This window comes from Staurois parvus, unplaced genomic scaffold, assembly GCF_062004578.1.
Source record: "Staurois parvus isolate SC_StPar_1 unplaced genomic scaffold, SC_StPar_1.0 ptg000151l, whole genome shotgun sequence".
In the NCBI taxonomy this organism is placed as follows: domain Eukaryota; kingdom Metazoa; phylum Chordata; class Amphibia; order Anura; family Ranidae; genus Staurois; species Staurois parvus.
Genome location: NW_028317947.1, coordinates 23994787 through 24138965, shown reverse-complemented (window position 1 = coordinate 24138965; position 144179 = coordinate 23994787). Strand labels below are relative to the sequence as shown.

Sequence of the window (144179 nt, the reverse complement as noted above, 5' to 3'; positions counted from 1 at the left end):
CCTGTCTTTGATCCCAGCAACCAAATAGAGAAGTGATTATTGAAGCAAACATGAGCATGTTCAGCTGGTGGGCCTGCAATTAAAGTGACCCTGTTCTCGGCCCTGCATGAACAAAGCAAAGGTTGTCTTAAGGGCCCATATACATCTGCATGGTGTATTGGCTCACACATGTTATGGAGGGCATTAACGTGCATTGCTTTAAGGCACCCTATTCATTTAGGGCTTCCTAATGCACAGATGAGGTGCACAGATCATTTTTAGCAAACCAGCATGATAGTGGGTTGGGGTGCACTGCTGGAAGGTGCATTGGGAAGTTGTACTGGGGGGCCAAATAGAGTGAATGGCACTGCATAGCCATGTGTACCAGTAATACATGGGATAAGGTGAGCAATGTGATAGCACAGCCATGTAAATCCTGCAGCTCAATATAACACATACAAAAAGTAGAGGTAATTGGTTGTAGTAAGTAATTTTAATCAGATTCATATTTTAAAATAAAACGAAAAATTATAATTGAAATAAACTCCGTCACCAATTCAACAATAATGACATTATAAAGTAGGAAATGAAGAGCTCCATGGGCTGGTCCATTGGTGGACACATCAGCTGGCACTTTGCATGGACCGGTCACCAGGTCTTTGTGGTCAGCAGTTATGGGGATTTCCAATGTTTTCCTATGCTGGGCAAACACCAATAGGGACTTTAGTGGTTGAGTTTCTGGTTTTCAGAAGGAAGTTTTTCTGTATGTTCAAATATCCCAGATGGGAAAATTTGTTTTGTTACTTCATTATAGACAAAACAGGTATATGTACATAAAGAAATATATTTATTATTATAGTATTATATTCCAGTCTAGGCTGCCAGACAAATGCAGAAACATGGCCTGTGGTCTCCCTGCAACTGATCTCTCCCCATTAGGATACAAGCTTCTTGCCACGATTTTTGTGCGAATGAAAGCCCACTGAAATGTGCATCTGCACGGCGTCTGATAATAATGTGCATGTGCATGGCGTCTGATAATAATGTGCATGTGCACGGCGTCTGATAATAAAGTGCATGTGCACGACGTCTGACAATAATGTGCATGTGCACGACGTCTGACAATAATGTGCATGTGCACGACGTCTGACAATAATGTGCATGTGCACGGCGTCTGACAATAATGTGCATGTGCACGGCGTCTGATAATCATGTGCACGACGTCTGATAATAATGTGCATGTGCACGGCGTCTGATAATAAAGTGCATGTGCACGACGTCTGACAATAATGTGCACGGCGCCTGACAATAATGTGCAAGTGCACGCCGTCTGACAATAATGTGCACGTGCACGGCGTCTGACAATAATGTGCACGATGTTTGACATTGTGCTACAGTAATATGAATAGGGACTTACCATGCCTTATTCTGCACTCTGTCTCTGCATGGTGGTACCACCGGCATTGCTGGTGGAAGAATAATAACCAAGCAGTAGGATAGGTGAAAGGAGCACATCTCCCACAGTGAATAAAGTAGAAGCAGGGAGATCCTTGTACCACAGGCCTCAGGTACAGTTTCCTCTCCAGCAAGGAGAACAAGGAGTGGCACAGAAGTGATATCCCCAAATCTCACTCCAAATCTCATGAGACTAGCAGTGCCGGAGATCTCACACTGCAGATATACAGATATGAGTCCCAAGAACAATTATTATTCCTAGATTTTCCTATAACATAACAAGCCTTTTCTTTATTCATGCAAATCCACTTCAAACCTAAGTTCACACTTGCTCTTTCTCTGAAGGTAGTCCACAATGGATTTCTTTTCAGAGTGTGGGTAATCAGCAATTTTCAATGGGACTACATTTAGCTCACAGTTGCAACTTGGCCCCATCGTTGGCTTGAACAGAACCAGGACCATGGGTCCATGCTGACGGGGAGCTCACTGGCAATGAGGACTCCTTATTCCTTTCCTCACTGACAAGAGTGACACCTCCTGGTAGGGGTAGCAGTCCATAGCTGCAGCTGGAGAGAGGATTCAGCTTCCTCCACCCTCCAGCTTGCAGGTGGCAATAGAAAGCAAGTGCTGAGACCTGTCACCTGATTGGAGATTGGAAGTAGCTGTGTCTACATTTTGGATGATCTGTGAGTACAAGGGGGAAGGGGGACAACCCAGCCCCAGAGCTCTCTGCTCCTCCCCTCTCCTCCTCAGACCTCCCCCCTCCTCTTCAGACCACCCCTTCCAACTCAGACTCCCCCCACCTTCTCAGACTTCCCTCTCCACTTCAGACCCCCCTCTTCTCAGACTCCCCCAGACACTCCCTCCTCCTCAAACCCTCCCAGACCTCCCCTCTCCTCCTCAGACTCACCCCCCCCCCCCAACCACCTCTCTTCTCCTCAGGCTCCCTCCTTCCTCAAATGGGCAGATGGAGGGTGGTAGGAGAAAGCTATTGAGCCCTATTTTTGGAGGCTGGGTGACCTTGTCCTTGCACTGGACTTGAGTGGGGGAGTTTGACAGGTGGCGCTGCTGGTCAACTCAACAAGCAGCATTACATTTCCTGCGGCTTTAAGTTTGCGCTCAGAGAGGTATGAAATTGTGGCTCAACTGCCATCTTTTTCCAACCAACCCCCCCCTTTACCCCCCCCCAACCTCCCATGTGAATGAGGTCTAATAGTTTTCCATTTAATGGTTTCTATTCCTGCTCATTCAGCTCCTGCCAAACAGTCTACCCACCAAAAGCCGGAGAGTCAGGTGTCCTCAGGACAGGGAACCATCAACAACGCCATTCTTGGCAGTGGTTTGGCATAGCTATATGTCACAATGAATCCTGATAAACCCACAAAGATTTTCCAGATAAACAGAGGTCAGTGTCCTAGTCTGAGCAGAGATTTGTCTCCTCTGACAAGTTATTTTTGTAGATGTATTTGGGCAGCACGGCATCCTAAGATGTATCGTGTGTTCCGTATCTGTAAGAGAAATGATGGCCCCATACAAAATTAATCAGCATAAAAAATTTACAGAGGCTGGCCAAGGAAATCCCTCTGAAAAAGGCGGCTGGATGGAAAATTTGTGAACGATCTGATATGGTGTCCCGGCTCATTCATGCATTCAGCTCAGTTTAACAGCCAGATGAGTTATGGGACCTCAGAGACAATAAAAAAAGGATATCCTTCCCATTAGGGCTCATCTTGTTAGATCCCTTCGCTTGTTTAAGGGCCAATGTATTGTCGGTCATTTTTCTGCATTTCCAGTGCAGGGAAGTTACATAGACACAAGAAACTTCTGTATTTTAGCAAAGGGGTCACAGCTGGTGTGCGGACCCCAATAGTAAAGAGATCACATCAATAGGGTCTCTGACAGATCCCAGAAACGGTCAGGTGGTGTATCATTCCAGCATCCTCCTAAAGCTGAAATACCTGTGCTTTGTCCATTCAGGCAGGGGCTGGGCGGATGGATGGTGGTAAAAGAAAGCTGTTGAGCCCCATTTTTGGAGGCTGGATGACCTTGTCCTTGCAGTGGACTTGAATGGGGGAGTTTGACAGGTGGTGCTGCTGGTCAACTCAACAAGCAGCATTACATTTCCTGTGGCTTTACATTTGCAAGCCACAGTATAAAATTGTGGATCAACTGCCATCTTTTTCCAACCAACCCCGCCAACCTCCCATGTGAATGAGGTCTAATAGTTTTCCATAACTGCATACATGCTGTCAAAGTGGTGGGGGTTTTATTTTTTTCTGTACCACATTTTTTGTGGTTGTGTTAGGTTTGTAAATTAGCTTCTAGGCAGGGGTGTCAAACTGGCGGCCCTCCAGCTGTTGCAAAACTACAAGTCCCATCATGCCTCTGCCTTTGGGAATCATGCTTGTAACTGTCAGTCTTGCAATGCCTCATGGGACTTGTAGTTTGGCTGCCAGTTCGACACCTGTGCTCTAGAGCAGGGGTCTCCAAACTATGGCCCTCCAGCTGTTGAAGTACTACAAGTCCCATCATGCCTCTGCCTCTGGGAGTCTTGCCTGTGGCTTTCAGAGTCTTGCAGTTCCTCAACACCTGGAGGGCTATAGTTTGGAGACCCCTGCTCTAGAGGGATCTCTGTATTTCACAGCGGTCACGCCACCCAAGGAGTGTACTATGTTAGTGGGAGGGTTAGGCGACCCATAGGCTTTGTCTATTAAGAAGGATCAGTAAAGCACAGCAACTGTGCAGCACAGAAAGAAGCCAAGTCTGTGCACATAACAGTAGCTATGGCTGTCCCAATGTCCATATAAAATGAGACATTTCACATGGAGCCAATGGCATTGATTTACTAAAGGCAAATAGACTTGGCACTCTGCAAATGTAGTTGCTCCAGAGCTTAGTAAATGGGGTAAAGCTTCACTTTACAAAGATTACCCAATCACATGGAAATGAAAACCACCCAGCATTTTTTCTGACATATGGCAAGGAAAACCACCCAGCATTTTTGCTGACATATGATTGGATGATGGAATTTAGCAGAGCTTCCTTCATTTACTAAGATCCCTTTGACAGTGTGCTTTTGCACGAAACGCGGCAGGGAGGAGCCTTGATGCACTAACGTCATGCCACTGAGGCCGTATGGAAGGCCGGTGGCCATCTTTATAGCTTGTAAGCATACCACAATTTTTTTATGACCTGGATCTTATTTTATGCCAATACCATAATAAAATTACTACACTATCCAAAACTTTCATTTTGTGGCTTGTGTATGAGCCATTTAAGGTGGACCATTATCCTTTTGACAACATATTCCTGTGGTGGAGATACAGGAGAGGCGCTGTCCCTATGTGCTGTGAGGGTCCAGTTTGTGAGGTCTGGAGTGCTTTTCCTGCGTGCTGAGTGTACCAGTGGAGCCCCCTGCCCAAGCCCTGATGTCCACCAAGGTTTCCTGGGATATAATGACATGCGCATTACCATTGCACTTCTGGTGAGTGCAAGCATACTTCAAATCCCTATCACTGAAGTCACGAGCACGGAATTTGACGGATCGCTTTTTGGACTCTTTTATATATGTATTTCAATATGTATTCATCTGCTATTTTATTTACTACTTTTATGTGGAACATTTCACCATAATTACTATTGCATCATCCATTCACTAATTATTTCGTCATCATTTGACAACACTTTTTATTGCTAGCACATTTTAGCGCAAATATTTTGCGCCTCATTATATGCACTTGTCACTTTCATCATTTAGCGCTGCATTCTATTGATCAGTTTATTTGAGGATACAGGGGTTCATCCTTATGCCAGCAGCTTATTTTAATGGAGCGCTCGCTTGTTACACAATTTACATTTACACACATGTCTAAAGATTTTTATTTAATCAATACATTTCCTTTAAGCGGTGTATACATAATTCAGATGAAGTGTCTTTCTGTATACAGGGCCTATATCCTGTCATAATGATTGTATGTTGTAAACCTTCCCTATACACAAGCATTGTGCCAGCTGAAGTAAGCTCAGTGCCATCCCCAATTCTATCTGCACGTTTCATTGTAACATCAGCATGCTCCACAGCTGCTAAATGCCCACATTCATACATAATAATCATCTAGCACAGCCCCCGAACGCTCCTCTGGCAACCTAAAGGCCACTGTGTGTTAGTAATCATCTTAAGTCCTTTACTACTCTAATTGGCAATCCTTTTAATTGGATTTAATTCTTCTCCATGCAGTTCAACTGTGTTTGCTCCACTGTTAACCTGACGGGTGTTCGGAGGTGTTAAGGTAAAAGCTTTGACTATGTGACGATTAACAAATAGAACCAGAAAAAAAATGTGCTTGGAGGTGTGGAGAACTGCCCGTAATAAAAAAGTGAAAGGCACTGTGTGTGCTGAAGTGCAGATTTCATAGATCATATGGGTACTGGGGAGTGAGCTGTGTGTGCTGGAGTGCAGATCTCACTGGTGCCATGGATAGTGGGGAGTGAGGTATGTGGACTGGAGTGCAGATCTCACTGGTGCCATGGATAGTGGGGAGTGAGGTGCATGTACTGGAGTGCAGATCTCACTGGTGCCATGGATAGTGGGGAGTGAGGTGCATGTACTGGAGTGCAGATCTCACTGGTGCCATGGATAGTGGGGAGTGAGGTGTGTGTACTGGAGTGCAAATCTCACTTGTGGCATGGATAGTGGGGAGTGAGGTGTGTGTACTGGAGTGCAGATCTCACTGGTGCCATGGATAGTGGGGAGTGAGGTATGTGTGCTAGAGTGCAGATCTCACTGGTGCCATGGATAGTGGGGAGTGAGGTGTGTGTACTAGAGTGCAGATCTCACTTGTGGCATGGATAGTGGGGAGTGAGGTGTGTGTACTAAAGTGCAGATCTCACTTGTGGCATGGATAGTGGGGAGTGAGGTGTGTGGACTGGAGTGCAGATCTCACTGGTGCCATGGATAGTGGGGAGTGAGGTGTGTGTACTGGAGTGCAGATCTCACTGGTGCCATGGATAGTGGGGAGTGAGGTATGTGTACTGGAGTGCAGATCTCACTTGTGGCATGGATATTGGGGAGTGAGGTGTGTGTACTGGAGTGCAGATCTCACTTGTGGCATGGATAGTGGGGAGTGAGGTGTGTGGACTGGAGTGCAGATCTCACTGGTGCCATGGATAGTGGGGAGTGAGGTATGTGGACTGGAGTGCAGATCTCACTGGTGCCATGGATAGTGGGGAGTGAGGTATGTGGACTGGAGTGCAGATCTCACTGGTGCCATGGATAGTGGGGAGTGAGGTGTGTGTACTGGAGTGCAAATCTCACTTGTGGCATGGATAGTGGGGAGTGAGGTGTGTGTACTGGAGTGCAGATCTCACTTGTGGCATGGATAGTGGGGAGTGAGGTGTGTGTACTGGAGTGCAAATCTCACTTGTGGCATGGATAGTGGGGAGTGAGGTGTGTGTACTGGAGTGCAGATCTCACTTGTGGCATGGATAGTGGGGAGTGAGGTGTGTGTACTGGAGTGCAGATCTCACTGGTGCCATGGATAGTGGGGAGTGAGGTGTGTGTACTGGAGTGCAGATCTCACTTCTGGCATGGATATTGGGGAGTGAGGTGTGTGTACTAGAGTGCAGATCTCACTTGTGGCATGGATAGTGGGGAGTGAGGTATGTGGACTGGAGTGCAGATCTCACTGGTGCCATGGATAGTGGGGAGTGAGGTGTGTGTACTAGAGTGCAGATCTCACTTGTGGCATGGATAGTGGGGAGTGAGGTGTGTGTACTAGAGTGCAGATCTCACTTGTGGCATGGATAGTGGGGAGTGAGGTGTGTGGACTGGAGTGCAGATCTCACTGGTGCCATGGATAGTGGGGAGTGAGGTGTGTGTACTGGAGTGCAGATCTCACTGGTGCCATGGATAGTGGGGAGTGAGGTATGTGTGCTGGAGTGCAGATCTCACTGGTGCCATGGATAGTGGGGAGTGAGGTATGTGGACTGGAGTGCAGATCTCACTGGTGCCATGGATAGTGGGGAGTGAGGTGTGTGTACTGGAGTGCAGATCTCACTGGTGCCATGGATAGTGGGGAGTGAGGTATGTGTACTGGAGTGCAGATCTCACTTGTGGCATGGATAGTGGGGAGTGAGGTGTGTGTACTGGAGTGCAGATCTCACTTGTGGCATGGATAGTGGGGAGTGAGGTGTGTGGACTGGAGTGCAGATCTCACTGGTGCCATGGATAGTGGGGAGTGAGGTATGTGGATAGGAGTGCAGATCTCACTGGTGCCATGGATAGTGGGGAGTGAGGTGTGTGTACTGGAGTGCAAATCTCACTTGTGGCATGGATAGTGGGGAGTGAGGTGTGTGTACTGGAGTGCAGATCTCACTTGTGGCATGGATAGTGGGGAGTGAGGTGTGTGTACTGGAGTGCAGATCTCACTTGTGGCATAGATAGTGGGGAGTGAGGTGTGTGTACTGGAGTGCAGATCTCACTTGTGGCATGGATAGTGGGGAGTGAGGTGTGTGTACTGGAGTGCAGATCTCACTGGTGCCATGGATAGTGGGGAGTGAGGTATGTGTACTGGAGTGCAAATCTCACTTGTGGCATGGATAGTGGGGAGTGAGGTGTGTGTACTGGAGTGCAGATCTCACTTGTGGCATGGATAGTGGGGAGTGAGGTGTGTGTACTGGAGTGCAGATCTCACTGGTGCCATGGATAGTGGGGAGTGAGGTGTGTGTACAGGAGTGCAGATATCACTGGTGCCATGGATAGTATGGAGTGAGGTGTGTGTACTGGAGTGCAAATCTCACTTGTGGCATGGATAGTGGGGAGTGAGGTGTGTGTACTGGAGTGCAGATCTCACTTGTGGCATGGATAGTGGGGAGTGAGGTGTGTGTACTGGAGTGCAGATCTCACTTGTGGCATGGATAGTGGGGAGTGAGGTGTGTGTACTGGAGTGCAGATCTCACTGGTGCCATGGATAGCGGGGAGTGAGGTGTGTGTACTGGAGTGCAGATATCACTGGTGCCATGGATAGTGGGGAGTGAGGTGTGTGTACTAGAGTGCAGATCTCACTTGTGGCATGGATAGTGGGGAGTGAGGTGTGTGTACTGGAGTGCAGATCTCACTGGTGCCATGGATAGTGGGGAGTGAGGTGTGTGTACTGGAGTGCAGATCTCACTGGTGCCATGGATAGTGGGGAGTGAGGTATGTGTGCTGGAGTGCAGATCTCACTGGTGCCATGGATAGTGGGGAGTGAGGTGTGTGTACTGGAGTGCAGATCTCACTGGTGCCATGGATAGTGGGGAGTGAGGTGTGTGTACTGGAGTGCAGATCTCACTTGTGGCATGGATAGTGGGGAGTGAGGTGTGTGTACTGGAGTGCAGATCTCACTTGTGGCATGGATAGTGAGGAGTGAGGTGTGTGGACTGGAGTGCAGATCTCACTGGTTGCATGGATAGTGGGGAGTGAGGTATGTGGACTGGAGTGCAGATCTCACTGGTGCCATGGATAGTGGGGAGTGAGGTGTGTGTACTGGAGTGCAAATCTCACTTGTGGCATGGATAGTGGGGAGTGAGGTGTGTGTACTGGAGTGCAGATCTCACTTGTGGCATGGATAGTGGGGAGTGAGGTGTGTGTACTGGAGTGCAGATCTCACTTGTGGCATGGATAGTGGGGAGTGAGGTGTGTGTACTGGAGTGCAGATCTCACTTGTGGCATGGATAGTGGGGAGTGAGGTGTGTGTACTGGAGTGCAGATCTCACAGGTGCCATGGATAGTGGGGAGTGAGGTGTGTGTACTGGAGTGCAAATCTCACTTGTGGCATGGATAGTGGGGAGTGAGGTGTGTGTACAGGAGTGCAGATATCACTGGTGCCATGGATAGTGGGGAGTGAGGTGTGTGTACTGGAGTGCAGATCTCACTTGTGGCATGGATAGTGGGGAGTGAGGTGTGTGTACTGGAGTGCAGATCTCACTGGTGCCATGGATAGTGGGGAGTGAGGTGTGTGTACTGGAGTGCAGATCTCACTTGTGGCATGGATAGTGGGGAGTGAGGTATGTGTACTGGAGTGCAGATCTCACTTGTGGCATGGATAGTGGGGAGTGAGGTGTGTGTACAGGAGTGCAGATATCACTGGTGCCATGGATAGTGGGGAGTGAGGTGTGTGTACTGGAGTGCAAATCTCACTTGTGGCATGGATAGTGGGGAGTGAGGTGTGTGTACTGGAGTGCAGATCTCACTTGTGGCATGGATAGTGGGGAGTGAGGTGTGTGTACTGGAGTGCAGATCTCACTGGTGCCATGGATAGCGGGGAGTGAGGTGTGTGTACAGGAGTGCAGATATCACTGGTGCCATGGATAGTGGGGAGTGAGGTGTGTGTACTGGAGTGCAAATCTCACTTGTGGCATGGATAGTGGGGAGTGAGGTGTGTGTACTGGAGTGCAGATCTCACTTGTGGCATGGATAGTGGGGAGTGAGGTGTGTGTACTGGAGTGCAGATCTCACTGGTGCCATGGATAGCGGGGAGTGAGGTGTGTGTACTGGAGTGCAGATCTCACTTGTGGCATGGATAGTGGGGAGTGAGGTGTGTGGACTGGAGTGCAGATCTCACTGGTGCTATGGATAGTGGGGAGTGAGGTGTGTGTACTGGAGTGCAGATCTCACTTGTGGCATAGATAGTGGGGAGTGAGGTGTGTGTACTGGAGTGCAGATATCACTGGTGGTATGGACAGCGGGGAGTGAGGTGTGTGTACTGGAGTGCAGATATCACTGGTGGTATGGACAGCGAGGAGTGAGGTGTGTGTATTGGAGTGCAGATCTCACTGGTGCCATGGATAGTGGGGAGTGAGGTGTGTGTACTGGAGTGCAGATATCACTGGTGGTACGGACAGCGAGGAGTGAGGTGTGTGTACTGGAGTGCAGATCTCACTGGTGGTACGGACAGCGAGGAGTGAGGTGTGTGTACTGGAGTGCAGATCTCACTGGTGGCATGGATAGTGGGGAGTGAGGTGTGTGTACTGGAGTGCAGATATCACTGGTGGTATGGACAGCGGGGAGTGAGGTGTGTGTACTGGAGTGCAGATATCACTGGTGGTACGGACAGCGGGAAGTGAGGTGCGTGTACTGGAGTGCAGATATCACTGGTGGTACGGACAGCGAGGAGTGAGGTGTGTGTACTGGAGTGCAGATCTCACTGGTGGTACGGACAGCGAGGAGTGAGGTGTGTGTACTGGAGTGCAGATCTCACTGGTGGTATGGACAGCGGGGAGTGAGGTGTGTGTACTGGAGTGCAGATCTCACTGGTGGTATGGACAGCGGGGAGTGAGGTGTGTGTACTGGAGTGCAGATCTCACTGGTGGTATGGACAGCGGGGAGTGAGGTGTGTGTAATATGAGGATGTTCAGGTCTCTCTTCTGATATTTCAGTATGTATTGAAAATAAAGCAGGTTTTGGGAATGTACAGTAAGTACTATGGCAGAGGTTTGTACCTCCCTCCATCTCAATATTGTCTCAATGCTCCCTTTAAATGTGTTTGGCTTATTCATGCTATTGATTCAGTGTAGATTCTAATTTTGAAACAATTTTCAGCCAGTGGACACATGTTTATCTTCTGTACAATAGGTGCTCATAAATCTAATAAAGGTGATTTTATTTCCTTGGAAACCTATATTAGATTTCCCCATAAGCACGCTCTTTTTTCTATTAGACGTTCACATGCAGATTAACCACCTTCTGAGGAGGTGAAAATCATAACAAGATTTAATAACGTTCACACTGCTGCAATGCTGTTGGCTAATTATTGTTCTTTGGATGGAAGTTTCTCAGTGTTCTTCATTCTAATATGTTATGTAAGTTGTTTACCAGAGACTGGCCCAAGGTGAAAATCGGCTGCTTGGAAATTCACAAAAAATACAAAAGATTCCTTTTACACCTTTGAAAAGAAAATGTCAAAATCCAAGTTCAAAACTGTTTCCGTAGATTTGTATAGTAGAATGGAAACAGACTAAACCCCCTGCAGGTTATTATTTGTGTCTGTGGTCCCAAGGGGAAATTTTCTTTCATTTCTCATCCCAGCATTAATAGTGGCATAACTGTGAGAGCTGAATTTCTTGTTTCTGTTTGTTGGGGTGTGTTGGGCTGTATCATCTTATTATTGTAGCCAGGGACGGACTGACAACTCATGGGGCCTCCAGGCAATAGGGGATCATGGGGCCCCTGTGTCCTTGCCCAAACTCAAAAAAGCCTGGGGCATCTCATGGGGCCCCCTACTGACCCCAAGCCCTCGGGCAGTGCCAGAGTTTCCAAATGGTCAGTCCGCCCCTGATTGTAGCCTCTTCTGGGGGGCTTATGAGAAATGACCCTCCTCAAACAGGATATTGCCCTGTAGGTATATAAGAGAACCAGAAATTGTGGTGAAAGAGTGGGATTGAAAATAAAGTTGGCAGTGCCCCCACCCAGGACAGGGCCTCTAAGGGGATTCCCTTCCTGGGAAATCAATCAGTAATCTAAACCAAGTAGTTGGGATCATAAGAACTACTACAACCAGCGTATAACAGTAACCATAAGTATATAGACCGTAAAGACTTCACGTTCTTGTGACTGTCCCATGAGAAAAGTTCATGTCCTGGCTTTATACACACTACCGAGGCAAACAGAAACCTAAACCGTCACATACCAGGGAAAGCCCAGGACCTCCATGACTAAGCCCTGTGGGTGGTCCTGGATAAAGCCGCTTCTCATCTGTCTAATACCTAGGCTTTCTCTGGTGTGCGACTGTTTGGATTTCTGTTTGCCTTATGCATAGGTATATAGATGCACACCAGTATGGAAATAATACAAGCTTTATATAGGAAAAGATTAATAATAGTGCATACATCCAATGTACAAACAGGTATTATCTGCAACAAGAGTCTTGTTGTAACTGTGCACATACTCGGGTATATATTGTTATACAGTATATAGCGATACCTCCAGATGAATGTTTCAGCAAAACACAGTTAAAGGGGCCCTTACCGGTTATAGCAATATAGCATTTGTGTGTCGGAGACCTGAAGACAAAATCATTGGTGATAGGGAGATCTTTCAACTGTTGTCCAACCAGCCTGGAACACATCTTCTCACATGCAGAAACTGTGGTGTTGCACTGGAACTCAGAGTCGGCCTATCTACTCTGTGCTTTAATCCCTCCCTAGCAGTCTAACTACCAGAAGTGGGTGTCGGATGCCTAACCTGGCTCTAGCCTGTGCTGGTCCGAAGGTAAAACTGAAAAACCCTGACTAGAAGGGACAGCGGTAACTTATGTGTTACTAAACTCACAACGGTACAATTAGTCTGTAGATGCAGTAAAGCATGCTTGTTATACTCACTGTGGAACCTAAGGGGTTAATCCTCTGCATTGTGTAAAAAGTCTGTTTGATCCTGTCTTCTCTGCCCCTCCTCTGGTTGAAATGACCACCTGATACAGACTGAACCTGTAGCCCATTTTGGTGTGTATTGTTAGAGAGGTTTTTTTTTTCTTGGGAGAGTGCATGTGATCAGCACAGGGCCAATCAGCACTGTCCAGACAGAGGTCAGGGGATCTCCATCCTCCTAGAGCAGAAAGAAAACTCCTCCTACAGGCTTTGGCTAGTGGTGGGCTGGACACTGATAGAAGTCACTAGACTGCTCTAACTGCTGATGAGAAAAGGTATTTAGCAGTTTATATTTACAAAAATAATTGCATTTCCATGTTCTGTGTACTGTGGGAGACCAGATATAGTCAATGCAGGGTCCGGGAAGACCAGATATAGTGAATGCAGGGTCCTGGGAGATCAGATATAGTGAATGCAGGGTCCTGGGAGACCGGATATAGTGAATGCAGGGTCCGGGGAGACCAGATATAGTGAATGCAGGGTCCTGGGAGACCAGATATAGTGAATGCAGGGTCCTGGGAGACCGGATATAGTGAATGCAGGGTCCTGGGAGACCGGATATAGTGAATGCAGGGTCCGGGGAGACCAGATATAGTGAATGCAGGGTCCTGGGAGATCAGATATAGTGAATGCAGGGTCCTGGGAGACCAGATATAGTGAATGCAGGGTCCAGGGAGACCAGATATAGTGAATGCAGGGTCCGGGGAGACCAGATATAGTGAATGCAGGGGAGAGCAGATAGTGAATGCAGGGTCCGGGGAGACCAGATATAGTGAATGCAGGGTCCGGGGAGACCAGATATAGTGAATGCAGGGTCCGGGGAGACCAGATATAGTGAATGCAGGGTCTGGGGAAATAACCAGATATAGTGAATGCAGGGTCCGTGGAGACTGGATATAGTGAATGCAGGGCCCGGGAGTGCAGATATAGTGAATGCAGGGTCCGGGGAGTGCAGATATAGTGAATGCGTGGTCCTGGGAGACCAGATATAGTGAATGCAGGGTCCGGGGAGACCACATATAGTGAATGCAGGGTTCGAGGAGTGCAGATATAGTGAATGCAGGGTCCGGGGAGACCAGATATAGTGAATGCAGGGTCCGGGGAGTGCAGATATAGTGAATGCAGGGTCGTGGATTTAGTAACACTTTAAATAGAGCTTGCAATAAACAAGTTCACCTACTAATATACTAGAAGATACACACATGAAGTGGCACAGACCTAGCTATCTGGTATTGTGCAAGTGAGATAATAACAATAGGACAGAGATACTCTGTCACAAGGACTCTCACTCACTCGGTAAACTATGGGCAGCTGCAGTTCAACTATTGGAACATAGGAATACTTGCATAATAGTGTCTTCTGGTCTGGATTTAGCAGCATGGAAAAGACATGTGGCTGGGACTTTCTCTCTTCCTTTCCACATCCTCCTCCTGGGGTTTTAAAGCCAGCCTCCCAGAGACAGGAAGTGCTAATACAACACTGTGATATTAGCAGCTAAGAGTAAAGGGCGGTAGATCCCTACAGATCCCTACATTTTCATGAAACCCCTGTCATACAGTACGTAAATGCAACGCTACTCTTTTCTTAAAAAAATTTTGAAAAGTGTATTGTAATAATGTCAAAGATCAGGCACATGGTTGAACATCAAAAAAAAAGTCCCAACATCATCTTCCTTTATGGGTTTCTGGGAGCCACTAGTTGCTGCTCAGATAGCAGATTTCCTCCAATCACAGAAGAGGACATCAGTTGGAGGAAAGGGGCCAAAATGTTGTCAGCACCCCTTACAAGCCTTTATATAAGTTAAAAAAAAATGGCTGCTCCCATATACATATTTTATTTACAAAATGTCCATACTATTTTCTTAAATATTTATACAAATGGGTAAAATTGTTTGCATTGAAAACATTTACATAACGTTACCGGAGAAGAAAAATTCCATTCCAGTTGCATCCTAATTATTTAAGTGTTGACACTGGAGGCTAGGCATGATTTTTTTTTTTAATGATCATGATTTAAGCTAAATTTATATTTCCTTTTATCTTAATAAAATAAAAATATCTTAATAATCGAGGATGGGTACTTTAAACTGCATTTATTCCAGCACTTCATGTCTTCATACATTTACAAGAAACTCAGAAAACATCAAGCGAGCTAGAAAAAAAAGGTCTTTATTTTCTCAATTTATCCTTTTCTTGCATATCATTATCATAAAAGGATGTTTACTTCTTATCAAGAGAGTGAAAAGGTTACAAATCACATTTTTTATTCATCCCTAAGGGCTCTAATCCGCCATCCTAAATATCTCTCTGCTCAGTAACATTAGAATTATCTCCCCCGGGATCAAACTTTCCCCAGTTAAAATAGCAGAACATGAGAAAGGGTTTTGATTTTATAGTTCGGCAGGCTGGGCTGGTGGTGGGATCCAGTCCCTCTCAGGGGTCCTGCTATAGCAGTGATGTCACTACTGGTTGAAGGTGATGATGTCACCACAGTTGCGCTTTAGGAACCACTACATATAAGTATTACTTGTTACCATGCTTACAGCTTCTGTACGTTCCATAACAATGGTCATGGTCGGTGAAATTTGTTGACTGTTGACAAGATGCACTGGCCAACAGGGAAGGCAAAATTATGCTCATATTTAGGTCTTTCAAGGGCTTCAAATTGGTGTTTTTTTTAACCTGTGTTCTGATGTTTTGTTTTTTTTTTTTTGCTTTCTTGTATATTTTATTGTTTTGTTTTGCATTTTTTATACAAAATGAAGTCAGACAGCATCTTGAGAACTTTTAAGAGATAATACACGTTTTGCCCTTTGTATTATATTAATTCTTGCTTTTTTAAAAAATATATAACATTTTGTTCTCTATGTTCTTCAAGGCAGAGGAGGTCTATAAGAGGGTTGGATTACCAGCTTTGTTTTCATTGATGCGGAGAATGCCTATAAGAGGACTGGATTAAAGTGAATGGGATGGAGGACACAATACTGATGACACTTTTGGAAGGTTTACTTGCTCTATCAGCACTGAGCCTGTAATACCACCCTCTCGCCTACAGTTGGCACCATTCAACCCACTTCCTGTAAGCCCAGGCTGTCTTGGACAAACCTTTTGGGAAGCCTTGGCCAACTCTACTAGTGGACTCAATGGAGTTCTTATGCCCTGACTTGTATTTTATTCTTGATTTTTTTTAAATATAAAATTATGCTCTCTATGTTCTTCAAAGCGGAGGAGGTCTATAAGAGGATTGGATTACTACCTTTGTTTTCATTGATGCAGAGAATGCATATAAGAGGACTGGATTAAAGTGAATGGGATGGAGGACACAACACTGATGACACTTTTGGAAGGTTTACTTGCTCTATCAGCATTGAGCCTGTAATACCACCCTCTCGCCTATCGTCGGCATCATTCAACCCACTTCCTGTAAGCCCAGGCTGTCTTGGACAAACCTTTTGGGAAGCCTTGGCCAACTCTACTAGCGGACTCAGTGGAGCTCTTATGCCATGACTTGTATTTTTATTGATTCTTGATTTTTTTTTTTTTTTAAATATATACCGTTATGCTCTCTATGTTCTTCGAAGTGGAGGAGGTCTATAAGAGAATTGGATTACTATCTTTGTTTTCATTGATGCAGAGAATGCATTTAAGAGGACTGAATTAAAGTGAATGGGATGGAGGACACAATATTAATGATGCTTTTGGAAGGTTTATTTGCTCCCTCAACATAGACCTTGTAATACCACCTGCTTTCCTACAATTAATGTCATTCAACCCACACCCTGTGAGCCCAAGCTGTCTTGGATACACCTTTTGGGAACCCTTGCCTAACTCTACTAGCACACTCAATGGAGCTCTTATTCCATGACTTGAGTGTAGAAATAAAGACCCCTTACCATCATTGCCGAAGGAGAAGAAGAAGTACCTGTGAGATCAATGGAGCTGCCAGAAAACTGCCAGAAAACAAGATTAAAGGTATGTGCACTTACATTTTTTATATATTAGCTGTGGTGGGAGCCTTAGGGAGGGATGGGGGGATATATTTTGTTAACTTGGAGCTCTGCAATAATTTCCTACTTTAGTACAAAATTGTACAAAGTTGTTGCTATTTCCTATTGTGGAATAGTCTTCTTCTAACATGGTTTCTAGTACCTGCAACCTTGGCCATAATGGAATGGGCACACTTTTGCTAGTATATAATATATACAGTATATCTAAAAATTTGTACATTTAAAAAAAAATTTTAATAAAATTGTCTCGACCATTAAAATGTTCCTCTATCAGAGAGCAGAAACTATCACAATATTCCACATTATTGAGGTGGCGGGGTGTGCAATACGATGGATTGATTCACTTCAACATAGAAAAGGTTGGGCATAACATTCAAAGCTGCCTGTTGTTTTCTGTTTTCATACAGAGAGTTTGCCCTTGCACTTATCTATCTCTGCAGTTACAAATGTTTCCTCCAACCTTATGTGACAATCAGCTTCCACCGTCACAGAGAGACGAACCATTACTCTCAAGTGGCTCGTCTACTAAGGTTATCTCTTTTGCACATGTCCTGGACCCTGACAGGTAAAGGCTAATCACAGCTCCACAGGCCTCCGAGGTGAATCGTTACTCTTCAGGTTAGCGGCTTCTAAGTAAGAGCTTCTGAGACCAGAACGCGGTCTGTGGCGGTTCCGCAAGCCTTTTGCAACTGTAACTAATTAACTGTCACACAACAGGCCTCAGCCCCAGCACAAGGAGTCTCATTATATCTGTAAAGCCATTGTGAGCTCTCTTAAATCTTGCAATCACCCTAGAACAGATGCATCGGCTATAAGGCTCAACTGGCCTGAGATAATGAGAAATGACTTCATTGTGTTGGAGGAGACATTTTCCTTAATTTCACCAGCAGCTTCTATAGATGAGAAAAGAGTATGCACTGCCTGCGACGCAAAGTTTTTATGAAGAAATTCTCAAATTATGGTTGGCCTTACAATCATCATCTACTCAGTATGGAAAGAGCAGTTCTAAAAAAGTCACAGAGGTTTGCTTTACAGTTTAAAGAAGACCTCTAAACAAAGGGTGGGTGTAGGGGCATTAAAGGGAGACCTTTGGTCTTTCCTACAGGTTCTATACAGTATGTTGTATTTCTAGCGGAGACTTTTTGTCACATACCTTGGTTAGAGTTGATGAGAAGGCTTCCCTTGCGGCTCTGGTCTGAGCACCCCTGAATGTGGTGACAGAGGTACAAGGCTCAAAGAAGCATGGGTGCCAGTAGCTTGCTAGTAGGTGACTGCTAAAGTCAGGGATGAAGTCAAGGTGAGCCAGGGTTATACACAGTGAGACAGCAGCATGGTCAGGAAGCAGGCTGGGGTCGGTACCAGGGAAGCAGGCAGAGCAGCGTCTAGTAGCAAGCCGAGGCCAGCACCTGGAGATAAGGCAGAGCAAGGTCCAGTAGCAAGCCGAGGTCAGCACCTGGAGATCAGGCAGAACAAGGTCCAGTAGCAAGCCGAGGTCAGCACCTGCAGATCAGGCAGAGCAAGGTCCAGTAGCAAGCCGAGGTCAGCACCTGGAGATCAGGCAGAGCAAGGTCCAGTAGCAAGCCAAGGTCAGCACCTGGAGATCAGACAGAGCAAGGTCCAGTAGCAAGCCAAGGTCAGCACCTGGAGATCAGACAGAGCAAGGTCCAGTAGCAAGCCAAGGTCAGCACCTGGAGATCAGGCAGAGCAAGGTCCAGCAGCAAGCCAAGGTCAGCACCTGGAGATCAGACAGAGCAAGGTCCAGTAGCAAGCCAAGGTCAGCACCTGGAGATCAGGCAGAGCAAGGTCCAGTAGCAAGCCGAGGTCAGCACCTGGAGATCAGGCAGAGCAAGGTCCAGTAGCAGGCCGAGGTCAGCACATGGAGATAAGGCAGAGCAAGGTCCAGTAGCAAGACAAGGTCAGCACCTGGAGATCAGGCAGAGCAAGGTCCAGTAGCAAGCCGAGGTCAGCACCTGGAGATCAGGCAGAACAACGTCCAGTAGCAAGCCGAGGTCAGCACTTGGAGATCAGGCAGAGCAAGGTCCAGTAGCAAGCCGAGGTCAGCACCTAGAGATCAGGCAGAGCAAGGTCCAGTAGCAAGCCAAGGTCAGCACCTGGAGAACAGGCAGCGCAAGGTCCAGTAGCAAGCCAAGGTCAGCACCTGGAGATCAGGCAGTGCAAGGTCCAGTAGCAAGCCAAGGTCAGCACCAAAGAGATCAGGCAGAGCAAGGTCCAGTAGCAAGCCGAGGTCAGGACCTGGAGAACAGGCAGCGCAAGGTCCAGTAGCAAGCCAAGGTCAGCACCAAAGAGATCAGGCAGATAATAGTCTGATTATAAGAAAAACTCCAAGTAAAACATTTATTCATTTAAACTTAATTTGTTCATTTAGAAAACTGATTTTTTTTTCTCTTAGCCTGGAAATATCCGTAAAAGAAACTGTCATTTAATGGCAATAGTTTTTTGTTTTTTAATGTCACTTTTTCTGGATTACATCCTAGAGGTGTGCCACTTCATGTGAAGGTTTAATCCATCCCTCAAGCGTATAACTTAAAGGAATTATGTATTTTTTAAATGTGGCTCTTTAAGCTGCAATAAAAGACCCAAGACTTTTAAAAGAAAATGTTTGCATTAATATATGTCACCCATGATAGTGCCCAGCTACTCCTGTCCTCTTTTTACCAAAAGCATGAAAAAGTGGCTTTGAAAAAAAGACTATATTTGGTTGCCATTGACTTAAATAGGATTTGGAGGCTGTGCTCAGTGAATGTTCGTTGGATCACTAGTCTTGCCCCTCTTGCAGCCTGTGACTGGACAGTAAAAAGAGAAGCAGCACACTGAAGCTCATCTCTGTGTCACTTTGATCTCTCCTGCTATTTGCATGATCCTTGCACTGCAGCACCGCTGACTGGCTCCTTGTGCTGCTTCTCCCTCCTCCAGTTTTAGCTCTGCTATACAGGGACTACAAGAGTCTGACACCAAGCCAAATTCAGGCACTTTCACTGTTTGCATTAAAGAAGTAAATTTGAGGCTGGACTAATGAATACAGCACTGAATTATTTTTGTATATCTGTCTAGAGTTCAGGATAAGTGACTTTATTGTTCAGTTATTGCAAGCCTGTCCCATTGACTCAAAGTACTGCAATCAGAGGCAGCAAGCCAATGTATTTATAGAAGGAGATCCTCGTAAGCTCCTGTTTTTCCTCTTTGCATTGATTTCACTTGAGTTTTCTATTCACATAAAACAAAACCTTGAAGCTCTCTTCATTTATTCTTGCCAATGTCTGTTAATAGTATTTGGAATTTCATCGAACTCAGCAAAGGCTTGAATAGATGTCTTATCTCAGAGTTGTCTATATTGTGTAAAAAGTGAGTTATCTGACGTGATCAGTGGAGCGTGACGGCAACAAATAGGAAAGCACAACATGGTATAGATCCTAAGGCAGCTCATCAGTGTTCCTATAAGGCTCGTCTTGTAAAACAGAGGCACACAATGTAGTCTTCTATCATTCCAATACTGCTCCACAAATAAATGACTCCAATGAGAAAAGTGTCGACGTGCCTTCAGACTACTTAGGCCATGCACGTACATCTGACCATCATCAGGGACTGCTGTTATCAGGAGGGACCACAACCCCATATTTCGCCTTGGGTGAACATTGTTGTGTATGTGAAAAGAGAGGGAATAGGAGAGGAAATGAGTGGTTCTTATCTCATGGATAAGGACAATCAATAATGTTTTCTACCTTACCTAATAAACTCTTACTACTGGTGGTGGCAGGCTTTTGGACCTTGGGGCCTCCTATAAGCTTGAGATTGTGTTCTGAGAGAAAGAAAACACGATAAAAGGAAAATATAAAAAACTGCTCAGTATCACCTTAAACTTTGACTTCCATCCATTTCCTGTACGTAAGGGTGATGTCACGGGCCATCGTCTTCTGGGGTCCCTGGAGTACTGAGAAAATGAACTAGAATGAGAAGTCACTCCAGCATTGTGCCTTAACGTCTTATTGCAAGTGTTGGGGTCCTTAACTTTCCCAGGATCCCAAGAAAAAGCCAAGTGATGTCAACATTACCTCGACGTGTTTACCAGAAGTGCCAGGGTGTAACCTATCAGCATGGATGTCAGTGCACTTCCTCAAATTCAATCTTTCCAAAACTGAGCTCTTAATATTCCCCTCAGCCCTTGCCCCCTCCCCTGACTTCTCCATAAAAATAGATAACACAACCATCAGTTCCTCCCCTCATGCCAGGCTGCTAGGTGTAATCCTGGACTCCCATCTGTCCTTTTAGCCCCAAATCCAATCACTGTCCAAATCTTGTAGACTTTACCTCCGCAACATCTCCGAGATACGCCCATTTCTAACCTCGGAAACTACTAAGCAACTTATTCACTCCCTAGTTATCTCTCTTCTTGACTATTGTAACTCCCTCCTCATTGGCCGACCTCATCGCAGGCTATCCCCCCTCCAGTCTATCATGAATGCTGCTGCCAGACTCATCCACCTTACCAACCGTTCCATATCTGCCATCCCTCTCTGCCAATCCCTCCACTGGCCTCCACTCAGTGTCCTCCATCCCTCTGCCAATCCCTCCACTGACTTCCCATTGCCCAATGAATAAAATTCAAAACATTAACAATAACATATAAAGCCATTTATAACTCTGCCCCAAATTACATCACCAATCTTGTCTCTAAATATCACCCAAACCGTCCTCTCCACTCCTCGCAAGACCTCCTGCTTTCTAGCTCCCTTGTCTCCTCCTCCCATGCTCATCTCCAGGACTTCTCCAGAGCTTCCCCCATCCTCTGGAACTCTCTACCCCAATTTATCAGACTATCGCCTACTCTGCTCACTTTTAGGCGATCTCTGAAAACTCATCTCTTCAGGGAAGCCTATCTTGCCCTCAGCTAATAATGGAATTTTCTCTTCCTTCTACCAGTCCATCCCCCACAGTTATTGCCTTTTGCACCACCAGCCCCTCCCTCTTAGATTGTAAGCTCCAAGGAGCAGGGCCCTCCTACCCCTCTTGTATTGAACTGTATTGTCTCCCGTTATATTGTAAAGCGCTGAGCAAACTGTTGGCGCTATATAAATCCTGTATAATAATAATAATAAAAAAGAGTATTCACTTTTTTTTTTTACAGTGCTACATGGAGGGTGCGAAGTCAACTGCATTATCAGACCTTCTAGTCTGCAGCAACCTCTGCTGTAGGCTCTTACTCAGATAGCACTGATGTCTTTTAATTCTTCAAGTACAAGCTATTAATTGAAAGCCAACATTATATAAATAATTCTGCATTTCCACTGCTGTCTTCACACATATTTTCATGTATCCAGCATGTTGCTGTATAGTCATGGTTTTTACATCAACTCAATTCTACATTCTGGTTTTGTTTTTTCTTTGATTTTCCTGAATAGTAAAAGTGACAATGGCATCATTCTGCAGCAGACAACAATGACATTATCAGCTTGAATCGTTATTTCCAAGGACTTGGCAAGTTCCCGTGGTCATTGCTGGCTTTTGTTTTGTGTGTACGGTAAATGTTTTCTGAAGGCTTTAAGTTTATTTGTATCAGCTCTCTAAAGACACTTAAAACTCGTCTATTGAATGGAAGAACGACAGAGCCTTTGCTGGAATAGGAAGCCATGCCGCTATAATGGAAGCCTTATTGAACGAGGGGTTCCGCATTAAGCTGACCTGTTTCTTCAAAGGCAGAATTTGGACAAAGCAAACAATGCAATCTCCTCCTCCACAGGTACCATCGCTGGAAACAACCTTCGCTCCAAAAATTGACAAATAATGAAGAAAAATCTGAATTTGTTAAAGCCCAACTCCAGAAAATACCCATTTATTTTGTTTTGGATAGACTGAGCAAAGGTTAGAAGGAGCCTGTGTCATCCTAATATTGTTGTCTGTGTCTAGAGACAAGAGAAAGGGTTGGAGCCTCTGTCATCCTAATATTGTTGTCTCCGCCTGGAGACAAGAGAAAGTGTTGGGATCCTTATCTTAATATTGTTGTCTGTGTCTAGAGAAAAGAGAATTTGGGCAAAAACCCTGAGACTTCAGTGTAAATTTGCCATTTTGGTGGAAACCATTGGATTCAATGAGGGATGAGAAAGTAAAGTGTTTTTTGTGGCTTTTGTATTTGGAAAGTCTCTCAAAACGCGTTAGCACTTTACCCGAGGTCCCATGCTGTCCACGACTGGCATCCTTTCACTTCTTGTCTCTGTTTTTATGACCTTTTTGGCTTGTGAGTATGTTTTTGCATTTTTAAATAAATTTCATATTATTATGGCAATGCATGAGGAACGTGCGCCCTGTTTTTGTTCTTTTCTGCTAGCATCGAGATCTACCAAGGGTGGCACCTCAGCAAGTGCAGGATTCCATTTTGAGTGCAACAAGAGAGATTTGAGCTCTGGTTTCTGGTTACTGTTGGACATCTCACCTGCAGTAAAAATGCATTTCAATTGGATTGGCTGCATCCAAAAACACACAATACAAAGCGGGCCAAATGCAGTCTCCAATCTGTCATTCTCACTATACTGTTGGAGTAGTAGGGACCTGCATTTGGTGAGTGTTATAAGCTTTTATGGTGCTTTAGTATGCAAACGCCACTATTTTACTAGAATGTTGTTCTTACTATATATTTTTCAGATATTTATTATATGAACCGTTCCTACTGTCATGTTGCACTCTCTTAGATTAAACCCCTACCCTCTTCATGTGATTGCACATCAATAGTATGGGAGTTATTGCTCACTCAGCGAGCTCTTCTTTTACAGCAAGTCCCTGAGAAAACAATCAATAACTGCTTGAACTGGTAACACACAAAGTATTAATAAGCATCTTTTTTTGCGGTAGAGCATGACAAACCATTCTTTCCACCTAGAAGGCATCATTCTTCTTTGCTGAGAGGACACATCTAATTTTTACACTTTGGGATAAAAGAGTATTTTGTTAATGCTAAGATAATCAATACAATCTATACCTCTCACCATGGATTTTCTGTCAGGAGCCTTTGACAAGCATCATGAGTACATTTCAAATGTCCTGTTCTGACACCAATGTGACAAGGTAAATAGGTATGGGCCTTCCTCTGAGCTGGTCATGACACTAGACAGTGGTGAATTACTGTACTATAATGCAGGACTCATTATTACATTATTTAATGAGAAATGTAAGTGGATTTGACTTGTGTAGCACTCCTAGGCAGTGGTGGAGAACCCCCAGGTAGCTTGATAGACTAGTATTTCATCTCAGGGCAGAATTCTTGACTCTTTGCATGGTAGAAATAATGGGTGCTGGCCACCTTAGGGGTTAGAGCATGCGATACCTGAAAATCAACCAAAAAAAGCAGACTACTGATCTACAGTCAATACAGAAGAAGGGCCTTGAAGCCAGAACCAGCAATCTGTCGTCTTCAGACAGTACAGTAGATTTAAGGCACACATATCCATTGGATGAGCCACCACAACACATGCATTGTCCTCTAGCAGTAGCTTCTACCCAGCTCATCAGGTTACTCTTCAGCAGTGAATTTTCACCTTGGTACTCCAAGCCAGAATTCCCAGGCCTCTTTTCTAGCAAAGTTACTTCCCAGGCAACTGGCTTGGCAGGCACTGGCCTCAAACACACAGCCCCTCTCCTGATCAGGGGCGGACTGACAACTCATGGTGCCCCCAGGCAATAGGGGATCATGGGGCCCCAGTGTTCTTGCCCAAACTCAAAAAAGCCTATGAAAAAGGTACCAGGGGCATCTCATGGGGCCCCCTACTGACCCCGGGCCCTCGGGCAGTGCCTGAGTTTCCAAATGGTCAGTCCGCCACTGCTCCTGACCGCATCCCAGACTATCCTTTAGACTATCTTAGAGAGGGCCTTTTACCACTTGACCTCCGGAAGATTTACCCCCTTCCTGACCAGGCCATTTTTTTTGCGATACGATGCTACGTTGCTTTATCTGACGATTGCGTAGTCATGCAACGCTGGTGGTTTTTGATCACCTCCTGTGTTTTTTTTAGTTTTTGCACTACAAACAAAAAAAGACCAACAAATCTGAAAAAACCAACAGTATTTATTTTCTGCTATAAAAACATATCCAATAAAATAATTTTAAAAAATAAAATTTCTTTATACATTTAGGCCAAAAGGTATTTTGCTGCATATTTTTGGTAAAAAAAAAGCGTATATTGATTAGTTTTTGCAAAGGTTATAGCGTCTACAAATGGATATGTGTATATATACTGGAATTTTTTTTATCTATACTAGTAATGCCAGCGATCAGTGATGGCAGCGAAAGTGGACTGCAATATTGTGGCGGACATTTTAACACTAACTGACACTGTGGGAACCAGTGATTCTAACACAGTGATCAATGCTAAAAATACACACTGATCACTGTACTAATGACACTGGTTGGGAAGGGGTTAACATCTAGGGCAATCAAAGGGTTACCTGTGTGCCTATATATGAGATTAGTGTACACTAGGTGGTTTTGGTACTATGGGAAGTGATGCATCATGTTCCCAGCTCACAGGGAAATGCAGTCTTTCACTCTGCACATGTCAGAACAGAGCTCTGCCTTATTTATATAGGCAGAGCTCTGTTCTTTGTCCTTGCCAGATGATCAGCGGGTGTTGGTGAATATACATTCTCCAGTACTTGCAGATTGGCTTCTGCTGTGAGTGTTCACAGCAGAAGTGAGCCGCGCCCTCAATGGTGGAAGTGCAAAATCCTGTATATATGCGTGATTTTGCAAAGGAGGGCTATAGGGTGGTCCTAAAGTGCCTAATTATATGTCTAGCTTTGTCATTCTCCACTGTCCTGTTTTTTTTCTTTGTTTTTTTTTGAAGTGCTGGTCCATGGCTGAAGATTAGTTTCAAGGGTAGTGGCTGGATGTTTTGCTTTGTGTCTTTTAAGGTTCTTGCAATAAGCCCTCGGAAGCAAAATCAAATGAATGTGCTTTTACTAATCAAAATGCTGTACATACAAACTATTACAATTATAGGAATACAATACTATCAGATATACACGCAACAAGCATTCAGAATACTAAAATATACAGTACATACAACAGGCATGCACAATTCTAACAGACAGGGGCGGACTGACAACTTATGGGGCCCCTGGGCAATAGGGGATCATGGGGCCCGTGTGTCCTTGCCTAAACTCAAAAAAGCCTATGAAAAAGGTACCAGGGGCATCTCATGCAGCCCCTACTGACCCCGGGCCCTCGGGCAGTGCCCGAGTTTCCAAAAGTCCGCCCCTGCTAACAGATATACAAGCATGCACAAGCACTACCTATCTACAGTATACAATGGGAATATACCAAAAGTTACTTAGCTCAGGTTATAGCGGCTTCTCTGTAGACAACCAAGGCTCCAGGCTTACTCTACAAGCAATTGCAAGAGACCGAGTGATAGCGTAATCCTCAGTTCTGGTTTCTTCTTTGGACCTTCACTTCAATAAGTAAGGTATACCCATATCAAGAAGGGCCCTACCCATTGCACTCCACATACTGTTTTTGTACCATACTGGCCTACACAAACTTGAGACCCCTGCCCCTGCTATGACAACAAAAAACCCAACCCCACCTAAACACCCATGACCTACAACACCATGAACCAGTCTTTGGGGGAAAAAACCCTAACCCCACCAGGACCCCAAAGCTCCCATACCAAAAGACGAGAACCACCGAACCAATGACAACGGCAAAACGGGAGGACAAGTTTCTTCTCCTCAGACCAAGCTCCCACTGACTCTCAAGGAACTCTTCCCTTCCACTAAGCCACATCTGCCACTCCCAACCGCACCCAGACCCACCCTCTCGACCACCAATAAGGTAAGTCTTGCCATCCCCTTTTAAATTGACCAATTATCACGTCTGTCTCTAGCCTTCCCAGCCAACTCAGTCATGAAGGGGCTCCACTTATGCTGCACATTCAGTTCCTGGCCCTTTCTTTAAGCTCCCTGGAGCTGAGCTTTAAATATTAAAGGGTTAATCTATCCAAAATATTTTTTTTTCACACGCTGGAGTGTAAAACCCCCTTGCGTAGGCTTAACAAGAAAAAAAAACAAAACGATGTACCCTCTAGTAAATGACATGTGCAGTAACATGATCCTGCAGATTCTTTAGCATCTACACTTATACATTTTTAATATTAGAATTATTTCTTTCTCCTACGCACTAGTACAGGTTGGAGATGAAAACAAAATCTCCGTGCTGAGAGTTTTGGGCTTCGGGGCAGGATGTTCCCGGTGCTGCAGATGTTGTCAGAGCTCTGTGTTCTGCTCCATTAATTCAAATGCTGTATCTCCCAGCAAAGGATTTATCCAGGTCCTGTGCCAGAATTGAGGCTTAGCCTTTAACCCTTTCCCGTCAGTGACACATCCTATTCTTAGCATACCATAGGGGACATCTGCAGCTAGGATCTGTTCATGTGTGTAGGGACGTGTGCTTGAATGTGTGTTTCAGTTAAAAAAAGGGAAAAAAGGCAAAACTATGCACTGGCAAAATATCGTTAGGGCACAAATTTGAGCCATAGGCTGCCATTATCATCAATAGAACCTGTAACGTGCGTCGATGAATACATGTGCTGTTGCATCTAAAGGCCCTTGTATGGATTCCAATGGAACAAGCTTACATTTTGCAATTGGTAACACATTTGTCCCTGTGGCAGCACCCAAATACTGCAGAGTTCCCCTTTAATCTTTAAGGTTTCTAAAGCATCTGTTTGCAGAACCAAGCCATCAGCTCGCTTTCTCCCCCTTATATCCTGCGAAACAGTCTGTTCCAGTCTAACAGATGACAATCTTACTTTCAGTTAGCTAAATGTAAAACCGCAAAGATTGTATCCTGTATACTGCTTAGAATGTATTTCAAAAGTGAAGAGGAAATATATGCATTGTGACATAATTGTTGGTATATACACCATGTAAGATGCTTTTGAAGACACTTAGCTTGCAGACACGAGTCCTTGCTAAGTCAGGCAGCGCTGGTAAAATAAACAGCTTGTTTTCCTCAAGTTCATGTCCAGAGATTTCCTGGTATTCCCAAAGTTGCTACTATATCTCAGTAGTTTATTTATTTCTATTTATTTCAGGTACTTTATATAGCGCCGTCAATTTACATATATATTGTACATTCACATCAGTCCCTAACCCTCAAGGGGTGTACAATCTAAGGTCCCTAACTCACATTCATACAGACACATACTAGGGCCAATTTAGCATGTCTTTGGCAAGATCAGTGTCTGCAGTGTTGCAGAAGGTGGAGGGGGTAAATAAGATCAATGATTAATACCTCTGTATGCATGTGGAGAGGACAGAGAGGAATGGGGGTGGGTGGAGTTCTGTAGTTCAGCAGGCAGGGCTGGCAACGCTGCTTAGTCACAGTAGTGTAGGGGTACTGTGTTGTCAGCTCAAACAGGAACATAGGAGCTCACTGGATTTCTGGCAGAACAATGGGTATTTTTCTGTACTTTTTGTAAAGGTTAAAACAGGGGAAATGTGTATTTATTGCAGCAAAAATACACATTTCCTCCTCTTCTTGGGTCCTCTGCCAGTGCTCCTGGCTCCCCCCTCATTGAGTGCCACCCACAGGAAGCCACTTCCTATTGGGGTACTCATGTGGGCTTGTTCTTGAGCCGGGCTGTTTGCGTTTATTCAGACACAGAGCCTGGCTCAGCCCCACCCCGATCCTCTGCTCATGGCCAATGGATCCCCCTGCTCTCAGCCAGGCCTTTGGGAGCTGGGAGAGGGGAGAAAAGCTGCTGAAAACATGCACAGTGCTGGCTCAGGTAAGTATTTATTGGGGGCTTCACGTTTTTTACCTTAGCGCAGAGAATTCATTCAAGTATAACTAAAGGCAAAACTTTTTTTAGTGTTGTTTAGAGTGGCGAGGGATTAGAACCCCTGCCAGTTTTTATTGCCATCTGTGCCCATATTAGGGAGATTCACCCTTTCCTGTTTACCATTATCATTGGAAGTGAAAGTAAAGGAAATTCCCAAATTTTGGGTTGTCCCCTGAAAAGTAATAGAGGGGGGCACTAGTTCTGGTGACCTGGGGGTCCCCAAGGGATTCCCTTAATTTTAGGGATTTCCTCTTAATTCCTGTTTGGCTATGGGACAAGAAGTGAAGGGAAAACACCTACCCAGCAGATCCAGAGCTGTCCAGCTGAGAATCTCTCCTCTTCTGGCATCTCTTGGTCCTGCGCCATCACGTTTGCCTGTGCCATCATCGATAGGCTGCCGGCTGTTCCAAAATGATGATGCTCCCATAGACCCGCCCTGCCCCTTTCCTGAATGACAGGCTATGCCTTTCCTATGTGATGTGGATATCGTAGGAGGCAAATGAAGGGAAGCCCACATCGTTCGCCCAAGCGAATGATGTGCAGCAGGGACCAGCCGAGTTTCATCCATCTATGGGCAGGCTGGATCCATTGATCAACTTCAGTACAACCAGCCTGTCAGGTTTTTTTCATGCAATCACTGTTGATGGCTATATCCAGTAGCAGTGATCATTGTGTTCTGCCGGTGGGGAAACCTCAGGAGGGATTCCCCCATCAACACTGACTGTGTTAATGGGGTAACTGAGTGATTTCCTTTCCTTCCACCCATGGTGGAAGGAAAGAAAAATCAAATAATCTATGGCTTGCCTTAGTACCACTTTAAGTCAGACAGGTTGTGTACATAGTTGGAGATATAACAGGTCCCTGGCAGTAAATGAAGTTCTTCGTCTTCAGCAGAAACAGTTGACACCAAGTTTACACCTCGCATATTACTGGGAGCACTCGTTCTGGTCACCATTGATTCCTCGTATTGCAGAATAAAACCAGCTTTGTAAGGTCACAAATGTACGTTTCCTAGAAGTGTGCGGCGAATGTTTCCTATATTGTAAATTCTGCTGGGATGGCTTTCTGGTGCACAGGAAAGAACCCAGCTCTTCCGACTCATCAGATTAAAACGTATGTCTGACATTTGCACAGAGCAAAGCTGCATCTGTGTCACTCTGAAGAGAGATCAACAGCGGATAAAACAGAGGAATCGCCTGGGAGGGAGAGGCAACAAAGATCAGTACAACTACTGCTCTACGACTCAAAGAAGAAAGCTTTTTTCTTTTTTCTTTACATTTTTTACCTTTTGTCAGATCGTTATTGCTGGCTGCAGAGATTCGCCCCCATGCCTGTTGATTCACTAATACAGGAAGCAAACTAATTAATTGTAAAGTGGGAAGAATTGGAGCTTCTGTTGTGTCTGTATCTCCATCAGTGAGATTTATCCTCTCTTCTTATAGTGACACTGGCACATGAAGTGCAATAATGACAATACGTATTCTATAAAAAAGTTATCCATTACAATAAGTGGCATCAAATGGGCAGCCATAGTGGTCAACCATTACAATAGACAGGCAGTAAAATGTTTGTAATATGCAGGAAACAAACTGGCAATTGTTACAATTGTTACGCTATGCATCAAACAAATGGGCAGTCATTAAAATATGCAGAAAACTAATGGGCAATCACTATGATACATTGGCAACAAATGGGCAATCATTACAACATGTAGGAATAATAATGGGCAATTGTTACAATACATGGGCAATAAATTGACAATCATTACACTATGCATGAAACAAATGGGCAGTCTTTACAATATGCAGGACTGAAGTAGGCAATGGCAATTGTTACAATAAGTAGCTAACAAACAGGCTAATGTTAAGGTATAAGGGCAAGTGTTACAACATGCAGGAAACAAATGGGGAATCGCAATGATACATGGACAACAAATGGGCAATCATTACAACATGTAGGCAATGGCTATGATATATAGGCAACAAATGGGCAATTGTTACAATAGGTAGCTAACAAACAGGAAACAAATAGGCAAGTGTTACAACATGCAGGAAACAAATGGGGAATCGCTATGATACATGGGCAACAAATGGGCAATCATTACAACATGTAGGCAATGGCTATGATATATAGGCAACAAATGGGCAATTGTTACAATAGGTAGCTAACAAACAGGAAACAAATAGGCAAGTGTTACAACATGCAGGAAACAAATGGGGAATCGCTATGATGCATGGGCAACAAATGAGCAATCATTACAATATGTTGGAAACTAATGGGCAGTTGTTACAATACATGGTAAATGAATGGTCAATGATTAGGCTCTGCATGAAAAAATTGTGCGGTGCCATTACAGTTTTCAGGAAACACGTGCACATTGTATGTAGTTGTAAGCCGTGTACCGGGGTGGGCTCCGCAGGATACAGTGAAGTCACGAACAAGGAAAGCAACCCCAACACAAGCTTTTGCCACAACAGAATTTTACTTAGATGTGGCAAATAAACACAACCACAAATGCTGGAAACATACAATAAATTTACATACAACCAGTCCAAAGGCTGAGACCCTTGTGCTGCACAGCACGGCGCCTTCTGATGGATGAAGGTAGAAAGTGAAGTAATTTACCTACTGGCGGGCACAACTAACCTGCCACACCTTACCCGTTATTACCCTAAAAGAGCAGGAATCAGTGTATGGGTGTATGGTATGGACTAGCCCGCAGTGCAGCACAACAGCTTACAATCTTACACAAATCTACAGTATTCCCTCCCATAACTGGTCCTGTAGCACGTGCCTGAGTATTCCTTCTGAGCAAAACGCCAGTCTGGCTTGAGTTTGTGGAATGTTATCAGCTCTCCAATGTGAAATGTCACTTTAAGTTGTAGAGTCCTTCCAATAATCAGTAACAACACTTGTGGCCTGACACAAACAGAGATCCTAACTAACTAACTGTAGGCCTGGACTTAGTCTCAAGGTGCCAACACTGAAATGAGGTGCATGCACGATCTTACCGACCCAGGTCTGCTTTGCATCCGCTGGTGACTCTGAACTGAACAAATGTCTCTCCAACAAGCATGTGGTCTCGCCGTATATGTTGCTTAGTTCCTCTGCTCTCATCAGCCTTCCTGGCAGCAATCTCCTCAGCATTCCTGGCAGCAATCTCATCAGCATTCCTGGCAGCAATCTCATCAGCTTCCAGGCAGCAATCTCATCAGCTTCACTCAGCTGCAGCTCTGGTTACTGAGGGACACTTTCACACCTGGATGTCATCAGATTCTCAGCTCACACGGCCCCTTTTCACCATGCACCAAAACATGGCTCCTCTCTCTCCTTCCTGTTCTCTCCAGCTCTGCGTGCAAAACCCCACCTCTTCATGAATATACAAATATCTATGCAGTCTGAGGCTGTGTTAGAAAAACAGTGACATCTTGTGGCTAAACCGCAGAATGTCATTCAAAACATTAATTTACTTCCACACAAACAGTGTTCAAACAATGAGAGCTGCTTCCCCATCTCACATAATCACTATGAAGCATGGGCAACAAATGGGCAATCATTTCAACATATAGGAAACTACTGGACAATTATTAACATGGGTAGGAAATGAATGGGCAATCATTAGGCTGTTGTATTAAAAAATTGCACAGTGTCATTACAGTTTTCAGGAAACACGTGCACATTGTATGTAATCGCTATGATGCATGGGCAACAAATGGCCAACCATTTCAACATATAGGAAACTAATGGACAATTGTTAACGTGTGGGAAATGAATGGGCAATCATTTCACGCGTGAACAGGGGTGGACTGACAACTCATGGGGCCCCCGGGCAATAGGGTATCATGGGGCCCCCGTGTCCTCGCCCACACCCAAAAAAGCCTATGAAAAAGCCAATGAAACGTACCAGGGGCATCTCATGGGGCCCCCTACTGACCCTGGGCCCTTGGGCAGTGCCGAGTGTTCGAATGGTCAGTCCGCCCCTGCGCGTGAAACAAATGGACAGTCAATACAATATGCAGGAAACAAGTAGGCAATTGCTACAATACATGGGCAACAAATGGGCAATCATTGCAATATGGAGGAAATAAATGGGCAACCCATAAAATAAGCAGGAAGCAAATCTACTGAACTCTGCAGTGTGATGGGGTGCCTTTCATGATGAATCGAACTGCACTACATGTAGAGCAATTGCATTGGCATACTTTGTAGCAACAAAAATTGAATCGTGCATTGCCATAACACACAAGTATAAAGAAGACATAAATCAATAAATGAGATACAGTATGTATATGTGAACTATCTTACATGCCAAACATCTTGTAATTCAGTTCAGCTAGGCTTGTGATCCTAAAAACCCTGTGAGGTAGCCCTCCAATTCAATTAAGCAGCACAATTTAGTCAAGCACGCACCCCTGGCTTGCTGGTTGGATAATGAAGGAGCAGCAGCATGCTTATGAGGTCATTCCCGTACTCTGCTTTTGTGTACATGTGCATAGACTGACACAAAATAAAAGCTAATAGGAAAACAACATTAAGGTACTCATGCCAGCTGTATTCAAAAATAAAAAAGTAATGATTTCTTTTACTGAATGCTTAGCAGTAGTTGTGGTTGTGCAGGTATGTGTAGGTTTGTCACAGTGTATGGGTTACTATATTATTAAAAACTGGAATCTTTCCATAGATCCCAGAACCCCCCCCCCCAGCATACTAATTATCATAATCCACCTGAATGTCCTTTTTTTTTTTTTTTTTTTTAATGTAGCTCCTCGGTTCTGCTTGGTGCACTCCATCAAGATTTCTTTTCCTTTGCACAAGCGATCAATGATCCATAACAGAAAATGAATCGTATTACCATATAAAAGACCCCAATGAGGGTTTGATGAATGGGCCCATTATTTACATTGTGCTCTCATTCATTTTGAGCCCACTGATTATTAATGTATTCCTACAGGTCACATCCTCTTGTTCAGGTGAAGGTGAAGGTGTTCACTGAGAATACCTTATTAAATGTATCCCGGGACCACAATTCAATCATTCCTAATGTGTACACGGAGCTCAATGTCTACATTTACATTCCAACAACTAAATCATGGGCCTGTTTAATATGTATGGCTGACAATTTTCCATTGTCATAGGATCCTGGGTTCAAAGTGTACCTGTCATTATAAAATGTGCAACGGACTACATGTATAAATTGTGTTTAAGGTATATAAACCCTAACTGAAAAATAATTTGTTTTCTAAAGCTTTGTGTAACATAAAACATTTTAGCATAAAAACCTGGTCTTCAGTCCTTTGTTCTCCTTTATTTTTATATCTCAGTGCTGCTGATCTCCTGAAGACTACTTGCTACCATTTCATGTTTTTATGTACTCCAGTGATGGCTGTATGACATTTCCTAGTGAAGGTTTCATGATGAGGACAACAGTGGACAGTGCCTTCATAATGTGGTTGGCATGGCCACTTGTAGTCTACATTGAGAGAGCACATGACATGGTGATGATGCAGGAGCACAACCAGGAGACAGGGCCAGTGCCTGGACAAGTACATTCAAGGGAGGATCACCAGGTTTTATTTTAATGAAACCTGACTTCTGCCCATTCTGAATTCTGGATTTATTCCTAGTTATCTGTGTCTGTTACCTTACTGACTTGTTCCTCACCATCCATTTTCCTCAGCCAGTCCTGACTTCTTGTGATCTCACCCCGTGATCTATGGTACTTAGAGCAGGGTGAACCCGGGCATCATGACCTGGAGATGAGTGGATTTCATAGAATAGAAGAGCTGCATTGGAGATGATGGAGCTCTGTAGTGTGTGGGGGGAAGGAGGACTGTACTGGTTTGGACCTCTGGTGACCTCATCACATGATCTATGGTACTTAGAGCAGGGTGAACCTGGGCATCATGACGTGGAGATGAGTGGATTTCATAGAATAGAAGAGCTGTATTGGAGATGGTGGAGCTCTGTAGTGTGTGTGTGCGGGGGGAGGAGGATTGTACTGGTTCGGACCTCTGGTGACCTCACCCCATGATCTATGGTACTTAAAGCAGGGTGAACCTGGGCATCATGACCTGGAGATGAGTAGATTTCATAGAATAGAAGAGCTGCATTGGAGATGGTGGAGCTCTGTAGTGTGTGTGTGTGGGGGGGGGGGGGGGGAGGGGGAGGAGGATTGTACTGGTTCGGACCTCTGGTGACCTCACCCCATGATCTATGGTACTTAAAGCAGGGTGAACCCGGGCATCATGACCTGGAGATGAGTGGAGTTCATAGAATAGAAGAGCTGCATTGGAGATGATGGAGCTCTGTAGTGTGTGGGGGGGGAAGGAGAACTGTACTGGTTTGGACCTCTGGTGACCTCACCCCATGATCTATGGTACTTAAAGCAGGGTGAACCCGGGCATCATGACGTGGAGATGAGTGGATTTCATAGAATAGAAGAGCTGCATTGGAGATGATGGAGCTCTGTAGTGTGTGTGGGGGGAAGGAGGACTGTACTGGTTCGGACCTCTGGTGACCTCATTACATGATCTATGGTACTTAGAGCAGGGTGAACCTGGGAATCATGACCTGGAGATGAGTGGATTTCATAGAATAGAAGAGCTGCATTGGAGATGGTGGAGCTCTGTAGTGTGTGTGTGTAGGGGGAGGAGGATTGTACTGGTTCGGACCTCTGGTGACCTCACCTCATGATCTATGGTACTTAAAGCAGGGTGAACCCGGGCATCATGACCTGGAGATGAGTGGATTTCATAGAATAGAAGAGCTGCATTGGAGATGATGGAGCTCTGTAGTGTGTGGGGGGGGAAGGAGGACTGTACTGGTTCGGACCTCTGGTGACCTCACCTCATGATCTATGGTACTTAAAGCAGGGTGAACCCGGGCATCATGACCTGGAGATGAGTGGATTTCATAGAATAGAAGAGCTGCATTGGAGATGATGGAGCTCTGTAGTGTGTGTGGGGGGAAGGAGGACTGTACTGGTTCGGACCTCTGGTGACCTCATCACATGATCTATGGTACTTCGAGCAGGGTGAACCTGGGAATCATGACCTGGAGATGAGTGGATTTCATAGAATAGAAGAGCTGCATTGGAGATGGTGGAGCTCTGTAGTGTGTGGGGGGAAGGAGGATTGTACTGGTTCGGACCTCTGGTGACCTCACCCCATGATCTATGGTACTTAAAGCAGGGTGAACCCGGGCAACATGACCTGGAGATGAGTGGATTTCATAGAATAGAAGAGCTGCATTGGGGATGGTGGAGCTCTGTAGTGTGTGTGTGGGGGGGGGGGAGGAGGATTGTACTGGTTCGGACCTCTGGTGACCTCACCCCATGATCTATGGTACTTAAAGCAGGGTGAACCCGGGCATCATGACCTGGAGATGAGTGGATTTCATAGAATAGAAGAGCTGCATTGGGGATGGTGGAGCTCTGTAGTGGGGACTGCACTGGATGGGAGAGGACCTGTACTGGTGGGGGAAGCAGATCTGTACTGATCAGGACTGTACTGTTGGGGCAGGGAAGTATCTGTACTGGGGGGGGGGGGATTGGTACTGGGGATGTATTGGTTGGTGATAACTGTACTGGTGGGGGGATCTGTACTGAGGGGTGCTAAATTGTTGGGGGGGATATGTATTGGGGAGAGATCTGTATTGAGGAGGAGCTGTACTGGTTGGGATGGGAGGGGGCTGTATTGTTCAGAGGTGTTATTGTACTGGGTTGGAGCTGTATTGGGGGGGAATCTGTACTGTTGGGGGAGGTGTTTTATTTGTTGTACTCTGTATACTGACCTGTTCATTATGCACTCCTAACCCCTGTGCTCTGCATGTTACACACTCCTGACCCCTGTTAGAATCTTGCTTGTGGCACAGTAATAAAATAATATTTTTTGGGTACAAGGTCTGTGCCATAGGTTATAGTGCACACAGTGAGTAGGCTCAGGTTTTAAGACCTTCCCTCTGTTAAAGCAATTATTGCAATTTTTTCACACCAACAAAGGCTGCAAGCACAGCCTAATAGTTTTCTTGTAGATCCCCAAAACTGAATCACCATCTTTCCCCCCAGGAAAAAAAATAACTATGGCCGGGAGATCCCATGTCACCTACTCTGCTGTGGAACCCTCTTCCTACTTCAACAAGTCCCGGACGTACTTCTTTGCTATGCCTACCAGCCCTCATTGTGTATCCCATACAGTGTAGTTAGAGACAGGGGTGTATTTACCACAAAGCAAACAAGGCATTTACCTAGGGTGGCATTTTTCAGGGATGGAAGAAGGGACACATGCGACATGGTGACCTGGTGGGTTCCAAGAAATGCTGTGGGTTTCATGATGGTGTATGCACAGCCCGACTCTCGTTCCTTGGGATGCCCAGAGCTGTAAAGGTGAGTGTCTTTCTCTCTCTCGCCATGGGGATGGTGGCTGGTGTATGGGGGGCAGTGGTAGTGAAAGCCTCGGGTGGAGGGCATGGGTGTTCTCGGTCAATGTCAAGCTCTTTCTGTAGGGGGGGGCAATTTTTGTGTTGCCTAAGGCACCACAAAACCTAAATACACCACTGGTTTGAGGGCCCACACCAGCATAGTTGGCATTCTGATACCCACCCTCTGCAGTTCCATATTGACCAACCAAAGTGATTGGACAGTAGAAAAGTTGGGGATAGAAGAAGAGGTGGGCCATCCTTTAACCCTACCAGAAAACTTGCAGATAAAAGCACCCCAAGTTTTCAAAGGCCCCGTAGTGCTAACCCCAATAATAGCAGCAGTTGAGTTCCTAGTATGCAGTTTGTCTTGTATCTCAAACACAGACATTACCAAGAAGTGTTTTCGGAATTTTTTGTATTTGGAAAATAAATTAGCTATTCCAGCATTTCATATTTTTCGAGAAGCAGAGAGACTACAGAAGTAACCGCGGCACCAGTCCTTCTGACAACGCTAGCTGTGCACAGAATGGTTAACACCCAGAATAAATTTGAATATTTCTCTTTTCACCGAAGAAGTCTTCATTTTGAAAAGAAAGAAACTGTGCTTTCCTCTTAAACTTTTCTCCGAAATTAGCATTACTATTTGGAGAGAGTTGTGTGTGGATAATGGGATGGCCTCTTACTTCAATTGCAAGTAATTTCCAGCAATTTTGTCATCTGTAGAAGATTTGATTGAATTTAATCTTGGGAAAATTAGCGGGCAGGTGCTTGTCACGTGTTTGTTATCGTCTTCCTTTTATGCTTCAAAGTACCTTCAGTGGAAATGGGGGAACACCGCTCAGGAATGCAGATGAATCCTCAACACAACCAGCTCACCTGTGGTGGGTTTTACTTTATGTGCTTTTTTATTTTTTATGTAGTTTTTTTATTTATGTTTTACTTTTATGTTTACTACTTTGATTTTTTTTCGGTAATTACAGGAACAGCAAGAAGTATTTTATGAACACCCATGCATACAAAATCGCGAGTTGCTAATTAAAGATTCCATTCAAGTTTTCTTCTTCATTAGCATTACAAAAGTAGAGATAAAAAGACAATTAAAGGGGAACTCTAGGCATGGAACATTAAAAACAGCTTGGCTGATTCTAGTAGCACCCAGTACTGAGCCTGTAGTCATCTTTTAAAGCCCAACTGAAGCCTCCTTTTTATTGCAGTAAGGTCTTTTTTCTAATATTTTTATGTACTTTTATGCTGCAGTAAGAGTTAATATACCCGGTCCACAGAAGGGTTTGAACACTCCAGCGCTCAAATAGTTGTACATCAGATGGTGTCTCAACCCGTAATGCTCTGTCTCAAGGGCGGACTGACCATTTGGGAACTCAGGCACTGCCCGAGGGCCCTGGGTCAGTAGGGGTCTCATGAGATGTCCCTGGTACCTTTTCATAGGCTTTTTTGGGTCTGGTTTGATTGTGGGCGGGGACACAGGGGTCCCATGATCCCCAATTGCCCGGGGGCCCCATGAGTTGTCAGTCCGCCCCTGCTCTGTCCAATGCTGCCTTCCTCAGATGGAGAATCTCCAAAAGAACTGTAAAAACAAACAGTGCATTATCACCACCAACGCTGATTAGGTTCAAAAGCCAAAAAAATACTCACAAACAAGAGAAGGAACAAGCGCATCAACTCTAGCCATAAGTGATGTCATCTAACTATGTATGCTGTGGTTGGAAGGCCAACACATTTCCTCAGAGCTGAAGGAAGGGAGCATGTCCCCCGAAACACGTTAGTTTTTCAACCATAGATATATGACACTATGGCTGGAGTTGTCTTTAAGCCGCCTGTTACATCTATTGTTTGTGAGTATTTTGTTGGCTTTTGAACCTAATCAACGTTGGTGGTGGTAATGCACTGTTTGTTTTTACAGTTCTTTTGGAGATTCCCCATCTGAGGAAGGCAGCATTGGATGGAGCATTACGGGTTGAGACACCATTGGAGTATTTTGTTGGCTTTTGAACCTAAAAAACATTGGTGGCATTGCACTAGGCACTAAGCTAGTGTCTCTTTTCAGTGTACTCAGGTGTTTATTTCTATCTGCGAACTCACTGGAGAGATGTTCTCTCACTTCCTTCCCCTGTGACACCCATATAGGAAATTAAGTGGGGGGGGGGGGGGGGGTTGTGACCATAGCAGATAGGCACAGGCAGCAATGAAAACATCAGAAGGTCTACCCTTCCTCACACAACTAAAAATGGGTTTGGAGATATGTCCCTTCATGCTCTGTCCTGACAGTAACTAAAGGGAAATCTCCGTAATAGGGACACAGAAAGTTAATGCACGACACACAGACCTATGGTCGAGCAAGAGCACCTCGACAATGAAGTATCGCCCCCGACTATACTAACCTCACATACAGCAACCAGAATTTTTTCATCATCTCACTTTATTTACAAAGTTACACATGTAGCAGCAAATTTCAGCATTAATAAAACAGCCTGCAAAAAAAAAAATTGACATTATCTCTTTCAATCAGAAATGAGATGGAAAATGTTGTTGGTGTTGAGTATATATAGAGATTAATTATTTTATTAGAAAACTTTGAGTTGTACTAGAGAGCATTTATACAATCACATGGTATAGTCGGATTTGGTTTCCGCTCCTAAATTTTTACTTACAATTTTGGGAATTGACTCTGTTTGTGTTCCAGTATTGTTCCATACAGCCAGATAGGGAAATGCTTTTAAGCCTCTTGTCCTATGACTGCGCAGCCTCATGTTCCATGATACACCATTGCTTCCTCTCCAGGCCATTCAGGATATAAGGATATCAGAAAGTGTAAGGATTGGAGCTGCACAGGATAAATGTCTGGGTATACTTGATAGCTCAGCTCAGGGGTGGACTGACAACTCATGGGGCCCCCGGGCAATAGGGGATCATGGGGCCCCTGTGTCCTTGCCCAAACTCAAAAAAGCCTATGAAAAAGGTACCAGGGGCATCTCATGGGGCCCCCTACTGACCCCGGCCCTCGGGCAGTGCCTGAGTTTCCAAATGGTCAGTCCACCCTGGTTCAGCTATATTCTGACTCCAGTTTAATGCAAAATGTCTGCAAATTAAAATTCTGACACATAGGTTTCTAATCATGAAGGACAGAAAAGTGTTGCCTAAAATAGCCCGGTGATCCATTATACTCATCTCATTCTTTGTTACCATCAGCAGAAACACATTTCCTTTGTCCCAAATTGATTTTGGAAAGGTAGAAGGAAACCAGGAACATTTTTCATATTTTATACTTTTTATAAGGTTTAAAGTGAACCTGCCATGTAGGACAAACCAAAATGTACTCTCCTGTATCTTTATACAGAGTCTGAGGAGCCAGCCATTTGGGGTCTTTTTTCTCTCTTTGCCACCCTTGATTTTATACCATCATGGATCTTTGCCAGGTCCACCACCATCCATCTCTTCAAGGCATCCGCCTCTTCATTGGGTGATGAAATGCTCAATAAATGATGGAATGTAGTGGGGTGTGTGTGGCCAAGCTTCAGGTCAGAGGGTGCAGTAGAGACACTTTTCAGATAGTAAGGGCTACCCTGAACTCCAAGATAAAAAAAAAACAATACCACTGAACTGCCCCCTGGTAACTACACTGCAGGGGTTAAAATCTTGCCAGGCAGTAGAGAAAAAGGTTGTAATACCTTATTCCTCACTCCCCGGCTGCTGGCATTCCTGTGGCTCTGGGTTGTGGACAGACCCTTGGAGTCCTTACGTACAATGCAGGACTTTTGGTCCTGCATTGTACTTACTGCCACCAGCAGCTGGAGCACCTTAGAAAAGAGGCTTTGGGGGACCAGTTGCACAGATGGAGGGAGCCTGCCAAAGGGAGGAATAAGGTCAGTACCAATGCTTTATTACTCTACATGTAGACTTAATGAGCGCTTAACAAGAGTTTTTTTTCTCTACTTGGAGTGAGGCTTTAAATGTTGCAAAGCCAAAAAAGTCATGTTGGATAAATAGAGAAGAGTTAGAACCCCTGTCAGATTTTTATTGGTGTCTTTGCACCCACTGGGGTAATTCACTCGCTATTTGTCCTGGTTATCATTGTCAACGAGTCTAGGACTGAGAGAAAGTCCAACATTTTGAGTTGACACCAGAACAGGAACAGAGGGAAAATCTTCCAATGGGGACAAACGTTAAGGTGACAACTGTCTAAGAGGTATTTCATTTTATCAAGACAGGAAGTGAAGGAAAATCTTCAAAGGGACACTGGACAGCAAGGAAATAAATAAATAACAAAAGTTTTTGCTTTAGATATTCTTTGCTCATTAAGGTACATGAAGGCACCTTGTAGAATATTGTTCGTCCATCAGCTTCAGTGTACAGGACAGGTTCACTTTGAATTCTATATACAAGTCATCTCTTACAAATTATTTACAAAGAAATCAGAGCATGTGAACCAAGACGTGAATATGTTTCATTAGAAATCCAGTAAGGCATCTTTCTACAGTCTGGTGATGATCTGTGCATGATTGAAGGTTTACTATCACAGAAGCAAGCTTACATTTTTCAGCAAGGGTTCTCAAAGGGACTTTACAAAGCAAAATATCTGCGAGTGAAGCCCCAGATGGAAGCGGTCTTTTTGTTGGACTCCCAAGATGTTTACTACAAGCTGATTTAATGTGGTTTTATTGTGACACACTTCTCCAGGTCCGTAGGTAGTAGATATTCCAGGGTCATAATGCTACAAGTGAGGTGCCTTTTCTGGAATGAGCTTGTGACCACAGGAGTTGGGGAGCCAAAGTACAGCTGAACACTTCATAATATCTTCTTTTCTCTGCAGGAGTCAGCACTTTTAAAAGCATATATGAGACTCTTATTAGTGGCTCTTTCACATTTTTGTATATTTAGATGTACTAGGATAATGGGGTTAAGGAAAACTTTAAATGCAGTGTATCTTTTCTAGGAAGTGCCATTACAGACTGCACAGCACTACTTAGGCAGGGGCGGACTGACCATTTGGGAACTCGGGCACTGCCCGAGGGCCCGGGGTCAGTAGGGGGCCCCATGAGATGCCCCTGGTACCTTTCATAGGTTTTTTGGGTGTGGTTTGAGTGTGGGCGAGGGCACAGGGGCCCCATGATCTCCTATTTCCCGGGGGCCCCATGAGTTGTCAGTCCGCCCCTGTACTTAGGGTTCAAATTTGCCAATGTACTACGACAAGAAAGCAAATATTTGCCAGTTGGTGTTAAGCCCACCTTACAGTGCAAACAGCACCAGGAAAGGGGTAAAATGTTGTTTTGTTAGGGTTGTGGGAGGTGGGAACCCCACTATAGGGTGAATCTATAAATGTCTTTTTACAAGCCAACAGCTACCAATTCTGATGTAAATATGTGCCTGGAAATGGCAGTTATAGTGTAAAAGTTTGAAGCTGATGGTGAGTTATGCTACAATAAAGCCAGCACCGGCAATTTGATACATGAGACCCAAAGTTACCAATCATACTGGAGAACTTCAATTTTTTATTAGCGGGTTGCTGCTTCTAGGTTCATTATATGAGTTCTGATTGACTCATTTGCCTGAACAGCTAATCATGGCCTCTGGCCATGGGTCATAGCTCATACCTGGAGGCAATGATCAGTTGGGAATCTGAAGTAGGATGAAGATGCTGGGCTGTTGTTAAGTAGCAGGGTAAGGGGTAGCTGTTTAATGTATCTAGACTCTGGATCCACTTTAAAACCTATGCTAGCCAAATATGCTTCACATCTGGAGTAAAGTTTGCAGTTATGTGCATGAAGAACATTAGAAAACTGCAAAATGCAAACTTGTCTGCAAAGTTCATCCTTCATTACAGACTGGTTTACCCAAGACTGATATTGTCAAGTCTTGGTGAGCAATGGTGGTTTGAATCAACCACTGGCATCTTATATCTATGACCCTGATGACCAAACCTCCTTTTGGAATATTGAGTCTCTACCTGCCATCTGCATCTCCCAAATGTTTGTAGATCTACATAATAGCAACACCATAAGGAAACCATCTTATTAATGGCTGCAGCAATTGTGACAAACTGGGCATTCAAGTGGTGTCATATCTTTACTGGGGCCCCTGAGATCATGACTCGCCTTGCCCACACAAAAATGAAATATCAATTATGGTTGAAGTTTAAATACATATAAGCACTTGAAGTGATACCCTGTCAATAAAAAACACATTAAAGAACAGGCAGAACAGGTAGAAATCTGGCACCACCGAATAGTCACAAGCTCATCTGTTGATATTTACAATTCTTATCACTTAAAGTGGACTTGTCACCTTGGCAGCTATTTTTTTGTTAATTTTTCTTGGGGAACTGGTTACATTGTTTGGGCTCATACTGAAATATTGTTAATAGCAGTGAATAAGATTGCATTTATCCAAAGATAAATAAATCAAACTCGACGCTATTTTCCAACCCGCTGCGATTGAATTAGGCCCAGAGGAAATGAGACAAGTTCATAAAGTGGGACTATGGCCACTCTTTTGAGGGGATTGGGATAAAGGGAGAAGATTTTTTTTTTATTCTGTCGGTTTTGTAATCTATCCAGAACATCCCATTTTTACTTACCAAAGGGATAAAAAAAAAAAGGATAATAAATTATTTCCTTGGAATGCTAACGGGTAAGAGGATTTCCCAAAATATGGAACCCCCTTAAACAGATGCATATTTGTTGACAGCTGCCACCATAACAGACAGGTCCACTTTAATGTTACAACACTGCTTTCACAATATGGTGGTGAATATACTCATAATCATATACAATTATAGACAGCATTATGCCACACTGTAGGAGTTGGTGGTATCTATGCACTTCTCTGTAAAGTTAACTTTTTTTGTCGGAAAGCCATTGAGGTCCTCCTGGATGGTGAGGTCATGGTCAGGACTGTCGTGCGAACTGTCTTTCATGACACTGTAGTAGACAGGGACATTGTATTTGGCGGCCTTTTCTGTCCTTTTCGGGTCACATTTGCAGAGGTTCTTGAAGGCTGCTCTAAACTTCTGGGACATGAGGTTGTATATGATGGGGTTGATGGCACTGTTTAGATAGATGCACATTCGGCAGAAGAGCAAGAACCAGACGTTGAGATAGGGCGGATCCATGAAGGAGTTCACCACCACCAAGGTACGGTAGGGCATCCAGAGGAGAGCAAACAAGATGACCACAACTGCCAACATCTTGGTGACCTATCAGACAGATAAACAGGCAAGCTTAGTAAAAAGGCATCAGTGACAATAATGGTTCCACCAAACACGTCAAAATCATTGAACATACAAGCTTGGAGAATATTCCCCATTCCAAGTGTTCAATAAAAAAAAAACCTCAGCCATTCCTTTCTTTTCATCATATCAAAATGATTACCATTGTCAATCCTTGGGGAGAAATATCTTAAGACCTGCTTAGATAACGGCTCAGCAGACTTAGAACCTATTGTAATTAATTAAGACAGATTTAGGCTACATAAAGATGAGGATTCACTTTCTCAATCAGTAGTCTTTAAAATGGGAAGGTAATGCACAGATCTGGAGATATTATAGCTGGATTACCTTAAAGTGACTGTTCTCAGGTTAGTCTTTGCTTTTACCCGCCTGTCCCATCACCTATTCTGTTCCAGAGCTATGGCTGCATGAAGAATCTTCACATTCCATGTCCAGGAATGTTGGATGACTGGGTGCATTGTGGTTCCTTCCACTGACCCATATGTCACTACCATGTCCTGTAGTAACGTAGAGGCCAGTGGAATAAACCAAAATGTGCAACAGGGGGAAGAGGCATTTGATGCACTCAGAAGTGTTTCACATTTAACAGAGAGGGAATATCAGAGATACGGGTGGTGGGAAAGGGGACTATTAACGTTCTTCTTTTGTTGGTCCTGATTTTGTTACCATTTTGTTACCATTTTTGAATTTTGAAACCATCACTGTAGTTGAGTTGATGAGACTTTCACTTGCTATAAATTATGGTTTTAGAATTTTGTGTTGAATGTAGAGATTTGCAGATTATGAGACAGGATGGGTTAACCACTACCATCATTCAACCTCTTTGCTTATCACCTGTTGAGATAATACATCAGCCACACAGGGAGTGCATTGTTTTCAATGAGTTAGCCGACTCAATGACTAGCTCAGGTTAAGGTGCAGGAAAGCACAAATATTGTGTAGCTATGCAAACTGTAATTACTGCAGCAAGCAGAGCCTGCTAATTTAATGTGCAAACATGGCATTTGATATGCATACCCAGAGGAAACCCACGCAGGCACAGGGAGAACATGCAAACTCCAGGCAGGTGGTGCCGTGGTTGGGATTTGAACCAACTACCCTAAAACTGCCAGGCGGAATGTATCTTCTGACAATGTATCGATTGCTGCCTGTGCCTTCCTGTCCCAGTGACAATGAATCCTCCCATTTCACGCCTGGTGTCACCAGGGGCGGACTGACCATTTGGAGACTCGGGCACTGCCCGAGGGCCCGGGGTCAGTAGGGGGTCCCATGAGATGCCCCTGATACCTTTTTCATAGGCTTTTTTGAGTTTGGGCAAGGACAAAGGGGCCCTATGATCCCCTATTTCCCAGGGGCCCCATGAGTTGTCAGTCCACCCCTCGGTGTCACCAAGATAGGAAATCAGGACACAGAAATAAAATCCTGCCAGAATTTGTACCTGTTCTCAGGTCCAGCCATGGTAAGTCATATTGTAATAATCCTACTACTATGAAAATAATAATTCTAATATTAGAAATAATAATAATTATAAAGCACTAAAAACCATACATTTACAATGTGCTATACAAAAGCAAAAAATACACAAATAAAAACACAAAATGAATGAATTCCAGACAGTTATGGAGGAATTTCTTCATTGCTTTGAAAGTATATAACATTTTTTGTCTCTTTTAAATTGAAATTTCTATGATGTCTTTTATGCTCTTTTTTTAAGTGACATAAAACAGTCCATACAACTTTAATCCAGGCTGGTAGCTGAGCTATTAGAATTTCTTTGCAAAATCCGACAATTCTTATCTTGGGCAATTTTACAAGTTTAATATTGTGCTACGTTAAAATGATTTTCTTGTGTATTATCTCTTCACTTTGAACACTAGCTATGAGGACTCAGAAATAATTAGCTGGTATGTGATTTAAATACAGCTGTGCCTCTGTACTAGAACATCAAAAAAGGGACGTTAACCAACGAACGTTTACTATGAGTATAGAAGCCTAGTGTCTCCTCCCTTATAAGTTTCAGAACATTCCATTCCCCCAAAGTTCTAAATAATGGGAGGGTCTGACTGTCATACCCTGTGATAATAAGGGTGCCTGGAGCAGGGGCGGACTGACCATTCGGCCACTGCCCGAGGGCCTGGGGTCAGTAGGGGGCCCCATGAGATTCCCCTGGTACCTTTCATGGGCTTTTTTGGGTGTGGTTTGAGTGTGGGTGAGGACACAGGGGCCCCATGATCCCCTATTGCCCGGGGGCCCCATAAGTTGTCAGTCTGCCCCAGCCTGGAGGCAGTGGCAAATGTTTGCTTGATCCTGGTGATTTCAGTCAGGTTAGCAATGGTAAAAGTTATATATTTGTATATCTCCTATGGCCCTGAAAAATTGTGAATTTGTAGGACAAGCATAAGTTAGGAAAGTTTGTACATCTGTAGGACTCCCATGACCCTGAACAGGTTGTATGTCTGTAGGACTCCCAAGACCCTGAACAGGTTGTATGTCTGTAGGACTCCCATGACCCTGAACAGGTTGTATGTCTGTAGGACTCCCATGACCCTGAAAAGGTTGTACGTCTGTAGGACTCCCATGACCCTGAACAGGTTGTATGTCTGTAGGGCTCCCATGACCCTGGACAGGTTGTATGTCTGTAGGACTCCCATGACCCTGAACAGGTTGTATGTCTGTAGGACTCCAATGACCCTGAACAGGTTGTATGTCTGTAGGACTCCCATGACCCTGAACAGGTTGTATGTCTGTAGGACTCCCATGACCCTGAACAGGTTGTATGTCTGTAGGACTCCCATGACCCTGAACAGGTTGTATGTCTGTAGGACTCCAATGACCCTGAACAGGTTGTATGTCTGTAGGGCTCCCATGACCCTGAACAGGTTGTATGTCTGTAGGGCTCCCATGACCCTGAACAGGTTGTATGTCTGTAGGGCTCCCATGACCCTGGACAGGTTGTATGTCTGTAGGACTCCCATGACCCTGAACAGGTTGTATGTCTGTAGGACTCCAATGACCCTGAACAGGTTGTATGTCTGTAGGACTCCCATGACCCTGAACAGGTTGTATGTCTGTAGGACTCCCATGACCCTGAACAGGTTGTATGTCTGTAGGACTCCCATGACCCTGAACAGGTTGTATCTGTAGGACTCCCATGACCCTAAAAAGGTTGTATGTCTGTAGGACTCCCATGACCCTGAACAGGTTGTATGTCTGTGGGACTCCCATGACCCTGAACAGGTTGTATGTCTGTAGGACTCCCATGACCCTGAACAGGTTGTATGTCTGTAGGACTCCCATGACCCTGAACAGTTTGTATGGCTATATGACCAACATGGACAATTGTTTTGTATTTTTGAAGGACCACCATATCCCTAGAAGGTTTGTACATTTATAGGACCACCATCACTCTGAAAAGTTTGTATGTCTGTAGGACTCCTATGACCCTGGAAGGTTAGTATTTTTGTAGGACCACCATCACCCTATAAAGTTTGTCTGTCTGTAGGACTCTCATGACCCTGGAAGGTTAGTATTTTTGTAGGACCACTGTCACCCTATAAAGTTTGTTTGTCTGTAGGACTCCCATGACCCTGGAAGGGTAGTATTTTTGTAGGACCACCATGACCTTGGAAAGATTGTACATTTGTAGGTCCTCCACCACCCTGAAAAGCTTGCATGTTGTGGGGCCCCAATGACTCTGGAAGGTTTGTGTGTTTTTAGGACCATTATGACCTTAGAAAGTTTGTATGTTTGTGGGACTCCCATGACCCTTGAAAGTATGTACATTTGTAGACCCACCGTGACATTGAAAAGTTTGTATGTTCATATAGTGAACTCGGTGTAGAATTATTCACCCTGAAGTCATCACAGAGGACAAGGGGGCACTCTTTACATCTGGAGGAAAAGAGATTTAATCTCCAAATATGGAAAGGTTTCTTCACAGTAAGAGCTGTGAAAATGTGAAATAGAATCCCTCAAGAGTTGGTTCTGGACAGCCAGTAGATTGCTTTAAAAAAGGCCTGGATCCTTTCTTATTATTTCTTAGATACACATAATATAACTATCCCATTCCTCCTTGAGGCACAGTAAAATGTGTTGTGGTCAGGCACAGATTAATTTTGATTTGGCTGCCAACACACCCCCATGCAGGGACGCAATACATACATGGGGCATATTGATGGACAGCACAGTGGCTAAATGGTTAGCACTTCCATCTGGCAGTACTAGGGTAGTTGGTTCGAATCCCAACAACAGCACCACCTGCCTGAAGTTTGTATGTTCTCCCTGTGCCTGTGAGGGTTTCCTCTGGGTACATAGATGGGTAATTGGGCAACTATGTGGCAAATGAGGTTTAATGTTGATAAATGTAAGGTTATGCACTTGGGGGCTAAGAATATGCATGCATCATACATACTAGGGGGGGGGGGCACAACTGGGGGAATCAATAGTGGAGAAGGATCTGGGGGTTCTGGTAGATCACAAGCTTAATAATGGAATGCAATGCCATGCTGCAGTTTCTAAAGTGAGCAAAATCCTCTCTTGTATTAAAAGAGGTATAGACTCCAGAAAGAGATATCATATTACCCTGGTACAAATCATTACTAAAACCTCATCTGGAATATGCAGTTCAGTTTTGGGCACCAAAACAAACATTGGGGAACTGGAGAAAGTACAGAGAAGGGCAACCAAACTGATAAGAGGTATGGAGGAGATCAGCTATGAGGAAAGATTAGAGGAACTGAATTTATTCTTTCTTGAGAAGAGGAGATTAAGGGGGGTATGATCTCCATGTATAATACATAAGGGGGGATATGATCTCCATGTATAATAGATAAGGGGGGATATGATCTCCATGTATAATACATAAGGGGGGATATGATCACCATGTATAATACATAAGGGGGGATATGATCTCCATGTATAATACATAAGGGTGGATATGATCTCCATGTATAATACATAAGGGGGGATATGATCTCCATGTACAATACATAGGGGGGGATATGATCACCATGTATAATACATAAGGGGGATATGATCACCATGTATAATACATAAGGGGGATATGATCTCCATGTATAATACATAAGGGGGGATATGATCTCCATGTATAATACATAAGGGGGGATATGATCTCTATGTATCATACATAAGGGGGGATATGATCTCCATGTATCATACATAAGGGGGGATATGATCTCCATGTATGATACATAAGGGGGGATATGATCTCCATGTATAATACATAAGGGGGGTTATGATCTCCATGTATAATACATAAGGGGGGGGAATATGATCTCCATGTATAATACATAAGGGGGATATGATCGCCATGTATAATACATAAGGGGGGATATGATCTCCATGTATAATACATAAGGGGGAAATATGATCTCCATGTATAATACATAAGGGGGCGATATGATCTCCATGTATAATACATAAGGGGGGATATGAGCTCCATGTATAATACATAAGGGGGGGAAATATGATCTCCATGTATAATACATAAGGGGGATATGATCTCCATGTATAATACATAAGGGGGGATATGATCTCCATGTATAATACATAAGGGGGGATATGATCTCCATGTATAATACATAAGGGGGGATATGATCTCCATGTATAATACATAAGGGGGGATATGATCACCATGTATAATACATAAGGGGGATATGATCACCATGTATAATACATAAGGGGGGATATGATCTCAATGTATAATACATAAGGGGGGATATGATCTCAATGTATAATACATAAGGGGGGATATGATCTCCATGTATAATACATAAGGGGGGGATATGATCACCATGTATAATACATAAGGGGGGGATATGATCACCATGTATAATACATAAGGGGGGATATGATCTCCATGTATAATACATAAGGGGGATATGATCTCCATGTATAATACATAAGGGGGGGGAATATGATCTCCATGTATAATACATAAGGGGGGGAAATATAATCTCCATGTATAATACATAAGGGGCGATATGATCACCATGTATAATACATAAGGGGGGGATATGATCTCCATGTATAATACATAAGGGGGGATATGATCTCCATGTATAATTACATCAGTGGTTCATATAGTGAACTCGGTGTAGAGCTATTTACCCTGAGGTCATCACAGAGGACAAGGGGGCACTCTTTGCGTCTGGAGGAAAAGAAATTTAATCTCCAAACACGGAAAGGTTTCTTCACAGTAAGAGCTGTGTAAATGTGGAATAGACTCACTCAAGAGTTGGTTCTGGCCAGCTCAGTGGATTGCTTTACAAAAGTCCTGGATTCTTTCCTAGATACACAGAATATAACTGGATACTAACATTTATAGGTAAAGTTGATCCAGGGAATATCCGAGTGCCTCTCGGGGGATCAGGAAGAATTTTTTTCTCAGAAGGAGCAAATTGGATCGTGCTTTGCTGGATCTTTTTGCCTTCCTCTGGATCAACTGTGGGTGTAGGATTATAACTTTTTTTTTTTTTTTTAATGGTTGAACTGGATGGACTTTTGTCTTTTTTCAGCCAGACTAACTACGTAACTCTGGTTTCCTCCCACACTCCAAAGACATGCTGGTAGGTGAATTGGCTCCTGTCTAAATTGGCCCTAGTATGTGTATGTATGAATGTGAGTTAGGGACCTTAGATTGTACACCCCTTGAGGGTTAGGGACCTTAGATTGTACACCCCTTGAGGGTTAGGGACTGATGTGAATGTACAATATATATGTAAAGTGCTGCATAAACTGATGGTGCTATATAAGTATCTGTAATAAATAATATTGATGACATTGGCAGCGCATGAAATTGAACGATTATTACCCCTTTACACTTTAAAAGGGCTGAGACACCTAGAGCATACAGGCAGGGCTCCTGAACCCTGCTGAATTGTGATTGGCTGCACAGTGGTGACAGGTCATTCACAGTTCTGGGGGCACTCATGGAGCATACCCCAGAAGAAGACTGCGACAGATATATTATTATTATTATACAGTATTTATATAGCGCAAACAGTTCGCTCAGTGCTGTACATTACAATGGGAGACAATACATGAGACAGTACAATAACAATACAATAAAATACACAAGGGGTTTGAGGGCCCTGCTCCTTGGAGCTTACAATCTAGGAGGGAGGGGAGAGTGGTACAGGAGGAAATAGCTGTGGGGGATGGAGTGGTGGGGGGAGTGGAGGAGATCAGCAGTTAGGTGAGGGCGGGGTAGGCTTCCCTGGTGAGATGGGTTTTCAGGGTGCGCCTAAAGGTGAGGAGGGTAGGTGACCGTCTGATGGATTGGGGTAGTGAGTTCCAGAGGATGGGGGAAGCCCTGGAGAAGTCCTGGAGACAGGCATGAGAGGAGAAGACCAGGGAACTGGAGAGTAGGAGGTCTTGTGAGGAGCGGAGAGTGCGTTTTGGGTGGTAGATGGATATCAGGTTGGTGATGTAGTTTGGGGCAGTGTTATGAACAGCTTTGTACGTCAATGTTAGCATTTTGAATTTTATGCGTTGGACAATTGGAAGCAAATGGAGGGATTGGCAGAGGGGGGTGGCGGATATGGAGCGGTTGGTAAGGTGGATGAGTCTATGTGGCAGCTGGGTGTTAAGGCCCACCCACCCTACTACTGCATAATGCTTACGATGTTGTAAAGGGGTTAATAATGATTCTACAATGAGGATACGGCGTGCTCACAATCAAGGAAAGAGTACTAAAGGAATTTTTTCTGAATGATGGACAAAAACAAAAACCAGTATCAGGAGACTACATTGAAGTTAAAAGGCAAGAATGCAGACATATACCAGCAGGGACCTCAAAGTGGAAGTAGGCGTCTAAATGTACATAATAATTCTTTGTCAGTTTAGTAGATTTATGTGTCATAGCTCCTCGTTGTCACCAGGGAATGTTTCCTCCTGCCCAACGTCCTGTTGTCACGCTTTTCTTTCCCACACACCACCCACAGTGCCTCCGACTACCCTTCATGTTTTGTCATACACCCATACCCGTGTCCCCACCGTGATCTGCAGACGGTTTCAGGCAGACCACAATCAGCTCGGCTTACCTTTCCGCTTCCACTAATATGGTCTCACGTTGTTTTTCTAGGTGAAGATATAACAAAAGCCGGCGCTGTAATTTTCTGCTGGGCGCGGTGGTGGATACAGCTGAAGATGAGTTGTTCTCCAATTTATTTAAACAATACAATATATTCACAGTTGTGAGGGTTTCTATAGTTCATGTACGCAAGGTAATTAGACTGGTACACAGACACATCTAGTGCAGAGTGCTGGAAAACGTTTCTCAAGTTCCATGTATATGGATTGAACAGTTGGCACATGTCTCTGTTATGAACAAACTCTATCTACCCAAAAATGTTGTGTGATACTTTAAAAGAACTAGCATTTTTTAAAGAATTGTATTGTCCTTATGTTTTTATCTTTTACTTTACTTTTTTTTTCATGGTTGTGTTTTGTTGGGGAGATTTCCCTTCACTTCCTGTTCTAGCAACACAGCGAGATGTGAGATAAAATCTCTCCCAAGTGAGGGGACATCCTCTATTAGACAGCTGTCACCAGATCTGATTTCCCCTCTGTTCCTCTAAAACAGTGCTCTCCAAACTGCAGCCGAGAGGCCGGATACAGCCCTTTGCTTGCCTTTATCTGGCCCTCGGGGCAATTTTCCTCCCACTGATACAAGACACTATTCGTTTCCCCCCACAAACAATGGGGCATAATTACTGCTGCTGACATCAACAATGAGGCACTATTTCTCCCATTGACACCAACTATGGGGCTATTCCCCCCCAATATCAATGATGGGGCACTATTCCTCCCACTGATGCCAATGTTGCGGCACTATTCCTCCCACTAATACCAATGATGGGGCACTATTCTTCCCACTGACACCAATGATGGGGCACTATTCCTCCCACTGATACCAATGATGGGGCACTATTCCTCCCACTGATACCAATGATGGGGCACTATTCCCCCCACTGATACCAATGATGGGGCATTATTCCTCCCACTGATACCAATGATGGGGCACTATTCCTCCCACTGATACCAATGTTGGGGCATTATTCCTCCCACTGATACCAATGATGGGGCACTATTCCTCCCACTGATACCAATGATGGGGCACTATTCCTCCCACTGATACCAATGACGGGGCACTATTCCTTCCACTGATACCAATGACGGGGCATTATTCCTCCCACTGATACCAATGACGGGGCATTATTCCTCCCACTGATACCAATGACGGGGCACTATTCCTCCCACTGATACCAATGATGGGGCACTATTCCTCCCACTGATACCAATGATGGGGCACTATTCCTCCCACTGATACCAATGATGGGGCACTATTCCTCCCACTGATACCAATGATGGGGCACTATTCCTCCTACTGATACCAATGATGGGGCACTATTCCCCCCACTGATACCAATGATGGGGCATTATTCCTCCCACTGATACCAATGATGGGGCATTATTCCTCCCACTGATACCAATGATGGGGCACTATTCCTCCCACTGATACCAATGATGGGGCACTATTCCTCCCACTGATACCAATGATGGGGCACTATTCCTCCCACTGATACCAATGACGGGGCACTATTCCTCCCACTGATACCAATGACGGGGCACTATTCCTTCCACTGATACCAATGACGGGGCATTATTCCTCCCACTGATACCAATGATGGGGCACTATTCCTCCCACTGATACCAATGATGGGGCACTATTCCTCCCACTGATACCAATGATGGGGCACTATTCCTCCCACTGATACCAATGATGGGGCACTATTCCTCCCACTGATACCAATGATGGGGCACTATTCCTCCCACTGATACCAATGATGGGGCACTATTCCTCCCACTGATACCAATGATGGGGCACTATTCCTTCCACTGATACCAATGACGGGGCACTATTCCTTCCACTGATACCAATGACGAGGCACTATTCTTCCCACTGATAACAACGATGGGGTATTATTCCTCCCGGTGATACCAATGATGGGGCACTATTCCTCCCACTGACACCAATGATGAGGCACTATTTCCCCCCACTGACACCAACAATAGGACACTATTCCTCCTACTGACACCAATAATGGGACACTATTCCTGCTACCAACACCAACTATCGGGCACTATTCCCCCTCAATGACACCAACAATAGGACACTATTCCTCAAACTGACACCAATGATGAGGCACTATTCCTCCCACTGACACAATTGGGCACTATTCCTCCCACTTTCACCAATGAAGGGGAACTATTCCTCCCCTAATACCAAAGATGCGTTGTTTACTCCCACTGATGCTGCGACAATTTCTACTCCCAGTGGCCACAGTCTGGCCCCCGAACGTCTGATGAACAGTAAACTGGACCTATGTTTAGAAAGTTTAGAGACCCCCTGCTCTAAAATGTTGGATTTCCCACTACGTTCTGTCCCAGGGTGACCACTGTCAGTAAAACAGGTAGGGTGAATGGAGACACAGACAGCAATAAAATCTTGGAGAGATCAGAATGGAGAGCCATACCCAACACTAAGGGTCCTGAACTCCAGGCAGGTTTTGTATTCATTTATGTATCCATACATGGATTTTTTATTTTTAATGCAAAGCAATGTAAGGCTTTGCATTTGAATTGGTATCAGCCTTTTGCACTCCCTTGTACAGGCAAGCTCACACTGTGGGAGAGAGAAGCAACACAATGAGCCAATCTGGTGTGTTGCAGTGTAAGGAACATGATGATAGGAGGAGAGAGCAGAGTGACAAAAAGATGAGATCTTCAGTATCAAAGAAGGCTGCAGGAATTAAATCTAAGCAAGAAAGGCGATAGGGCAGATTTAGTAGGAGAAAAAGAAAAAAAATTAATTTAAAAAAAAATGAATGAATGCTAAGCTTTTGCTAAAAAGGGAGGGGGAGGGGTGATTACAATGCCCTAAACTTTGATTTGAAAGTGGAAATCGGCTTTACCCATATGACTCAAAAACAGCTGCTCATTGGAAATACAATGTTGTTTCTCTATGACCAGTCATCTCTTTCTATTTAAATGCAAATTTAATCACTATTGAAGTACAAGACTTCAATGTATTTGATTTACACAATAACAGGGACACAAAATTGACATTTTAATTGGTTGAGGATGACCTCTGACATTTGAACTGAAATGAGCTAATATAACAAGTTTCTAAAGTAAGCAGTTTAGGACTTTCCTACAGGATAATCTCATGGTATAGAACAGCCAGTCAATAGGGATTCCTTGGTTGACCGAGAAAAGCTCAACATGACCTGCAAAGATATGATTCAATTTTGGTAGAACATTTTAATAACCAAAACCATGATATGCAACCCCAGCTAATACAGCACTCTGGATTTTCCATTAGACAGAAATCTATTGACAAGTAAGCAGGGTGCCATGGAAGCAGTTGTATGAAATGATTAGAGGTGAGTGGGGGGAGGGAGCGCTAAGACACATCTACACTGTGTGCATTTGGGGATGGACCATCATCAGTGGGGGTTAGTAGAAGGTTCATGTGGAGGTGGTGTCCAAGTCCATCTGTAGTGGGGGGCTTGTAGTAGTATGGACTTGTCCAAGGAGGCAGCCGGCTGGAAGAGCTTGTAGATACCCCTAATGCAGGTAGAGAAGAGAGACCGCAGCGCCACTCTAAGTGTAGACGGTTAAAATCAGGCAGATTTAATGGAAAAATTGCACTCACATAGGTAGGCATGTCAAGTAATGGAGGTGCAGTGGGAGCATCAGGTCCTTTGGCCACGCTCTGGGTGTTTTCCCATCGTTCCGATGGTGTCCAGGGCTCCGGGAGTAGCAGAGGGGCGCAGGGAGGCTCGCAAGGATGATGTCACCGCATAGATGGGTTTCCAAGATGGCGCACGTTCGGAGAATACTCACTCCTTCGTCAGGCCGACACCACCAGAGCGGCGGGAAAACACCCAGAGCGTGGCCAAAGAACCTGATGCTCCCACCGGACCTCCATTACTTGACATGCCTACCTGTTACCTACCTATGTGAGTGCAATTTTACCATTAAATCCGCCTGATTTTACCCATCTACACTTAGAGTGGCGCTGCTGTCTCTCTTCTCTACCTGTATTAATGTTTATTTGCAACATAAAGAGTTCATCATAGTCCACAAAAATGATTAAAAAAATCAGTTTCTGAACTTGTAAATTTTAATAAACTGCCATTTTTTTCCATTTATGGCAATGCAAGTATTAGTGATGTAAAAAGTACCATTGGTTCTGTGCCATGTGAACAATTCAAGTGTATCTAAAGCCAAAACATATTTATTTTGTTTTGGATGGAGTGTGGAAGGGTCAAGTTTTTATTGCTGTCTGTATCCCCATTGGGGAGATTCCTCCATTTGTTTGTCTTGGTGAATATTGTCTCTGGGACGGATAGGGATGAGATATCCAAACTTTTGTAGGTTCGGTTTTCAACTCAAATAGGTGGCTGAGCTGCAGTTTTATTGCCGCCTTAGCCATCCACTGGAATTCTAGCATTATAGACTGAGAGAGCTGTACACATTCTGCAACCATGATGTTTCACTACAAGGCCACGGCAATTTTAATATTGGCTGCTGAGTTTGACAGGTGGGACCTTCTGTCATACTCGCCCATTGAGATCAATGGGGGAATCCCACATTTGTGAGCCAAAATGCTTGGCTCACAGTTGCAGCATGGTTTTGCAATGTAAAATTGCCATTGCCAATTAAGCGGAAAAAAAAAAAGGCAGCCTCCTGAACACCTTCCGGCCAGTCCATGTGTATTGCTTTTCACAGAGCGGTACGCATTACTGCCTGTCTTAAATAGTCCAAAAAGTGGTATGGGTGACGGCGTTTTTAGGTAATGGGTTATCACCTATCAGCAGCACAGTGGCTAAATGGTTAGCACTTCCACCTGGTAGTACTAGGGTCGTTGGTTCGAATCTCAACCACAGCATCACCTGCCTGAAGTTTGTATGTTCTCCCTGTGCCTGTGTGGGTTTCCTGCAGGTACTCCGGTTTCCTCCCACACTCAAAAGACATGCTGGTAGGTTAATTGGCTCCTGTCTAAATTGGCCCTAGTATGTATATGTATGACTGTAAGTTAGGGACCTTAGATTGTACACCCCTTGAGGGTTAGGGACTGATGTGGATGTACAATATACAGTTGTGTTCAAAATAATAGCAGTGTGTTGAAAAAAAGTGAATAAAGCTCAAAATCCTTCTAATAGCTTTTATTTCCATCCACACAAATGCATTGGGAACACGACATTCTATTCCAAATCAAAACATGAAGAAAAATATATCAAATTTGTGTTGTTCCTCTAAAAAAATTGAAGAAAAGTGAATATTAGACTGTTCAAAAAATAGCAGTGTTTGTATTCTTCTTTACAAACTCAAACATTCACTATATAAACTGAAAAATGTTTGAAGATTTTGCTTTCCTTTGAATGACTTCATGAATATTTGGTTGTAGTCGCACTGTTTCTGAGAACTGCTGTACATCTGTGTTGCATGGAGTCACCCAACTTCTGGCACCTGTGATCAGGTATTCCAGCCCAGGATGATTGGACGACATTCCACAGTTCTTCTCTATTACTTGGTTTTGCCTCAGAAACTGCATTTTTGATGTCACCCCACAAGTTTTCTATTGGATTAAGAGTCGGGGATTGGGCTGGCCACTCCATAAAGTCAATCTTGTTGGTCTGGAACCAAGATGTTGCACGTTTACTGGTGTGTTTGGGGTCGTTGTCTTGTTGGAACACCCATTTCAAGGTGTATTTCCTCTTCAGCATAAGGCAGCATGACCTCTTCAAGTATTCTGATGTATTCAAACTGATCCATGATCCCTGGTATGCGATAAATAGGCCCAACACCGTAGTATGAGAAACATCCCCATATCATGATGCTTGCACCACCATGCTTCACTGTCTTCACAGTGTACTGTGGCTTGAATTCAGTGTTTGGGGGTCGTCTGACAAACTGTCTCCGGCCACTAGACCCAAAAAGAACAATCTTACTTTCATCAGTCCACAAAATGTTGCGCCATTTCTCTTTAGGCCAGTCAATGTGCTCTTTGGCAAATTGTAACCTCTTCAGCACGTCTTTTTTCCAACAGTGGGACTTTGCGGGGGCTTCTTGCAGACAGCTTGGCTTCACATAGGCGTCTTCTAATTGTAACAGTCCTCACAGGGAACTTTACACCTTCTTTGATCTTCCTGGAGCTGATTGTTGGCTTAGTCCTTGCCATTTTGGCTATTCTTCTATCCATTTGAATGGTAGTTTTTCGCTTTCTTCCACGTCTTTCAGGTTTTGGTTGCCATTTTAAAGCATTTGCGATCATTTTAGCTGAGCAACCTATCATTTTCTGCACTTCTTTATATGTTTTCCCCTCTCTAATCAACTTTTTAATCAAGGTACGCTGTTCTTCTGACCAATGTCTGGAACGACCCATTTTCCTCAGAATTTCAGAGAGAAATGCACTGTAACCAGCATGTACAACATTTGCTGCCTTCCTTCCTTAAATAAGGGCAATAATTGCCACCTGTTTTTCAAAGAATGAATGACCTCACTAATAGAACTCCACACTGCTATTATTTTGAACCTGTCCCTTTCAATTAATGATTCAATTACACAGAATCAGCAGCATGCATGTCATGACTGTTGGGTCTGTTGGATTTCTATTACTCTACTACACCTGCTAGTAAATTATTTACCATGTAGAAATATCATTTCTACCAAAAACAGTGATTGATCGGGTTAGTGATGTCTGACTGCTATTATTTTGAACACAACTGTATGTATGTATATATATATATATATATATATATTGAATAGGGCCGAAATTGTAGCATTTCAAATTTATGTCAATATATTTGGGAAGAATATTTTTAAAATATAGTTCAAATATAGTTAGTGATGTCTGACTGCTATTATTTTGAACACAACTGTATATGTAAAGCACTGTGTAAATTGATGGCGCTATACAAGTACCTGTAATAAATAATATTGATGACATTGGCAGTGCATGAAATTGAATGAATATTACCCCTTTACACTGACTGGAGCCAGGGCTTTAAAAGGGCTGAGACACCTGGAGCCTACAGGCAGGGCTCCTGAACCCTGCTTAATTGTGCAATAAATAAATAAATAGTTATAGCCTCTCTCGTCCAGGGTGCTCTCTGGATAAGTCGGGGGATACTGCTTGGTAATGGACTCTCTACGCACCAGATGCTGCCAGTGAGACATATTCGCCTTGTATGACACTTCCCTGTTGCGCACCCATCTTCCCACTCCACCAATGGGCATTCAGGGAGCCAATTAGTGCCAGGGTGCCCAAGAATCAAATACAGATGCTTATTAAAGTAATTATCTTCATATTTGGAGATATAAGTCACCATACAGAAGGCAGTAGGTAAAACTGATAAATCAAAGTGGGCTTTGTGTAGGGGAATAATCCCCTCAGGAAGTAACCTTTTATATTTTTGCATTTTAGACTGGGTTTTCTAAAGATTTTGCATACTTTTATAGGATGCCGTGATTGAACAGAGGTTGAGAAACCCCGCTGTGCCTTCCAATTTGCTACAAAATGGCAGGTGCTCTTTAACACTAACAACCATGTGCGCCCCAGCTCCTCTTCCTTGTGACAGAAGTCTTTTTTTTTTTTTTTGCAAAAACATACATTGACTAGAGCTTATTGAAAGCAGAACAAAAGTGCTTCCAAACAACTACAGGGCACGCTCTTTTCTCTTGTAAGGAGATTATCAATTCCACTCTTCAAGCCTTTCAACAAGCCAAGCACACAAAGGCCCCTATTTATCATATTAAAGATCCTGCCTGGGTCAGTTACTGTGTTTGCTCTGATAATTCTCTCACTGCTTTATCTATTTTTCCATAGACAAAAAGCACAACTCCGTGTGCAGGCAGAGAGAAGACGTGCCGCTGAGCCGCAGTTATTGTACAGCGGTAATTAAGCTCTTCCTTATAACGAGATGAACAATACAGGCCAGAAGCTCATAAAACTCTCACTGGGTTGGTCTGCTCTTCTGACAGTTAATCAGTAAAGCAAACCTTTCCTCGTTACAACATTTCTGTTAAGCAGCACCTTGATCGTAGTGAAGGCACCTCAGTTGACTCTAAAGCAGACCTTAACCCTGCTCACCAATGGTCCATCATTTCACTCTTACCCCCTGTCTCTTTCATAGTTGGCCTTTTTATTTAAACCTTTATTGGGGAATCCTTCCCACACTTGCTGGATTCTTGCCTTGGCAAGAATGATGTATTCAGTTGTCTGCTGCCACCTAGGATATTCATGTCAGGCATCTCAGGAGACCTTGGGGTACTCTACAGTGCATGAGTTGCAGCTCATCCTCAACGGGTCAACTGTCTCATCCTGGTTTTTGCAGCTGGTCCCCTGATGACATTTCATTTCACATGCACATCATCAGTGGGGCCAACTGTCTCTTCCAGGGTCTTGCAGCTCCGTTTGTGCAGCAGTGGAACAGCAGATCACATTATTCCCGTTCTTAACCTCGGAAACTACTAAGCAACTTATTCACTCCCTGGTTATCTCTCGCCTTGACTACTGTAACTACCTCTTCATTGGCCGACCTCATCGAAGGCTATCCCCTCTTCAGTCTATTATCAACGCTGCTGCCAGACTCATCCACCTTACTCACCGTTCCATATCTACCTTCCCTCTCTGCCGATCCCTCCACTGGCCTCCACTCAGTGTCCTCAATCCCTCTCTGCTAGTCCCTCCACTGGCCTCCACTCAGTGTCTTCCATCCCTCTCTGCCAATCCCACCACTGGCCTCCGCTCAGTGTCCTCCATCCCTCTCTGCCAATCCCTCCACTGGCCTCCACTCAGTGTCCTCCATCCCTCTCTGCCAATCCCTCCACTGGCCTCCACTCAGTGTCTTCCATCCCTCTCTGCCAATCCCTCCTCTGGCCTCCACTCAGTGTCTTCCATCCATCTCTGCCAATCCCTCCACTGGCTTCCCATTGCCCAACGGATAAAATTCAAAACATTAACAATAACACATAAATCCATTTATAACTCTGCCCCAACTTACATCACCAATCTTGTCTCCAAATATCACCCAAACCGTACTCTTTGCTCCTCGCACGACCTCCTGCTCTCTAGCTCCCTTGTCTCCTCCTCCCATGCTCATTTCCAGGACTTCTCCAGAGTTTCCCCCATCCTCTGGAACTCTCTACCCCAATTTATCAGACTATCGCCTACTCTGCTCACTTTTAGGTGATCTCTGAAAACCTGTCTCTTCAGGGAAGCCTATCCTGCGCTCAGCTAATACTGGAATCTTCTACTCTTCCAACCACTCCATCCCCCACAGTTACTACCTTTTGTACCACTAGCCCCTCCCTCCTAGATTGTAAGCTCCAAGGATCAGGCCCCTCCTATCCCTCTTGTATTGAACTGTATTGTTGCTGTATTGTCTCCCGTTATATTGTAAAGCGCTGAGCAAACTATTGGCGCGATATAAATCCTGTATAATAATAATAATCCCTACAGAACATTGTTGGATTTGCTGGGCATATGGATTTGTTTTTTGGTAGATAACCCAGCGAAGAAACAGTAAGCAGGGGGAGGAGTAAGGGGTGAAGTTTATTTTTCAGCATCTTGCATTAACTTCTTGAGCACACAGGAGAACATCAACTTTAATATGCATATTTCAACTTTTGCTTAATAAAATCTGAGAGACAATGACTTAGATATAACAGAACTCAGCTCTCTCAGGGCCCCTGGGAGTAAGCCATCTGGTTCAGGCACTTTATTCACCTTTATTGTAAGTATTTTTGGGCCATATCAATTTTGAGCCATTGTGGATCATCTGGAGCTGTGTCAATATCATCCCCATTATGGACATGAGCTCCCCCATAGTCCTTTGTATACACAGAACTGAAGAAGGTGCAATCATGTGCCCCTGTGTACAAAGCCAGATCCATAAAGACATGGTTTGATGAGTTTAATGTAGAGCAACTTGAGTGGTCTGCACAGATCCCTGCCCTCAACCCTACTGAATACCTTTGTGTACATACTGCTTGGTCAAATACACACCGCTAGCCTTTTGATTGGTCATCACTCTGCTCTCTCCGCCTGTCAGCATGTTTCCTGTGTTCACATGTGCCCTACAACAGGGTCTGACTGCCCCCTGATTGCACATTCGTATCAGCCCCTGCCTCCAAGGAGCTTACATTCTAAGGTTCCTCTCCTATGTACTCACACATACTAGGGCCAGCATTGCATTTAAGCAACATAATAAACTGTTTGAAATGAATCCACAATGACATTAACGTTTTCCTTTTCTATCTGCTTGGCATCAGATTTGAAAAGTATAATTTGATGACAGCGGTGGCCCATCTGCGTTCTGACGGCAGAGCGGACTGCGTGTTGTATCCTCTGTATTGTGTACAGAAAACAAGAAGTCTGTTACTAGATTGCACATATCCCACAGCGAGGGAGGGGAGGATGAATCTCCGCGCATTGTCTCCTGAGCTTTCATTATAATGCAGGCACTCGTCAACGCGTTCAGTCCTACATCAGATATCGCCACACTTGTTTGGACACATTCCAATCACATCTGTGTCCTGCGAATCGCCTTACGAGATTTCACAAAGCTCATTTGCAACAGGAACGGCTATTTGTAGACATAGCCAGGAACAAACACATAGACAAAGGCTTAAGAACAACCTGTTCAAAGTATATAGAGTGTAATACTGGAGCAGAATCTTAATGGAGTGCCGCAATGTTCCAGCACCGTGGAATTGTTCTACGGAATGAGGAAACCAAACACTAAAGCTATATAATCTGCATCCACTCACTGCCATCATCACGGAGAGTGAAAAGGGTGGTGGACGCACTGACCATTTTATTCCACTGGAAACCGCTCGAGTTACAAAAACATAGTCTAGAGCTAGTAATCATTATATCTAAAGCTCGGAGTACATTAGTATGAACAGTAAAGATAGATAGAAAAATAAGTAAAGATCAAGAAATGTGGCGAACTTAGTGTATTTGACACCCAGGGCTGCTCTACAGGAGAAGGACCTGCTGGTGGCCATTGGGTGGAAGGAGCTTATACACTGGTGATCACTGTGAAAAATGTTCCTTACATTGGTAGTCAAAGGAATAAATGATCTTAACAGCGGTCAGTAGGAAGAAGAAAAAGCTGAAAAGTTAATTTGTTTCAGTGGCTACTTATCTAGAGTCAGAAATTGCTCATTGCTCAAGGAATCCCTAGCAACCTTTGGAGGAACCCTGGTTGAGAAAGGTTGGTCTATGGCAGGGTTTCTCAACTAGGGTTCCTCCAGAGCTTGCTAGGGGTTCCTTGAGCAATGAGCAATTCTACCTCTCAAATAGGTTTCCACTGACACCATGGGTCTTTTTAGCTATCCGTAAGAGGGTAATTCTTCTCAATGACCAAAATTGTAAGGAGCATTCATCCCACTGCCCATCTCACTAATGTACCATGAGTTGTAGATATAGTAAGTTTTCCCTGAGACTGGAAAGTTATTTCAAGGGTTCCTCCATTCTGAAAAGGTTGAGAAAGGCTGGTCTAAGGTTTAGATGGTGGAAGGAGCTTATACACTGGTGGTCACTGGGAAAAATGTTCCTTACATTGGTAGTCAATGGAATAAATGATCTTAACAGCGGTCAGTAGGAAGAAGAAAAAGCTGAAAAGTTATTTTCAGTGGCTACTTATCTTGAGTCAGAAATTGCTCATTGCTCAAGGAATCCCTAGCAACCTTTGGAGGAACCCTGGTTGAGAAAGGTTGGTCTAAGGCAGGGTTTCTCAACTAGGGTTCCTCCAGAGCTTGCTAGGGGTTCCTTGAGCAATGAGCAATTCTACCTCTCAAATAGGTTTTCACTGACACCATGGGTCTTTTTAGCTATCAGTAAGAGGGTAATTCTTCTCAATGACCAAAATTGTAAGGAGCATTCATCCCACTGCCCATCTCACTAATGTTCCATGAGTTGTAGATATAGGAAGTTTTCCCTGAGACTGGAAAGTTATTTCAAGGGTTCCTCCATGCTGAAAAGGTTGAGAAAGGCTGGTCTAAGGTTTAGATGGTGGAAGGAGCTTATACACTGGTGGTCACTGGGAAAAATGTTCCTTACATTGGTAGTCAATGGAATAAATGATCTTAACAGCGGTCAGTAGGAAGAAGAAAAAGCTGAAAAGTTAATTAGTTTCAGTGGCTACTTATCTAGAGTCAGAAATTGCTCATTACAGAGTCCTCGAAATGTGTTAGCCTGTTGGAAGTCCATGGTTCCATTTATGGACTTATATGCAGTGTGGATTGGACACCACTGTTTAGTGTGATGTGCCTTTGTCCTGTATGTCAATTGTAAGTACGACACTTACTTTTTATCCTTTTTAATAAATATTTTTTACGATAATGCAGTAGGCCGGTGCGCCCTCTGTTTGTTTTCTTTGTATCCAGTGACTTTGGACTACCCCGGTCCATTGAGGGCAGCAAAGAGTGCATTTTCCAGGTCATCTCAATTGTTACTATAGCCCTAGCTGAGTCCATCTCCAGCGCAGGAGTACAGAGTTTTCATGAAATGACGGCCCCCCCCACTCTATTTATTAGCTGTGTGATCTGAAAGATTGCCAGGTCTCTATCTTATTACTTATTTGTTTCTTTTAACTGGATAACATTTTGTTGCATGATCATAACGATTATTAGGTCTTCATTTTATTACGGATTCGTCTCATTCAACCCAATAAGACTGCAAATGTAATCAGTCTGGGTAATTGTATAATGCTGTGTAATTGAGGGAGCCCTGCTCACGTGCACATTTTAAAGCAAATTACTTTCAAAGTGGGCTACCGTCTCTTCCATTGAGATCCTAAATAGGAAAAGCTTAATCTTAATCATCTCCCCCTTTAATTGGATCCAGATTGTGCTGTGCTTTGTAGTCAATTAAGCAGCTTTCTTTAGAAAGCGAGCTCTTTAAAATGCATGGCTCTATTCTAATTAGGACTGTACCAATTGGAATAAAATTGATGCCACTTAAATGTAGACTGTCAACCAAAGCAGATCTTGTGCTGCTGGAGTAGTCTTAGAGATTGCCTCCTGACTTTTCGTCAGATGTACCAGAGGCTGATACCCTTAATGGCTAATGGTACCTATGATATGTGTTTTACTTTGTCTTTTGGGTTACATTGCCACCTGTCTGTATCCATTTCTGATCCTTCAACAGAACATCAATAGGGAGGAGAGGAAATATAGTGATATTCCCAGAGAAGCATTGCTGTTTACCTTGCAAGGTTTTATGTTATAGAGCCTCACTTTCCACTCTGGATGAGAAGTGTCAACTAGCCAGAGTCCCAGCCACTGTTTTGAAGCTCATCTGTCAATGCAAATATAATCTCAAACCTTCCTAGGTAAACAAAAATGCTACTCTGTGAAATATCAGTATATTTCCCCTCCTCCCTATAAATTGTTCCTTTGGAGAATCAGAAATGGATACAGGCAGATGTGTCAAGGTCCTACCTTTTCCCAGAGGTTATGCTGCTCCATGTGCTGGCATCCATCTTGGGTTTCTGCAGAGCATGGTGGGAGTCTTTTATGCCTTCAGGCCTCTGCGGTCCATCCCCCAGAGGGGTGTGGTTGATCACATATAAGCCTGTTGTCCGCACGTGCTCTTTGCATTCGTGTCTTGTATGTTCGTGTTGCAACAAGCTCTGTTTCTACTCTCGTGGCTCTCCTGGAAACTGACTCGGCTTTTGACTAGACTATTCTCTGCATTATCCATTTATCTGACCTCCCGTTGCTGAACCCGGCTTGTGACCTGTTATTCTTGTCTACCGTTCTGTACTGTCTGTCCCGTTGTTATCGACCCGGCCTGCACGACTACGCTATTGTCTTATCTGGTTCCTACCAGCTACACGCCATTGGTGGCGGCCATTACCGCAGCTGGGGTTTCTTGGGGGCCGCGACCTGGTCCCTGGCTGCGTCAAGTCCATCCCCACCGTCAAGGGCCCTGGTGAAGGGCAGCCTGGGACTTAGACTCCGCGCCCTGTGGGACTCCGGTCTGTGGGTGGTGGTTGTCGTCAGTCGGTGCATGACCCTGCCATTAGGTCTGCCTGTCCGTTCCACAGCTCCTGCCCTGACAAGATGGCAAAGTAACCAAAAAGGCAAGGCAAAACACATACACCATAGTGGAAATAGGTACCATTAGCTATTAAGAGTATCAGCCTTCAGTACATATGAGGAAAAGTCAGGAGGAAACTGGGGGCTCGTCCGGGATTTTCCATAAAATTCAATTGAAACAGACCTGTTTAGAATGCGAGCTCTTTAAAATGCACGGCTCTATTCTAATTAGGACTGTACCAATTGGAGTAAACTTGATGCCACTTAAATATGGACTGTCAACCAAAGCAGATCTTGTGCTGCTGGAGTAGTCTTAGAAATTTCCTCCTGACTTTTCGTCAGATGTACCAAAGGCTGATACCCTTAATGGCTAATGGTACCTATGATATGTGTTTTACTTTGTCTTTTGGGTTACATTGCCACCTGCCTGTATCCATTTCTGATCCTTCAACAGAACATCGATAGGGAGGAGAGGAAATATAGTGATATTTCCCAGAGAAGCATTGCTGTTTACCTTGCAAGGTTTTATGTTATAGAGCCTCACTTTCCACTCTGGATGAGAAGTGCCAACTAACCAGAGTCCCAGCCACTGTTTTGAAGCTCATCTGTCAATGCAAATATAATCTCAAACCTTCCTAGGTAAACAGAAATGCTCCTCTGTGAAATATCAGTATATTTCCTCTCCTCCCCATAAACTGTTCCTTTGGAGAATCAGAAATGGATACAGGCAGATGGCAAAGTAACCAAAAAGGCAAGGTAAAACACATACACCATAGTGGAAATAAGTACCATTAGCTATTAAGAGTATCAGCCTTCAGTACATATGAGGAAAAGTCAGGAGACAATTGGGGGCTCCTCTGGGATTTTCCATAAAATTCAACTGAAACAGACCTGTTTAGAATGCGAGCTCTTTAAAATGCAGGGCTCTATTCTAATTAGGACTGTACCAATTGGAATAAAATTGATGCCACTTAAATATGGACTGTCAACCAAAGCAGATCTTGTGCTGCTGGAGTAGTCTTAGAGATTGCCTCCTGACTTTTCATCAGATGTACCGAAGGCTGATACCTTTAATGGCTAATGGTACCTATGATATGTGTTTTCCTTTGTCTTTTGGGTTACATTGCCACCTGCCTGTATCCATTTCTGATCCTTCAACAGAACATCGATAGGGAGGAGAGGAAATATAGTGATATTTCCCAGAGAAGCATTGCTGTTAACCTTGCAAGGCTTTATGTTATAGAGCCTCACTTTCCACTCTGGATGAGAAGTGCCAACTAACCAGAGTCCCAGCCACTGTTTTGAAGCTCATCTGTCAATGCAAATATAATCTCAAACCTTCCTAGGTAAACAGAAATGCTCCTCTGTGAAATATCAGTATATTTCCTCTCCTCCCGAAAAATTGTTCCTTTTGGAGGATCAGACATGAATACAGGCAGACGGCAAAGTAGCCCAAAAGGCAAGGTAAAACACATACACCATAGTGGAAATATGTACCATTCGCTATTAAGAGTATCAGCCTTCAGTACATATGAGGAAAAGTCAGGAGGCAATTGGGGGCTCGTCCGGGATTTTCCGTAACGTTCAACTCAAACAGACCTGTTTAGAAAGCGAGCTCTTTAAAATGCAGGGCTCTATTCTAATTAGGACTGTACCAATTGGCATATAATTGATGCCACCTAAATGTGTCAACCAAAGCTGCTGGAGTAGTCTTAGAGATTGCCTCCTGACTTTTCCTCAGATGTACCCAAAGGCTGATACCCTTAATGGCTAATAGTACCTATGATATGTGTTTTGCTTTGTCTTTTGGGTTACTTTGCCACCTGCCTGTATCCATTTCTGATCCTTTAAAAGAACACGTACACCATAGTGGAAATAGGTACCATTAGCCACTAAGGGTATCAGCCTTCAGTACATATGAGGAAAAGGAAGGAGGCAACTGGGGGCTCGTCCGGGATTTTTCATAAATTTCAACTGAAACACACCTGGTTTCTGTACTGTAGTGTTTTCTGTTGCTTGTGCTAGGAAAAATGCTGCATAAACGGTTTAGGAAAAAGGCAACGCAAAACAATATGCTATTACCTGTTGCACATGGGCGTAGGAAATGCTGAGTTTCTTACTAATCTGAAATGAGATGCATTGTTGTGTATAGGACATTGCACACAGCTGAGTAAAGATCAGTTAATACAGCACTGAGAACAGAGCAGTAAAACAAAAATAGAAAATGTTTCATTTGAGTGCAGTAATTTACGTGCATGTTTACTCGTTTAGGCCCCTTGCACATGAGCGCCATGATTTACTAATTTTTACTCAGTAACTTGTGATGCCCATGTGCAAGGGGCCACAATACTGGCTGAAATTATGTCATCAGTCTGCTGCAGGTAGGAGGAAGGATTTCCTCAGTCTCCTCTTTCCCAGGATCAGAGTACACTGTATAGCAGGTCAAAAGAGGCTGCAGCAGGGGCTGGTCTGTGATCATGTCTGAACAAAGACAGTGCCATCCTACTGGAGAAAAAAGCAGACCAATGCATTGTCAGGAATGATACTATGATCTCTGTAAGAGGTAATAAATACACATATATCACGTGTGCTAGATCCATGTTGAAGGTATTGGTCTGGATTTTTTTTTAGAAAATCAAAGAAAACTATAATGGCTTTTCTTTACACTTTGTGTAATGTTATACATTTTTAAAAATGATATTTTGTATGTGTTTTTGTGCCAGTGATTGAAAATGTTTGCTCAGTGCACCTATGGCACAAAGGGAGCACTCTTTTCAAACTCTCCAGACTAAGAAGCCACCTTAACAGAGGAAGGGAGGAAACGAGTTGGTGCTGCAATGTGTAAACATACGCTTCAGCTATTGAGCTCTGTGTGCAACAGGATTTTGTTGGCACAGCAGATAGGGATAGTCCAGATAACAAATGAAAAGGAGCCTTCAGCTCCACCTGCTGTTCAAAATGTTAACAAAAATGCAATATTCAGAATATGTGTATCTTAGTATACCATCTACTTTCCTTTAAAATGGACACTTAGTGCCGGCAATAATTTTACCCCAAATATACTAAGACAGGCTGAAGACTGAAACAGGGCTGAAGACGACTTATTAAGAGAAAGCCCAGCACCAGACACCCACTTCTGTCTGTCTTAGGGCAACTGACCCTCCAGATAGAAGAATAGGACTAGAACTAGTAATTTGAGCTTCTGCTATTGAGGTCTGTATACAACATAGCAGTAAATCCAACCTGGGCAAAATAGACTAGGGCTTCATCAGAGGGCTGCCAATGGTAAACATAGAATTGTCATATACCATAAATTCAATATCTATCCACCTAAAAATTCTGTTAACAAATATTATTTTCTAGCTCTCTATATAGTGAATAGGTATAGGAATTCTACACAAACACCCTGTGCTTTTTTTATAGGTAGTGTTTGTTGACAGCAGGATTGGTGCCAAAATGTGGCTGCCACTTCATTGCTAGGGAGGAAAACCTTCTCTGCTTATCTGTCAGGCGTATATGAAAATAAATGTCACTTTTTTTTTTTTTAAGAATCCATAGCTGGATTAAATTGTGTGCTTAAAACTGCTTTGCTTAGACTGTAATGGAAACTGTCACTGGCTGAAGAGTGGTTAGACAACGAGCAGTTCACGGATTCCCCACATGGAAGAAAAATATATTTTAAATCTACTTTAAAAATATTATTCCCAAGTATTCTTCATATATTTTGTAATATATAACAAATGCATTTCAACATGCAGTGTGTGTATTTTTATATATACATATTTTGAAATATATTGAATATGACCAAAATTGTAGTATTTCAAATATATGCCAATTTATTTCAGAAGATTATTTTTTAAATATTCAATATATTTAAAAAAAAAAAAAATATATATATATATATATATATATATATATATATATATATATATTACTGTATGTTGAAATTTATTTTTATTACAAAATATATAAAAAATATTTTTAAAAATACATTTTCAAATATACTGTATGTCTTTAACAATTCAATCTATATGTAAAAATATATGTTAAAATTACTTTTTTTATATGTTAAAAAAATCTGAAGAATATATTTAAAAAATATATATTTTTAAAAAATATTATTCATATATTTTGTAATATATAACAAACGCATTTCAACATGCAGTGTGTGTGTGTATATATATATATATATATATATATATATATGTATATATATAAATATATACTTTGAAATATACTAAATACGGCCAAAATTGTAGTATTCCAAATATATGTCAATATATTTGGGAAGAATATTTTTAATTTAAAATATATTTTTTCTTCCATGTGGGTTACTACAGACAATAATTCAGATTTTTTTATTTACAAAAAAAGAATCACTGTGAATGTCTCGAGCATTTCCACAATCTCCACAAATAACCCTTGTAATTTGCCTAATACGTTTATGATCGCCGGCTCCATCTAGTGACCAGAATGCAGTATTTTATTGAAATACCCAATCATGGAAAATACCACAATATGGCCACTAGACGGAGCTGAAGATCATGAGAAATAAACCTATTATGCAGCTGATTTGTGATGGCTGTGTGAATGCTTTGTATAAACAGACCCTTTGCCAGTAAGTTGAACCGTGATCTGTAAGATCCAGGCAAAGTGTCAGGCGTTACAAAAGAATGTGCAGGTTATTGGCTGATCTGTGGAAAACCGGGCAGCACAGTGGCTAAATGGTTAGCTCTTCCACCTGGCAGTACTCGGGTCGTTGATTCGAATACCAACCACGGCACCACCTGCCTGGAGTTTGCATGTTCTCCCTGTGCCTGAGTGGGTTTCCTCCAGGTATTCTGGTTTCCTTCCACACTCCAAAGACATGCTGGTTGGTTAATTGGCTCCGGTCTAAATTGTCCCTAGTATGTGTATGTATGAATGTGAGTTAGGGACCTTAGATTGTACGCCCCTTGAGGGTTAGGGACTGATGTGCAGAGGTGTCCCTAGGGTTGGTGTCACCCGGTGCGGTAACACTTGGTGACACCCCCTTCGACAATCCCCACAGGATGGATCGGATCTGCGGATTGAGCATAATGGATCAGAGTCCGATCCATTATCCTCCCCAATCCGCAGATCCGATCCATCCTGCGGGGATCGTCGGCATGCAGCCTATATGGGGTGACACCGGACCTGCTCCATGAAAAGGTAAGTTGTAAAGCAAGCCAACAATCCCCGCAGGATGGATCAGATCTGCGGATTGGGGAGCATAATGGATCAGACTCCAATCCATTATGCTCAAGCCGCAGTTCCGATCCATCCTGCGGGGATCGTCGGCTTGCTTTACAACTTACCTTTTCATGGAGCGGGTGCGGTGTCACCCTGTGCGATAGGTGTCACCCGGTGCGGCGCGCACCCCCCGCACTTGCCTAGGGACGCCACTGCTGATGTGACTGTATAATATATATGTAAAGTTCTGTGTAAATTGACAGCGCTATCAGGGGCGGACTGACCAGTCAGGCACTCGGGCACTGCCCGAAGGCCCGGGATCAGTAGTAGGGGGCCCCGTGAAATGTCTTTCGTACCTTTTTTATAGGCGTTTTTGGGTGTGCTTTGAGAGTGGGCAAGGATACAGGGGACCCATGATCCCCCATTGCCCAGGGGCCCCATGAGTTGTCGGTCCGCCCCTGGACGCTATACAAGTACCTGAAATAATTAGTTAAAGCTTAACATGGATTAAAATGCTGATTTTTACACTGCTGATAGCTCAGCCATGTCAGCGAGACCTGAAAGGTAACAGTCTCCGGCAGTCTGTTCTTCAGCACCATGATGGTACCTGGTGTGTACTATGTCTTTAGTTGGCGACTTTCTACATTTTGGCACACTGAGGCCATCTATTGAGCTGTTTTCCTGAGCGGCTCTAGTAATAGAGTTCGGCATCTGTTACTTTCTTCTCTTCTTCCCTTCGATCTTTCTGAGCATCTGTCTCGTGCACTCTCCATTATGTGGATGGAATACATGAGCCCCTCCGCGGAGCACTGCGCTTCATTTCCTTGTCTATTGATTGACGGGTCTCTTCTGGTTTTACTCTAAGGAACCCATACGGTGTCTCTTGACGTTCCCTTCATGCACGTTCACATCCATTGACATAGTATGGCTGAACTCCCAGCAAACAGCAGAATACGTAGTTGAAATATCTATCTCTGCCAAACGGTTTGTCACTTTCAAATATATACATCATCCCGGATAGGTAACCTCACTTTTCTCTACCGCAGTAAAGTATTAGATATAGGTCAGATCCCTCCCCCGGCCTATTATTGGATAAGACATGAGCAGCAGTATCTCTCTCCTCCTGACAGCGTGCTGGGACTATTAGAGGCTAATCCAACATTAGTTATCAAATTGGAGGCTTACCAGATCCATTGACCCCTTATATATAGGGGGTCAATACTCGTCCAATATATAGAATGTGTCTGAGATCGGATCACGTGCATCAAGCTTGAGGAGCCTCGGGTGGTGCACGTGATCCGATCTGAGACACATGAGCCTGGACGGGAATGGATTATATATATTGGGCCTCTAATAGTCTCAGCATGCTGACAGGAGGAGAGAGCTACTGCTGCTCATGTCTTGTCCAACAAAAGGCCGGGGGTGGGATCTGACCTATGTCTAATACTTAACTGCGGTAGAGAAAAGTGAGGTCACCTGTCCAGGATGATGATTAAGGGGTCAAAGGGTCTGGCCAGCCTCCAATCACAGTGGTGCAAATTCACATTGGTGGTTATATTGGAATGAAGATTTTTCATTATTCATCACAGAACAAGGGGACTGTTCTATACGCTTCATAAGGACTGTTTTATGTTTATTTTATTTATTTCTTTTGTGGCCATGGTTCACTCTTGAGCACTTTCTTGGTTATCCTTTATTGGACATACATTATTTGTATACTATTTATGAATTTTCTTGAGGTATTCATATTTTACTTTGCGCAACACAAGTTTTTTATATTTGATTTGTGATTTAGAGGGGATACCCTCTTGATGTGTTTGCTGATTTGTACACGATTAGGGTGGGGCATTTGCGCAGTTTAATTATTTCATATAATCCACCATTAGGACAATCATTTTACACCCACATTATAAGAGGCATTCCAGGTATGGATGTTTTTACATAGTTGCATTAAACCAGCTTGGACCAACGTAGCTATGTATGCTATGAGTAAGGCTTCTTAGCCGAAACGCGTTGAGTGTCAGTTTGCTGTAGCAAATAAAGATTCACTTTTATGGATGATACCGAGTTGCTGGCTCCATTCTGTTGTTGGATTATTGCAGTATGGAAGAGCCTGAGCCAGAGCACCGATTCCCAGCCCATAAAGGGTGGTTTGGGGTTCAGCACCCCTGTTTCTTTATAGATGTTTTTACATAGTTGCATTAATCCAGCTTGGACCAATGTAGCTATGTCTGCTATGAGTAAGGCTTCTTAGCCAAAACACGTTAGTGTGTCATTTTGCTGTATTTCATCATGTAGCCAATAAAGATGGTACCAAGTCGCTGGCTCCATTCTGTTGTTCGATTATTATTGCAGCATGGAAGATCCTGAGCCAGAGCACTGATTCCCAGGCCATAAATGGTGGTTTGTGGTTCAGCATGCCTGTTGTCTCTTATAGATGTTTTTACATAGTTGCCTTAATCCAGCTTGGACCAACGTAGCTATGTATGCTATGAGTAAGGCTTCTTAGCCGAAACGCGTTGAGTGTCATTTTGCTGTAGCCAATAAAGATTCACTTTTATGGATGATACCGAGTTGCTGGCTCCATTCTGTTGTTGGATTATTATTGCAGTATGGAAGAGCCTGAGCCAGAAAACCGATTCTCAGCCCATAAAGGGTGGTTTGTGGTTCAGCACCCCTGTTGTCTCTTTATAGATGTTTTTACATAGTTGCATTAATCCAGCTTGGACCAATGTAGCTATGTCTGCTATGAGTAAGGCTTCTTAGCCGAAACGCGTTGAGTGTCATTTTGCTATAGCCAATAAAGATTCACTTTTATGGATGATACCGAGTTGCTGGCTCTATTCTATTGTTGGAAGTGCCTGAGCCAGAGTCCCAATTCCCAGCCCATAAAGGGTGGCTTGTGGCTCAGCACGTCTGTTGTCTCTTTTTGGATGTTTTTACATAGTTGCATTAATCCAGCTTGGACCATACCTGTGGGATCCTCGTGGAAGCTGGAAATCACTGAAGCAGATGCTGCCACTTCAGTGACTTCCACTAGCTTCTAGCTGCCCTGCTGCATTGTGAACAAAGGAGGTCGGCCGCTCAGCATTGGCTCAATTCAGAGATTGCCTTACATTTTCTCAATGAACGCAAATATTTTTTCATTGGATGAGGTAGAGAGGTGTGGCAGAGATATTGCAATCTCCACCTCATCCAATCAGAGAATGCTTTGCAATCATGGAGTAAAGGGAAGGCGATCTCGGAATTGTACCCGCGCTGAGTGGCTGATCTCCTGTGTTCACAACACAGCCAGGCAGCTGGAAGTTAGTGGAGACCACTGGAGTAGCAGATTCTATAACAGCCATCTCCAGCTTCTGCAAGGACCCCACAGGTATGGTATATACATAATTACATTGGTCCAAGCTGGATCAATGTACAAATATTCACACCCAGAATTCATCTTTAACATTACACGTGGTAACTTTTCCTAACCCAGCAGGATCTGGTGGGGATACAATTTTTATCATGGGGGGAATCCCAGCCCTCTAGAAGTCACCGGTCTTATAAGAAAGTAGTATACTTCCAAATGAGACAATGTCCTAAAAAGGAGGTATGATCCTTCCGTATTAGAGCAGTGATGTCACACAGTGCAAAATGATGTCACTCAATGCAAAATGATGTCATATAACTGATATGGACTGGAAATCACAGCTCTAACATTTCCCTTTTAAAAGAGATGCAGTGTTGTTTTATTTATATATTTCAGGTACTTATATAGTGTCGTCAATTTATGCAGTGCATTACATATATATTGTACATTCACATCAGTCCCTAACCCTCAAGGGGTGTACAATCTAAGGTCCCTAACTCACATTCATACATACACATACTAGGGCCAATTTAGACAGAAGCCAATTAACCTACCAACATGTCTTTGGAGTGTGGAAGGAAAATGGAGAACCCAAAGGAAACCCACGCAGGCACAGGGAGAACAAACAAACTCCAGGCATGGTTAGGATTTGAACCAGCGACCCCAGTTCTGCCGGGCAGAAGTGCTAACCATTTAGCCGCTGTGCTGCTCAGTGTTGGTAAATCTTTCAGGGTTTAGAGTGACAGGTAAGGTTCTCTGTAAATCAGGAGAAGGAGCACAGCCCTGACCTTCAGTATATTCATGTCTGTGTAGCTGTGTAAGCCCGGAGCTGTATGTATAGCCCAAAGCCATTTATAACTGTGAGAAGCCCATTGATTTTATAGGCATGCATCCAGTATTGAAGGATCAGCTATAAATCCCTCACCCCTTGTCTTTATATCCTCTGTTCCACTGTACAAGTGAAAAAAAATCTCCATTAGAAAGAAAACTTTCTCTATAGAATGTCAGATTTCATTGTCTGATTTATATGCTGAACTGGGTATATCTGACCTGTGGGGTGACGGCTATGTATATGAATCGTGAGTGACATAAAAAGCAGCCATTGATTTATGGAGGAGCGCCATCAGGCATATTTAAAGCTGGAATCCAGGCAAACAGCTCAATATAAAGCTGAAGTACATATATTGCAGATATTTTAGCTGCCGGGGGGGGGGGGGGGGGTTATTTCTGTTCAGCCAGTCCTGAGATTTAAATAGCCTTGCCAGACAGCAAAGCCAGCCTATTCACCTGACTCTTGTCTACTGCAGTAAAGCAATACAGCCTGGTCACTGGCCTCTGCCCTCAGTTTGCAAGTGGACAGTGATCGAGCAGCTGCAGACTGATGAGGTGGTCCCTCTACTCCTAGGGTAATGGGACAAATAGAGCACCAAATGAAATTAGTCCAAAGTCTTTATTGTGCAACTGACTATGACAAGCAGGACAAAAGACAGACAACTTTTTCAGGGAACCACATTCCTTCCACCCCCTTCATGAGGACTGGTGGATAAGGTTTAAAATAAAGGATGAAAGGAGATTGTGTGATCCTCCAGGCCCGATTGGAGGGGGGAGATTGTGTGGTCTTCCAGGCCCGATTGGAGGGGGGAGATTGTGTGGTCTTCCAGCCCTAATAAAGGAGGATTGTGTGGTCCTCCAGCCTTGATGGGGGGATTGTGTGATCCTCCAGCCCCAACGATGGGGGGGGGGGGGGGTTGTATGGTGCTCCAGCCTTAATGAAGGAGGGATTGTGTTGTCCTCCAGCCCTGATGAACTGGGACTGTGTTGTCCTCCAGCCCTTATGAAGGGGGATTGTGTTGTCCTCCAGTCCCAATGATGGGGGGGGGACCTGTGTGGTGCTCCAGCCCTAATGAAGGAGGATTGTGTTGTCCTCCAGCCCTAATGAAGGCGGATTGTGTCGTCCTCCAGCCCTGATGAAGGGGGATTGTGTTGTCCTCCAGCCCTGATGAAGGGGGATTGTGTTGTCCTCCAGCTCTAATGAAGGTGGATTGTGTTTTCCTCCAGCCATGATGGGGGGATTGTGTGGTCCTCCAGCCCTAATGAGAGAACAATCTTCTTATGCTGGGTTTATTCCAGAAAATGAACACAAGGGTGGAAATTGACTTTAAAGAGAACCTGTAAGGAACTATTTACAGTTAAAGTAAACCTAGAGCTGGGCTTTAAGTCCTGTAATGGTTTTCTATATTCATTATAATGATTTATACTGCACTAAATGATTTATTGTCACTGCATTAGCTCTGTAAATGTCTAAAAGAATTAGGTGTAGTCAACGGCGCCCTCACCACAGCCTGACAGCTTTAACATTCATGAATTAGTAAATGTCCATACATACTAATGGCCTGTATGTGCATGTCATGTCTGTGAGAGATGGCACGCCTAACTTTGAACAGTCCTGGTTTATCATTGATTGGACAGGATGGAGGGAGAGATGTACATATATATACATACATGCATACCTACCAACTGTCCTTCATTTGGAACCAAATCCCCCTGTCCTTTGTTCTTCAGTAGACCCTCTTTTTGGCCTGATGTACGGATCAGAAGTGTTTTACTGCACTAAACCATATACCGGTACCTAACATTTATATTGTGTCCCTCTTTACCATCTCACAAAGATAGATAGATAGATAGATAGATAGATAGATAGATAGATAGATAGATAGATAGATAGATAGAGTGCTGGGACAAGGTCATCTAGAGCCCAGGACAAACATGCCCCCCAAGATATATGAGCATCATGTGTCAGCAAAAAACCAAGCACTAATCTGTATGCTTACCACCTACGCATAAGGTTCCCTTCCTCCCATTACAAATCTGCCCTCACTGAAATCCCCCCACTCAGCACAAATCTTTGCCCCCCCCCCATCCCCCAGCTCAAATCCTCTCTCCCCATATGCCCCAGAACAAATCCCCCCCCCCCCACAAAAATTTCCCCTCCTAGCACAAGTACCTTCCCTCTCCCTACCATATCACCTTTTCTAACACAAACCCCTCAAACCCTCCCTACTAGCTCAAATCTTCTTCCCCCCTCCCAACACAAATCTCCACCCCCTAATCTCCTTGTGGTACCCCCCTACCTCACATGATACCACAGTGCCCAAGGCAGCCGCCCCTCCTGCCCACCCCTTGTCCCGGCCCTGGATAGATAGATCAGAGAACAATAGATTAATAGATACTATAGATAGATAGGTACTGTAGATAGATATAGAGAGAGACTGTAAATGCCATAGGGAGTGATAGATCAACAAATACTGTATTTAAATTGGGATAGATAGATACATACAACCAGAGGTGAGTGGGGGGAGGGAGCGCTAAGACGCACTACCCTGTGTGCGTTTGGGGATGGACCATCAGCAATGGGGGCTGGTAGAAGGTCCATGTGGAGGTGGTGTCCAAGTCCATCTGTAGTGGGGGGCTTGTAGTAGTATGGACTTGTCTGAGGAGGCAGCCGGCTGTAAGAGCTTGTAGATGCTCCTACTGCAGGTAGAGAAGAGAGACATCAGCGCCACTCTAAGTGTAGACGGTTAAAATCAGGCAGATTTAATGGTAAAATTGCACTCACATAGGTAGGTAACAGGTAGGTATGTCAAGTAATGGAGGTCCAGTGGGAGCATCAGGTCCTTTGGCCACGCTCTGGGTGTTTTCCCGCCACTCCGGTGGTGTCCAGGGCTTGGGGAGTAGCAGAGCGGCGCAGGGAGGCTCACAGGGATGATGTCACTGCATGGACTGGGTTTCCAAGATGGCGCACATTCTTAGCATGCTCACTCCTTTGTCACGCCAACCATTAAATCTGCCTGATTTTAATCGTCTACACTTAGAGTGGCGCTGCTGTCTCTCTTCTCTAGATACATACAACCCCTGGCAAAAAGTATGGAATCGCCACTCTTGGAAAATGTTCACTCAATTTGTTAATTGTGCAGAAAATAAAACAATCACAGACATGCCTCAAAACTATTTTCATTCAACATTCCAACCTTCTGGCTTGAAGAAACACTTAAAAATATAAAAAAGAAAGAAAACTGTAGTCAACTGTTTAAACAATTGAATGAGCATTTTCTGAGAGTGGTGATTCCATACCTTTTGCCAGGGGTTGTACATACATACATGCCACAGACAGTGATAGATCAGTAGATACTGTAAATAGATAGACAGATAGATGCCATAGAGAGTGATAGATCAATAGATACTGTAAATAGATAGATAGATGCCATAGAGAGTGATAGATCAATAGATACTGTAAATAGACAGATAGACGCCATAGAGAATGATAGATCAATAGATACTGTAAATAGACAGATGCCATAGAGAATGATAGATCAATAGATACTGTAAATAGATGCCATAGAGAATGATAGATCAATAGATACTGTAAATAGATGCCATAGAGAGTGATAGATCAATAGATACTGTAAATAGATGCCATAGAGAATGATAGATCAATAGATACTGTAAATATATAGACAGATAGATGCCATAGAGAATGATAGATCAATAGATACTGTAAATATATAGAGAGATGCCATAGAGAGTGATAGATCAATAGATACTGTAAATAGACAGATGCCATAGAGAGTGATAGATCAATAGATACTGTAAATATATAGACAGATAGATGCCATAGAGAGTGATAGATCAATAGATACTGTAAATAGATAGATGCCATAGAGAGTGATAGATCAATAGATACTGTAAATATATAGACAGATAGATGCCATAGAGAATGATAGATCAATAGATACTGTAAATATATAGACAGATAGATGCCATAGAGAGTGATAGATCAATAGATACTGTAAATAGATAGATGCCATAGAGAGTGATAGATCAATAGATACTGTAAATAGATAGATGCCATAGAGAGTGATAGATCAATAGATACTGTAAATAGATAGACAGATAGATGCCACAGAGAGTGATAGATCAATAGATACCAGGGGCGGACTGACCATTTGGAAACTCGGGTACTGCCTGAGGGCCCGGGGTCAGTAGGGGGCCCCATGAGATGCCCCTGGTACCTTTTTCATAGGCTTTTTTTAGTTTGGGCAAGGACACAGGGGCCCCATGATCCCCTATTGCCCGGGGACCCCATGAGTTGTCAGTCCGCCCCTGATAGATACTGTAAATAGACAGATGCCATAGAGAGTGATAGATCAATAGATACTATAAATAGATAGATGCCATAGAGAGTGATAGATCACTAGATACTGTAAATAGATAAACAGATAGATGCCATAGAGAGTGATAGATCAATAGATACTGTAAACCAATACTGTAGATAAATCATTCCTTGAGCTGATTAATTGACCTCTCATTGAATGGTTATTGATCTCCCATTTGATGGGCCTACATAGTTCTAATGTCATTTGGCAGAACCAGTTGTAGGGCCCCCCCAATAACCTTTTCAGCAGTCTGTAAAGCTGGCCATACATTAGTAGGTTTGTGAACATTCGTACAAATATTCATATGAAAATTCTCACAAGTACATTCAATGACTAGAAGAATCTTGTTCAAAAGTACTTCAAAGCCTAATTTGCTTTTAACATTTGAGAAATGTAGTTTCCCTAACAAAAACTACATTCACTGTTAGAAATATGTTTGTTTAGGAAAAAAAATTCCATCTTGCTCCATTGAATTGTCTTATCACTACAGGCCAAAACAAACGTCAATATGACCCCTCTAACAATCAAAAAACAAATTGTTTATATCATGTGGCCAACCTAAGGGTGGCATTCTAATTACCACTGTAAGGGGGGCATTTTTCCCACTGACCACCAATGAATTTGATTTATCATGGGTTCCCTGAGACCAGGGGCGGACTGACCATTTGGAAACTCGGGCATTGCCCGAGGGCCTGGGGTCAGTAGGGGGCCCCATGAGATGCCCCTGGTACCTTTTTCATAGGCTTTTTTGAGTTTGGGCAAGGACACAGGGGCCCCATGATCCCCTATTGCCCGGGGGCCCTATGAGTTGTCAGTCAGCCCCTGCCTGAGACCTAAAAAGTATTTTAAAGGTTCCTCCATGGTAAATGTTGAGAAAGACACAGACAGACAGACAGACAGACAGACAGACAGACAGACAGACAGACAGACAGACAGACAGACAGACAGACAGACAGACAGACAGACAGATCGATCCTATGGAGAGATAGATAGATAGATAGATAGATAGATAGATAGATAGATAGATAGATAGATAGATAGATAGATAGATAGATAGATAGATAGATAGATCAGATAGATAGATACAATAAGTTAGACATGTAGACAGATACCATAGAGAGAGATAGTTAGACAGACAGGTACCTCAGAACAGCAATGCTGTCATTCTGGGTAAAGGACAATGACATAATGATTGGTGTTGTACAATGACATCATCTTGGGAAAATTGCAGTGACATCATAATGGGTGTATTAGAATGACATCATGCTTGCAGTTTCATAGGATGACTATGATGTCCCTACAATGCTTTCATCTCTTGTGAGTGTGGTGGATATTTATTCCAGTTCCCTATTAGAGCATAGTCCTGAGGTCTGAATAGGAACACTATCTGCATGGAGTTTGTATGTTCTCCTTATGTAGGTGTAGATCTTCTGTGGACGAAACACCCAACCAGCTCATTGATATTTGACCACACTATCCCTACAGTATGTTTCTGTGATTTTGCATTGGTGTAGAACCCGGTGTGAGTGGGTCTATGGACTCAGTGCTATATGGATAGCTCTTTTTATCTCTTCCTGTCTCACTCACTAGCAGTTGGGCAGATTGTATTTCTAGATAGTTTAATCCACACGATAAAAAGAAGCGCTGTGTTTTCTGAGTCCATATGGAGATGGATTATTGGGCAGCATCTTTTACATCTCAGAAGTACTTAGTGTGTGCTTGTGCGCGGTGACTTGTTGGCGGCTGACCAGCCCATATAATCCAGCTCTGCGTGCTTCTTGTAACAGAACAGCGTGACAGTCTCATAGACAACAAAGTGTGGAGCATCCTTCTATTTAGCTATTTTCCCCCAGCCAAGCCTAATGATCGCAGCGGGCAGACCCTGCCGCACATCACAACAAATGTCCGCTTAAGGATTTAAACAGAAGGGAGTCCAATGGCAAAGTATCAGACTGCCGAAACATAAATGATACTATTTACTAGATAAACAGCCACTGCCAGGCAAATAGACAGTGTGTGCGCATACTGCGCCAGCCACAATGAATTGTTACCTCTGAGGAAAAAGAGTCGTAAACACAAACCACATCCTTCATCTTTCAATTATAATTAAAATCTTGGCATGACAAGCTATACTTTAAACTAGAAATTATAGACTACAGACAGGCTCCCAGCCATCCACGCAAGGAACTACACCAAGTTAGATTTCATTTCATCCCAAGTAAATTACCCAAAAATGATCTGCTGCTGACTGTCTCCAAATTTCTGTATCCCTCTCTCTTCCATAGTAATCTCTCCCATAGCTGTCCCTCTCTCTTCCACAGCTTTTTCTCTCCTCCATACCTGTCCCTCTGTCTTCTAGGGCTCTCTTTTCATTGCTGTCCCCTTCCATTCCACAGCTGTTCCACTCCCTGCCATAGCTTTCTCTTTCATAGCTGTCCACCTGCCTTCCATAGCTGTCTCCCTCTCCTACATAGCTGTTCCTCTCCCTTCTATAGCCTTTCCTCCCTCTTCCATAGCCGTTCCTCTTTCTTCTATAGCTTTCTCTTCCATAGTTGTCCCTCTCTCTTCCATAACTGTTCCTCTTTCTTCTATAGCTTTCTCTTCCATAACTGTTCCTCTCTCTTCTATAGCTTTCTCTTCCATAGCTGTTCCCCTCTCTTCCGTAGCTTTTCCCTTCTCTTCCAGTTGTTTCTCTCTCTCTTCCATAGCTGTTCCTCTCTCTTCCATAGTTGTTCTCCTCTCTTCCATAGCTGTTCTCCTCTCTTCCATAGCTGTTCTCCTCTCTTCCATAGCTGTTCCTCTCTTCCATAGCTGTTCCTCTCTCTTCCATAGCTGTTCCTCTCTCTTCCATAGCTGTTCCTCTCTCTTCCATAGCTGTTCCTCTCTCTTCCATAGCTGTTCTCCTCTCTTCCATAGCTGTTCTCCTCTCTTCCATAGCTGTTCTCCTCTCTTCCATAGCTGTTCCTCTCTCTTCCATAGCTGTTCCTCTCTCTTCCATAGCTGTTCCTCTCTCTTCCATAGCTGTTCCCCTCTCTTCCATAGCCGTTCCGCTCTCTTCCATAGCCGTTCCTCTCTCTTCCATAGCCGTTCCTCTCTCTTCCATAGCCGTTCCTCTCTCTTCCATAGCCGTTCCTCTCTCTTCCATAGCCTTTCCTCTCTCTTCCATAGCTGTTATCTTCCTTAGCTGTTATCTCCCTTCCATAGATGTCCCTCTCTATTCTATAACTATCTCTTCTATAGCTGTCCCTATTTCTTCCATAGCTGTTCTCTCCCTTCCATAGCTGTTCTCTCCCTTCCATAGCTGTCCCTCTCTCTTCCATAATTGTCCCTCTCTCTTCCATAATTGTCCCTCCCTCTTCCATAATTGTCCCTCTCTCTTCCATAGCTGTCCCTCTCTCTTCCATAGCTGTTATCTTCCTTAGCTGTTATCTTCCTTCCATAGCTGTTCCTCTCTCTTCTACAGCTTTCTCTTCCATAGCTGTCCCTCTCTCTTCCATAGCTGTTATTTTCCTTCCATAGCTGTTCTCTCCCTTCCATAACTGTTCCTCTTGCTTCTACAGCTTTCTCTTCCATAGCTGTCCCTCTCTCTTCCATACTTGTCCCTCTCTCTTCCATACTTGTCCCTCTCTCTTCCATACTTGTCCCTCTCTCTTTCATAGCTGTCCCTCTCTCTTCCATAGCTGTCCCTCTCTCTTTCATAATTGTCCCTCTCTCTTCCATAGCTGTTATCTTCCTTAGCTGTTATCTTCCTTCCATAGCTGTCCCTCTCTCTTCCATAATTGTCCCTCTCTCTTCCATAGCTGTCCCTCTCTCTTCCATAGCTGTCCCTCTTTCTTCCATAGCTGTCCCTCTTTCTTCCATAGCTGTTATCTTTCTTCCATAGCTGTTATCTTTCTTCCATAGCTGTTATCTTCCTTCCATAGCTGTTCCTCTCTCTTCCATAGCCGTTCCTCTCTCTTCCATAGCCATTCCTCTCTCTTCCATAGCCGTTCCTCTCTCTTCCATAGCCTTTCCTCTCTCTTCCATAGCTGTTATCTTCCTTAGCTGTTATCTCCCTTCCATAGATGTCCCTCTCTATTCTATAACTATCTCTTCTATAGCTGTCCCTATTTCTTCCATAGCTGTTCTCTCCCTTCCATAGCTGTTCTCTCCCTTCCATAGCTGTCCCTCTCTCTTCCATAATTGTCCCTCTCTCTTCCATAATTGTCCCTCCCTCTTCCATAATTGTCCCTCTCTCTTCCATAGCTGTCCCTCTCTCTTCCATAGCTGTTATCTTCCTTAGCTGTTATCTTCCTTCCATAGCTGTTCTCTCCCTTCCATAGCTGTTCCTCTCTCTTCTACAGCTTTCTCTTCCATAGCTGTCCCTCTCTCTTCCATAGCTGTTATTTTCCTTCCATAGCTGTTCTCTCCCTTCCATAACTGTTCCTCTTGCTTCTACAGCTTTCTCTTCCATAGCTGTCCCTCTCTCTTCCATACTTGTCCCTCTCTCTTCCATACTTGTCCCTCTCTCTTCCATACTTGTCCCTCTCTCTTTCATAGCTGTCCCTCTCTCTTCCATAGCTGTCCCTCTCTCTTTCATAATTGTCCCTCTCTCTTCCATAGCTGTTATCTTCCTTAGCTGTTATCTTCCTTCCATAGCTGTCCCTCTCTCTTCCATAATTGTCCCTCTCTCTTCCATAGCTGTCCCTCTCTCTTCCATAGCTGTCCCTCTTTCTTCCATAGCTGTCCCTCTTTCTTCCATAGCTGTTATCTTTCTTCCATAGCTGTTATCTTTCTTCCATAGCTGTTATCTTCCTTCCATAGCTGTTCCTCTCTCTTCCATAGCCGTTCCTCTCTCTTCCATAGCCATTCCTCTCTCTTCCATAGCTGTTCCTCTCTCTTCCATAGCTGTTCCTCTCTCTTCCATAGCTGTTCCTCTCTCTTCCATAGCTGTTCCTCTCTCTTCCATAGCCGTTCCTCTCTCTTCCATAGCCGTTCCTCTCTCTTCCATAGCTGTTTCTCTCCCTTCCATAGCTCTTCCTCTCTCTTCCATAGCTGTTATCTTCCTTCCATAACTGTTCCTCTGTGTTCCATAGCTTTTTATTTCATAGCTGTCCCTCCCTCTTTTATAGCTCAGCAGACATGGGCATAATGTACATAGGGGGCACTCAGTTTGGGGGGGGCACAGCCCACCCTAGAACCCCTCTAGTTCCAGCCATGGCCAAAAGGCCACTCACTGCTTTTGTTTTCAAAATCCAATCAGATTCCCGATGTCCTTTTTTCCAGCACAGATTAGAAAATGGGGTCACTCTAGCCAACGTGATATCATTCTTCCCTAAAGTTTAATAAATCTGGTACGTTACATGAAGTTGGTTGGAAGTTCCTCTATGTGTTGATTACTGTACCCTGCAACTGAACTGAACTGTTTAATATTCATCAGTTTATTACATGGATAATTAATGAATCTTGGCAGGCGCTGGGATACAATGTCCGTGCTGATTCTGCCTACTGGATACATCTGTTATCCTAGCAGAAGAAAGCTAATGATTGCTGCTATATAGTGACAAGAGATGCACTATGTTTTATATATGTGGGAGGAGGCAGCAAACCAGCCAACAGGTAGAGACAGAGCTGCCGAGGAGTAATCAGAACACTCATAATGTGGGCCACAAATGATTTGCCTCCCACAATTGCTAGGCATGTCTGTGTATTCCCCGAGATATGAGCTGTGCTAGGGGTAACGTGTGGGGGCAGGAATATACATACTACAAAGAATCATGTTCCAGTCTGAGATGAGATGGATAGATACTGTAGAGAAATCTAAGAAAGATGTGCTATAAATATGATGCACAATATGTGTGTGTGGGATGGGTCCTGGATAGTTTGCCAACATTGTTGAGTATTCCGGGATTCTCACCATGCACAGTGAAGGGCTCTGGGGTAGCCCAGCTGAAGAGGAGAGGACTGGACAGCAGTTCTCTCAGGACTGGTAAGTTCTCATTTGGGACCCAGAATTAGGAGGCTCGGAGAGACTTTGGATGGGATATAGCCTCCAGCCCTGAGTACAGGAACTTTGGTCCCGAAGGGATTAACCTGCAAGGGAGGCTTGAAAAACAGCAGGAAGGAGTCAGCAATGTCCCTGAGGTAGTGTGGAGTGTGGAGTCCAAGTGTGGACTATCTGGCGACTGAGACTGTTTTGCTGAGCTCCTGTGGCTCATCCTATACCCCGAAGTGAACGGGAACCCTAAGCCCAAGAGTGGGCATGGCACATTGGTGGTGAGCCGTAATGTTGTTTTGAACCCATACGGAAGAAAAATATATTTGAAATATATTTTAAAAATACTCTTCCCAAATATATTGCCATATATTTGAAATGCTACAATTTTGGCCATATTCAATATATTTCAACATATATATATATATGTGTGTATATATATATATATATATATATATACCAGGGGTGGACTGACCATTTGGAAACTCTGCCATTGCCCGAGGGCCTGGGGTCATTAGGGGGCCCCATGAGATGCCCCTGGTACCTTTTTCATAGGCTTTTTTGAGTTTGGGCAAGGACACAGGGGCCCCATGATCCCCTATTGCCCGGGGGCCCCATGAGTTGTCAATCAGCCCCTGGTATATACTGTATGTTGAGATGCGTTTTTATTACAAAATATATGAAAAATATTTTTGAAAATATTTTTCATATCTACTGTATGTCTTTAAAAATACAAATCTATAATTTTGGAATGCATTTACAAATTTTTGTAAAAATGTATGTTAAAATTACTTTTTTATATGTTCAAAAGAATCTGAAGAATATATTTTAAAAAAAATTATATTTTTTAAATATATTCTTCAGATTTTTTTAAACATATAAAAAAGTAATTTTAACCTATATGCTTACATATATTTGTAAATGCATTCCAAAATTATAGATTTGTAATTTTAAAGTATACAGTATATTTGAAATGTATTTTTAAAAATATCTTTCATATATTTTGTAATTTCAACATGCAGTATATATATATATATATATATATATATATATATATATATAAATATATATTGAATTATATTTTGAAAATATATTGAATATGGCCAAAATTGCAGCATTTAAAATATATGGCAATATATTTGGGAAGAATATTTTTAAATATATTTAAAATAGATTTTTCTTCCATGGGGGAATATACAAAGATTATGGACTGTTTGCTTTATTTTTGCTGAAGGAATCTGCTCATTTGCTTGTTTCGAATGCCAATAAAGACTGCTACTTTTATAAGTGGCGGGCTGGCAATCTCGAGTCCTCCAGATTTATATATATATGTGTGTGTGTGAGTGTATATATATGTGTGTGTGTGAGTGTATATATGTGTATGTGTGTGTGTTTATATATATATATATGTGTGTGTGTGTGTGTGTGAGTGTATATATATATATATATATATATATGTGTGTGAGTGTATATGAGTGTATATATATATATGTGTGTGTGTGTGAGTGTATATATATATATATGTGTATGTGAGTGTATATGAGTGTATATATATATATGTGTATGTGAGTGTATATGAGTGTATATATATATATATATATATGTGTGTGTGTGTGTGTGTATGTATGTGAGTGTATATATACTGTATATGTGTGTGTGTATGTGAGTGTATATATATATATATATATGTGTATGTGAGTGTATATGAGTGTATATATATATATATGTGTGTGTGTATGTGAGTGTATGTATATATATATATATATATATATATATATATGTGTGTGTGTGTGTGAGTGTATATATATGTGTATGTGAGTGTATATGAGTGTATATATATATATGTGTGTGTGTGTGAGTGTATATATATATGTGTATGTGAGTGTATATGAGTGTATATATATATATATATGTGTGTGTGTGTGTGTATGTATCTGAGTGTATATATACTGTATATGTGTGTGTGTATGTGAGTGTATATATATATATATATATATATATATATATGTGTATGTGAGTGTATATGAGTGTATATATATATATGTGTGTGTGTGTATGTGAGTGTATATATATATATATATATATATATATATATGTGTGTGTGTGTGTGTGAGAGTGTATATATATATATGTGTGTGTGTGAGTGTATATGAGTATATATATATATATATATATATATATATATATATATATGTGTGTGTGTGTGTATGTGAGTGTATATATACTGTATATGTGTGTGTGTATGTGAGTGTATATATATATATATGTGTATGTGAGTGTATATGAGTGTATATATATATGTGTGTGTATGTGAATGTATATATATATGTGTGTGTGTATATATATATATATATATATATGTATATATATATATATATCTATCTGGAGGGCTCAAGATAGATATGTATATATAACTTGTGTAACTGATAATAAAAAATAAAAAAAATCATCAGTCTCTAATGATAGGAAACACTCACAATGCACTTGTTACCAAAGGCCATGTGGTCTTTCCCCAGGTAACCTGAGAGCTCCGGAGCAGTGTTTCTTTTTTTTTTTTTTTTCATTTGTGGCTAGTAAGTTATTTATTTTTTACCCAAAGTAATAACTGGATTTGTTAAAGATGCCCTCTTGATTCTCGTAATTCTCTCGTCTTCATATTAGATCGACTTTAAATAAACCATTGTCAAGTTCAATTTCATTTTGGTGCTTATTCGGTAGCCTTATTTAATAATGCATGAAATAACTAATCTCCCTGCGCTTGTAGTCTCGCCTGTCTTGTTTGAAGAAAGTCTGTTAGTTATCGAAGGGCTCACGGGAGACACGGCCTGTGGTGAAGCCTGATTCGCTGATGACAGGAGGGCGCAGTGCTGTTAAGTTGTCTCACCACATTCTGTCACATAAGACATAAATGGGCTCTGTATTCTCCTGACTTTATTTGTACAGACTTAAGGAAAAAGAAATTAACAGAATGAAAAGGATCTTACATGATGGAAGCCAACGACGATGGCCACTGCCACCATAATTGCATTTGCATAGCTGGACCGCAGCAGATGCTTCATATTAATGGTATATTTAATTTCAGCGCCAGTCCCTATTAACAAGCCCATCAGATAATTGGCCCTTCAGCGTGGCATGACCATTAATCAAATTCATCCATTAAAATAGTTTATTACTGTTATCATTTCACAGATCTCCTCTGCTAAGCATTGGTTAACATTAAAACATTTCTAAACTCAAGAACAAAAAATGGAATATATTGCAGCTTACCAGGCTGTACGTGTGGTGGCTGCATTCATTTTCTTCTTCCATGGATTTTTCCTTTAATTTCTCCTGTACTTGGGTAGCTACGCTGATCCCCCCCTCCGCTGTATCTATGGAGGTAGCCATGGTTGTCACCCAGGCTAGGCTTCAACACATCTACCTTTGTTCATCTCCATTACATGGGGGATGCAGAGATTAGTAGTTTGCACAATAAAGATTTTTTCTTCTCACTTCAGAGGAAATAACGAGGACAATGCAATGTGGATACGTTCAACAGGTATTTTCTGTACATGCTGCAAAAAGGAATTAGCTTGAAAATTGAAAACTAATGCATCCACCACACTTAGGAACTAGCAGGCTGTATTACATTTTTTTTCTAGTTTTAGGAGTTTTTTAAAGCAGAATTTTGTTTTCCCCATGCACGGGTGTACTGCTCCTTTTGTTCCAGGGGGAGGACAGTGGAGATATAATTACCTGGTCCGTCAATCCTCCCTGCACAAGACCGGTTCCTTCAACTCCTGCTCCCCCCCACCCACACAAACCAGCGGTCTTGAAAATGTTCTGACGTCAGCAGGGGCTGACTGACAACTCATGGGGCCCCCGGGCAATAGGGGATCATGGGGCCCCTGTGTCCTTGCCCAAACTCAAAAAAGCCTATGAAAAAGGTACCAGGGGGATCTCATGGGGCCCCCTACTGACCCCGGGCCCTTCGGGCAGTGCCCAAGTTTCCAAATGGTCAATCCGCCCCTGGACGTCAGCATGCTTCATAGACAGGAACAGCCCACTGCTGGACCATGGGAGAGCATGGTTTTCCAGATGATCGGTGGATCAGGTGAATATAAACTTGGTGCTCAACCCTAAAAAAAAACGAAGTTGACCCATGCTGTAAAGCCACAGCCTTGCTGCAAGGTGAAAAAAAAAATTTGCCCAGGGTTGGGCTTTGAGCCAGGCTTTACATTTATGCATGGCAAGACACGTGATTTTCCACACATAAACCCAATACATGGAACCAGTGCCATTTATTTAGAGTCCAGATCTGCACTGTAGAACATGACCTCCACCACTGGTGCGCTGTGTTAATAGGGTGAAGGTCCTGGTTTCCTTCCTGCTGTGTGTTGGCAACCCATTCTAAATAATGAGGCTCTGTAACGCAATGCACTGTAAAAAGAGTGAATAGTTTCAGTGGGGCCCTAAAAGGTCAGGATGGGCCCTGCTCTCCCTGCTGACTTTTTTTGTATTATACAGAATGCCAAGAACAGTCTTCAAGGCAAAGCAGCAGGTTGGCTCTCCTCTGTCCCAGCATCGCCATATATATATATATATATATATATATATATATATTTGTGCTCAAAAGTTTGCATACCCTGGCAGAAATTGTGAAATTTGCCATTGATATTGAAAATATGACTGATCATGCCAAACAAAACGGTCTTTTATTTAAGGTTAGTGATCATATGAAGCCATTTATTATCACATAGTTGTTTGGTTCCTTTTTAAATCAATGATACCAGAAATCACCCAAATGGCCCAGATCAAAAGTTTCTCTCCCCTGGAATGTTTGGCCTTGGTACAGACTCACGAAGTGACACACACAGCTAAAACGGCAATAAAAAGTTTAATTTCCCACATCTGTGGCTTTTTAAATTGCAGTTAGTGTCAGTGTATAAATAGTCAATTAGTTTGTTAGCTCTCACTTGGATGCACTGAGCAGGCTTCATACTGGGGAGCAGAAAAGAACTGCCAAAAGATCTGTCTAAAAAGGTATAAGGTACTTTATGAAGATTGAAAAGAATATAAAAAGATATCCACAGCCTTGAAAATGCCAGTCAGAACTGTTCAAAAAGTGGAAGATTTGGGGATCTCTTGATACCAAGCTAAGGTCAGATAGACCAAGAAAGATTGCAGCCACAACTGCCAGAAGAATTGTTCGGGATACAAAGAAAAACCCACAGGTAACCTCAAGAGAAATACAGGCTGCTCCGGAAAAAGACAGTGTGGCTGTTTCAAAGAGCACAATACGACGATACTTGAACATAAATGAGCTGCATGGTCGAGTTGCCAAAAAGAAGCCTTCAATGGTTACAACACACACCTTGACACCACTCTTGTTTCCATGTTTTGTTTTATGACTGTGCCATTCTGTTATGACCTACAATTTAATATGAATCCCATAAGAAATAAAAGAAATATGTTTTGCCTCATGTTTTCTTTAAAAATGGTACATATTGTAGTAGATAGTTCCAGAATGTATGCAGAACTTTATTGTGCATAGAGCCAATCAAATCAGGTTTGACCTATTTATATAAATATATAGAAAATGTAGATCTTATTTCACCGAAATGCCCTCCCCACCCAACTTTGAACTGTACATGGCGTCCTCGGCTATAGAGTATGGCCATTGAGTTAATGAAGGTATAGCGTGCAGTACCTGAATGTCTAAACGTTTGCGTTCTTGTACTGCTTCCGTACAAATCATTTAGCAGCCCGTTATAAAAATGGGCTGTCGTCTCTCGTCTGCGGGGGTGTTCAGCTATTTTGGCCTCCGAGCAATTAACGTGATTATGCTGCCAATGAAGAATTATGTCAAAATAAAATTGAATTTGCCAGAGTCACGCATGAAATTACGTTCGACTACCCTTCAAATGAAAACAATATGCTAGGTTGATGGATTCCAATTCATTACAAAGGTGCTTTCTAGAAACGAAGGAGCGACGGGAGGGTCAGTGAGAGGTCTGCGGCAAGAATGGGCTTCCTGCTGTCAGATACGGCAAACTTTCAGGACTTTTTACATATGTTGCATATGTCAAGCCAAAACTTTTATTGCTAGTCTTGGATGAATTAAGGAAGGAGAACCCCAGGGAAGTTTTTATTATTTTTGGAAGGGGGGGGGGGTGGAAGAGCTGTGTGCCATTGGACACACTTTCTGTCCAGATAGACTAGAGAAAGTAAAGGGAAATCTGCTCTTGGTTGTCACCAGAAGAGGTGTCCCCATTTGGGAGATTCTCTTTTGGACAGACTTGTAAAATTTTGGATATTTCATTTTCTTTTTGCTATGAGCACAAAAACAGAAAAATACCTGATATGTGTTCCAATTATTCTGTATTTTAATACTAGCCAAAACCTTTATTATTAGCCTGGGATAGAATAGGGAAGGGTGTGAGTATCCCAGTTTTTTTTTTTTTCGAGGGTGGGAGTAGAACTGTGTCCCATTTGCGAAGGTTTTCTGTCACTTCCTGTTCTAGAGACACAAAAGGAAGGGAAATTTGCTATTAGCCTGTTACCGAAAAAGAAGTCCCCCTCTTCTCTTCTGTTGAGACTTGCACAATTTTGGAGATTTCCTTTTCTTTTTGCCCTAGGGACAGAGACCGCAATAAAAACTGATATGTGTTCTAATTATCCCATACTCTTTCACTAGCTAAAACTTTTTTGTTGCTTTTGATACATTTTGAAAGTGTACCTGAAGCTAGAACCCTCAATAGGTTTTTTTTTACTGCTGTCTGTGCCCCCATTGGGGAGAGTTACCCCTTTATTTGTTCTGCTGACAACCGTTCATGGAACTGGAAGCAAAAAAAAAGAAATGATAAACTCTTGAGTTGCCATTGGAGCTGGATAGAGGGGAAATTTTCCAGTAGCTACACCGAAGAGGGAAATTGGCTTAATTTTGGAGAGATTTGCTCTTATGTCCTGTTATGTTAGTGGAACAGGAAATGAAGGTAATTCTCTCCAATAGAACATAGACAACAAAAAAAATTCTCAGGATGATTTTCTCCTTAGAAATGTTCAATTCATAAGCACACACACTTAGATGGGGAGATGATATTGGCATGAAATGGGCATTTAGCTGTTGGAAGCCTTTGTTTCTCAGGAATCATTATTGTATCTTCAAGAAAATATTATTACATTAGCTCTCCTCCCATAATTATTGCTTGCCCGATGCTAGCTGTAATTGTAGGAGTGATAATCTTGGTGACATTTGGCATGGAGGAACCACATGTGGGCAGGTGCAGTCTATTTTCTCCACTATAGGCGGCGCTCATGTGGAGCAGTACTGCAGCTGAAGGCGAAGTACAGGGAAATTTGGTTTCTCTGTGGTTCCCCAGGGTCCCAGGAGCAGTGATCCGGTCGGCTACGTTGCATCCGGGTGACCCTGGTGGCCATTTTGGGTCATACTTAGTCTTTTTAAGTCCCTTCCTTCCAGGTTTTTGTACATATTTGAAAATTGGCTAGTGTAGGAAGAGCATACCCACCTGTCAGGGACAACAGTAGCAGAAGGGAGAGGTTCTGGAGGAGTGGGGAAAGAGCAGTGCCTATATCTGCACTTCTGCAAGTTCCCTCTTGGGCTGGACTGGCCATGCTGCATTCCACCTCCCTACGCTGTCTTCAGTTCAGGCCTACCACCAGTTCCCAGTCGGGTGAGCTCCCCATCAGGCTGGTGTACTGTTTGCAAGTTCTCCAATACACAGTTTACTGCAGTTCAGGCCTCCGCTGCATCTCCCCAACAGACACAAAGCCCTGACCTCAACCCTACTGAACACTTCTGGAACACCAGTAGGGAACAGATCCTCTCTTCCAACATCAGTACCTGAGCTCACAAATGTTCCTTTGGCTCAGTGGGCACAAATTCCCTATATACACAGTCTAAAATCTTATGCAAAGTCTTGACAGAAGAATGTAGACTGTTTTAGCTGCATAATGGGAGCCTACTCCATACTGATGCTCAAGGTTTTGGGATAGGATCTCCTACAAGTTCATGTAAGTGTGAAGGTCAGTTTTCCACAATATGTTGGCCACATAATGTAGAGTAGCTTTGACATCATACAAAAGGGTATAATGAGCATAAAGGCTTGATGACACAATGGCATGGCAAACACAATGAGGTCATCGTGGCTTTGGGTAACTGAAAGAGCACCTGTGACAGTCAATTTATATTTCTGATCACTGGACCAATTTCAGACCAGGCCAGGTACAAGTCTCATTCTTCTAAAGTAATACTGCACTCTATAGAGAGACCTTGCAGCATGGACAAGTTCTCACAAAACACCAATAATGGCTTAGGAACAGCTGGCTCCTAACTGACACAATTTATTCATGAAATTCCATGCTATTCCGAGATCAAATGATGTTGTCTTTGCCGGCTGCTTCTTAACTGTAGTTACATAATAGTGTGCGAATCAGGAGTGCAATCTTTTACAGCTGTGTGATCACACAACAACCTCTGCACTGGGAGCCGGGAGGCTTACACAGGAGAAAAGATTGGGATGAGGGACACGGCTGGGTGGAGGCTTCTGACTGCCACTTCCAGCTTAAAGAGCACATAACACTGTTGGCCTTTCTTCTTCAGACTCATACTTCTTCACATTACAGTTTAAAAAGCACCTGTCTTTGTTGACTTACCTTCTTAAGATTCGTACTTCTTCAGATTACAGAATTTAAAGAGAACCTATCACTGTTGACGTACCTTCTTCAGGCTCATACTTCTTCAGCTTATAGTTTAAAGAGTATCCGTCACCCTTGACTTATACACTGCTCAAATAGATTAAAACACTTTTTTTAATCAGAACATAGCATCAAGTCATTTAAACTCCTGGGATATTGATCTGGTCAGTTAAGAAGCAGAGCAGGTTGTTAATCAGTTTCAGTTGCTTTGGTGTTAATGAAATTAACAACAGGTGCACTAGATGGGCAACAATGAGATGACCTCCAAAACAGGAATGGTTTTACAGATAGAGGCCACTGACATTTTTTTCCCTACTCATTTTTTCTGATTGTTTTTCACTAGTTTTGCATTTGGCTAGGGTCAGTGTCACTACTGGTAGCATGCGGCGATACCTGGACCCTACAGAGGTTGCACAGGCAGTCCAACTCAATACGTGCCATTGCCAGAAGGTTTGCTGTGTCTCCCTGGAGGAGATTCCAGGAGACAGGCAGTTAGAGCTGGACAGGGCTGTAGATGATCCTTAACCCATCAGCAGGACCGGTATCTCCTCCTTTGTGCAAAGAGGAACAGGATGAACACTGCCAGAGACCTACAAAATTTCCTCCAGCAGGCCACTGGTGTGACCAAACAATCAGAAACAGACTTCATGAGGGTGGCCTGAGGGCCCAAAGTCCCCTAGTGGGCCCTGTGCTCACTGCCGAGCACCACAGATCTCAATTGGCATTTGCCATTGAACACCAGAATTGGCAGGTCCAATACTGGCGCCCTGTGCTTTTCAGAGATGAGAGCAGATTCACCCTGAGCACATGTGACAGATATGAAAGTGTCTGGAGAAGCCATGGAGAACGTTATGCTGCCTGTAACATTGTTCAGCATGACCGTTTTGGCGGTGGGTCAGTGATGGTCTGTGGAGGCATATCCATGGAGGAATAGACAATGGCACCCCGACTGCCATTAGGTATCGGGATGAAATCCTTGGACCCATTGTCAGATCCTACGCTGGTGCAGTGGGTCCTGGGTTCCTCCTGGTGCACAACAATGTGAGAGTATGCAGGCAGTTCCTGGAGGATGAAGGAACTGATACCATTGAATGGCCCCCACACTCGCCTGAACTAAATCCAATAGAACACCCTTGGGATATCATGTTTCGGTCCATCTGACGCCGCCAGGTTGCACCTCAGAAAGTCCCACTCCACATTGCTGTAATCGATGTAATGGGACTCTTCTGCCCACTATATTGGAGTTGATTGAGAGGAAGTTTCCCACTACACTTACGTGTACTGGACTGTTGGTGTGGTGTTGAGGGGCCAGACCTGGTGGCCCCAGGGCAAATGACCTATGTTTTATAGGTAAGGTGCCTTTGGTTCCCATCTATCTTTGTGTGTTCCAGCTCCTCCTGTTACACGAAGTTTCCAGGGAACTCTCAGGTGGTTTAACTCTCCAGCATCTACTAACAACTTAAAATATCTGTTTTTGGTGGACTAACCCTTTAAGAAAAGAAGACTAGGTCACCTGACATCATGCATTTTTTTATGGACGATTTGTATTCCTACTATCCTTCTTTAGTAGACTTGAAAAATGTTTAGAAACAAACACCAGTATTTTTTTCCAGCGGCAAATGAAAAATGTTTTCATGTAGGGACAGGTGCCCTCTGAACGTCAGTTTTCAAATGTCACTTGATCTTTTGTTCCTGTAATAGAAACATACATACATTGGGTTCTCCGTCTTTCCTGCAGTGCTGGCATTTGTAGCCATCAGAAAAAATCATCACGTAGAGCATGCAGCTTACCCAGAATGTATTACCCAGAAGGAGATACAGTCTATGACAAGAGAAGGGAGGTAGGACTGCTGCATGGAGCAGCAAAATAGGCTTTTATAATCAGAATCTGCTGAAATCATTGCATGCAGCTAAACAGAGGTGTTCATACATATAGAGAACCAATTGGTCCTAAAAGTAATAAGGTCTCTACTGTTAACTGTAGTGAGGAAGGAGTCAATGGGGGAAAACACAGACTCAGCGGGGGGGGGGGGGGGGGCGGCCATTCCATCTGACACACCAGGAAGTGTGAGATAATAGCTACATGTGGTGCTCTGTCTGACAGCAAAGTTTCAACACTTAGCCAACCGAAGAGGTGAGTATTCTTCTTTTCTATTCTTTTTCTTTAGTAGGGTACTTTCATTTTAAGGTATTTGTTGAGTTTTCTAATGGTGACAACTGTAGGCCATGCCTGTGTAATATGCGTTGAAACAGACACTTGTAGTCCCTATTGGAAGACTGTGTGAAAGGGTGACAACGCAGGAGCAAACTTAAGGGACCTAGAATAGAACGTTGTCACCCTATTGGAAGAAATGCCTCAACAAGGACCTTCCTAGCAGGATCACTATATAATGTTTTAAGAAATGCCTCAGGTTTAAAAAGCAATTGAAAATGACTTTTAATAAAAACATATAGAGTATTAAAGCTCATAAACCGTTGAAGCCTCCTGAGTGCCAAAATAATCGGCCGATTTTAATCCTGTCTACAGTCGGCAAAAAGTGTCCCTGCAGAGAGCCCCGCTATTTCTTTGACAGTTCTTTGACATTTATAGCGGTTGCAACAATGTATCTATTTGTATCCATTTAGGATACAGATGTTTTTATTCGGAAACAAATAGATACATTGTTGCAACCGCTATAAATGTCAAGGAACTGTCAAAGAAATAGCGGAGCTCTCTGCAGGGACACTTTTTGCCGGACTGGAATTCCTCTTTTTCTTCATCCTCTTCTTCTTCATCCTCTTCTTCTTCTTCCTCTTCTTCATCCTCTTCTTCTTCTTCATCCTCTTCTTCATCTTCTTCATCCTCTTCTTCATCTTCCTCTTCTTCTTCATCTTCTTCTTCATCCTCTTCTCTTCTTCTTCTTCATCCTCTTCTTCTTCTTCTTCATCATCCTCTTCTTCTTCTTCCTCTTCTTCCTCTTCTCCCTCTTCTTCATCCTCTTCTTCTTCATCCTCTTCTTCTTCATCCTCTTCTTCTTCATCCTCTTCTTCCTCTTCTTCTTCATCCTCTTCTTCTTCTTCTTCTTCTTTTTGTCTTCCTCTTGCAGGTCACTGCTCATGCGCAGATTTTTTATTGGTAAAAAGATCAGCCGATTTGCCCATAATTGCTGCGAAAATCGGCCGATCGGCAAAATCGGCCGATTTTTTTCCAACTTTACTGATAAAAAAATCTGCCAAAATACCGAAAAACGGCCAAACAATTAGCCCACTAACGATCCGAAAATCGGCCGATTTTATTTTCGGCCGGAAAATCGGCCGATTTTCGACCCATCTATGGCCTGCATAAGTCACCAAAGGATTTAGAAGAACTGTAAGGATCAGTGGAAAGAACCATTGAATGCTGGGGGGGTGGGGTTGAGACAGGACAATTGACACATCTGGAAGTGTCAGACTTTAGGAGACAATTTGCCTTTAACTGATTGGCATTCTGCCTGAGAAGATGTAGGTATATACTTTATTTCTGGCAGGAGATTTTCTAATAGCATTTTAAGTTTGGCAACAGAGTCCCTTTAAGTGGTAGTGTAAAGATCACATGTAGAAATAATTGTAACCCCAGAAAAGGTAGTCTCACCCTTCAGGCATGGAGAATATAGGTACATAGAACCAAGCACCTGATGCATGCAACAAAAAAGATATTCCCGCCCATTGTATCTGCTCAGAGGATGATGTTCTATTCTTGTCTAATTCCTTGGAATACATTCCATCGCAGTGATTATCACACGGTTTGTGTATTGTTGTCCGTGTATATTCCTGTAATGATTCTCTCATCAATAAATAAGAAAGCAAAAAAGAAAGAAATCTATAACGTAGACAGGACATAATGAAGACCTGTGGAAATGGTCGTATTTTCCTGCAGGACAATACAGTGAGTTTTTCTCCTGGTAATAAAGATGGTGAATCCTCGCACCACACGGCATGCAGTCAATACAACTCTGCTCTGTATCATTGTCATCAAATTATTAGGCAGCTGTTCAATCCAGAGAACAATTATTAGGTGAGAAAAGATGGTGAACACACTCAGGGAATGAATAACATGACTTGATACTGGCCCTCAGGGGTGGGGCTAAAATCTTTAAAATATAAGTCATAAAGAGCGGAGTTTAACTTGGGCGAAAACGGCATGCCACAATGGTTGTCAGATCCAGACAGACAGGAAGCCAAACTTACAATCAGGTCCATAAATATTGGGACATCGACACAATTCTAACATTTTTTGGCTCTATACACCACCACAAAGGATTTGAAATGAAATGAACAAGATGTGCTTTAACTGCAGACTGTTAGCTTTAATTTGAGGGTATTTACATCCAAATCAGGTGAACGGTGTAGGAATTACAACAGTTTGCATATGTGCCTCCCACTTGTTATGGGACCAAAAGTAATGGGACAGAATAATAATCATAAATTAAACTTTCACTTTTTAATACTTGGTTGCAAATCCTTTGCAGTCAATTACAGCCTGAAGTCTGGAATGCATAGACATCACCAGATGCTGGGTTTCATCCCTGGTGATGCTCTGCCAGGCCTCTACTGCAACTGAACTTTTCCCTTCAGTTTTGTCTTCAGCAAGTGAAATGCTCAATTGGATTCAGGTCAGGTGATTGACTTGGCCATTGCATAACATTCCACTTCTTTCCCTTAAAAAACTCTTTGGTTGCTTTTGCAGTATGCTTTGGGTCATTGTCCATCTGCACTGTGAAGCGTCCAATGAGTTGTGAAGCATTTGGCTGAATATGAGCAGATAATATTGCCCAAAACACTTCAAAATGCATCCTGCTGCTTTTGTCAGCAGTCACATCATCAATAAATACAAGAGAACCAGTTCCATTGGCAGCCATACATGCCCACGCCATGACACTACCACCACCATGCTTCACTGATGAGGTGGTATGCTTAGGATCATGAGCAGTTCCTTTCCTTCTCCATACTCTTCTCTTCCCATCACTCTGGTACAAGTTGATGTCGGTCTCATCTGTCCATAGGATGTTGTTCCAGAACTGTGAAGGCTTTTTTAGATGTCGTTTGGCAAACTCTAATCTGGCCTTCCTGTTTTTGAGGCTCACCAATGGTTTCCATCTTGTGGTGAACCCTCTGTATTCACTCTGGTGAAGTCTTCTCTTGATTGTTGACTTTGACACACATACACCGACCTCCTGCAGAGTGTTCTTGATCTGGCCAACTGTTGTGAAGGGTGTTTTCTTCACCAGGGAAAGAATTCTTCGGTCATCCACCACAGTTGTTTTCCATGGTCTTCCGGGTCTTTTGGTGTTGCTGAGCTCACCGGTGTGTTCCTTCTTTTTAAGAATGTTCCAAACAGTTGTTTTGGCCATGCCTAATGTTTTTGCTATCTCTCTGATGGGTTTGTTTTGTTTTTTCAGCCTAATGTTGGCTTGCTTCACTGCTAGTGACAGCTCTTTGGATCTCATCTTGAGAGTTGACAGCAACAGATTCCAAATGCAAATAGCACACTTGAAATGAACTCTGGACCTTTTATCCGCTCATTGTAATTGGGATAATGAGGGAATAACAAACACCTGGCCATGGAACAGCTGAGAAGCCAATTGTCTCATTATTTTGGTCCCTTAGCAAGTGGGAGGCACATATGCAAACTGTTGTAATTCCTAAACCGTTCACCTGATTTGGATGTAAATACCCTCAAATTAAAGCCAACAGTCTGCAGTTAAAGCACATCTTGTTTGTTTCATTTCAAATCCATTATGGTGGTGTATAGAGCCAAAAATGTTAGAATTGTGTCGATGTCCCAATATTTATGGACCTGACTGTATATACAAATGGAACTTTTCTTTTAAAAGCGTGGCCCTGCCCCTCCTGTCTGTGGAGTCTTACTGTTGGTCACTAAGGTTAACCATGATGACCAATTGAAAGGCTCGGCTAGAGGAAAAGTGCAAGCCAAGGATCGACTTTTACAGAGGAATTCTAATAAATAAAAATGACTTCAGTTTCTTGTCCCCTTGCCCTCTCATTTTCCTCTAATGAATCATGAAATCCCCTCTTCCTGTAATTGGCATGTCTCTTAAAAAAAAAAAAAAAACTCTGCACAGAACATGAAGTCAAATAAAATGCATTACCTGCAACAGATGTACGCAGCTAAGAGATGCTGGAGCTACAGCATTACTTGCTACATTATAATGGACATGGACCGATCATGTCATCACAGCAAAGGCAGGCCCTCCCATGTAACTTTTACCTTCAGCAAAAACACCAGCACACCTATCTCAGTATCTACAGAACAGAGGCAGGTCATTTACTGAAATCGTTAAAATGTACTAGTAGTTTTCTTATAGCTGTCTGTATTGTTGCACTCACTGACACCAATGCTGGGGGTTATTATTGCAGTCACTGACATCAAAACTGGGGGTTATTATTGTGACCACTAACACCAGTGCTGGAGCTTATTACTGCATCATTGACTCCAATATTGGGGGATATTACTGTTTCCACTGACACCAATACTGGGAGCTATTATTGCGTCCACCTACACCAATGCTGGGGGTATTATTGTAGTCACTGACATTAATACTGGGGGTTATTACTGTTTCCACTGACACCAATACTGCGGGTTATTATTGCATCCACTGACACCACTGCTGGGGGTTATTATTGCAGTCACTGACATCAATACTGGGGCTTATTATTGTGACCACTAACACCAGTGCTGGAGCTTAATACTGCATCATTGACTCCAATACTGGGGGTTATTACTGTTTCCACTGACACCAATACTGGGGGCTATTATTGCATCCACCTACACCAATGCTGGGGGTATTATTGTAGTCACTGACACCAATACTGGGGGTTATTACTGCACTCACTGACACAAATACTGGGGGTTATTATTGCACTCACTGACACTAATGGTGGGGGTTATTAATGCACTCTGACACTAATGGTGGGGGTTATTAATGCACTCACTGACACTAATGGTGGGGGTTATTAATGCACTCTCTGACATTAATGCTGGGGGTTATTAATGCACTCTCTGACACTAATGGTGGGGGTTATTAATGCACTCTCTGACACTAATGGTGGGGGTTATTAATGCACTCTCTGACACTAATGGTGGGGGTTATTAATGCACTCTCTGACACTAATGGTGGGGGTTATTAATGCACTCACTGACACTAATGGTGGGGGTTATTAATGCACTCTCTGACATTAATGCTGGGGGTTATTAATGCACTCTCTGACACTAATGGTGGGGGTTATTAATGCACTCTCTGACACTAATGGTGGGGGTTATTAATGCACTCACTGACACTAATGGTGGGGGTTATTAATGCACTCACTGACACTAATGGTGAGGGTTATTAATGCACTCACTGACAGTAATGGTGGGGGTTATTAATGCACTCACTGACACCTGTGCTGGGGGTTATTATTGTACTCTTTAGTGTAACTTCTTCAGTGTACTTGGCCATATGCTGTAAAAAAAATGGCATTTTTTGGTGCAAAAATGCAATGCCATTGTGCTGTCCTCTGGAACTGTCGTGAGTTCGCATTTGAGGCCTGCTATAATTTTCAAGTTGACAACCACTGGCCTAAAACAACAGCCTAACAACATTTGACCAAAAGAGACTTCAACCAGATTAGAAAATAGCCGAAAGCAATATCCTGAGAACATTTAACCAGAACAGAAAATAGCATAAAACAATAAACTTATAATTGTTGATAAAAACAATAGCTTAAAGCTATAGCCCAAGAGCAATCAACCAGAAGAGAAAATAGCCTAAACACATTTGACCAAAAATATCCTAACATCATAGCCCAACAACATTTGACCAGGAGTGAAAACAGTCTCTAACAATAGCCTAGGAACATCGACCAGATGAGAGAATATTTTAAAACATTTTGATTTTTCCCCATTTGCGCAACAGTCACAGCTCCATTGGGCAGCACAGTGGCTAAATGGTTAGCACTTCCGCCTGGCAGTACTATGGTCGTTGGTTCGAATCCCAACCATGGCACCACCTGCCTGGAGTTTGCATGTTCTCCCTGTGCCTGCGTGGGTTTCCTCCGGGTACTCCGGTTTCCTCCCACACTCCAAAGACATGCTGGTAGGTGAATTGGATCTTGTCTAAATTGACCCTAGTATGTGTATGTATGTGAGTTAGTGACCTTAGTTTGTACGCCCCTTGAGGGTTAGGGACTGATGTTGAATGTACAATATATATATGTAAAAGCGCTGCGTAAAATTGACGGCGCTATATAAGTACCTGAAATAATAAATTATAATAATACATTGTGCAAAAAAAGCCTAAAAATAATACAGTTGCAAGAAAAAGTATGTGAACCCCTTGGGATTACGTGGAGTTTTGCATGAATTGGGCATAAAATGTGCTCTGAACGTCATCTAAGTCACAACAATAGAAGAACACAGTCTGCTGAACATAATACTACACAAACATTAGATGTTGCCATGGTTTAATTGCACATAACATGTAAACATTCACAGTGCAGGGAGGAAAAAGTATGTGAGGCCCTAGCTTAATGACTTCTCCCAGAGCTAATTGGAGCCAGGAGTGAGCCAACCTTGACTCCAATCAGTGTGATGATATTGGATGTGTTGCTGACAGCTGTCCTGCCCTTAAAAAACACACACCTGTTTTGGGTTTACTGGTTTCAAGAAGCACTGTCTGATGTGAACCATGCCTCGCACAAAAGAGCTCTCAGAAGACCTACCATCAAGAATTGTTGACTTGCATGAAGCTGGAAAGGGTTACAAAAGTACAGTCAGGTCCATAAATATTGGGACGTCGACACAATTCTACCATTTTTGGCTCTATACACCACCACAATGGATTTGAAATGAAACGAACAAGACGTGCTTTAACTGCAGACTGTCAGCTTTAATTTGAGGGTATTTACATCCAAATCAGGTGAACGGTGTAGGAATTACAACAGTTTGCATATGTGCCTCCCACTTGTTAAGGTACCAAAAGTAATGGGACAATTGGCGTCTCAGATGTTCCATGGCCAGGTGTGTGTTTCTTCCCTCATTATCCCAATTACAATGAGCAGATAAAAGGTCCAGAGTTCATTTCAAGTGTGCTATTTGCATTTGGAATCTGTTGCTGTCAACTCTCAAGATGAGATCAAAAGAGCTGTCACTATCAGTGAAGCAAGCCATCATTAGGCTGAAAAAACAAAACAAACTCATCAGAGAGACAGCAGAAACTATTTAGGCATGGCCAAAACAACTGTTTGGAACATTCTTAAAAAGAAGGAACGCACTGGTGAGCTCAGCAACACCAAAAGACCCAGAAGACCATGGAAAACAACTGTGGTGGATGACCGAAGAATTCTTTCCCTGGTGAAGAAAACACCATTCACAACAGCTGGCCAGATCAAGAACACTCTCCAGGAGGTAGGTGTATGTGTGTCAAAGTCAACAATCAAGAGAAGACTTCACCAGAGTGAATACAGAGGGTTCACCACAAGATGTAAACCATTGGTGAGCCTCAAAAACAGGAAGGCCAGATTAAAGTTTGCCAAACGACATCTAAAAAAGCCTTCACAGTTCTGGAACAACATCCTATGGACAGATGAGACCAAGATCAACTTGTACCGGAGTGATGGGAAGAGAAGAGTATGGAGAAGGAAAGGAACTGCTCATGATCCTAAGCATACCACCTCATCAGTGAAGCATGGTGGTGGTAGTGTCATGGCGTGGGCATGTATGGCTGCCAATGGAACTGGTTCTCTTGTATTTGTTGATGATGTGACTGCTGACAAAAGCAGCAGGATGAATTCTGAAGTGTTTCGGGCAATATTATCTACTCTTATTCAGCCAAATGCTTCAGAACTCATTGGACGCCGCTTCACAGTGCAGATGGACAATGACCCAAAGCATACTGCAAAAGCAACCAAAGAGTTTTTTATGGGAAAGAAGTGGAATGTTATGCAATGGCCAAGTCAATCACCTGACCTGAATCCGATTGAGCATGCATTTCACTTGCTGAAGACAAAACTGAAGGGAAAATGCCCCAAGAACAAGCAGGAACTGAAGACAGTTGCAGTAGAGGCCTGGCAGAGCATCACCAGGGATGAAACCCAGCGTCTGGTGATGTCTATGCGTTCCACACTTCAGGCTGTAATTGACTGCAAAGGATTTGCAACTAAGTATTAAAAAGTGAAAGTTTGATTTATGATTATTATTCTGTCCCATTACTTTTGGCCCCTTAACAAGTGGGAGGCACATATGCAAACTGTTGTAATTCCTACATCGTTCACCTGATTTGGATGTAAATACCCTCAAATTAAAGCTGACAGTCTGCAGTTAAAGCACATCTTGTTCGTTTCATTTCAAATCCATTGTGGTGGTGTATAGAGCCAAAAATGTTAGAATTGCGTCGATGTCCCAATATTTATGGACCTGACTGTATCTCCAAAAGCCTTGATGTTCATGTGTCCACGTTAAGACAGACTGTCTACAAATGGAGAAAGTTTAGCACTGTTGCTACTCTCCCTAGGAGCGGTCGTCCTGTAAAAATGACTGCAAGAGCACAGCGCAGAATGCTGCATGAGGTAAAGAAGAATCCCAGAGTGTCAGCTAAAGACCTACAGAAATCTCTGGCACATGCTAACATTTTTGTTAACACATCTACAATAAGGAAAACATTAAACAAGAATGGAGTACGTGGGAGGACACCAGGGAGGAAGCCATTGCTGTCCAAAAAGAAGATTGCAGCACGTTTGAAGTTTGCAAAAGAGCACCTGGATGTTCCACAGCACTACTGGCAAAATATACTGTGGACAGATGAAACCAAGATTGAGTTGTTTGGGAAGAACACACAACACTATGTGTGGAGAAAAAAAGGCACAGCACACCAACATCAAAACCTCATCCCCACTGTGAAACATGGCGGAGGGAGCATCATGGTTTGGGGCTGCTTTGCTGCCTCAGGGCCTGGACGGATTGTTGTCATTGATGGGAAAATGAATTCCAGAGTTTATCAAGACATTTTGCAGGAAAACGTACGACCATCTGTCCGCCAACTGAAGCTCCACAGAGGATGGGTGATGCAACAGGACAATGACCCAAAGCATACAAGTAATTCAACAAAACAATGGCTGCAACAGCACAGAATACGCCTTCTGGCGTGGCCCAGTCAGAGTCCTGACCTTAACCCGATTGAAATGCCCTGGCATGACCTTAAGAGAGCGATTCACACCAGACATCCCAAGAATATTGCTACACTGAAACAGTTTTGTGAAGAGGAGTGGTCCAAAATGACTCCAGATCGTTGTGCGGGTCTGATCTGCAACTACAGGAAACGTTTGGTTGAGGTTATTGCTGCCAAAGGAGGGTCAGCCAGTTATTAAGTCCAAAGGTTCACATACTTTTTCCTCCCTGCACTGTGAATGTTTACATGTTATGTGCAATTAAACCATGGCAACATCTAATGTTTGTGTAGTATTATGTTCAGCAGACTGTGTTCTTCCATTGTTGTGACTTAGATGACGTTCAGAGCACATTTTATGCCCAATTCATGCAAAACTCCACGTAATCCCAAGGGGTTCACATACTTTTTCTTGCAACTGTAAGTGAACGCTGGTGAATTTGCACAGACCCAATGTACACGCAGTAATATAGACCAGTAAGAGTGGTAGCTGATCCCTGAAAGGAGATGGAACAAATGGCTCCCTACACAGTAGGCTATACTGATGGCATGCAGTAGAATCCCTGGAGCATTGAAGTGATTGAAGCCATGGATAATTATTTGGGATTAGCTCATACTAGAAAACGATTTCAAATCACCCATGTAGCTTAGCCTTTAGTTAATTGAAAGAAAAAAATGTAATTTGTGAACGCAACGAATGGGAATACGACTTGAATTAGGGTTTTTGGGATTGGCCGCGTTTGTTCGTTTGCCATATACCGGTTAGATCTACAACGCCTTATTTTGGAAACCATTTCTCCAGCCAATAAAGTGTTTTATAATATTCCGGTTAGATTAAGCGCAGCTTATTTTGAAAAACGTTTCGCCAGCCGGTAAAGCAGCAGCTAAGTGTCTTCTTATCTACAGATAAACTCTGTGCGCCATTCTATGAAGAGACATCCAGGAATTTGCTTGTAATGTGGCTACTTGTGAACCATATCAAATAAGTTTCTGGTCTGGCTGTACGCCCAGGAATAAACACTGGTTCATTCAGCCTGGCCGACGCATCCAAGTTCCAGTCTCTCTATTTTATCTCTTACGCTCTGTCAATAACAGGCTCCGGGGAACATTCTTAAAACTCACGCATGCTGAAAACGAGCCAGTTCTCTGCTTTATTCATAATGTTCACGCTTTTGCTATTTCATAAAATTGTAACAACTGTTCTATGTCACAACAAGAAACAATTTAGAAAATACAATGAATAATTCGAGAAAAAAATTCCCGTTTTTCAGCCCATGTGGGTTTGTCAGTAGGGGTGGAAAATTAGCTTTTTGTTCCTAGCAAGCAGTTGGAGTCCTTATTTCACTCTCAGACCTGCATAGACTGAATGTCATTTGGAAGAAGACTGCTATTACAGATGAGTGAACCAAGCAGGCATTGGCGGTGGTTTGCTTCGAACACAAGTCAACCTGGCACATCATCATTGCCTTGTGCGGACTGGTCTCCTCAGTAAACTAGGAAAGCTGTCCAAAGGAGAAATGTTTTGCCTTGATTGTGATTGGTAATACAAGAAGTAGAAACGGGAAAGGTACATTGCACAGGTCCATAATATACAACCATGCTGCCCTCCTACTGACCTTGTGAGATGATATTTGAATTTTGGCTATAGGAAACTACACAGAACTCAGACTGGGGTAAACTAAATTACATTTCTGGTCTAAGTGTAGTTTGGTGAAGGGTGTGAACTGTAGCGCTACCCCCGTAGGGACTGCTGATTTTACCTGGTTCTCCACCAAACAGTACAGAGGCCACCATCCACCAACAGTCCATTCACTCCGGCTCCAATAAGCAATAATGGTTTGTCTTTTTGCAATTTATTACTTGTAGAACTTGCAAGAGAAGAAGGATTAGGGCACGGGATACTTTAAAATGGCTAGCAACATCAATGAGAGGACAGTCTAAATCAGGGGTCTCCAAACTTTCTAAACAAAGGGCCAGTTTATTGTACTTCAGACTCTGAGGGTCGGACTGTGGCCAGTGGGAGTGGAAATTTTCCTGGCATCAGTAAACATTGCCACATAGGCACCACATGGTATCATTGGGAGGAATAGGACCCCATTGTTGGTGTCATTTGCAGAAATGGTGCCCCATTGTTGGCATCAGTTGGAGAAATTGTGGCCCATTGTTGGCGTCAGTTGGAGAAATGGTGCCCCAATGTTGATGTCAGTTGGAAGAATAGTGTTTCGTATCAGTGGGAGGAAAAGTGCACCAAGGGCCAGATAAAGGCATGCAAAGGGCCACAGTTTGAGGACCACTGGTCTAAACCCTCACAGCTTGGGACTATAAGGAACCTTCTGAACAGTCACCTCCAAAAGTGGTGGTGGTGGAATAGCAGTTACTATTACTACAAGTGTGAAGACAAAGCCCTGTCAGGAGAGCTGGAGCTCCTGGTGAAGACTACAACCCTTGTGAGGGGGATTCTGGGCCCAAGGACTATGAAAGTCTGGCCACCTACGAGAGTCTGGGAGACCAAGAGAGGGTCTGAGAGGCTGAGGAAGCTGCAGAGGCCAGTGAGTCCAAGGGGCTAGAGGGAATCCGTGAGTCTCTGGAGGAAGCAAGCTGAGGTACAGGGAAAACTCTGTCAAGAGGCCATGTGGGGCCTGAACAGCAAGGAGCTGTCACCTAGGCTGAGAGAGCCTAAATAGCCAATGGTCTGGGAGACCAAGCCAAGCAGAGGTACTGCTATCCAGAGAGCAAGGTGGCTTGGCATTTTCATTGTGTATTATTTTGAGTGAAGTTGAAACCCCCTGCGTGAGAAACCTTGTGTTGAAAGGACTTTTTAGTTACTGCTTAATAAAAGTGGGCTACCAGGCCCTTAAGTTTAGTTCCTGTCTGGCGTGAACTCACTAAAAAACTCATATATCATTTGATCTAAGCATCCCGCTATCACAAGTAAAGAACTGTATAAATCAGACCTTAAAACGGTGGTGGACTGTCTCTCCACGGCAGGCACAGTTGGCAACTATAAATGATAAGGACTTGACTGGCAAAATTTTGGCCAAAAAAAGATGTCGCTCTCTCCTATCTTACAGTACTGAGCTGTGGGCAAAGTAAACAGTCCTTCCTTTATACTTTTGGTCACTAGAAATAGATTCCATACACGCAACCCGATGTGTATATGACAAATGACCTTGGAAATAATTTCCAGTGCCTGTCCAATAACATTTATCACACCCCTTTCCTACAACATGTCAGACAGTAATCCACATATAGACTTGTCTCTCCAAATCACACAAGAGTGGACTTAGCCTTACGGAGGCAATCAGCTCTCTAGGAACCTTATCTGTAAGTTCACACTTGAAAGCCCACTAATGGACGGGGACTTTGGGATCAGTCAGTTATGCTCACGTGTACATCCCAAGCTGCAGGGGGTGCCTAATGAGAACCGCAACATGCTGCTTGAATATTTAGTACAAGTATGTGCCTCGGGGCCTCTACATAGGTGATTTTTGGCAGCTCCATTGCTCAGGCGTACATTGACCGCGGTCAGTCAAGAGCTGTAGGCTTATTCAGTGTGACAGTACAGAGAGCATTGGTTATGTGTGGGGTGCAGTTACCTACAGCAATCAAATGACTGAAACGTGACTGTCTTTTGTAAGTAACTGAATGGTATGCCATTGTGGTCCATTGTATACGCTCAAATGACAATTCGTATTGGGACACAGACAGGTCCCAACAACCTACAAGTTATTTTCAGTTGTCGCAGCCATCATGCTCAACCTATCAAAAGTTTTATCAATAACAAAATACAGCACTTAAGATACTAATATACATAGTATATGATGATTAATATATACCTAAACTATAAAATCACCAATGCTCAACCTATCAAAAGTTTTATCAATAACAAAATACAGCACTTAAGATACTAATATACATAGTATATGATGATTAATATATACCTAAACTATAAAATCACCAGAAACAAAGTGTCTCCCAAATCCCTATGTCTCCAAATGCCCGTAAATTAGGTGTCCGACAATGGGAGAGCCATTGATTAATGACGGGATCCTCAACAAATGTGGCTTCTTAATTGCAGACACGTCAATGTATTAGGTATATATCTTCAGACGTGTTGTCCCTTCCACACCACAATGTTGACCCCTCTGTAACAATGAACTCAACTGTTAGACCTTCAAGACAATTTTTGCTCAATATGGTTACCAGTCTCTAGTCGTGTCATTTTGCTCAATATGGTTACCAGTCTCTAGTTGTGTCATTTTTGCCCAATATGGTTACCAGTCTCTAGTCGTGTCATTTTTCCTCAATATGGTTACCAGTCTCTAGTCGTGTCATTTTTCCTCAATATGGTTACCAGTCTCTAGTCGTGTCATTTTGCTCAATATGGTTACCAGTCTCTAGTCGTGTCATTTTTGCTCAATATGGTTACCAGTCTCTAGTCGTGTCATTTTGCTCAATATGGTTACCAGTCTCTAGTTGTGTCATTTTTCCTCAATATGGTTACCATTCTCTAGTCGTGTCATTTTTACTCAATATGGTTACCAGTCTCTAGTTGTGTAATTTTGCTCAATATGGTTACCAGTCTCTAGTCGTGTCATTTTGCTCAATATGGTTACCAGTCTCTAGTCGTGTCATTTTTCCTCAATATGGTTACCAGTCTCTAGTCGTGTCATTTTTCCTCAATATGGTTACCAGTCTCTAGTCGTGTCATTTTGCTCAATATGGTTACCAGTCTCTAGTTGTGTCATTTTGCTCAATATGGTTACCAGTCTCTAGTTGTGTCATTTTGCTCAATATGGTTACCAGTCTCTAGTCGTGTCATTTTTCCTCAATATGGTTACCAGTCTCTAGTCGTGTCATTTTTCCTCAATATGGTTACCAGTCTCTAGTCGTGTCATTTTTCCTCAATATGGTTACCAGTCTCTAGTCGTGTCATTTTGCTCAATATGGTTACCAGTCTCTAGTCGTGTCATTTTTCCTCAATATGGTTACCAGTCTCTAGTCGTGTAATTTTTCCTCAATATGGTTACCAGTCTCTAGTCGTGTCATTTTTGCTCAATATGGTTACCAGTCTCTAGTCGTGTCATTTTTACTCAATATGGTTACCAGTCTCTAGTCGTGTCATTTTGCTCAATATGGTTACCAGTCTCTAGTCGTGTCATTTTGCTCAATATGGTTACCAGTCTCTAGTCGTGTCATTTTGCTCAATATGGTTACCAGTCTCTAGTCGTGTCATTTTGCTCAATATGGTTACCAGTCTCTAGTCGTGTCATTTTGCTCAATATGGTTACCAGTCTCTAGTCCTGTCATTTTGCTCAATATGGTTACCAGTCTCTAGTCGTGTCATTTGCTCAATATGGTTACCAGTCTCTAGTCGTGTCATTTGCTCAATATGGTTACCAGTCTCTAGTCGTGTCATTTTGCTCAATATGGTTACCAGTCTCTAGTTGTGTCATTTTTCCTCAATATGGTTACCAGTCTCTAGTCGTGTCATTTTTCCTCAATATGGTTACCAGTCTCTAGTCGTGTCATTTTGCTCAATATGGTTACCAGTCTCTAGTCGTGTCATTTTGCTCAATATGGTTACCAGTCTCTAGTCGTGTCATTTGCTCAATATGGTTACCAGTCTCTAGTTGTGTCATTTTGCTCAATATGGTTACCAGTCTCTAGTCGTGTCATTTTTCCTCAATATGGTTACCAGTCTCTAGTCGTGTCATTTTTCCTCAATATGGTTACCAGTCTCTAGTCGTGTCATTTTGCTCAATATGGTTACCAGTCTCTAGTCGTGTCATTTTGCTCAATATGGTTACCAGTCTCTAGTCGTGTAATTTTTCCTCAATATGGTTACCAGTCTCTAGTCATGTCATTTTTCCTCAATATGGTTACCAGTCTCTAGTCGTGTCATTTTGCTCAATATGGTTACCAGTCTCTAGTCGTGTCATTTTGCTCAATATGGTTACCAGTCTCTAGTCGTGTCATTTTGCTCAATATGGTTACCAGTCTCTAGTCGTGTCATTTTTGCTCAATATGGTTACCAGTCTCTAGTCGTGTCATTTTTCCTCAATATGGTTACCAGTCTCTAGTCGTGTCATTTTGCTCAATATGGTTACCAGTCTCTAGTCGTGTCATTTTGCTCCATATGGTTACCAGTCTCTAGTCATGTCATTTTGCTCAATATGGTTACCAGTCTCTAGTCGTGTCATTTTGCTCCATATGGTTACCAGTCTCTAGTCATGTCATTTTGCTCAATATGGTTACCAGTCTCTAGTCATGTCATTTTGCTCAATATGGTTACCAGTCTCTAGTCGTGTCATTTTGCTCCATATGGTTACCAGTCTCTAGTCATGTCATTTTGCTCAATATGGTTACCAGTCTCTAGTCGTGTCATTTTGCTCAATATGGTTACCAGTCTCTAGTCGTGTCATTTTTGCTCAGTATGGTTACCAGTCTCTAGTCGTGTCATTTTTGCTCAGTATGGTTACCAGTCTCTAGTCGTGTCATTTTCTACCACCAGACTTTATTGTAATCCAATAACAAAATAAAAAAAAAAAAACATCCCCGACTGGTGTAGTAAGTCGATTCATTACATAGTTAAAAGGATAAAAGCTCATAATGTCAAGTGCTAGTCAGCACAATGTAAACAGCAGTAAAGTCATAAACCAGGTGTAGTTGATGTAGCTGTGCATGCATGTTGATGTAACCACATGACCTTCATGCCTGACCCTTTTAGTCCAATGTACACCTCCGAGGGAGCTCCTAATCACATGGACAGTTGCATCTGAAAAGACTGCTTGGGGTTTTCCTTTTTTTTTTTCTTTTAGCCACAACTTTATTTCAGTGTTGAACTGTGCCGATGGCTCTAATGCTGACCTTTGGTTGGTTATTGTTTTGGCAGTCGTAGAGTGTTCTATTAACCCTCAACCACACCAATCTGCCACCCACTGACTCAAGTGACCAAATGATCGAATCATCAGAGGAAATGAAATTCATTAAAACTGAAGAACAACCTGAAAGGCATTTTGATCGATATCCAATTTTAGCCCTTTGATCATCTAAAACTGGGAAACAATTGAGACTGGGTGGGTGGTGAGTTGATTACTGTGTCTGGAAGCTGATAGAAGCAAAACTATCAGTATAGAGCAAAGCTGAAATGGTAACATCCTTGGAGCCAGAATAAAGAAGCTCAGAGATGAGAAATAACAGGAGGAGGTATATTGTCATATTTATGGGCAAATCTCAATGAGTCTCAAGAGAAACAGAGATGACACCATGTGCAATCTATATTGTCTCTTGTTCTGGTGACACCAGGGTGTAATGAGCTGTCAAATGAACAAGAAAGTGAAGGGAAATCTTCCCAGTAATAATAAAGACATGACAGAGACTCTAACCCTTCTAATGTTTTTAAAAAAAGGCAGTTGGGCTTGAAAGATATTTGAAAACTGTCACTGGCATTGGATGGGTTAGCTTTTCAGGCACTCTTTATATGCTGATGGCAATTGAAAAAATGTGTATTTACATATAGTGAGCCACATCGCTAACTAATACTGCTGATGTGTTATCATACTGCACATAAACCAGCAATAATGATGCTGCACTGAAACATGCAGAGCAAGGGGGGAGCCTAAATGAAGAAAACTAATGCAGCAACCACATCTAATGATTGGTAATTTACAGTGTATTTCAGTGTATTTGCATTCCAAAAAATGTAGATTTGTATTTTTAAAGATATACAGTATATTTGAAATGGTTTTTTTAAAATATTTTTCATATATTTTGTAATAAAAATGCATTTCAACATGCAGTGTATGTGTGTGTGTGTGTGTATATACAGTCATGGCCGAAATTGTTGGCACCCTTGATATTTTTCCTGAAAATCAAGTATTTCACACAAAAAAGGTATTGCATTAACACATGTTTTGCTATACACATGTTTATTCCCTTTGTATGTATTGGAACAAATATAAAACAGAGGCAGAAAAGCAAATATGACATAATGTCACACAAAACCCCAAAAATGGGCTGGACAAAAGTATTGGCACCCTTAACTTAATATTTGGTTGCACACCCTTTGGAAAACATAACTGAAATCAGTCGCTTCCTATAACCATCAATAAGCTTCTGACACCTCTCACCCGGAATTTTGGACCACTCTTCCTTTGCAAACAGCTCCAGGTCTCTCTTATTGGAAGGACACCTTTTCCCAACAGCAATTTTAAGATCTCTCCACAGGTGTTCAATGGGATTTAGATCTGGGCTCATTGCTGGCCACTTCAGAACTCTCCAGCGCTTCTTTGCCATCCATTTCTGAGTGCTTTTTGACGTATGTTTGGGGTCATTGTCCTGCTGGAAGACCCAGGATCTTGGACGCAAACCCAGCTTTCTGACACTGGGCCCTACAGTGCGACCCAAAATCCTTTGGTAATCCTCAGATTTCATGATGCCTTGCACACAGTCAAGGCACCCAGTGCCAGAGGCAGCAAAACAACCCCAAAACATCATTGAACCTCCACCATATTTTACCGTAGGTACTGTGTTTTGTTCTTTGTAGGCCTCATTCCGTTTTCGGTAAACAGTAGAATGATGTGCTTTACCGAAAAGCTCTATCTTGGTCTCATCTGTCCACAAGACGTTTTCCCAGAAGGCTTTTGGCTTACTCAAGTACATTTTGGCAAACTGTAGTCTTGCTTTTTTATGTCTCTGTGTCAGCAGTGGGGTCCTCCTGGGTCTCCTGCCATAGCGTTTCATTTCATTTAAATGTCGACGGATAGTTCGCGCTGACACTGATGCTCCCTGAGCCTGCAGGACAGCTTGAATGTCTTTGGAACATGTTTGGGGCTGCTTATCCACCATCCGGACTATTCTGCGTTGCAATCTTTCATCAATTTTCCTCATCCGTCCACGACCAGGGAGATTAGCTACAGTGCCATGGGTTGCAAACTTCTTGATAATGTTGCGCACTGTGGACAAAGGCAAATCTAGTTCTCTGGAGATGGACTTGTAACCTTGAGATTGTTGATATTTTGCCACAATTTTGGTTCTCAGGTCCTCAGACAGTTCTCGTCTCCTCTTTCTGTTGTCCATGCTTAGTGTGGCACAGACAGACACACAATGCAAAGGTTAAGTGAACGTCTCTCCTTTTTATCTGCTTTCAGGTGTGATTTCTATATTGCCCACACCTGTTACTTGCCCCAGGTGAGTTTACAGGAGCATCACATGCTTGTAACATTCTTATTTATCCGCAGTTGTGAAAGGGTGCCAATACTTTTGTCCAGCCCATTTTTGGAGGTTTGTGTGACATTATGTCGAATTTGCTTTCTTTCCTCCCTTTTTTTGTTTTGTCCCAATACACACAAAGGGAATAAACATGTGTATAGCAAAACATGTGTTAATGCAATACGTTTCGTGAGAAATACATGATTTCCTGGAGAAATATCAAGGGTGCCAACAATTTCGGCCATGACTGTATATGTGTGTGTGTGTGTGTGTGTGCGTGTATGTATATACAGTTGGGTTCAAAATAATAGCAGTGTGTTGAAAAAAGTGAATAAAGCTCAAAATCCTTCTAATAGCTTTTATTTCCATCCACACAAATGCATTGGGAACACAACACATTCTATTCCAAATCAAAACATGAAGAAAAATATATCAAATTTGTGTTGTTCCTTAAAAAAATTGAAGAAAAGTGAATATTATTGTTCAAAAAAATCGCAGTGTTTGTATTCTTCTTTCCAAACTCAAACATTCACTATATAAACTGAAAAATGTTTGAAGATTTTGCTTTCCTTTGAATGACTTCATGAATATTTGGTTGTAGTCGCACTGTTTCTGAGAACTGCTGTACATCTGTGTTGCATGGAGTCACCCAACTTCTGGCCCCTGTGATCAGGTATTCCAGCCCAGGATGATTGGACTACATTCCACAGTTCTTCTCTATTTCTTGGTTTTGCCTCAGAAACTGCATTTTTGATGTCACCCCACAAGTTTTCTATTGGATTAAGATCCGGGGATTGGGCTGGCCACTCCATAAAGTCAATCTTGTTGGTCTGGAACCAAGATGTTGCACGTTTACTGGTGTGTTTGGGGTCGTTGTCTTGTTGGAACCCCCATTTCAAGGGCATTTCTTCTTCAGCATAAGGCAGCATGACCTCTTCAAGTATTCTGATGTATTCAAACTGATCCATGATCCCTGGTATGCGATAAATAGGCCCAACACCATAGTATGAGAAACATCCCCATATCATGATGCTTGCACCACCATGCTTCACTGTCTTCACAGTGTACTGTGGCTTGAATTCAGTGTTTGGGGGTCGTCTGACAAACTGTCTCCGGCCACTAGACTCAAAAAGAAAATCTTACTTCCATCAGTCCACAAAATGTTGCACCATTTCTCTTTAGGCCAGTCAATGTGCTCTTTGGCAAATTGTAACCTCTTCAGCACATGTCTTTTTTCCAACAGTGGGACTTTGCGGGGGCTTCTTGCAGATAGCTTGGCTTCACATAGGCGTCTTCTAATTGTAACAGTCCTCACAGGAAACTTTACACCTTCTTTGATCTTCCTGGAGCTGATTGTTGGCTGAGTCCTTGCCATTTTGGCTATTCTTCTATCCATTCGAATGGTAGTTTTTCGCTTTCTTCCACGTCTTTCAGGTTTTGGTTGCCATTTTAAAGCATTTGCGATCATTTTAGCTGAGCAGCCGATCATTTTCTGCACTTCTTTATATGTTTTCCCCTCTCCAATCAACTTTTTAATCAAGGTACGCTGTTCTTCTGACCAATGTCTGGAACGACCCATTTTCCTCAGAATTTCAGAGAGAAATGCACTGTAACCAGCATGTACAACATTTGCTGCCTTCCTTCCTTAAATAAGGGCAATAATTGCCACCTGTCTTTCAAAGAATGAATGACCTCACTAATAGAACTCCACACTGCTATTATTTTGAACATGCCCTTTTCAATGAGTGATTCAATTACACAGAATCAGCAGCATGCATGTCATGACTGTTGGGTCTGTTGGATTTCTATTACTCTACACCTGCTAGTAAATTATGTGCCATGTAGAAATATCATTTCTACCAAAAACAGTGATTGATCTCGTTAGTGATGTCTGACTGCTATTATTTTGAACACAACTGTATGTATATATATATATATTGAATATGGCCGAAATTGTAGATTTTCAAATTTATGTTTGGGAAGAATATTTTTATTACTTAATTATTTAATATTATATTGTATATATTTGGAAGAATATTTTTAAAATATATTTCAAATATATTTTTCTTCTATATAGATACTGCCTCTGTATAGCAGAAATACTGCAACAGGGCATATATTTTTCTTCCATGTGGGTAAAGCGGTTAACTATTGCCGATTCGGTGCATATGTGAAGTCTGGTGGCAGAGTATCTCTGTCCTGTTGTTGTTATCCCACATGCACAGTGCCACATAGCTAGGTGTATGCTACTGTATGTGTTGTGGTCATCTGCAGTATATTATTAGGTGATACACGTTAATAAAATAGAGTTCGCAATTCCCATTCCTAAGATTCTTTAGCTGGCTTTAGCTCCAGACTTGGTAAATGGCATAGGATATGGCCAAGTTGGGCATCCAACGTCTCATAGGTAGAGGCCCGGGTGTATGGGAGATTAGAAAGCTCAGAAGTAGAGTCGCCTGCCAGATAGGATTGCAATTTATAAATGAGCTGTGTCCATCTGAAAACTGGATGGCAAATAGAAATCCTTTGGTAGTAAAAATAGCATCTTATATATATATCAGAAGTGTATTCAGCCATTTGCCCAGAGTTTGGCCTCAAGCCACAAATATGGAAGGACATCCAAGCCACTCCGGTTATATTGATTGCACAACCCATGCTCAGCATCATAAATCTATTTTAGTCTTGCCATTTAATGATTGATAAAGGACTCATTTATGCCTGATCAGCAAATGCAGCCCAGCGACAGTGTGAGTGTTAAGACACATGGGACATGGGAGCCGCCTGTAATGGACCATGCACAATCATTCATTGAACACGTATGATCACAGGTGGCAGGCAGCTCCTGGATGGTATAGTACATAGACTGATACTGAATAATGAAGTCACGTTCAGTTCCATCGCTACAGAACCCGCACTATGACTGCGCTGATGATGACAAAAATCAAACTGCAATAAAACCCGAAGACATTTCATGAAAAGAACGGTGCAGGACTATTTTTGCTCTTTCCCTGGTGTGCAAATGGACTTCAGTCAATAGGTAATATAGCCGAAAGACTGCAAACCCATTTAGGTGCAAAATGACCTTCAGCTCCAACCCTCCCCTCTGTATATTATTGAGTCCAATCAGGAGTTTATAAAACCAATTCTCATGGAATGTGATAGTAAAAACAAAGGTCTGTCTATTGAGGTCAGAGTTTATCTCACCGCTCCAGTGTCAGGTGATCTGAATGAAAATCAATAATTTCATCAATCAGCCTGTCATTTGGCCAATCACTCAGTGAGTCCGTTAAACACATCTGCCTGGTGCCAGTCAAGGATCATATATAAATCTGTCATAAAACAAACCTATAGGCTGCCATCTGGTAGAAGGTGATGGATGCAGGATCTTAGAGGAAACTAAAAGGATACATTTCTGTCACACGTTATATATAGAAATATAATGTAGAAGCTTGTGTGCCGTTCACATATATGCGGATTGGATGTGGTTTGAATCGCATCCAATCCGCATGATGTGTGAAATACCATGGCTTCCTATGGTGCCTGTTCGCATATGTCTGGTGCACTGGCGCTGCGGATTCAGTGTGGATTGAAAAAGAGTCCTGTCAGATTTCTGAGCAGTATCTTCAGGTTCTGGTGCAGATTACAGGCCATTGACTTCTATGGGAACTGTTTCTAAACCCCATATGTGTGAACAAGATAATCCTGAGCTGATCCTGTGGATTGAAAAAGAGTCCTGTACGATTTCTAAGCAGTGCCTTCAGGTTCAGGTGCGGATTACAGGCCATTGACTTCTATGGGAACTGTTTCTAAACCCCATATGTGTGAACAAGATAATCCTGAGCTGATCCTGTGGATTGAAAAAGAGTCCTGTACGATTTCTAAGCAGTGCCTTCAGGTTCAGGTGCGGATTACAGGCCATTGACTTCTATGGGAACTGTTTCTAAACCCCATATGTGTGAACAAGATAATCCTGAGCTGATCCTGTGGATTGAAAAAGAGTCCTGTACGATTTCTAAGCAGTGCCTTCAGGTTCAGGTGCAGATTAGAGGCTATTGACTTCTATGGGAACGGTTTCTAAACCCCATATGTGTGAACAGGATAATCCTGAGCTGATCCTGTCCTGAACCTGATTGGACATGAACCGGTGAACAAATACTGTATCAATTAGCTGTGAAACCTGAGCTTCAATCCGCACCGCACATGTGTGAATCAGCTCTGTGGAAAGTGTCTGATTATTCTTTTCTTTGTGTGAAAAGTAGTTGTAATGGCTAGTTCACAATACCTTTGGTCTCTGAAGAGTGTTCCATGTTTGGATTGCTCTTCAAAGAGCATTTGAATTTTATTTATTTTATTTACATATTTATTTCAGGTACTTATATAGCGCCTTCAATTTACATATATATTGTACATTCACATCAGTCCCTAACCCTCAAGGGGTGTACAATCTAAGGTCCCTAACTCACATTCATACATACACATACTAAGGCCAATTTAGACAGAAGCCAATTACCCTACCAGCATGTCTTTGGAGTGTGGGAGGAAACCGGAGTACCCGGAGGAAACCCACGCAGGCACAGGGAGAACATGCAAACTCCAGGCAGGTGGTGCCGTGGTCGGGATTTGAACCAACGACCCCAGTACTGCCAGGAGGAAGTGCTAACCATTTAGCCACTGTGCTGCCCTGTCATTTAACCTTTCGGACCCTGCACTAGCGCATTGCACGCAGTTGCGGGGTGCTTGCAGAGCGGCCCCATTCACTTGAATGGGTCACATGGAGTGTGAATAGGAGATATACGATAAGGGGTATAATAAGAGATAGGGGGGGAAATTCTGGCTGTGAAGAAAAGTATGTGTACACCCCCAGCTAAATGGGGGTGCAGTTATGGGGCAGTAAAAGCTGAACCATGGGATTTTACCATCCCCAACCACAAGTGTGAAAGACTCCTATACATCTTAAAAAAGGAGGGAGCGTTTATGGGGCGGTAAAAGCTGAACCATGAGGTTTTACCATCCCCAACCACAAGTGTGAAAGACCCCTATACAGCTTAAAATGGACCTTTTAGTACAAGTCTTATATAAGTAATTCTGTCTCCCTTTGGTAGAGAGTGTTCCTTTTCTAAATCCTCGAATGTACGCACCCCTGTTGTGTCATCAGGCCTTTATCTATCCATTTCATAAAGGAAATATCTGGTATCCGAAATTATAAGGAGTCTGTAGGGATAGAGACCTTTATACAATCATCGTGTCTACCACCAAATGTAATGAATTCTTGCCATGTAGAGTGGAAGAGATGACTTTCAGTACAAGTCTGCATGAATACATTTCCAACAGGCCACAATACACAGCAACAGTATTATTGATAAAACTACTTTTCATTACTAGGAAGCAATAATGAAATTCTAGTTAGGTGATTTTGCTTAGTCTGAGATGTCATCAGTCTGCTGCAGGCAGGAAGAAACATTTCTTCAGTCTCCTCTCCCCTGTGAGTAAACGGTACATTGTAACTGTGTAGTAAGTCAGAAAGGTGGCTATAGCAGGGGCTGATCTGTGTCAGACATTTGTAAACACAGCCAAGAACCACACAGGCACCAGGATTTACATAATCGTGTCATCTCTGAGCTGGCATAACCATCCAGAAAGTAGATTGTTGCTATAATAGATGGATAGAGCTGGGAATATCTTGCGATCACAGTACCTTAAAATCTAAGAAACCAGCATGTGACTTGGCTTATAACCAAGCAGAGGGACGTTTCTATATCAATGTCTTCTCATTTTGGGGCACAGCCCAGCTGAATGCCCACAAATAGCTACGCAGATTCGGTACTAACAACGTTTTTCAGCCTTCCCACCCCCAGTAGTGAAAGAAGACAAATCATGTTTGTGCAGTCCAATGGGCACCAGAGTTATGCAGACCATAGATGGGTCGAAAATCGGCCGATTCTTTGCCTGAAAAAAAAAACGGTTGATTTTCGCACCATTAGTAGTTTAATTGGTCGGCCATTTGTCGGGGTTTTGGCACATTTTTTTATCAGTGAAGTTGGAAAAAGATCAGCAGATTTTGCCTATCGGCCGATTTTCCCGGCAATGATGGGCAAATCGGACAATCTTTTTACCGATAAAAAATCTGCGCATGAGCCGTGACCTGCAAGAAGAAGAAGAAAAAGTAGAAAAAGAAGAAGAATTCCAGTCCGCTATTATATTTGACATGAAAAAGTCTTGCGGTTGCAACAATGTATCTATTTGTATCCGAATAAAAACATCTGTATCCAAAATGGATACAAATGGATACAATGTTGCAACCGCAATACTTTTTCATGTCAAATATAATAGCGGAGCTCTCTGCAGGGACAGAAGTAATTAAATGCCGGCCGTAGACGGGACGAAAATCGGCAGATTTTTTTTTTTTTACTGTTAGTGGTAATGTCGGCCTATTGAACGACCGATTTTTCGTTTTTTTTTTTTTTAAACGGATGGTTTTCGACCCGTCTATGGCCTGCATTAGATCATGTGCACTCAGTAACAGACCTGCTCAGGTACGCCCCCTCTGTCCTCTGTCGGGAGGATGCTTGTGTTGAGGGGTGTGGCTGTTACTCAGCTCTGCCAGCACAGAACACTGCGCTGTGAGAGAAAAGAGCAGGCATTAAAACATTTGCAGGTACAAAACTAAAGGTAGATGGTGTGACGCATATCCTTTAGGTAAGTGTGATGAACGTTACCAGACTTAAAAGCAATTCAAGATTTCCCCGGGCCCCCCACACACTGGCACCACCTTTAAATCCCTACAGGAAGCACTGACTGCATCAGAATTAAAAGGCTAAGAGTTTTTGGGGTTTTATAGAATGTCAGATTGCTGTCTGTCCTGTGGCAATTGTTGGCAGTAATAGGGTGGTAACTGCAGTCTTTTTTTTTTTTTTGCCCTCAGTGTCTCATTCTGTCCCGTAGACTCAATATGGAGACTAAATATCCAATTTAAGGGAAATCCCTTCTTGGACAAATGTCCCCATTGGAAGATTTCCTCTATTTTCCTGTTCTGGTCACAGCTCAGAATTCGGGATTTCCCTCTCACTTTGTCCTGATCCCCAGGAATGAATCGGAGAGGGTGAATCTCCCTAACAGGAGCAGACAACGATAAAAACATGACAGAGATTCTAACACCTCGCCACTCTAACAAATCATTCAAAAATGAACTTTTAGGTTTACTTGAAAGTGATCGTAAAGGATCATTTTGTAAAAATAACAAACATGTTTTACTTACCTGTTCTGTGTAATTGTTTTGCACAGAGCTGCCCTGATACTCTTCTCAGCTTCCCAGCCAGTGCTCCTGGCTCCTCCCCTTCCCATCAAGTGCCCCCATAGCAAGCCGCTTGCAATGGGATCACTCATGTGTGCTCACTCCTGAGCTGGCTCTGTGTGTGCATTGACACACAGATCATGACTCTGCCAATGCTGGCTGTCTCTGAGCCAATGAGGAGAGAGAGCAGAAATAGTCTCTGCGATCATGTGCATCACATGATTGAGATCAGGTGGAGAGAATGCATTAAGATAAAACAAACGTCTGCCTTTAGATTCACAATAATGCCTTTTTCTGGGAAACAGATACACTCTTTGGCTTCCCTATTCATAGGGTAATTCTATTTTCAGTGATCCGGATCCCCAAAGCATCCTTCTCATGAGTCCATGATACATGAAACAGATACATTCTTTGGCTTGCCTATCCATAGGGTAACTCTAGGTTCAGTGATCCAGAACCCCGGAGCAGCCTTCTCATGAGTCCCTGAAACATGAAACAGATACACTATTTGACTTGCCTATCCATATGGTAATTCTAGGTTCAGTGATCCGGAACCCCAGAGCAGCCTTCTCATGAGTCCATGATACATGAAATAGATACTCTTTGTCTTGCCTATGCATAGGGTAATTCTAGGTTCAGTGATCCAGAACCCCGGAGCAGCCTTCTCATGAGTCCATGATACATGAAACAGATACACTCTTTGACTTGCCTATCCATAGGGTAATTCTAGGTTCAGTGATCCTGAACCCCGGAGAAGCCTTCTCATGAGTCCATGATACATAGGGTAATTCTAGGTTCAGTGATCCAGAACCCAGAGCAGCCTTCTCATGAGTCCATGATACATGAAATAGATACTCTTTGTCTTGCCTATCCATAGCGTAATTCTAGGTCAAGTGAAACAGCCTTCTCATGAGTACCAGAAAAGTGACTTTCTAAGGCTATGTTTACACTTGGGGTTTGGGGTGCAGTAAAAACACGTGGTCGATCCATGTTTTTACCACATCCAACCAATCCCTGCTTAGCTGCAAAAGCAACTGATAGGGTGGTACAGATGCCACAACTGCATTACTTTGCAACTTGGAGCAGCAAACATTATCCCTCCCCCCTTCCTGTTGTCTTTGCCCGGCAGTGCCACCCACTGAATGGGACTGCCCACAACTGTGGAGTTGCAAAGTTTTAGGGTGATGTGGGGGTAACAACTCCTCCTTAACTGCTTGTCATATGCCCTCAGAAACATGATCCACCATGGATTGCTCTTCAGAGGGAGAAACTGATGTAAACAAGCCTATAGACTGCTCTATGGTGTGTCTCCAGAAGCCAGCAATTACAGAAGTAGAGGGCAGGCACAAGAAGGAAGGATCTATGAAGATCACCAGATATTAAGGGCAGTAGTACTTTGTTACAGGAATCAAATGGCATATGTTAATTCTGTAATATAAATAAGCCGTATTATATGAGAATAATTTTAGGACTCGAGCAGGGCTGGAACAGAAAATCAACACAATTTGAGATGATTACATGAGCGTGCTGATGGAAGCAGCTGTTCCCTCACGATGAATAAATATCATTGTTACTCTGCTTTGATGGGAAATCATCGCACCTGACAAGGATTGGATTCCATGTGTTTATAGGATGTGCTGTGCGGTTAATTCTGTTGGGGAGACTTGCTACATTATGGATACAATGTGTGCGACCTGTAAGGTCATCCTTCTCTTCTGGAGGCTAGCAACTGGAAAAAGAGGATATGTAATACACTATATACTGGGCACTAATGAATGTCTAAATCAGTTTAAAGGGTCAGTCCATCCTGAATGTATATTTAATTGTTTGGTAAAGGTTGGAGAGGTAAACCCCCTGATAGTCCTTTATTGGTGAGGTCCCTGTGCTGGGTTTCTGGGGCTGCAAACCTGCTGTACCCATTATGAGGGGTTCCCACCATCCCTGCTGGATTTGCATTTATTTTATATTATGGAGATTGTAATAGGAAGAGCTGGAACACACAAGGGTGAGCAGGAACATCCAAAACTCCCAGGTGGTCAGAAGTAGAGAAGAGCTCAGGTGTCCTCCAAACTCATCCCTAATCTAAATTCCAGCTTTTTTTACATTCTAATGGGCTGAGGGCCAGGTCATTCCCCACCCAACAGCTTACAGAAAAAAGACCCAGTCAGCAGCTTTCTGGAGTATGAAAAAGAGTTTGGAGTTCAGATCAGAGATGAGCTCAGAGGACACTCAAGCTCATCCCTGGTCATAAACTGACTGAGGAATTATGGCAGGGGGAATCTCACCATTGGATTCTCCAAGACCTATGAAACGTTAGGGGCCACCAAGATTCAATTATTACTTAGTTATCCCTTTCAGGTGTACTGACCCTTTAAAAGTGTCAAAATGTTTCGAAAGAAGGGTCATCTAATCTGTGGACTATTGATGGGCAAAATCAATAGTCAACGTCTGGCTTGTTAGTTGACTATATTTGCAGAATGATTGATGGAGCTGGTAAGCATAGTTTTCAATCCAAGTAAAATTTATTACAAAACATTATACAGTACCATGGGTCAGTTTATTCTGAACGTCACCCCAATGGACACCTGTGATGCAATGCACCATTGCAAAAAATGCAACAGGTTCTACATTTTCATATAATACGGGAAAAAACAAATCTGCGTCCCTGTTGGAGTTTTCCCTTATTTCCTCTGTGGTAAAACTGTTGTCACCATGACAGGAAGTGAGAGGAAATTGATCTAATGGAGCTCCAACTAGCAGAAGAAAAAAATCAACAGTGGTTCTAATTCTAAGTCTCTATTCAAAACAAAAAAAAAATGGTACAATAATGTTACACCACAGCCAACAACACATGTTGAACCTAATATAAAAAAATGCCAGGTTTGCGTCCAATGCCTCCAGTACTTGGAGCAGCTCTATCAGAATGGATACATAATACTGTACAACACCTTGTCGCATGTGGGCTTCACTACAGCAACCCTGGAATAGTGAGTGAGATCAAGACAGAATAGTCCTACCAATAACTGCCTGGTATAGAAGTTAAAATTGAGATGAGAGCTTAAGAAGCACACAATTCATAGCAGTTGTCTCAGCCATTCTCAACCAGGCGTCTTTGGAATCCTAAGGCTCCTTTAAAGGTTGCCATGGGTTCCTTGAGTTGAGAATAATTGAACTTCTATTTCATGGTATCTGCATAGTCCCAGGACCAACATTACACGGCAAAGTCATGAAACCAGTGATCTTTTTAGCTATCTGTAAAGGGTTCCATTTACTGTAGACTGTTGTAGGTATTCTTCCTACTGCCCACTGACCAAGGGCATTTTTCACATTAACTCCCAATGAATTGGTTTTATTAGGGGTTCCCTAAGACCTAAAAGAGATTTCAGGGATTTCTCACAGGTAAAACGTTTGAGAAAGGCTGAGTTGTCCTGCTGGACTTGGTCAATGCTAGGACCTTTTTCAAAGTCTTCTGCTAGGAGGTGGCTAGTCTTTGATATTTAAAGGAAGCAGGTTAGGGCAGAAAGATGGGAGACACAACCACAAAGTGATGAGACTCCTGACCTGCATGCTGGTTTCTGGTCAGTGACCCACCAAGAGGTAAAATATGGATAAACATGACAATGCCATTGCTTGAACCTTTATAAACAAGTTAGCAAGGAAAGCTTTAGTATTTTTATCCTGACAGGTCCTCTTTGAGGCTGTTGGGTTTTATTCTTGTGAAATCACCACCTTGTCCAATTGGAGAACATCTTGTATTCATTGACAAAAACTACAAGGTGTTCTATGATTGGCGGCGGTGCTGAGCAAGTGATCCCCTGTGTTTTCTGTGTAGAGGGGAAGCCTTTTGCGCAGGACCCGGAAGATCATGGCTACCTCTGTAGTAGTGCAGACAACTACAATGATTGTCAGTTTCCCCAGCAGCTCATCAGGTATGAGATATGTGTACTTACATTGAGTCTAGCTAGACCAATATAACAATGCAATACAGATAGTTCCTGGAGATCAGCTTTATTATCTGGATTGATTTAGCCAGGGGTTAGAAATAAAAAAGTACTCACTTGTTTTCTGGAACTGACTGTATTTTTGTTGCCTTTGCAAGAAAGCTTAATGGAGTTATAGGGCTTCCCGTGGTGTTTGGAACTCATCCTGCTAAGATCCTGAGGGTTAGAAGGCAATGGGTTCATGAACAATATCCGCGCTATCAAACCATACAAAACCGTAGCAAGGACCAGAGGGATAACATAGAATATGGTGAAGTCCAAAAAGTAGATGGGTGTATACAAGTTCCTGGGCACCCTGTAGCCACAGCTGACTTGGATTCCATCAGCAAATTTGACTTCCTTGGTGTCGACCAAAAAGAACCACATGACACAGTACACTGAGGTGAACATCCACACAAAGGCAATGATCTTCTTGGCTCTGGACACTGTGCAGATAAATTGGGCTTTTATGGAGTGGCAGATGGCTATATAACGCTCCACGGTAAATGCTGTGATCGAACAAGCTGAAATGTTGATGCCAAGGTATTGTAGATAAGTGATGCACAGACAGCCAACATAGCCGTAGACCCAAGAGGCGACCACTTCTGAGATGTTGGGAAGCCCCGCAGCCAACAAGACTATCAGGTCAGCAATGGCCAAGCTGACCAGATAGCAGTTGGTTGGGGTCATCATGTGTTTGGTTCTCAAGACCACCAGAACCACCATTATGTTGCCAGCAATCCCAACTCCACAGATCAAAAGAACTAAGAAGATGGTGACAACCTGGACCTCTAAAGCATTCTGGGGCATATTGTCCAAAGTCTGGTTGATCTCTGTTTCGTTTGCCATATGTACACCCAGAGGCGCTGTAAAGTTATCCATGCCTGAAAGTTTTATGGGGATTTGGCAGCAGTGGAAAACCAATACAGTTGTGGCTGTTGGAGGTACACCTTGCTCAAATCCAGCTTCCCTGTTCAGAAACAAATTCTTTTTATTAGAAAGCACTCAGAGGTGTGCAGAGAATGACAATAAGGATTCAGGTAATGGCACAGGTTCAAAAGGAGACGTGTACCAAGAAAAATATGTAGGCTCCCTTTACTAACAGAAAATGCTAGTTGCCTGGCTGTCATACCTATCCTGCAGCTTCCGTACTTTCTGAGTCACTGACTTTCTGAATGGATGGCTCTGTATCAGTGATCCTGAAAATTCTGAACCCAAAAACAGCTGGGAAATAAACAAATGAAGCAAACTGTGTGTTTTGCAGGTTTCCTTTTTGTTGGCTGACCATATTAAATACAAGGATTAGGCATCATTTTGTTTTTTTTTCAATATTACTTTGCATGATTGATTATGAAAGCATGAACAGCAGATGCACACTTGTATGAAATAAATGCGGTGCTCAGCGAGAAGACTAGTGACCCCAGGATCCTAATCCGGTCCCTGCAGATTCCCACACTTAGTCCGTCGCCCTACCGATGGGGAATCAATGCAAATTACTGAGAAAGCAAGCTGCTAATGTTAATGTACGTCTAAAATGTGCAAAGCGTTCACATCACACATACCATCCGGCACTAATTCATCAGATTACTTGACAAATAAAAAAAATCAGCTATGCCTAATATATTTTATATAGGATTAGTGCACCCAAACTGGTTGTCTATATTGAACAGGCACCCATAAATCTCATTGAGACTCTAGCAGTGCCTTCACAATGCTGCAGAGTCTCATTCCTCTTGCAGAAGAGTCTCATTCCTCTTGCAGAAGAGTCTCATGTCTCTGGCAGAAGAGTCTCATGTCTCTGGCAGAAGAGTCTCAGACATATAAGCATCCAGTAAGTGTTTCAGATTCTCACATATCTCCCATATCAGGTATGGGTTGTAGACTATTAACTGAAAGTTGGGAAAAGGCTACTTCACTGTCTAGGTAAAGCAACAGTACTATTAGAATGTGCTGGCAATAAGCTAACAATAAAAGGCACTGAAATAAAAAGAGAGGAGTTCTCCTTACCATTGTAGGTGGTGCAGATGTCCAGGGAGGTTGGTGGTAAGGAGAGCTGTGTGTGGTGCAGGTACAGGACTGGCAGGAGATCAGTAGGAGCAGCTTGTCCTTCTCCAGATTCAGCACCATAGACAGCTCGCAAGGCAGCAGTCTGCTCTCCTCCACTCCTTCCTCTGAATGGGGAGTCATTCAGCACACTCTACACACCCCTCCTATACAGCTCTACACTCATCAGCATGGAGCCCCCATGTGAAGACAGTGCCTGCATCCTCCACCACTCACATGAAGGCAGTGCCTGCACCCTCCAACACTCACATGAAGGCAGTGCCTGCACCCTCCAACACTCACATGAAGGCAGTGCCTGCACCCTCCAACACTCACATGAAGGCAGTGCCTGCACCCTCCACCACTCACATGAAGGCAGTGCCTGCACCCTCCAACACTCACATGAAGGCAGTGCCTGCACCCTCCACCACTCACATGAAGGCAGTGCCTGCACCCTCCAACACTCACATGAAGAGAGTGCCTGCACCCTCCAACACTCACATGAAGGCAGTGCCTGCACCCTCCACCACTCACTTGAAGGCAGTGCCTGCACCCTCCACCATTCACATGAAGGCAGTGCCTGCACCCTCCATCACTTACCCCCTCCACTCACATGAAGGCAGTGCCTGCATACTGCACCACTCACACAAAGACAGTGCCTGTATCCTCCACCACTTTCCCCCTCCACTCACGTGAACACAGTGCCTGCATCCTCCTCCACTTTCCCCCTCCACTCACGTGAAGACAGTGCCTGCATCCTCCACCACTTGCCCCCTCCACTCACATGAAGGCAGTGCCTGCAGCCTCCACCACTTGCCCCCTCCACTCACATGAAGGCAGTGCCTGCAGCCTCCACCACTTGCCCCCTCCACTCACATGAAGGCAGTGCCTGCAGCCTCCACCACTTGCCCCCTCCACTCACATGAAGGCAGTGCCTGCATCCTCCACCACTTTCCCCCTCCACTCACATGAAGGCAGTGCCTGCATCCTCCACCACTTTCCCCCTCCACTCACATGAAGGCAGTGCCTGCATCCTCCACCACTTTCCCCCTCCACTCACATGAAGGCAGTGCCTGCATCCTCCACTTTCCCCCTCCACTCACATGAAGACAGTGCTTGCCCCCTCCACTCACGTGAAGACAGTGCCTGCATCCTCCACCACTTGCCCCCTCCACTCACGTGAAGACAGTGCCTGCATCCTCCACTTGCCCCCTCCACTCACATGAGGACAGTGCCTGCATCCTCCATCACTTGCCCCCTCCACTCACGTGAACACAGTGCCTGCAGCCTCCACCACTTGCCCCCTCCACTCACATGAAGGCAGTGCCTGCAGCCTCCACCACTTGCCCCCTCCACTCACATGAAGGCAGTGCCTGCAGCCTCCACCACTTGCCCCCTCCACTCACATGAAGGCAGTGCCTGCATCCTCCACCACTTTCCCCCTCCACTCACATGAAGGCAGTGCCTGCATCCTCCACCACTTTCCCCCTCCACTCACATGAAGACAGTGCCTGCATCCTCCACTTGCCCCCTCCACTCACATGAAGACAGTGCCTGCATCCTCCACCACTTGCCCCCCTCCACTCACATGCATTTTATTCCAACCAGGACATATTTCACAGAGAAAACTCAGCCACTCACATCTGTCACCAAAGGAGCTTACAATCTACTCCCCATACATTCACAACAACAAACGCATGCTGTGGCCACTTTACAGGAAACATGGATAGCAGCGCTCCAACGCATTCCAAAGTTTGTTGTTCTTCTATGAAATCAATTGTATGAGCAGAGACTTCTAACATGTTTCCCGTACACAGGCGCTCGAGCACAGCGCACATTACAATCTGATTGTACAATCTCCCTTAGGTCTACAAACAGTAGCACAGGGGGCTGCCTGATTGGATACAAATTGATGAGATATTTTAGGTAGATCCACATATTTCATTTTCATATCAGTTTTGGTAAATCTAAAGCTGGATATACACTGTACAATCTCTTTCAGATCTACCATCTACTACGTAGAGCAAGGGCTTGCCTCATTTGATAGAAACTGAATAGAATGATTAGATGTGTCCTCACATTACATAGATTTGGTAGATCTAATGGAGATTGTACAGAGATTGTACAATCTGGTTGTATAGTGAATGGACAGCTTAAAGCTGTAATGTGTTCCTTAAGATACATTAGACAATCTGATTGACAATCTCCTTTGGCTCTACCATCAACTTCGTAGTGAGAGAATGCTCAATTTGGTACAAATGCAATGTATTGTTTAGGGTTGCTATCACATAATTTAATTTTGGTAAGTCTGTACAGAAATTGTACAAATAGATTGCATAGTGTATGGTCACCTTTAATCATAGAATACCTGCCTATATCCTATGGCCACTCTGGGCTGTTGGTTACCAGTATACTTCTTGGTTTTGGAAAGAAACTGACACAAATTGGATGCAGATGGTGTGTGTCCACGGTGGGGATTAAATACACAACCCCAGTGTCCGAGATAAAAGTGATGATAGCCAATATCCCCACAGGTGACCTACCTGAGCCAATACCTTGCAGGTATGTTGGGGGTTCTGGCACGTCAGCTGCAGGAGAAACACAACTTTTCCATATGTTGATTATATTAGTATTTTTGGTTAAAGTATACAATAGAGAGTATTGTTTCATCTTTACTATGTGTTGGCCCACAGCTGGGTTAGGACTTATAAGACCACACTATACCACCAACATGGGGGTTTCTCACTAGCATCGGGATTCTTCACTAGCATCGGGATTCTTCACTAGCATCGGGATTCTTCACTAGCATCGGGATTCTTTATAAGTATGAGGATTTTCACTAGCATCAGGACTCTTCACTAGCATTGGGATTCTTCACTAGCATCAGGACTTTTCAATAGCATTAAAGATTCTTCATTACCACCAGGACTCTTCACTAGCATCGGAATTGTTCACTACCACTGGGACTCTTCACTAGCACCAGGATTCTTCGCCAGCACCGAGAATCTTTACTAGCATCGGGATTCTTTATAAGCATGAGAATTTTCACTAGCATCGGGATTCTTCACTAGCATCGGGATTCTTCACTAGCATCAGGACTTTTAAATAACATCAAGATTCTTCACTAGCACCAGGAATCTTCACTAGCATCAGGAATCTTCCCTACCACCGGGACTCTTCCCTAGCATCGGGACTCTTCACTTGCACCGGTACTCTTCACTTGCACCGGGACTCTTCACTTGCATCGGGACTCTTCACTAGCATCGGGATTCTTCACTCGCATCGGGACTCTTCACTAGCATTGGGATTCTTCACTCGCACTGGGACTCTTCACTAGCACCAGGATTCTTCGCCAGCACCGAGAATCTTTATTAGCATCGGGATTCTTTATAAGCATGAGAATTTTCACTAGCATCAGGACTCTTCACTAGCATCGGGATTCTTCACTAGCATCGGGACTTTTCAATAACATCAAGATTCTTCACTAGCACCAGGAATCTTCACTAGCATCAGGACTCTTAACTAGCATCAGGAATCTTCCCTACCCCCGGGACTCTTCCCTAGCATCGGGACTCTTCCCTAGCATCAGGACTCTTCACTTGCACCGGGACTCTTCACTAGCATCGGGATTCTTCACTCGCATTGGGACTCTTCACTAGCATTGGGATTCTTCACTCGCACTGGGACTCTTCACTAGCATTGGGATTCTTCACTCGCACTGGGACTCTTCACTAGCACCAGGATTCTTCGCCAGCACCGAGAATCTTTACTAGCATCGGGATTCTTTATAAGCATGAGAATTTTCACTAGCATCAGGACTCTGCACTAGCATCGGGATTCTTCACTAGCATCGGGATTCTTCACTAGCATCGGGATTCTTCACTAGCATTGGGATTCTTCACTAGCATCGGGATTCTTCACTAGCATCAGGACTCTGCACTAGCATCGGGATTCTTCACTAGCATCGGGATTCTTCACTAGCATCGGGATTCTTCACTAGCATTGGGATTCTTCACTAGCATCGGGATTCTTCACTAGCATCAGGAATTTTCAATAACATCAAGATTCTTCACTAGCACCAGGAATCTTCACTAGTATCAGGACTCTTAACTAGCATCAGGAATCTTCCCTACCACCAGGACTCTTCCCTAGCATCGGTACTCTTCACTTGCACCGGTACTCTTCACTTGCACCGGGACTCTTTACTAGCATCGGGATTCTTCACTCGCATCGGGACTCTTCACTCGCACTGGGACTCTTCACTAGCATTGGGATTCTTCACTAGCACCGGGACTTTTCACTAGCATCGGGACTTTTCACTAGCATCGGGACTTTTCACTAGCATCGGGATTCTTCACTTGCACCGGGACTCTTTACTAGCATCGGGATTCTTCACTAGCACCGGGACTCTTCACTAGCACCAGTACTCTTCACTAGCATCGGGATTCTTCACTCGCACCGGAATTCTTCACTAGCACCGGGGCTCTTCACTAGCATCGGGATTCTTCACTTGCATCAGGATTCTTTATAAGCATAAGGATTTTCACTAGCATCAGGACTCTTCACCAACATTGGGATTCTTCACTAGCATCAGGAATTTTGAATAGCATCGAGATTCTTCTCTAGCATCAGAATTGTTCACTAGCATTGGGAATCTTCATTAACATTGGGACTCTTCACTAGCATCAGGAATCTTCACTAGCATCAGGAATCTTCACTAGCATCAGGACTCTTCACTAGAATCAGGATTCTTCACTAGCACTGGGGTTCTTCACTAGCATCAGGACTCCTTACTAGCATAAGAACTCCTTACTAGCATCAAGAATCTTCACTAGCATTGGGACTCTTTACTAACATCAAGATTCTTAACTAGCATCGGGACTCTTCACTAGAATCGGGATTTTTCACTAGCACTGGGATTATTTACTAGCATCAAGATTCTTAACTAGCATCAGGATTCTTCACTAGCACTGGGGTTCTTCGTTAGCACTACATGTGAACCAGCAGACACTATAGCTGAGCCAAGAATGACATTTATATCCAGTATTATGTGTAATGCAAAGCTGTTCTTGGACCTTGGGTGATGCTTTAGATAGACTGGGGAAGGTTAGAACCTCTGTTGGGTTTTCATTTCTGTCTGTGTCCCAGCTGGGGAGACTTACCCATTTTCTGCCCCAGTGGCCTTATCACTGAGTGATCATTCATACATGTGGTGGCTTTGCCATTTCTGTGAAAATCAATCCGCAGTGGATCCCTTTTCAAGGATGTTTAAGAGGTGGTGAGGAGACCTGAAAATGCCAACCCATCGCCCCACACCTGCATTTCACAAGATTATGGGGCACTTGCAGTGCAGTACAGTACCATTCACTTGAATGGGTCATGTTTGGTGGCGACGCTACCGACTGAATACTAAATGCTGTTCAGTTTTTGCCACAGCATGTATACAGCCCTCAGCAGTTCCACGCTGTTGTTCAGGTGGGAAGTCAGGGATGGTAAAACCATAGCTCAGTTGTGATTTTACCGCCCTCTTGCTGCCCATGTGAACAAGCCTAAAGAGAGAGAGTGATGGGAAATCCACAATGTCACAGTAGTCACCAGGACAGGAGGAAAGGCGAATCCTGCCAGTGAGACACATGTTCCAGCAGCAACAGTCCAAGGGCTCATGTTGGTGATCCTCGTCCTCCTGTGGTTGGATGTTTTGGAATGCATGTCTAATGCAGGTCAGCTCAGCCCTATTAACGTTGATCGGTACCCATGACCCTTCAGAGGCTGTATTTGACCCCTTTTACCTTGCTCTGCATTTCTTTTGACACATGATGCCTTGATAAGGTACATTTTAATTGCAGGAAAAGCAGGTCAAGCACAGCCTTCCCGGTCAAATGCTGTGTTTTCCATTCACTGGAAGAAGCAACAAAACTAGAACACCTGTGGTCATGAACCTTCGCCTACCATACATGCCACAATCTGACTGTACAATCTTTGTACAATCTCCTTTTAGATTTACCAAAACTATACAATATGAGGACAAACCTAAAATATCCAAAACAATTAAATAATAAAAATAAGGCCAAGGGGTCCATCAAGTCTGCCTCATGTTTTATTTATTTATTTCATTTTTTCTTTCCGTTTTTATTTTGTTTTGCCCGAGTATAGATCTCTGTTTATCTCAAGCATGTTTGAAACCACTTACTGCTGACTGTCTCGCTACCTCTGCTGGAAGTCTACTCCAAGCATCAACTACTCCTTCAGTAAAATATTACATTCTGTGATTTGGTTTTGAACTTTCCCCCTGCTAGATTGAGGTCGTGTCCCTGTGTTCTTGATCTTGGCTTCATATGGAAGATATGGCCCCCCTGAACCCTGTTCACGCTTTTTTTTTTTTTTTAACCACTTCAGCCCACTTCAGTAGCAGTATATTGAGTGATTATACTGGGATGATGCCCACAGGTACAGGCATCATCCCAGTACAGGCGTACCTCGGTTTATGAACGCCTCGGTTAATGTAATTTTCGTTTTATGAAGGAAAATCCATTGAAAATAATGCCTCGGTTTACAAATTTTTTTCACAATATGTTTGGATTAATTGGTTTTCAGTGCATTTATAAATTTGTTTTTAACCGCCTCCCGCCCGCCATATAGTACAATGATGGGCGCAAGGCGGTTCTCTCATTCTGGGAGGACGTCATATGATGTCCTCCCATTCTAACCGCGCATGACTGGCACTGATAGGTGGTACTGAGTGGTAGCACTGATAGGTGGCACTAATTGGCATTGATAGGTGGTACTGATTGGCAGCACTGAAAGGTGGCACTGATTGGCATTGATAGCTGGCACTGACTGGCACTGATAGGTGATACTGATTGGCAGCACTGATTGGTGGCACTGATTGGCATTGATAGCTGGCACTGACTGGCACTGATAGGTGGCATTGATTGGCATTGATAGCTGGCACTAACTGGCACTGATAGGTGTACTGATTGGCAGCACTGATAGGTGGCACTGATTGGCATTAATAGCTGGCACTGATGGGTGACTGATTGGCAGCACTGATTGGTGGCACTGATTGGTATTGATAGCTGGCACTGACTGGCACTGATGGGTGACACTGAAAGGCAGCTCAGATGGCCACTGATTTGTGGCATTGATATGCACTGGCAGGTGGCATGTATGAGCACTAAGAGCTGGCACTGATGGACACTGACAGGTGGCACTGCTGGGGCTACACAGATCATCATGGCACACTGATCATCAGTGCCCTAATGATCAGTGTACATGTCCCCTTCGAGGAATGTCGATTACCGGCTCTCCTCTCCTCTGTCAGCATGACAGCTCGTGAGGAAAGAAATGTCGATAACCGGCATTTCCCTATTTACATGCGATCAGCTGTGATTGGACACAGCTGATCACATGACCGAGCCGACATCTTCGGCTCTTTCCGTGATCGGTGATCCGCTGTGTCCGAGGGATATATATAGATATATATATCAGGGGCAGACTGACCATTTGGAAACTCGGGCACTGCTCGAGGGCCCGGGGTCAGTAGGGGGCCCCATGAGATGCCCCTGGTACCTTTTTCATAGGCTTTTTTGAGTTTGGGCAAGGACACAGGGGCCCCATGATCCCCTATTGCCCAGGGGCCCCATGAGTTGTCAGTCCGCCCCTGATATATATATATATATATATATATATATATATGTATTTATATACTGCATGTTGAAATGCGTTTTTATTACAAAATATATGAAAAATATTTTTAAAAATAAATTTCAAATACACAGTATGTCTTTAAAAATACAAATCTACATTTTTGGAATTCATTTACAAATATATGTAAAAATGACTTTTTATATGTTAAGAAAAATCTGAAGAATATATTTAAAAAATCTATATCTTTAAAAATATTTTTCATATATTTGTAAATGAATTCCAATACTGTGTATTTGAAATTTATTTTTAAAAATATTTTTCATATATTTTGTAATATATAAAAAATGCATTTCAACATGCAGTGTATGTGTGTGTGTCAGGGGCGGACTGACAACTCATGGGGCCCCCGGGCAATAGGGGATCATGGGGCCCCTGTGTCCTTGCCCACACTCAAAAAAGCCTATGAAAAAGGTACCAGGGGCATCTCATGGGGCCCCCTACTGACCCCAGGCCCTCGGGCAGTGCCCGAGTTTCCAAATGGTCAGTCTGCCCCTGGTGTGTGTGTATATGTATGTACAGTTGCAAGAAAAAGTATGTGAACCCCTTGGGATTACGTGGAGTTTTGCATGAATTGGGCATAAAATGTGCTCTGAACATCATATAAGTCACAACAATAGAAGAACACAGTCTGCTGAACATAATACTACACAAACATTGGATGTTGCCATGGTTTAATTGCACATAACATGTAAACATTCACAGTGCAGGGAGGAAAAAGTATGTGAGGCCCTAGCTTAATGACTTCTCCCAGAGCTAATTGGAGCCAGGAGTGAGCCAACCTTGACTCCAATCAGTGTGATGATATTGGATGTGTTGCTGACAGCTGTCCTGCCCTTAAAAAACACACACCTGTTTTGGGTTTACTGGTTTCAAGAAGCACTGTCTGATGTGAACCATGCCTCGCAGAAAAGAGCTCTCAGAAGACCTACGATCAAGAATTGTTGACTTGCATGAAGCTGGAAAGGGTTACAAAAGTATCTCCAAAAGCCTTGATGTTCATGTGTCCACGGTAAGACAGACTGTCTACAAATGGAGAAAGTTTAGCACTGTTGCTACTCTCCCTAGGCGTGGTCGTCCTCTAAAAATGACTGCAAGAGCACAGCGCAGAATGCTGCATGAGGTAAAGAAGAATCCCAGAGTGTCAGCTAAAGACCTACAGAAATCTCTGGCACATGCTAACATTTTTGTTGACACATCTACAATAAGGAAAACATTAAACAAGAATGGAGTACATGGGAGGACACCACGGAGGAAGCCATTGCTGTCCAAAAAGAATATTGCAGCACGTTTGAAGTTTGCAGAAGAGCACCTGGATGTTCCACAGCACTACTGGCAAAATATACCGTGGACAGATGAAACCAAGATTGAATTGTTTGGGAAGAACACACAACACTATGTGTGGAGAAAAAAAGGCACAGCACACCAACATCAAAACCTCATCCCCACTGTAAAACATGGCGGAGGGAGCATCATGGATTGGGGCTGCTTTGCTGCCTCAGGGCCTGGACGGATTGTTGTCATTGATGGGAAAATGAATTCCAGAGTTTATCAAGACATTTTGCAGGAAAACGTACGACCGTCTGTCCACCAACTGAAGCTCCGCAGAGCATGGGTGATGCAACAGGACAATGACCCAAAGCATACAAGTCATTCAACAAAACAATGGCTGCAACAGCACAGAATACTCCTTCTGGAGTGGCCCAGTCAGAGTCCTGACCTCAACCCGATTGAAATGCTGTGGCATGACCTAAAGAGAGCGATTCACACCAGACATCCCAAGAATATTGCTACACTGAAACAGTTTTGTGAAGAGGGTGGTCCAAAATGACTCCAGATCGTTGTGCAGGTCTGATCTGCAACTACAGGAAACGTTTGGTTGAGGTTATTGCTGCCAAAGGAGGGTCAACCAGTTATTAAGTCCAAAGGTTCACATACTTTTTCCTCCCTGCACTGTGAATGTTTACATGTTATGTGCAATTAAACCATGGCAACATCTAATGTTTGTGTAGTATTATGTTCAGCAGACTGTGTTCTTCTATTGTTGTGACTTAGATGACGTTCAGAGCACATTTTATGCCCAATTCATGCAAAACTCCACGTAATTCCAAGGGGTTCACATACTTTTTCTTGCAACTGTATATATATATATATATATATATATATATATATATATATAAATTTTTATTGAAATATATTTTGAAATATATTGAATATGGCCAAAATTGTAGCATTTCAAATATATGTCAATATATTTGGAAAGAGTATTTTTAAAATATATTTTCTTCCATGTGGGTAGGAATACAGAATGGTTGGATGCAGCCACATAATTTGATCACGTTTTTTGGGAACGTTTCTCTCCCATTAGGCAACGGTTTAGTTTAAAAAATCTATTCAAAGCAACGGAGGAAAGAGAGAAAGCATTACACAGACAGTGGGATAAAACATTTTCTTTAAAGTGGACCTAGCATCAAATCATTTTTATGTGAGGTGCATGCATGCCTGCTAAAATACACACCTTTATTTTCTGTTTCTCCAGAAGAATGGCACCACCTTCATTCAGGCATAACCCAGGGTCATCATATACTTCTTAGGCTGAGATGCATGATATAATCATGTAAACCCTGGTGCATGTGCAATTCTTGGTTGTGTACACAAAAGTCTGACACAGATCAGCAATGTATACACAAAATATATGGCGCAAACCTTCAATATGGGGAAGAATAATGAGTATAAATAGCAGTGAATAAAAAACAATTTCTAAATCCATAATGTCCATTTCTTTACAAAAGTCCATAAACAGCACCCAGTAGGCAGCTCCACCATGAGACTTAAATAAATAAAGTACGCCATGCTGATCAACTCCTTCCTTCACAAATCGGCAATGTTCCTCTGTGTCTGTATAGTTCTATCAACATAGAACAGCATTGTGCGGTCCATGGTGGTTTGTGACGTCACTTCTGGTCCCGCACCACATAATGATCCCAGATGTTGGTGCCTCTGGTAAGCGTGGAAGTCCGGCGTTGCTCCCCGATCAGCCCTGGCCCCATCCACCCAGTGCCGGAATCCACACCACTGCTGATATGACAACATAGGAGTGACAATGATCTCCCAATGCCTGTTACCCCATGAAATATGGGACTTCAATACCTTTGGTTTATTAAAATCGCTTTTTAATACTGCACTTAGTGGCGCCCCCTTGTATTCTTTTTCGTGACACAGATCAGCCCCTGCTACCTGTCACCTTGCGACTTGCTGCAAATGTGTAGTCTGATCACTAGGGGAGAGGAGACTGAAGAAATGCTTCTCACTGCCTACAGCAGACCGCTTACATCATCTCAGACTAGACATGGTCATTAAACTGGGGATTAAAGTATAACTAAAGGCCAAACTTTCTGTAGCTTTGAACAGAGTGGAGAGGGATTAAAACACTGTCAGGTGTCAGGAACAGAAATAGAGGAGAAATCTTCCAATGGAGGCACTAGTTTTGGTGACAACTAGGGATTTCTCCACCCCCCCCCCCCCCTTGGGGATTTCCTCTCACTTCCTCTTGTGACTATGGGACAGGAACAGGCGTGGACTGACCATTCGGGCACTCAGGCACTGCCCGAGGGCTCAGGGTAGGTAGAGGGCCCCATGAGATGCCCCTGGCACATTTCATAGTCTTTTTTGGGTGTGGTTTGAGTGTGGTGGAGGACACGGGACCCATGATCCCCTATTGCCCGGGGGCCCCATGAGTTCTCAGTCCACCCCTGGACAGGAAGTGAAGGGAAATCTCCACAATGGGACACAGATAGCAAAAAAAAGACAGATACACCTACATTTATGCAGCTGTGTATATATATATATATATATATATATATATATATACCTGATTTGTATGAATACATTACTATTCTCATTGGGTTTTTTATTGTACATATGTTCTTATGATGAAGTTCTATAAATAAATGGAAGATAGAACTGATCCAGTTTCTGTATAGAGTAGGGGCGGGATTTGTATGACGGTAACGTATGGCTCTGTGTTGGGTCCACATTCACACTTAGCTGCTGCTCTGCAGGGAGCCGCGATGTGCTGCAGCATATGCTACATACACAATGAAGCTGTGAACAGGCTCTGGACCATTAAATCCCATGATTGCTATATAACTTGATCCAACACAGATGAAATTGCTCTGTCTGCCAATTTTGCATTCCAGCGTGCAAGCAAATTGTTTTATAGCCTCATAATCTATCTAATGGATTTGTTTAAATGGATTAATACACCGCAAAATATTGGACCGTCTGTATAGGAGTTTAATTGTAATCATGCCATCTGCACCCTGCCAGTCTCTGGAGTACGTTACAATGAGTCTGCTGTATGTGAAGCAGGATGGAAGAACACACATAGACAATGAAGACATAGTTTTATATTACTACATGATTGCTGCTATTGCTGGATAATCAGAAGTAAAAAGGCTGCACTTCCTTTATGTCTGGAAGAATGTATTTTTCACCGGAGATGCCACTGGTTTTAGGTGAATGGATAGGCTCTTAAGAGATGTCACTGGTCTCTAGTGAATGGATAGGCTCTTTAGAGACATCAATGATCTCAAGTGAATGGATAGGTTTTTAGAGACATCACTGGTCTCTATTGAATGGACAGGCTCTTTTGAGATGGCACTGGTCTCTAGTGAGAGGATAGGCTCTTTAGAGATGTCACTGGTCTCTAGTGAATGGACAGGCTCTTTTGAGATGGCACTGGTCTCTAGTGAATGGATAGGCTCTTTAGAGACATCACTGGTCTTTAGTGAATGAAGATGCTCTTTTGAGATGGCACTGGTCTCTAGTGAATGGATTGGCTCCTTAGAGACATCGCTGGTCTCTTGTAAATGGACAGGCTCTTTAGAGACGTCAATGGTTACTAGTGAGAAGATAGGCTCTTTAGAGATGTCACTGGCCTCTAGTGAATGGAAAGGCTCTTTAGGGAAGTCACTGGTCTCTAGTGGGAAGATAGGCTCTTTAGAGATATCGCTGGTCTCTTGTGAATGGACAGGCTCTTTAGAGACGTCACTGGTCTATTGTGAATGGACAGGCTCTTTAGAGACATCACTGGTCTCTAGTGATTGGCTAGGCTGCCTGCTCAGTGATGTCACTGGTCTCTATGACTGAATGGATAGGCTGCATTCTCAGTGATGTCACTGGTCTCTATGACTGAATGGATAGGCTGCATTCTCAGTGATGTCACTGGTCTCAATGAATGGATAGGCTGCATTCTCAGTGATGTCACTGGTCTCTATGAATGAATGGATAGGCTGCATTCTCAGTGATGTCACTGGTCTCTGGTGAACGGATAGGCTGCATTCTCAGTGATGTCACTGGTCTCTATGAATGAATGGATAGTCTGCATTCTCAGTGATGTCACTGGTGCCTAGACCAGATAGGCTTCATTATCTCCAGTCATTTGTACACCACCTAAACAGAAATAAGAACTGTTCTCTCCATACACTGGTCTCTTCCCTTTAGTCCCACGTCTCTGTATTCGGATATAATGAATGTCCATATGGCTGACCTCTGTGTAGACTGGAATCTCAATGACTTTGTGTTGTCTCCTGGGACTTCAGACAGGGGCCCTTATAATACAAACTAATCTTGTTATCAAATATCTACAATATGACAGAATGACTAAACACTGATCAAACTCGCAAACTAAATTTCATTAGCTTTTATGGTAAATAGGAATAAGTTCCAAGATCGTATTGGAATAAAAACACATGAAACCAGGAAAATCAGAGAACATTTACCTGGTAGAGACATGGAGGCTGCCACTGTGATTTCTTATTTGGAAATGCTAGTTACCTGGCTGTCATGTTGAGCCTATGGCTTCAATACTTTGAGTCACTGACCTGGAATAAGTTTGTTTATAAAATAAAATTGTGCAGCGCTAAGAAAAAGGTTTCAAGTATAATGTCCAAGACGGCAATATATCAGCTCACATGTATCCCAATGAAAGGGAATGTAATGAATAAATATATTAATATTGATGAATAAATATATATATATAGAGATCAATAATCAAATAAAAAGTTCCAATCGGGTGACTGTAGTGAATCCTGATCCGGCAAAAAAGTGCTAAAGTGGTGTAAGTAATGCGCACTCACCGGACGCGCATATTAATTGCGCCTTATACAAGTAAATACAGGTGTCATCTGATGGGGCCTGAAGCTGAAAGGTCTTCCCTCCAGGGGATGGGTCATCAGATGTGAAAACAGTAAGCCAGGTGTTGGGGTATCCTTATTCCTTCTGGGAGTGGTCATATATCACCAGGCAGGGGCGGACTGACAACTCATGGGGCCCCCGGGCAATAGGGGATCATGGGGCCCCTGTGTCCTTGCCCAAACTCAAAAAAGCCTATGAAAAAGGTACCAGGGGCATCTCATTGGGCCCCCTACTGACCCCGGGCCCTCGGGCAGTGCCCAAGTTTCCAAATGGTCAGTCCGCCCCTGTCACCAGGTATCCATAAAGCGTGGTAGCCCGTCCTGGGATAATGGGTCTGCAGGTTTAAAACACGGGCCACTTCAGTTCCCCCACTCTTACAGCTCCCACCCTCAGGAATGGCGAATGAAGGCCGTACATGCCCCTCTGTTTATTGGTAAGGTCTTCTGTTACTTTCTGGATCCGCATAGTTGTCAGTGACTCAGAAAAGTAGGCACCTGTCTGTGACAGTTTGCGGTTTCACAGCTGGGTGCCCACTGCGCATGCGCGAGAAGCACTGCACTTTTTGAATGGTCCTGTATGACAATGTACTGAATATGTTGTTTTCTTTTTGCCCAGGCCTACACTTCAACCCAACATGGACCGGCGGTGGACGCTCAGCATGGAGCCGTGAGTAAGAACTTTTGCCAGTCAACTACCACCAAGGAATTATTGTTTGCCCCGGTTTGTTTCTATAGAGTGAAGGTTCACTTTAAATATCCAGCTATTCAATGCTCCTTTTAATTTGCTTTAGAAGTGGATCTTGTCCGATGGTGACACCGATAGGATTGGTTTTTATGATTGCGGGCGCCATGGTAACCTTTTCTGTGACATATGCAGATGGCTGCCTGTAATTCATACATGTGTTCCCTCTCAAGGGGGCTGTTGACTCAGGTAATGGCTTGTAAGATATGTGGGCCTTTTGATCTTGTGCACGGCTCCAGTGCTAATTAATATCCTCTGGTTAAGATGCTACATTATAAATACTCAGCTGCACTTTTAATGTACCTGTTCCATACCTTAATTAAGATGACAGATAAAATGGACTTTTCACCCATTGCCATTCTTGTAATCCTTCAAGGGAAACTAGCGCATACTTTTAGCAAGTGCTTATTTTTGTTATTATGAAGTTTTGGTCAAGGTCATATTTTAATTAATTTCATTGCTGTGTTTGTTGTTTCACGTTCTCATGTCTTACGCCTGGTACACACTACTACTTTTTTTATTTTTACGTTCAGCCTAGAAGACTGAATTAAAAATAACTGACAGCTCAGGAGGAGCTACTGTACTAACTATCCAATGTTGGTACAGCGATCTCCCCCGCTGTGCTATTGTGTTCTGACAGCCAGGCTGCCCCACCACCACCACCACCACCACCACCACTGGAACACTCCAGTCAGTGCCACCCGACATTCGCTCTGTTTGTGCTAGGCTTTATACTTGGTAGTGATATAAAAATGTGCCAAAATTATATAAGAAATATTTTTCCAACTAGTGTTTATACAATCCACCCCATAAATCCGTACATTACTTGCTACAAGTGTTCGTAATATATACAAAAAGTCCAAAAAGAAAATAAAAAATAAAAAAAAAC

At 43.2% G+C, this 144179-nt stretch overlaps 1 protein-coding gene across 1 annotated transcript; it reads right to left on the bottom strand.

Annotated features, from left to right (window-relative positions):
- Positions 1 to 39660: 39660 nt before the first annotated feature.
- On the bottom strand, positions 39661 to 128879 carry LOC149464632 (thyrotropin-releasing hormone receptor-like). Its single transcript, XM_089674682.1, has 3 exons — positions 128612 to 128879; positions 126683 to 127574; positions 39661 to 44317 (listed from the first exon to the last, which is right to left on the bottom strand). Exons 2-3 carry the CDS (start codon positions 127484 to 127486, stop codon positions 43907 to 43909), a joined length of 1215 nt encoding a protein of 404 aa, XP_089530808.1. The 5' UTR covers positions 127487 to 127574; positions 128612 to 128879; the 3' UTR covers positions 39661 to 43906.
- Between the last annotated feature and the right edge of the window lie 15300 nt (positions 128880 to 144179).

Coding starts and splice junctions, on each gene's coding strand:
- LOC149464632 (XM_089674682.1), bottom strand. CDS start 127,486: ATGGATAACTTTACAGCGCCTCTGGGTGTACATATGGCAAACGAAACA. Junction 44,318..126,682: donor CAGTCAGTTCCAGAAAACAA/GTGAGTACTTTT, acceptor TCTGTCTGATAG/GTCACCAAGATGTTGGCAGT.